This window comes from Pelobates fuscus, chromosome 9 (genome assembly GCF_036172605.1).
Source record: "Pelobates fuscus isolate aPelFus1 chromosome 9, aPelFus1.pri, whole genome shotgun sequence".
Classification (NCBI taxonomy): domain Eukaryota; kingdom Metazoa; phylum Chordata; class Amphibia; order Anura; family Pelobatidae; genus Pelobates; species Pelobates fuscus.
This window is the reverse complement of record NC_086325.1, coordinates 76,240,531-76,359,120: the sequence shown is the minus strand read 5'-3', so window position 1 is coordinate 76,359,120 and position 118,590 is coordinate 76,240,531. Positions and strand designations below refer to the sequence as shown.

General features: G+C 41.8%; 2 protein-coding genes across 2 annotated transcripts; one reads left to right on the top strand and one right to left on the bottom strand.

Annotated features, from left to right (window-relative positions):
• Window positions 1-7,618: 7,618 nt before the first annotated feature.
• Window positions 7,619-16,380, bottom strand: C1GALT1C1 (C1GALT1 specific chaperone 1). The gene is made up of 2 exons (XM_063432091.1): window positions 16,296-16,380; window positions 7,619-10,040 (listed from the first exon to the last, which is right to left on the bottom strand). Exon 2 carries the CDS (start codon window positions 10,033-10,035, stop codon window positions 9,091-9,093), a length of 945 nt encoding a protein of 314 aa, XP_063288161.1. The 5' UTR covers window positions 10,036-10,040; window positions 16,296-16,380; the 3' UTR covers window positions 7,619-9,090.
• Window positions 16,381-47,093: 30,713 nt separating this feature from the next.
• LAS1L (LAS1 like ribosome biogenesis factor) lies at window positions 47,094-118,257 on the top strand. Its single transcript, XM_063432089.1, has 13 exons — window positions 47,094-47,252; window positions 56,190-56,315; window positions 59,513-59,582; window positions 60,410-60,491; window positions 65,371-65,535; window positions 70,069-70,115; window positions 90,715-90,821; window positions 105,175-105,263; window positions 110,158-110,364; window positions 111,226-111,373; window positions 112,835-113,196; window positions 114,443-114,593; window positions 117,935-118,257. The coding sequence occupies exons 1-13, from the start codon at window positions 47,122-47,124 to the stop codon at window positions 118,023-118,025; spliced, it is 1,776 nt and encodes a 591-aa protein (XP_063288159.1). The 5' UTR covers window positions 47,094-47,121; the 3' UTR covers window positions 118,026-118,257.
• Window positions 118,258-118,590: the final 333 nt, after the last annotated feature.

The following is a 118,590-nucleotide window of genomic DNA, read 5'->3' as shown; positions in this document are numbered from 1 at the left end:
TCCTTAAAATTACATTGCAGCACAGAAGATCTATGACAAAGACTGAGCAACAAAGAGTTGTTAGCAGTCCCTCTCCTCGGTGTTTCTCTTTTTTTTTTTTGGTGCTTAGTGCCCCTTTAAAATCATACCTACTGGAAACTGGTGTCCTACTTTCCAGCTGACCAGGTGAGTGGAGGTAACAGTGTAATAAGCCAAGGCATGAAAACCAGAGGAAGTAGCAACATCCATTTGACAAAATGAAAATAATTTGCATAGAGAGGGATTGTGAATCTAATTTTAAGCTACAAAAAGAAAATTTATAACTATAATGGAGATGGGGATTTTATTCTGAATCCGTTATTGTTACCTAGAATTTCAAATTTCACTTTTAGTTCACTCTGTATTTATGTAAACTGTATTTTGTAGGAATATGCCTTCACTGCATGCATTTTTATTTCCTTGTCCATTGCTATAATTGACAAAGAGTGCCAAGTTCCAACATAGACCCTGACACATCACGGACAGCACACAATCCAGCAAGACTCCAAGGACATAGATCCAGACATTCCAAGTTCCTCTTCCTAGCTCTCTTCTCTCTGCTGACTGACGTGATCATGAACGTGTAGATTCCACCTTAAAAACATTGCCGCATCCGACCCTTTCTTACACAAGATGCTGCCAACGAGCTTGTTCATGCTCTGGTAATCTCTTGCATGGATTACTGTAATTCTCTCCTAGTTGGTCTCCCCAAAAGCATAACTGCCCCGCTACAATCGGTAATGAATGCTGCTGCCCATTGCTCCTCTGTCGATCCTTACACTGGCTTCATGTATCCTATAGGTGTCAATTCGAAATACTAAACCTTACCTATAAAGCTCTAACCAACTCTAGCCCGTTACATTTCTTCCCTGATCCATAGATATGCCTCTTCTCTGTTTCTCCGCTCTGCCAGTGACCTTCTCCTGTCTGCTGCTCACACCCTTACTGATAACTTGCGCTTGCAGGACTTCACGTGGGCGGCTCCCTTCCTTTGGAACAGCATGCCTACCCCCATCAGACTCTCCCCTAGTCTTCAATTGTTTAAGATGTCCATCAAAACACATCTGCTTATGGACTCCCAGAGTAACTTATCTATACTTATCCAAATCTGTCTCTTGCTCTCCTAAAGAGCCATACTTCACTCTCACCTCCAACTCTGCTACTTTTCCACCTTGTTTTCACCAGGGTCCTCCTCTACCCATTGTTCCTGTGTCACTGTGTAATTGTCTCATTTATTGTAAATCCCCCCCCCCCCCCCCCCTTTCATAATATTGTAAAGCACTGCAGAATTAGTTGGCGCTATATAAATACCAATAATAATAATGAGGAGGAACCTGGTCTGTGCATGATTAGTAGGAGTTACAACAATTTTAATCCTAATGTCTCCCAAGCCAAATTAATGTCAGCAGCTGAAATAGCTTCCTGCATAAACCAACACAGAAAATAAATACAATTTTAACCGCATAAAAGCAATGTTAATGTTACTAAATCTTTACGGCACAGTTATAAATATATGAAAAGTTAAAGAGTGCTGTAGTGGTTATGGTGGTGGGAGTACCCTGGCACAGCCCTGTTGTAAGGAGTCAAACAATTTCAAAGCAATTTGACATCTTACCTAGAGTTCACAGACACTGCTCCCCATCACCACTGCTTCCTTTGGAAAGCTTGTAAGCTCTATATTTGCGATAAGCTCAGGGGTACAGGGTTTAGCTCATTGATTAAGAGAGATCAGATAGGAGTTAATGAAAGCTTATTTTTAGGAGCTTTCAGCTTTACATATGAAATAGCAGGTATGGAGCTTAGAGTGTTCCTTTAATGTGTCTGTCTAATGCGGATTCATGCTATCGCTAGTGGGTAGATAAAATCCCAAAAGAGGAGGGACGGGGCCTGAACATCATGGCATCCAGACGCACTTTGAGAGTGCTTCCCACCTGATCCTGAAAACAATCTGACTCCCAGCAATCTCCACTGGCTCGATTTGTGGGCTGCATGTCCCCAGAACTAAATGAGGTGTCCACTGACCGATTCTATTGTGACTCCAACAGGGTTCTTACTGAGCGGTTCCAGTAAAGCCTACTGAATCGTTGGACGGGGGAGGCGGCACTGCACTATACTGCAGATCTATATTCTTCCCCCTATGGACCCGGTCACCACTGGCCGACACCACATACCTCAGCTGACACTTTCAGACTATCAGCAGAAACTGGATCTCCAGAGATGGTGGAGGTTTTCTTACCCCTTGATCTAGGGCCAACACAGTCTATAAAAGACCCAGTGCTCAGTGGAGCAAATACTGAGGTGGTTAGACGTAATCTATGACTGCTTTTGGGCGACAATTGAGTCTTGCACCATCGTGGCATACAACAGTGGCCTAGAAGTCCAATGGCCAGGGGTGGGAGTAAGTGGGACACCTCCAGGTAAAGCGTTTGCATATAAACTTGTTGCCTCCCACACTTGTCCGACTGGGATGAGGGCCTACATGGGCGTGACTCTGTTGCATCGCCCACCCAGGTGGAAGATCGATCGCTGGCGACTCACCATCAAGGCCTTCTACTATTTCTCAACAGGGATGGATTTGAACTCGAAGAGCCCCCACGTCTGTGGCTCAGGGATGCTGGCCTTCATTCAACACTGGAGCAGGAGGAATATCCCAACTTTCTCCTGTCTTAACCCCCCCTATCATCGACGGCCTCCCCATAGCACTTACTTGTTTACCAGATTTAGGTCTCGGATGAATGTGTATGTTTCTCTAGACAGTCCTATTGCCTTCATATACAGATTCCACAACTGCTGATGGGCGCCATCCTCCCTCTTTCTGGCATTACAGGCCTTCCAAGCCTCAATGTTGACGCTTGTTGCGGATTTATATAGATTTATTTTCCTTTTTTGATTTCTAATTTAGATTTTTTTTTGGCGTGCAGGGGTTAACAGACAGTCATATAACAACATGTCGGCATAGACATATAAGTCTTGCATAGTTGATGGAACATAAAAACACTAGGTATAGGGGGGTGGGGCCTGACCACCGCGCTGGATGGACGTGGGGCACCTCGGCTCCACAATGAAACACTTATAATCAGCCCAAAACTACCTTTTCTCCCCCCAAAAAAGAACAGGCAGCAGCCCAAGAAGGCAGAGGGGACTCATGTAACCCCTCCAGAAGTCGATATGGGCCCCTGTCTTACCGGTAATGCTGACTCCAGGGCAGCTGGTATTGAGGCCTGTCGTGAGGCTCTGGCGGGAGAAATGGACGATCTCCCGCTCTTAGTCCGGCGGGACCTCCCACGCACCTACTGAGGGCCCGGTTAACCCCCCCTGTGGGCCGGGGGGGTTATCCCGGACCCCACCAGGGAAGCAACGACCACCTACACCATCCGAGCGGCAAAATGTTTAAGATGGGACCGCTTGGCAAAATCCAAGATGGCCGCCGCACCCATTACGAGCCGGAGAACAAGCTCCCACCTGCATTATCAGAGGCAGCGACTCTAACGGCTGCTGGCGGACCTAAGGGACTTTATATGGACTCTCACTCCACTTACTCAAAGTGGAGCAACAGCCACAACACGCAGGCTTCATTCTGCACCTAAAGTAGAAGCATAAGACCAAACACACTCCTGACCAACAAGTTCCTGAGCAGTCCAGTATCCAGCAGGAAACACAAGAGACTTGACCACAACCTGGAAGACAGGCGATCCAGCTCAGCTGCAGGAGTAACCAAGCGGCTGCCAAACGTGAAGAATTAAAGTTTTAGCAGCGCACTGTATATTGTTTAGTTAGCATCTCCCTTTTAATATTATTTTAGATTTAACCACAGTTGTTTTATAACTACAGATCTCCATAGAAACCTTTTAAAAAAGTCTAAGCCAACATATATGCTCTATCCGGCAAGCTCAGTGACTCGCTGCCCCCTGGTGGTAAATCTTAAGCAGTGTAGAGAAATCTATACGACGTTATTCTACATAGCATGTAACTTAATACTCGCATAATAACTACTCAACTAAGCATGCATAACTCAACTATCACTTGTACCAAGCCTGTTATATCTTAAATTTAAATGTGCTGTGTAAAGGACCACTATAGTGCCAGGAAAACATACTCGTTTTCCTGGCACTATAGTGCCCTGAGGGTGCCCCCACCCTCAGGGACCCTCTCCCGCCGGGCTCTGGGGAGAGGAAAGGGGTTAAAACTTACCTTTCTCCAGCGCCGGGCGGGGAGCTCTTCTCCTCCGATCCTCTGCCCTTGGAGAGAGAGAGCACAATGTAATGTGATTAGTTTTTTCGCTCTTTTTTTTTTTTATAAGTCTGTTTCAAGGGATCTTCGGAACTCACATGAGCTTTTACACCGGTGTGGTGGTGGTTGTTAAATTATCGCTTCCAATTTGTTTATCCATGTGTACCAGTCCTCAGAGTGTTTCTATTTCCTATGTTCGTCAATATACCCCTTTCCATTTTTGCCTGCCATATAACTTGAGCTATTAATTATTGAGGCAAATACAAAAGGAGAAGTCCTGCGCTCACTCCCATCACTACTGGGCCGGCAGCAATGACTACAGTACACATCAGCCACTTTTTGTATTTACTTTGTATCACACAGCCTTGTTACAATGCTGCCGCCCATCCCACGTGTTCCCTATTAAGGGGTAATAAGTATACAGGGGTGTATAAAAAAAAAAATCCCTCTCTGTCTCATTAGATATATCTTTGCCAGAAGCTCAAGGAAGCAGGCTGAAGGGTTAGGACCTGCTTAGGGGGGGGTCTGCCTTGATGTTGGCAGGCGGACATTCCCTCCAATGGCCATTGGAGCAACTAAATGACCTCCATTTGTCTAAATATACTTAGGGATTAGGAGAGAGCGCAGGTAACTTTTTCTTTTCTTTGGTTTTTATTAATTATTGAGGGTGTGGGATTGTCACTGTTTTCCAGTTGCGTGCTAAAATAAGTTTAGCTGCCGTAATGATATGTACTGTTACCATTTGTACATTTTTTTTGCATTTTTGGCCAATTTACACTTAATAAGACTACTTCAGGCTTTAATTCTATTTTCATTTCAGTTTTTTAATATATTACTTTCATTTACTTATAGGTGCACATTGCCACCAACTGTAAATCAGATTGCCTTCGTTAACATTGCATTTCCAACACCTATCTGATGCCTCTGGGAAAATTGTATTTTTCAAATACCATCTATTAGCAAGTTTAAATTGTGTTTCTGTGAGGTTTAGGCAATGTACATGTTTGTATACTTTGTTTAGGGAGATTATCCACTTTTCTTCTATGGATACTTGTAGTTCTTTTTCCAATTTATTGATCAAACCTATTGGTTTATCATGTCTCCATCCGTATATAACTTTGGCGCACTTTGCAAATAGGTTTTTATAATTCTTTAGTTCCAGCAGATGTCGGAGTTTTTAGATTTCTATCCTCCCTTTTCTTGGATAGATATTCTGAACTGAAGCCCTTGATTCGAAGATAATCAAAAGTTTCATTCCTGGAAATGTTAAATTCCTTCATAATTTGCCTGAAGGGTTTAATTTTATTCTCCACTACTATATTTTTAAATTCCCTATTCCCCCCGGTTTTCCAGGTGTCTATTTAAAGATTTTCCAGCATGTCTGAAATTGTGGAGAATGAAAACACCTCAATTGTTTTAGTTCTAAGTCCTATATTGAATGTGATTTTATCCCACCAACTCGTTAATTCTTTAAGTATCTGTAATTTGCTCCATGCGTCTTCAATCGCTTTTATTATTTTTTTTTAATTCTTTATTCTTTTTTGTGAGCGATCGCTGAAAAAGAGCATGACACATGAAACACATCAAAACATTTCAAATACAAGCATGGTACCTTCGTGGGTTACTCAGGGTCTTTTTGTGTTATTCCGCTTTTTTTTTTCGTATTAGTGACTAGGATTCCCTAATTTGGACTTGGAGCGATGTGGTAGTCTACTTCTATCGAGGGATCTGGCCTTAGGTCTTGTAGTGCCTCTTTGGTTTTATTGTGTTAACGCTGTTAGTCAGTGGCTTCACTGAGGCATTTTCAATCGCTTTTTTTATTCAAGTCTAAAACCCAAAATAATGAGGATAATTTGTCTACCCGTTTTCGTTTTTTCCATATTGTACCAAGTTTCTGTCAGATTCTACCCCTCTCCTCCATGATTATTTGAAGGTTTTAAAAGCTTCCAAAAAAACAAAACCCCACATCTATAAAAGTAAAGACTCACAAACATGCATAAATGTAAAAGCATATTTCGTACATGAACGGTAACAATCAGATGTCTAACTGCCCTGCTGGGTGTTTAGCAATAATTTAAAATAAATGCAACATGAAAACTTAATTTTAATATAAAATAGGATTTTTATTCATACAGAAGTTTAGTATTTGAAATTCCCCATATATTACAAAGTTACAAATAGTTCAGTTTTACAAGAAATTTTAAGTTTCCACATACCAATCAAAAATATTCCAAAAATATATATACCCCAAAAGAACACCCAAATCTTCAATTGACGGTTAACTCATTGCACAGATTAATTCTTCAAAACCTAGGTTCTCAATTTTAACCCATGTAGGATTTCAGGATTTTCACCACTATCCACCAGTGCCAATTTGACTATATCCTGACGCCCTGCATGGTTAATAATTAAAAACTTACGTCTTACATGAACAGATGTCAGATCTTCCATGCTTCCTTAACACATCTTATTCATGCTGAGTGTCCGTAAATGAAAAGTACTTTCTGTAGCTGCTAAGGACGAGAAATCTTAACAGGATGGTTTTCTTGGGATTGTTATTTGGTTAATGACTTCCTTCTGCAGCAAACACATTCTGCGTACAGCAGGGCAGTACTTTTTAAATGTTACCCATCAACATTTAAAAGATGTGTGTCAATGAAAACATGATGAACCTGACAACCCCTACAGGTAATGCTTCCACCAAAAAGAACTATATTTGGTCAAGATTTAATCCAGTTTTCCCCTAGATTATTATTTTTTAATTTCAATAAATATACCTCCCTTCATTGACACAGATGCAATAATTTATATATTTTAAAATCACAACTCAATTAGAATTTTAGTAATAAAACAATAAAAAAAAAAAAAAAAAAAATAGGCATTGTATCACTATTTCCTGATGTCAAACTGCAAAAATAATAATAATAATAAACTTGTGCAGGTTCAAGGCTAGATTTTGGTCACCATATCAGTAACACAAGTATACGGTTTCTTTATAGCTCATCTAGCTTCAAAAATTATATTTAATGCAATAGACTAGAGTCTCCATTGCTTATGGGGGATTCTCTATACAGTGATAAAACTGTCTGTTTGGAATAACAAGTATTATTTTTGCCAGCCATTTTTAAATTTTGCTTTCCAGTTTTTTGTTTTTTTTTTATCAAGAAATTGTTCTTCTGCTGGTGAAAAAACTGAAGCTATCCCTTGTTCCTGACAGTTACTTGAAGTACTGCACATTTCTTAGAACACACCTGTGCAAGAAGTTTCACCTTTTACTTAAGGGACTGCAATAACCAACTTAAAGATGCACATGCATGAAACATAGAACCTGTTTCACGACAATGCTCTATCAAAAGCATACCATCTAGAAAAACTATCAGAGTTACTCAACTAAGTGAAAACTGTTAGAAATTCAAATTTTACGGTCAAAATGGAAAAGATTTCTACATAAACTATGCTTTCAGTTTGGATACTTTAGTCTTAAATTAGATATTCTCACTTTGGTGAATAGCTCTGTATGAACATGCGCTTGTCTGCAGGATTAAAAGTCCAAAGTAATAATTGCGGAGTTATGTCAGTCATGTTGAACGTGCTTTGCCAACAGCAGAAGAAATTACACGTCAAGATTCTAGGGATAGGTTAGAGAATTGAAAAACTTAACTAGAAATGGTACCAATTTTGTCCTGTACACGATTCAGATCATTTAAAGCCTCCGTAGCTTACTTAATGCCAATTATTTTCAAAGGAATGTTGGACTATGACAGGCCAACATGGCAAACGGCCAGGTTCTCAGGGGTCTCCTGTCAGCACACCTGTAATATCCATTTAGTGTTGTGTTTTTTTTGTTTTTTCCTTCAGATACAATTCCTCCTACAGGAAACTGGCTGCCCTTTATGTGGTACCTTGCTACAGATGGGCAACTACAATAGAATTAAACGCATATTGTAACAGCACAAACATAACCGTGCATGTGACAGTTTGGCAATGGAATCATGTTACCTAATTATTTCACAGGCAATACACACACACCAGAACGTTCCATCTCCCACAGGGAGTATTCAAAAGAAAAAAATAATAATCAAAAATACCTTTAAAAATGCTCACTTTGAAACAGAACTACCCATGTCGTTGAGTTTTATAAAAATAGATTTTGAGTGCAAAAGTTATCCATTTGTAAAATTCGGTGTTATTACAAGCCGGCAAGTACTTTGATAATTTACATATCTTCAAGAAAAACAAAAGAAAAAAAAAATATCTGTTTATCTGTGGCTTTGGAACTCCAGCTGTTTTTTTTTTTTAGAAAGCCATGCCAGCCATTTGGAGGGCATCACAGGAAACAGCTCAAATTCCAAAGCTTTTGCTGCCTATGCTGTACAGTAAACAATGTTCCTTTAAAATAACAAAAAAAAATCTAATAAAAATAAAACTAGGTTAGGAGCTTCATGAATGAAATAACTCTAGTTATGAATAGATTACAGCTGTTGGGAATCCAGTTTCACTGCCAACTTTAGTTGCCAGAGAACCGTAGGTGCACTAGTACAACCAAATGGCTGGAGAAAGTCAGGTTGCCAGCTCCTTGATAAACTATTTAAGGACCAGTGATATTTAATACCATGAACACAACCTAGTTCCTGAAGACCCCATACCATCATGAAATGTCCTGTTTACTTGCTGATGTTACGTGTGGGACATTTCATATTAGATTAGGTGTCTAAGAAGCAGTCTTTTACGATGACAAAGGTCATTATTGGTCCTTAAAAAGTTAAAGTGTGAAGAATTCTATAGTACTTTACATTGCGGAGGATGAGATGAATCCAGTAGCTGGTATTACACTACAAATATTTAATCATTATTAGAGTTCTCTGGTGGCATAAATACCAAAGCATCATTAAAACTATGTCCGTAAGCTCGTAACCTGTATACGCCATACATCATGACCTGCATATTGTTAGGAGATAGTCCACTGAATGTAATGGCCATATCTGAGCAGCATCCCTCCACTACTTTCTGTGGATCATTTTCCATTGCTTCCTTTATAAGGGTGCCGACAGATTTTGTATTGAAGACATTTTTTCCTTCAGAATCTTCTGCATTCTCAGCCAACACATTTTTGTACTTCAAGCACATAGCCAATTGTTTGTCTTCAGAGACTTTCCATATTATACCTCCACTCTCAGGGCACTTATCTGGTTCATTGAAAACAGCGATAAGCCGGTTTAGAGACTCCACACTCAAAACAATGCCTCCTGCAATGTCAACATATTCCAGGTCTCCAGACGTAGACGTATGACCAATGTAGAATGGCTGAGAAGGATCTTTTTTTAGCAAGAAGAACTTCAGGTTTTCAATCACGGCAAAGACAGAAGGCTGGCTTATGAAAAACCAACTGTACTCGCTTTTGTTTTTCTCATAGGCTATCTGGATAGCTTTTCTGATCATTGCCCACATGTCATTGGTGTTAACAGATATTGATTCAAATGCTTTAACTTCTTCCGAGCTGTAAAATTCGGCTTTGTCACAATGCTTGACCCATGTGTCCTTTGCTGCTGCCCACAATGTAAGGTCTTTTGGTTTTACCAGGATTATACAATACACTCGCATATTTTGACTCAACTCATTCTCAGAAAGTTTCAGAACCTCTTCTTTATTTAGAGCTTGTACGTGATGATGTTCATGAGATGTGGTAGATTCATGGGCAACTTTTATATGTCCTATCAAAGTAATGAAAATACAAAATGCTCCTCCTATCAACAATCCACGCATAAATGAACTTCCTTCCGAAATCATTTTTCCTGGAAAAGGAATAAACATTGTTTTAGTAATGTATTGCTGGTACAATCATGGTATTTATTTAGAAACATAAAATGACAAAACATTGAGAAAATCAGGCTATTAAATAGCTACACCAATCAGTTTTTAAACTCCTAGTATTTTGACTTTAAAAGACATAATACATTTCTTTTCATGAACCCTTCCCTATCCATGATACACATAGAATGTGATACACATAGAATGTGACAGCAGATAAGAACCATTCGGACCATCTAGTCTGCCAAATGATACTTGCTCAAGTTGATCTAATCTGTTGCCCCAACTGTAACTTTCATTTATAACAAAATTTGGTATATGGCTTACTATGGACAACATTTCTGCTACTTCCAACAATACTTCTCCAAAAATGCCAGGCCTTGGCTAGATACACAAACAGCCCAGACCCATATTAAATCTATTCTTGTTCTTTGAGGGAGGAGGAGTGTGCAACCACTACCCCCTCATCAGGAATACAAAAACAATTTTACTTGACAGCCTATTTTTATGTCCACATTTTTTGCTTCCGCTCCTCATATTATTTAGAACATACTAGTCATGGTTCATATTGTTATTGTCTTGTACATTATTTGTGAGTGAGTAAATTGAAGTGTATTCCAAGTGTTTCATTTAAATGGACACCATAGGCACCCAGACCACTTTATCTCATTGGAGTGGTATGGGTGCAGTGTCCTGGTTCCCTTAACTCTGTAATGTTAATTATTGCAGTTTCTGATAAACTGCAATAACAACATTGCAGGGTTAAGACTGCCTCTAGTTGCTGTCAGACAGCCACTAGAGGCACTCCCTGCTTGTTAGGCAACCGCTGGACATCCTCATGCTTCTGTAAAATTCCCATAGGAAAGCATTGTGGGTATGGCTTCTATGACTAATAGGTTTAAAAGTGTTCTTAAAAATATTTTCTATTTAAAATCTAGTTCGAAATGGTTAAAAAGAGACATTTGATACAATGCTTTTTTTTTTGCATTTTCCATAGTTTCACGTTTCTAATTCATTCAACTAAATAGGACTAAAGGGATCACATGATAACCCATTTTTATATATCACCAACCCCCCACTCAGAGCACCATAATCACAATAGCCACCTTTAGTGGTTATAGTGCCAGAAGTGCCGACCCCCCCAGGGAAGTAGTCAAACCGTTTGCAAATGATTTCACAATTACCCAGGGTCTGCCAGGCACCAGTCACAGCCTCTTCTAAAACAAGCTTCTATTAGCTCCACTGAGTTCTGCCATGCAGGGCTGGCTTATTAGCTTAGAGTGTCAGATCAACGCATTCAGTGAGTGAGCAACACTCGGCACCACTAGGCTTAACTCTTTGCTGCAAGCTTCTGACTCCAGAAGGGGCTGTGACTGCAGTCAGCGGGCAACAGGTAAGATGCCAGACTGACTACTTACCCCGGGAGGGCGACAGAGTACTTCTGACACCATAACCATAACAGGAGGCTGTAGTGGTTAAGGTGCTTGGAGCGTTCCTTTAAATACATATTAATACTTTCCATATTGATCATTTATATAATACAAAGTAATGTCTCTCCACTCATAGGACCATTTCCTTGAAGCTTTTAGGAAACTATAGGTTTCTCAGGTGTCAGGAAGTAAACAGTAACTCGGGAATACTAACACAACCTATGATCAGTAGCACTTGATCTTGTATACAAAAAATAAATAAAAAAGTGGGTGGCAAAATACATAAAAAATAAAAACACTTACAAACCAATACTTTGTATACAGCAATTAAACTGCTGAAAATAGTCTACAATTGTAACACAAACATAACCCCCACCCCAAAAAACAAACAAACAAAAAAAAAACTGAAATACTGGTTTTTCTTGAATTGCCTCATTATTCATATTTAAAGCCACTTTACGTTTGGGAGTGGCCATCACATTAAGTGTTTCAATATCCCAAATGCCTTTGGGAAAACCCAGCAAGATACTAATATAGTTTTACAATCAAATTATCTCAAAGGCTAAAATATAAAGTTTTCACGAAGATACAATGATATTGGATCTTCTTGCACATAGATTTTTATGGTGCTTGCATTGTTCCTGTAAAAAGATCGCTATAATCACCAAACCTATTTCAACTTCGTCAAGCCTCCCCTTTATTTCATATTTTTATGTAATGATTGGAAGTGCTTTCTAAAGAAGTTTAAGGGATAAGAATAAGACAGGTCAAAATTAAACTCTTAATTGGAGTTTCTTTTTCTGCAGGGCGAATGTCTGCCTCTAAATGGAAGCATTGTCTCTAAACTGTGTAGCTACAGGAAAGCTTAAGCATATGTTTTATTTACCATTAGTTGTAATGCATTATCAATTTATCTTTGTCACTTTGACCATATTGTTTCACTTTAATAATGTGGTCTTCGTGTTACCTTCTTGGTTCTTCTGGGGAATGAAGTGTATGAATATGCAGAAGGATGCCATTCACAGGACCTGCTGTCAAGCCTGGTTATGACATCACTAAGCAGCGTGCGAGAAAGCAGAGCAAGAAGAGCTTGAAGAATACACAAGGCCGACACTGGACCTCAGGAAAGGATCCACTTCAGCTCTCCCATTTGTTAGTTTGAGGAAAAAAGAGGAAAAAAAATGAAAAAAAATGTATGTGTTTGTCAGTGTGTGTCAAATTTTCCTATGGGAAAGCATTGGATTGGCTGAGATTGTTAATTCTTATGATCTCAGCCACGGAGGAGGGTGGAGCCAAACGCCGCTCTAGCCAATCAGTATCTCATCTTAGAGATGCACTGAATCAATGCATCTCTATGGGGAAAGTTCAGCGTCTACATGCAGAGAGTGGAGACACTGAACATCAGTGCTGCACGTTGTGCAGAACTGGACTAGAAAGTAGCTCTAGTGACCATCTGAGTGACTGTCACTGGAGGTGTTCCTATGCAGCAATGTAAACATGCACTTTCTCTAAAAAATATTTTACATTATAAAGCCTGCAGTGACCAACTATACTCACCAGAACAACTAAATTAAATTGTAGTTCTACTTACTATTAGTATTCCTTTAAGCTGTAGCTTTTCTAGTGGCTAGCGTTCCTTTAAGAACTGTATTTTTATTGTTGAAAATAAAGCTTTGTTAGTTTAAGGAAAACCTGGCTCCTAGATTCAAAACAAATATGTCAAGCCATGGACTAATTATAAGCTAGAATGCACGGTTCTCCTATACAAAGGAAGCAGCCCAAGGGATTAGAAGACGCCTTATGGGTGTGCCATATCATGGCTCCTACATGACTATGAAGCTAGTAATACTAGCACCTAAACCAGGTCACCTGTTTTTGCATGGATAGCAGGAATTCTACTGTAACAGTAGAATTTTAAACTGCTGGAAACATGGTTTCTTAAACATTAAATTTTCAAACCTCCCAATATTGGTGTTGTCCAAATCGGTAGGCCCTGCCTAGATAAGGGGAATGTCAGTCTGACATAATTGCACACCAGCCCGCTAGCAGCCCCATTCAGAGATGCTCATGTTCAAGCATTTCTCAAGCAATCTGCCCTTTTAATGAATGCCCTTAGTGCAGACTGCCAAGTGCAAGAGCAATTTTTTCAAGTAGCACATTTGCCTATATAGTGTCAGGGCTGTAACGAATGTTGCGATATTTTATGTAGTTGAGAGTGCCCAGTGCAGAGGAGGATGTAGTAGGACTAGTGCAGGGAGTTGTAAAAGTGTGAAGGAGATGTTGCATAAGTTTGGAGAATTTGAGAGGATGTATAGCGTACTGATTTCTACAGGTATGGGAGTGGGATGGAGGAGAAGCGGGTTTAGTCAATCTATCGAAATTATAAGGAAGGTAGGTGGTGGTCTTAAATGGGAAAAGGGCGACAAGTAAAGTCAGATTTAATGCAGAAGTAGGAAAATACCAGGTCAATAGTGTCCGTCACAGTGAGTAGGGAATAGGATAAATTGAGACAGACCAACTAAGTTTACAGGCAGCATGGTCAGGTTGGTTATCAATGGGGATGTTGAAGTCCCCAAGTATTGGCAACAGCACAACTGGAGTGTAAAAGTAGCCAAGAGGAAAAGTTGTCAAAAAATTTAGAAATTGGTCCAGGAGGGCAATAGATGTTTCCCACTCAAAGAGAGTGAGGAGAACAGGAGAATCTTTTAACTTTAAAAGAGCAGCAGACAGATGGGAGTGGATGCAGAACAAGATAGGTCCAGGAGATGGAGCGCAAGATTCCAGCACTACTATCATGTTTCTTACATGGCATAGTGGTGTGGTTAATTGGGGCCCAACGCGTGTGAGAGAAGCTAATGAAGCAGTGTCAGAAAAAAAAAAAAAAAAGTTTTGGTAATTGCATGGAGGTAGAAAGAGTTGGAAACAACGGCTGTGAGTTTGTTACACACAGAGTAAATGTTCCAGAGATAGAACAAAAGGAGATATGCGCAGTGGGTTAATATAAAAAAGTTTTTTAGGATAGCGTGACAGAGTGTTTACAATGGGAGATTAAACAAGAGTGTCATAGCAAAGGAAGTGTTATGGGACTAAGGATACGAGAAATGTCACCAAGCGGTAGTAAGAGTGTGAGAGAGAGGCAGTGAGCTTGAGATTTGTGGGATTGTTTTCCGAACCAGTCCTCAAGGTACGCCTCTACCAGTCAAGGATCTTGGCATTACCTAGTTGTGTCTAAGGAGTTTTTAGAAAGGAGAAAAATAAAATAATGAAAAAATAAATAAATAAAAAAGCACCTTGACAAAACTGGGTAATCCCTTTATCCTGGACTGGTAGGAGTGTCTTGAGGACTGGTTTGGAAATCAATGGTTTATAGGATTAGCAGTGTTGTACAACGACATACTAGTGAGACAAAGGAAGCAAAATTAAAAAAAAATAAAAGCAGGACTGGTTTTCTAGTGTCTACAGATATACACAAGAGAACTGAAAATCCATGGAGTGTGTATGAAGGACCAGTTTTCATAAACCAAAAGGATATTCTATTGTTAGAAACAAAGAGCACGAGAGAGATTAATAAAAAAGAAGGGGGGAATAGTGTGGGAAAGGGCTGCACTTTCCATTAGGTCAAATATTGATGTGTACATAACATAATGCTGCGGTCACCCAAGATATTGGTTGGTAACCATATACACTAAGAAAGCATCTGCAGCAACCATTCAACATCTATAAAATTTATATTAAAAAAAATATCAAGTAATTAACATGGGAAATATAGAGAGTAACAGCAAAAGAAAAAAAAAAAACTAAACACACAACACATTTTAACAAAACCACAACAGTTATAAATTCACACGCTGATGTCATAGGAGAATTTATGTCAATATGTTAGTTTGACAATAATAGTTAATTAATTCTACCAACTGCCATCAGATGTTTCTGGACTGTAAATGTTTATGACAAATTATTTTTTAGGTACCTCCGTAAAGAAAAAGAAGAAAGAAAAGTTTTGTGAATTACAGAATTTAATCACATTCATTAAATTTAAGAGATCACATTTTACTGACATATTTTAACATATGTCCCTTCTCATAATATTGTAAAGCGCTACGGAATCTGTTGGCGCTATATAAATTGCAATAATAATAATAAATAACATATTCACCATAAAACATAACTAACCTAGATTTTATCAAATAAAACATTCTTTAGAAACTATATATATTTTTTAAATTCATATAAAAGTTTCCCACAGAAACTATACGAGCAAGTCCAGCAACAAATAGTGCACATTATGAGGTTTGAGATTCCATGTGTGGCAGGTGTCACCTTAGAAACAGAATAAAAGTAGCAGAAATGTGCCTTGGAAAACTAGAGGCGGAACCAGGAAGTAAAGGAAAGCTATGCAATAAAAATAAATAAATAAAATACGTTTTTTCTACATGAATTTTTCACAACCCAAAAACGGAGTAGTACAACATTCCAAATATAGAACTAACTAAACATAGAGCAGCTATAAGTAAATAAAAGTTCCATTTAAAATACTTGTATATTAGCCCAACACTTTGCATTGAGAAAACTAAAACAATGTTATCAAAACAAACCACCCGTCCACAGAGTGAATGCGAACCAGCTTGCCTGGTGAGTTACCCGATCAGCCGTAACGTCATCACACGGCTTCTAACAGTGGGTTACGGGTAATTAGTGAGCCCCAGGCGGGTTATATTTGTACATGGGGGTGAATAACTGCATGTACCCGTCGTTAACGGGGTGATATTGTCTGTTTCCTTCGAGGAAGCAGCCATTGCCGGCACTTACCGCTTGTTGAACGGACCTGCCGAACCGTATGTACCACACTCCAACTGCTGCCGGATCTCACACTTCCGGCTTCTGTTCCAGGTGACTCGGGGCACACGTGATCAAACGTGACGTGTCACTGTTGAAACGTACAAAACTCCCTGGCAGCCATCTTTACTAATGGACTGATGGGACTCTGTTACTTTAGCAAGCCCATACTGGAAAAACTGTGAAATATTAGGAACTCAAAATTAATCTTAAAAAGGGATTTAGGCACCATAACAACGTCATCTAAATGAAGTTGTTATGTTGTCAGGACGTCCGCCTGAGGGGCTCTTGTAAATTACATCAAGGTACGTTGCTTTCCAACCTGGTTTTGTGAATGGTGAGTTACTGACGGCCAGGGGTGTACCATCGGGATTGGTAGACCGGCGCCCGCCAGGGGCGCAGAAATTTACTGGTCAGACTGACAAGTGATATTTGCACTCCCGGCGCCCCCCAGGCTGCATGCGTCTATAAGGGAACCGCATGCACTGTACACTGGGAGTGGGGGGCGCCTTCCCATTCTGCTCTGCGTGGGAGCGCCCGGTGTCACGTCACTACCTGGTGCTCAGTGTAACTCAACGCGCCTGCCACTGCCGGAGAATGAGAGGTCCCCTCCCGTGCTATGTAAGGTAAAACGGCAGGGAAGGGGATCAACAGTATGTAGTGGGAGAGCAGGAAAGGGAGGGGGTATTATGAATGGAAGGGGTAGAGGGGGAGGATTATGAATGGAAGGGGTAGTGTAACGAAAATATACCCCAACACGCAGGATTTAGCTAAACAGAAGACAACACAGAGGGGAGATACGTCTACCGGACCTTAGAGTGGCCGGACTCGACGTATATAGGAGAAGTACAGAGTCAGGAGCGATCCGAGGTCAAGGGCACAAAGAGACAGTGTAAACTAGGACTAGCCGGGGTCTGGTACACAGTAAACAGCAAGCCGGCAAACAGAACAGATAAGGATAAAGAGATAACGTAGTCAGAAAACAAAGCCAAGGTCAAGTACGAAGGAACTGAATACAACAAGCGCTAAAGGGAACTGAAACAGAAAACATGATAGGGCAAGGAACCAAGGGAAAAAGGTGAGTATAAATAGCTAAACAACTATTTTGATTGGTCCCTGTCATCTCCACGCCCCCAAAAGGTAAGTGTATGGGGAGTGTGGCATGACAGGGACCAATGGGAGGCCTTTTCCAATTTAGGCTCCCACTGTCCCTTTAAGAGTGCGCCCGAGACCCGCGACGCGCTCTTAGAGTCAGACGGGACACGTGACCGCTTCTCGCGGTCACTGCCCGCCTTCCTGTTCCTGCCTTCGGATGAGCCGCGCGCGGCTCGTGCAGCAGCAGGACCGCGCGCGGCTCGAACAGAGGACCCCGGCCGACCCCTGGAAAGGGTAAGTACCGCTACAGTCCCCCCCCCCCCTGAGGACACGCCCTCCGGGCAGGGAGGGCCAGGCCTGGTAGGAAAACGAGAATGGAAAGAACGCAGAAGGCGAGGAGCGTGAACAGCGTCAGCAGAAATCCAACTGTGTTCCCCAGGCCCATAGCCCTTCCAATGCACCAGGTACTGAAGTTGACCTCTAAGGAAACGAGAGTCAAGAACAGCAGAAACTTCAAACTCCTCATGACCCTCCACAGAGACAGGAGGGGGAGGAGGAGTATGCCGGTATGCCGGAAGTGTTCACTTCCTGTTAGTCCGGCCGGGTACAGGAGACAGATGCTCCCTGTACCCGTGGACCATACAGGGCTCGGCCACGCTACAGTGAAGGAGGGACAGGAGGGAGCGCTGAGCGCTTCCCTCCTGTCAGCCCCTCTCCTCTGGCTGCGCCCGGGCGGTGCGCCCTCATGGACGCACCAGCCCGGGCAAAGCTGCAGCCGCCTGAGGCTCTCTGCAGAGCACTCGGGTGGCTGCAGCATGAGGGGGGCCGGCGCTCCTGGCGGCGCCCCTTCCTAAGGGGCGCCCTAGGCGGCTGCCTAGTCCGCCTAACAGGTAGCGCCGGCCCTGGATGGAACAACATGCGTGAGGTACCCCAACGGATTCCTAGGGTATACAAGAGTACGTGCACTAAATTGTATTTTTTGTTATTCGGTTACGAAGAAGAAGGTAGGCTAAACATGCCCTAAGTAGGTAAACTATTAGCTGAGATTTACTATGCTGCGCTTAATCAGAACACTGTGTAAAGAGCTAGGTAAAACATGCCTGTGTTAGTGCTGCACTGAGTTTCAGGTATGCTGTGGTAAAAGTATGGCAACTCTCTACTGACTTTGCATTGAGCTAGAACAGGCACACGTCAGGATATGGGGCAGCATAAGTGAGTTTACAGTCAACCTCGGCCTTGCATATCTAGCTAGGTATGAAGGTGGTTATAGTGACAAGGCTAGGCTATGCATGTTTATGACAGTATTCCTTATCCTAGAGGCTAAGATAAAGTAGACTCGAGATTGCATGCAGTTATCAAACCAGTTTGTTGCTGCAGTCTGGGATCTGCCCGTGGGTAAGGTAGTCTGTCTGGTTTCACTGTCTCTGTTGCTGGGTAAGTCAAGGCCAATGCGGGGGGTTGTCATTGTGTTGAATCTCGAGATCTCCGGCATGGTCCTCTTAATCCCATGCCTTTTTTCTGGTGGCGGTGGATGCTTGTTCGTGGGTCTCTGTGAACTGTTGCCGTGCAGGTTTGTGTGAGGGTGTCCCTCCAGCCCCAGGCTTGCGTGCTGGCCTGCATTCCTTGGCCCCAAGCTCGGTCACCTCTTGGGCCCGAGCTTTCTCCCTTCACGGGAGTGACGGAGGGTGTCGTGCTCTTCTGTCGCATTTGTCGTTGGTGCCTCCGTGTGTGTGGGCGATGCATCCGGGTTGTCCGCCCGGTGGCCTGCAGCCCGGGTGGGCCTAGTAGGGTGCGGGTATATGTGAGTGGTAGCTGTGCGCCCGAGGGCTTGTCCCCTGCCGACTGTCGCTCCCCTGTCTTCCCAGGTACAGGTGTGTTGGTTCGGGCTGCTGCCTGTCGCAGTGCTTGCTGGTGCTTCGTGCTGTCCGCCGCCATCTTGGAGGCATCTTTTGCCCGGTTGCCCCTTGGTATTACAGGCTTTAGCTTTTGGCGATGTTCCGCCGGATCCCAGGCGTCCAGCGCGGACCGGTATATCCCCCGCCGGTCCATAGGGGGGTAGGATGCAAGCGCGCCGAGGGGACTGCGTGTGGCTTCGCTGCCGGGTAGAGCGGGCGTCTCTCCCCAGCGCGGTCTCGAGTAGGCCCCAGCTGCTGGTGAGGGTTCCCGGGGGGGTGTGTGTCTCGTTTTTAGGGTCGTTGGGTACCCCCGGGTTTCCCCTGCTTGCTGCATGCCTTTTCTGCCAGTATTTGCTTTGTTTTTTGAGGTGTTTGCCCCTAAATTAGTCGCTTTAACTGGGAGCCGTTTCACTGTGCGTCTTACCCGCTCGGCAGTTAGGCCAGGTGGGGGGTTATTGATTTCAAATCAATGTCCTTAGACTTCAAAAGTTTCATACTGTTCAGCAACTTACAATGAGTTGGTTAACCCTTTGGTTGGTTATCCCCCAGACAGCTAAAAAGTTGTGTACAAAAATAATAATAATAGATTAAATATAAATATATAATAAAATAGTTAAAGCATTTTAGATTGTAACGCATATATATGATTTCATTCTAAGTGTACTTTGACATATATACACATATATCTCAATACACTTATAATGTAATCATATAAGTATTATATGTGTAATATATTACAAAAGGCTTTAATTATTTTATGATATATTATTTTATTATATATTTATGATATATTATACATATATAGGAAATAAAAGCGTGTGTGTGTGTGTATATATGTGTGTGTGTATATACATGTGTGTGTATATGTATGTGTGTGTGTGTATGTGTGTGTGTGTATATATGTGTGTATGTGTGTGTGTGTGTATATATGTGTATATGTGTGTGTGTATATATATGTGTATGTGTGTGTATATATAGGTGTGTGTATGTGTGTATAGGTGTGTGTGTGTATATATATGTGTATGTGTGTGTATATATAGGTGTGTGTATAGGTGTGTGTGTGTGTGTGTGTATATATATATAGGTGTGTATGTGTATATATGTGTGTGTGTGTATATATGTGTGTGTGCGTATATATGTGTGTGCGTGTATATATGTGTGTGTGTGTGTGTGTGTATATATATACACGCACTTTCATAATCTCTCAGTACAGGAACAAACAGCTATAAATGACTTGAAAAATAATCACGCTATCACCATCAAACCAGCAGACAAGGGAAGAGCAGTAGTGATAATGAACACCCAGGACTACATAAAAGAGGGAGACAGGCAATTGTCAGATGACAAATACTATAGAAAACTAAATGAAGACCCCACCAAGGAATATGCATTACAACTTAGGGAGCTCATTAAATCCTTCCCTGAGCATTTAGAACTGCAATCACTCATACCAACTAGTTTCTGCATAGGCACTTTTTATATGCTTCTTAAAATCCACAAAGCAGGTAATCCTGGAAGAACCATAATTGCAGGAATGGGAACTCTCACAAAACAGATTTCAGGACTGGTAGAAAATACCCTCTAGTCACCAGCACCAACAGCTTCATAAAAGACACAACAGACTTCCTCAACAAACTCAGCCAAATCACCAAGCTCCCTGCTAACACCATCTTTGTAACCATGGATGTGGAATCTCTGTACAGTAACATTCCACATACAGATGGCATCAACGCTTGCTTTTATTTCCTCTCTTATGCCGACAACCAAAAATACAGCCCCCGAATTATCACAGGACTGGCACTATTCATCCTCACACATAATTATTTCAGTTTTAACAATGTTGTTTACCTACAAACCATGGACACTGCTATGGGCACTAAGATGGTACCCCATTATGCTAATCTGTTTATTGCAGATCTTGAACAGCGATTCCTAGAAATACAGCACACCAAACCATCCAAATATTATTGCTATATCTATGATATCTTCATAATTTGAACTGAAAGCAAATAAAAACTGATACAGTTCCATGACTCTTTTAAGAAATTCTATCCATCAATCAAACTAAAAATGGAATATTCCACTAGATCTATGAATTTTCTGGACACCACTGTGACATGTAACAATGGCACAATCCACATCTCGGTTTACAGAAAACCCACAGGCAGGTGCAGTTATCTTCACAGCTCCAGCTTCCATCCCTCCCATACTAAACAGGGCATCATCTAAAGCCAAGCCACAAGGTATCATCGCATATGCTCTGATCCTAATGACCGTAATTCCTATCTAAATGTACTCTCCCAATCTATGAGGCAGAAAGGCTACAAACCAAAGACTATTACCAAACAAATCAACTCTGCTGTAAAAGCCCCACGCACGCGCCTGCTACAGTACAGAGAGTGGAAAAAAATATCCACACAAGTGCCACTTGTGGTCACCTACAACCCAGCTCTTGAGGAAATACGGAAAATCATCAGACCTACAACCAATGTTAACAAAAGATGAGACTGAAAAACATTTTTCTCTGAAACACCCATTTTGGCCTTCAGACAACCACCAAACCTACAACAAAAATTAATCAACAGGAAGCTGCCCACTGATGGTAAGAATAAAGAAAATGGGACCAGTCGATGCAAAAAAAACCTCGCTGCAAACTGTGTGAGCACATATTCACATACAACACAGCCACACACAACAATAAAACCTACAGCATAAAAGGATCATACTCCTGCACATCCAGCAATGTGGTATACAAGATTCAATGCACCAAATGCCACCTAGGATGCTACATTGGGGAAACTATCCAGCAATTAAATGGCAGAATGAATATGCCATGACACTCCATTAAACACCACAAAGAAAGATCGTACTGCACTCCTGTGGGACACCACTTTACCCAGCCTGGCCACTCAATGAAGGACCTAAAAATCAAAGTACTGAAAGGGGGTTTTAGAACTACCCAAGAAAGAAAAACTTTTGAAACCAGAATGATCAAATTATTAAACAGCACGAATAGACTAAATATTGATTTGGGTTTCCTGTCCCACCACCAACACTTTACATGAACACTTCCCCACATTTTTTTTTTTTACTGTTCTGTAATATTTATCAACACTTTAAAACGCATTCCAATATGTTTATTCTATCAATATATAAGTACTATGTGTAGACCTATGCTTTCCCATACTATTATGCATATATGCTTATATATGTGACTGTGCATTTATATTTGTGTATATGAGTTCGTGTGTGTGTGTGTGTATTTATATATGTGTTCATGTGTTTATGCATTTGCATATACATATTTATGTGTGCGTCTCAATGTATATAGTGTACCATCTTCTGCACTGTCTGCTTGTTTTGAAACATGGCGTACAAATATGCAATAATCTATAGGCACTAAACTTACAAGCACCCGCATTAAAATTATTACAAATTTGGGATTTGCCAAGATACACAATTGGTCTGCCAAGCCTTTCCTTTATGACTTTCTCGGACCTGGCTGGCAAACCGGGGTTTTGTTGGAGCGAAACTGAGGAGTCATTAGGACAGAGATTAGTCGCGTGGGAGTTAGAGGAACACAAAGTACAAGCTGGAGTTCTGAGGCCAGCTAAATGCCTACAGAACAACTCTGTATCCAGTTAATGACAGTATTAAACAGGGCCAGAGTTGCTGCTGCTTTAGCTGAAAATGACCTGTGATAGTCATAGAAGGCATATCCGCCGTACCTGTGCCTAAGGTCCACCAGCTTATGCATATAAGTGTTGAATTCTTCTCTCCTCTGTGGCAAATTGGTACATACAAATTTGGCCAGTACAAATTTGGGGATGGTAAATTTCTTACTGAGTCTGGGATCTCTGGCCTCGAGGACTACCGATAAATCTCCATAAGCATATGTTTTATTCTCCACGATATCCTGGGAAGCAATAAGGAGTGAGACCAAATTCACATTCTTACCTTCCAGGATATCTACGGATCTGAGGAGGCACCATATGGGCGAGTGTAATCATGAGTGTATCAATTTGTGATATAGGGACAGCTACATTACCATGTAAAATAGCTGTAGCAGCCGCTAGGGATGTAGAACTGGATAACGTTGGGTTTGTTGCCAAGTGGCCAGATTCTAGTCTGTCGGTTTTATCTCTAATTTGGCCCATAGAAGATATGAGAGAGTTCATCATGGTCTGTAAGTCGGGCTAGACCCCTCCCCTGCCTCAGAGTTGTCGGTGTGTGTCTGCATTAATCTGAACAACTCTGCTTTCCTGGCAGTAGCCAGGAATGGAATGATTCTCATGAGTTGGCTTGAATGCGTGGTATAGTGCAAGACGTGATAGATGAAGGACTGGCCAATTCATGTCTCCTAGATGGTGAACCCGACCTAGCTGGGGTGCTAGGGAGTGAAAACTCATCTCCCCCTTACAGAACTTGTGACATACTAAAATGAGAATTAAAATAAGGAACTTGTCTCCAGGGTACTGGCTGCTAAAATAGTGCCAAGTGGCGAAGACATTCACTAAGTGGTGACAGGTGAGTCCCTACTAATGCCAAGCGGCTTGAGAGGCTCTACCTATGAGTTGGACCGAGGGCCTATTTACCACGGAACGTAGTGGTGGGATGTTGGCCTCTCTGTGACATTAAGAGAAAATAGAATTTGGTGAGACAAATGAGGCCCGCTCTATGAACATGCGAGGCGGCTAGCTATGCGTTGGACCAAGGGCCGAATACCTCAGAGTATGAGGATGGGTGTTGGCCTCGCAGGATCATAGAAGGCCTTAGAAAGCTAAGCATGGAACCTATTTCCCTGACAGCCAGTAATTTCTTTAGTCTAAGGCAGGCATTGTTGTAGCCCACCAGATGTTGCTGAACTACAACTCCCATGATTCTATGAATGAAATAGGTAGACTGAGACTCATGGGAGTTGTAGTTCAGCAACATCTGCAGGGCCGGAGTTTGGGGAAGCCTGGTCTAAAGGGATTGATATAAACAGGAAAGTTTGAAAATAAGCTAACTGGGGACGTACCTTTTATGAACTGACTTTGAATTCGTATGCTAAAGGTTTGAAGGTACAGTGGTTAGTGGTGCACCTACAGGTATGTGGAAGGGAGAATCATATCTGAGTCAAAATAAACCTTAATACAAAAGTATCTCAAAGGAGTATTGGGCATACCTGGTTATTGGACAGAACCCAATATGGAAGTTCATATTCTCAGGATAAGTCCTATCAAATTGTAGTATCAGATATGTGGGCAATGTCAGTGCGACAACGATAGTCTACAAATATCGTAATGAGACATTCTATGAGACATTGTATGTAAGTCTGAGTAGTGACAACAGATGATATGACTTATGCCTAGACCCTCAAGGTGGTCCAGAGTCCGTTTGTAACCATCAGTATAAGCATATCATCAGTATAACCAAGTCACATCATAAGCCTTCCACTAGGAACTAGTTAGGCTCAAAATAACCCACAACCTAATGTTTAAAGACCGCAATGTTATTTGCGAAGTGTCACAACAATCCCACAGTGAAGCTTAAACTTATACTTTATACAATATAATTTTAACAATATACAAGTAGAGGTAGCCCACCATCAGTGCTAGGGAAACATTGTGTGTATTCAAGTGATATATCAGTGTTTCAAAACAGTAACACATATCACAGCGATGATATTGTCAGTGAAAATGATGTTTTTTTGCATTTTTCACACACAAACGGCACTTTCACTGATGATATCCTTGTGATACATTTTACTGTTTTGAAACACTAATATTTGTGCTCAGCGAAGTCTCCCGAGTATAATAGTACCCCCCTATGTACAGATTTTACAGTGTTTTTAAAAGTTACAGGGTCAAATATAAGGCTTGATTTTCCATGTTTTCCACATTGAAATAGGCCAGATTGGTTAGGTTGCCTTTGAGAGCGTATGGTTGCCCAGGAATCAGAATTACCCCCATGATGGCATACCATTTGCAAAAGAAGACAACTCAATGTATTGAAAATAGGGTATGTTCAGTCTTTTTCAGTAGCCACTTAGTCACAAACACTGGCCAAAGTTAGTGTTCATTATTTTGTTGTGTGCATTTTCAACACACAAACAAATATAAATGCTAACTTTGGCCAGTGTTTGTGACTAAGTGGCTTCTAAAAAAACTGGACATACCCCAAATTGAATAACCTGGGTTGTCTACTTTAAAAAATATGTACATGTGAGGTGTGATTCAGAGATTTCATGACAGATAACAGTGTTACAATGTCACTATTTTCAACATATATTTTGAAACAGCAATGTCCTACTTGTACTTATAACCCTATAACTTGCAAAAAAAAAAGCTAAGCAGGACAAAATTTAGAAACTATTTACACGGGTGTTTTTTGGTGGTTGTCAAGTTAGAAAAAGTGTGTTTGTTTTTAATTTTTTCATCATATTTTATCATTTTTGTTAGAGTAAATGATATGATATGATGAAAATAATGGTATCTTTAGAAAGACCATTTAATGGCGAGAAAAACGGTATATAATATGTGTGGGTACACTAAATGAGTAAGAGGAAAATTACAGCTAAACACAAACACTGCAGAAATGTAAAAACAGCCCTGGTCCTTAACGGTAAGAAAATTGAAAAACGGTCTGCTCACTTAGGGGTTATACAACATGTAACAAAGAAAATTGCTTCAAACATGTCAGGAAGTGTTCACTGAGAGTGCCGAACAGCTTCCTGTCAGACCAATGAAATCTGGATCATGGGCAATTTAGTTACTGGCTCAAGGAATTTATAGCCAACGAATGTCAACATAACATATTACATTAACACTTAATATTCCCCAGGCTTATATGACACGGTATCACATTACAATATCTCCAGCAATATAGCATACACCACATGTATTTCTAGGGTTTTAAAGCAAGAAAATAATCCTCACTTGCTGCTTCTACACTGTATCAATTACGCGTTTAGACAATCTCTAATAATAACTATTTCCATAAATGATTGTAAACCAAATAAGATCTTTGCAATCCACTCAGCAACTAAACAATGTCAGCTTGGAATTGCAAACTGACAATATGCAAATGCTATACAAAAATGGTCATGAAAATACCTATATCTCAAACCTTGTGACCACACTAACACTACCGACAGTAGATAAGCCTCTCTTGGACGGTATTCCTCTTCAGAAGAATGGTACAAAGATTTCACTGTTCAATACATCTGGTACTGTTTTATTTGTTATAGAGCAAGTTGTGACATATCCCCTCCCCCGTAATCGGCAGTTTACACTAGCCAGAAAGGTTTAATAATGGGGCAAACTAGGGATTGAGCGAATGACCCCAGCAATATTGGATAAGTTTTGACGATTGATATTGGGGAGTAGGGCACCAACAGAACACCGTCATACTTTCAATAGCTGGGATAGACTGTTCGCTAGTAATGTACCGTTTGTGATGAATGATCCATAGAGAGCAGCTGAAGAATGCAAATTAAAACAAGTACGCTTAAAACTGCTACGCATTCTCGGTACATGCCCTCATGGTCTTGCTTATTAATTCCTGCTCTCCAATTTTTACTCGCTTATGTGTGCAGAAAGCTTACCATGTATCTATTAAATATTGCACAGCCTATCGTTATTAACGGGGGTTAACTATAGTTATCAGCTTTGTTGATATTATTATACCATTGTGATAGTTCAATTTTAGGGTCATCCTTAAGGTATTATTTACACGATCTTCCCTAAAATTACTGGACATTTTTGACAAGTCTGTTTCGCCAGGTGAGACACATTATGAAGATGCATAGTTCGGACCTGAGAGTTTTTACGAATTGATGCTTTAATAAAAATTCATGATAAATAAAAATAAATAACTATATCTCACTATATTGATATGCAATCATAATATGTAGAACAAACCAGTAAAAATAATTATCTTTCTTTTTTTCTTATCAATCTTTCCTTCGAGGCAAGTGAGTGATACAATATAGAAAAAGGAGTTATGTTGGATGTACACGTGATTATCAAATATGCAGTCGAAAAAACTCCTTGTTAAGACAGCTTTAGTTTTAAAATAATATATTATTATATTATATTATTTCATGCCACCGCAACCATAAGGTGGTACAGGCAGCCGCCTTAGGGTGCACCGGCCCGGGGTCCGAAGATTTGTTTGACCAGAAAGGGGAGAGTGCACAGCACAGTGCTCCCCATTCATCCAGCCAGTCAGTGATTGTAGCGTGGCCAAGTTGTGGACTGCGATAGAAGAGCTTTTTGTATCCTCTAATGGTCTAACAGGAAGTGTTCACTGAGAGTGCCGAACAGCTTCCTGTCAGACCGGGTAGAGAATAAAGATGCTCCTCTACTCCGGTCTGCTCGGCAAAGCTACACAGGAAGGTGTGCAGGCACATGATGTGGAGAAGATACTTCAAAGGGGAGGGGGAAAAAAGAGTCACAGAGGGACTAAATGAGTAAGAGGAAATTACAGCTAAACACAAACACTGCAGAAATGTAAAAACAGCCCTGGTCCTTAACGGTAAGAAAATTGAAAAACGGTCTGGTCACTAAGGGGTTATACAACATGTAACAAAGAAAATTGCTTCAAACATGTCAGGAAGTGTTCACTAGAGTGCCGAACAGCTTCCTGTCAGACCAGGTAGAGAATAAAGATGCTCCTCTTCTCCGGTCTGCTCGGCAAAGCTACACAGGAAGGTGTGCAGGCACATGATGGGGAGAAGATACTTCAAAGGGGAGGGGGGAAAAAGAGTCACAGAGGGACTGGGAAAGGGGCATAAAAGACAGACAGGGGCTAGGGAAGGGTCAAAAGAGACAGACAGGGGTGGGGAAGAGTCATCTAGAGGGGCTGGGGGGACATAAAGAGACACAGATGTGGAGGGGAAAAGAGACATGGTGCTGAAGGGCAGAGACACCCAGAGGGGTTGAAGGATAGAAAGAGACAAGGTGCTGGGGAAGAGACAAACACAGGGGGTGGGGAGAAACAGACACATAGAGTGGCTGGGAGGACAAAGTGACAAGGATAGAAATATTCATACAGGGCGGGGGGGGGGGGGGGGGGGGTGAGGCAGAGGGAGAAACAGAGGAGCTAGGGAAGGGACAAAAGAGACAGGCAGGGCTGTGGGAGAGACACCCAGAAGGAGCTAGGGGACACAAAAAGACACATAGGGGCTGTGGGGAGAAAGAGGCAGGAGTTTCTGGGGAAGAGACACACAGAGGGGCTAGGAATGGAAGAAAAAGACACACAAAAGTGCCTTGGTGGGCAAAAGAAACACAAAGAAGGGGCTGGGGAAGGGGCAAAAGAGACAGCCAGGTGCTGAAGGGGGGAGACACACATAGGAGCTGGGGGGGGACAAAGATACACAGAGGGGCTGAGGAAGGAGAAAAACAGACAGACAGGAGCTGGGGAAGGGGAGAAAGAGACACATAAACAGGGCTGGGGGGACAAAGAGACACAGAGGGGTGGGAAAGAGGCAAATACGACAGACAGGGGCTAGGGAAGGGGCAAAAGAGGCAAACAGGTGCTGTAGAAGACAAGGTGCAGGGGGAAAAGACACAGAGTCAGTGGCGTACATACCAGGGCCAGGCCGCCCCTGCGACCCGGTATGTACGCACTGTGGCCAGCCTCTTCTCCTAGGGGGCCCAGGAGTTGACCACCTCAGGGCCCCCCGAGGCTGGCCCTGCTGTCACCCCACGGCAGGTCCTGCGGGCGCGCGAGGGAGCACTCTCCCCTGAGTGCTTCCTCTTCAGCTCCCTCGCGCACCGCACTGATACCGGAGCCGGAAGATGACGTCATCTTCCGGCGCCGGCATTCCTACGCGGTGCGTGAGGGAGCTGAAGAGGAAGCACTCATGGGAGAGTGCTCCCTCACGCGCCCGCAGGACCGGCCGTGGGGTGACAGTGACCGGCCGCCCAGGAGCCCAGCAGCACCACTGGACCCCAGGGAATCCCCTCAGCACTCCAAAAGGTAAGGAGACTGGGGGGATTAAATAAAAAAAAAAACATGTGTTAGTGTGTGTGTTAGTGTTACTGTGAGTGTTAGTGTGTGTGAGAGTGTGAGTGTTAGTGTGTGTGTCTGCTAGTGAGTGTCAGTGAGTGTGTCTGTTGAGTGTGTCTGCTAGTGAGTGTCAGTGAGTGTCTTACTGTGTGTGTCTGTTACTGAGTGTGTTTGTGTGTGTTAGTGAGTCTGTTTCATGTCTGTTAGTGAGTGTGTGTTTGTCAGTGAGAGTGTATGTTTTGTAAGTGAGTGTGTATGTCTGTCTGTCGCTGAGTGTGTCTCTGTCAGTAAATGTGTGTGTCTGTTAGCTAGTGTGTATGCGTTTGTTCGTGAGAGTGTGTGTGTGTGTGTGTCTTCAGCACTTACCTTTCTCCAGTGCCAGACTCCCTTGGCGCTGGGGATCCCTCCGCTTCTCAGCTCCAAATGCGCATGCACGGCAAGAGCCGTGCGCGCATTCGAACCGCCCATAGGAAAGCATTACTCAATGCTTTCCTATGGACGTTCAGTGTCTTAGAATCACGGAAGCTCCTCTAGCGGCTGTCAGTGAGACAGCCACTAGAGGCTGGATTAACCCTCAGTGAAACATAGCAGTTTCTCTGAAACCGCTATGCTTTCAGCTGCAGGGTTAAAACTAGAGGGACCTGACACCCAGACCACTTCATTGAGCTGATGTGATCTGGGTGTCTGTAGTGGGTCCTTTAAGTGTGTGTGTGGCGTACATAGCGGGGTCGCAGCCCTGCAACCCCTGCGACCAGGTGCCCGCCATCATGTGTTTCTTCATGGGTAAGCGCGGGGGGGGGGCCCACGGATCAATTTTCGCACCGCTGCCCCATGGGTCATGTGTACGCCACTGCACAGAGTGATTGGGAAGGGAAGATAGAGACACAAAAGGGGCTGGGGCGTGACAAAGAGATGCAGAGAGGTTGGGGGGAAACAAAGAGAACAGAGGGTGGGGGGACGATGACAAAGAGACACAGAGTGGCTGGGGAAAGGGCAAAATAGTCAGTCATGTGCTGGGAGGAGACAAAGAGACACAGAGTGGCTGGAGGGAGAAAAAGACAAGGTGCTGGGGGAGAAAGATATATGCAAAGGAGCTGAGTGAAGTAAGAGACACACAAAAGAGCTGGGGGAGAAAGAGACAGAACAATGGGCTGGGGGAGTAAGATAAACACAAAGGGAAAAAATGGGGGTAAAATATACTAAAGACATTGAGAAGAGAGAAAGAAATGCAAGAGGGGGATTAAGGGACACTTTGCATTTTTGGGAAGAATGTGTAGCCAAAACTCCATGCACTGGCCTAGTCCATGTATAATTCACTCAAGGACTGATATTACTTTCAATGATTTCTTTACAGTCCTGCTGTATTTTTGCTGTTCCTGTTTTAGGAAAGAAGGGTTGCAGAATTGAAAGTTCACAAATCTCCAATCTTAATGACCGTGGCTGCCAATACTCTTACATTTCCTTGCCACCCATTAGCCACTAAAGCTGCTTGGAGAGGTAGTCTGCTGGTCTGTTAGTGTCTCCAAAAAACTGAGTGAGTCCCTTGCTTTTCATGCACATACAGTGTAAAGGCTTTCTGTAGGGTAGCTTTCTCTTGAAAGTCTTTCTGGCTTTGCTTTTCCCATTGTATCATTTCAGACTGATCTTGTTTCAGAAATTCATAAAGTATTTTAGTGAGAATGCAATATTCTAGAATCTGGCATTTCTCAGAATAGCTTGCAGTTCTTTCTTTGCCAGCTGAATTTTATATATAGCATCCATCTTTTCTGAAGATAATTTGCGAAGTCCTTGAGATAAAAAAATATTCCCAAAATTCCACTTGCGGCTGGGCAATGCTGGCCCTTTTTCCTTAACAACTTTATATTTACCCTGGCATCAGTGGCGTACACATGACCCATGGGGCCCCGGTGCGAAAATTGATCCGTGGGCCCCCCCCAACCCCCCGCGCTTACTCTGGCGGACCGGGGCCGCAACACATTGCGGCGGGCACCTGGTCGCAGGGGTTGCAGGGCTGCGAACCCTGCGACCGCGGTATGTACGCCAGTGCATACAGATGCACACACTTAAAGGACCACTACAGACACCCAGATCACATCAGCTCAATGAAGTGGTCTGGGTGTCAGGTCCCTCTGGTTTTAACCCTGCAGCTGAAAACATAGCAGTTTCAGAGAAACTGCTATTGATACCGGAGAAACTGACGGAAGCCAAGCACAGAGAGATGGACACAGGTTTCTTCAGGAAGGAAGAGATTCTTTATTGGATCACCGATCGGGACTCAGAGGGACTAGCGTCACCAAAATACAGCAAAGTCTGAGTACTGAATACATAGAGTACATTCCTTATATAGCACTGTAGCTCCTCCCACAATTAACTACACCCACACATACCCTTAACCTATTTAATAAATAGAGTCTAAACTCATCCATCCGGTCTAACCACGTGGCTCATCTGATACAAAGGAGAGGGACGCGTAATTCCAGTTCTTACATTCCTGCACCTGGTCAGTACAGTGATAACAGTATCTTAGCTACGTGTAATTAACTAACTGATACTACAAACACATATACATACATATGCCTTGTGGCAATCTTAGCCTGCTAAACTTGTATTTTACTGGAATTACATCACATTCCCCCCTTTGATGCCTCTGATATTTCACAATTACTTGAGGCATCACTTAACCTTGGTTTGCATATACCTCAGGTTACCATGAACCAGACCAGACTTATCTTATGATGTGAATCTTTTAACACTCATCTTCCTGCATTGGTTCTCCTTGATCTAGAGCCTTATATTTATATATTGCCATTATCTGTGCAGCAGCCTTCCTCTCTGCTATATTTTCTATCAGGCTTTGCACAGACCTAACTACTAAGGGTATAAGACACGGTAGGAGTAGACACAACAGTAAAATCAGTAGGACTCCACCTACCACTGCCTTAAGCCCTCCAAACCACTCATACCAGCTACCAAACCAACTACTTGGATTGTACCCTTTCCATACCTGAGTAGGCACATGCACTAGTTTAACCATATGGCTAGTAAGCTCAGCTATTGCTTGCCCTTCGTCATCTATTTGAAGACAGCAATTGCTCAGGTTAAACTTCCCACATACACCTCCCTCTACTGCCAAAAGGTAATCCAAGGCTAATCTATTTTGGTACACTGCTGTCCTCATCCTGGTATTATGCTTCGCTAGAAGATTGAGTGCTTGTGAGGTCTCATTAGTAATAATCTCAACCACCGCCTGTAATCTTATAATACGGTTGAGCATATAAATTGGGGTTCTATAACCAAAGGTACCATCTTCTGCCCACGTGGCTGGCCCATAATAATCTATGATACGCTGGGGAGGCCATTCATTATCTTCCCAGGTGCCTATCTCTAAGGGTCCCCTTTTCTTCCTATGATTCACATCATACACTTTAACACCTAAAGTCTCACCTGTTTCAATCGGTAACAAGAAGAAGGATGGTTTGAGCATACCCAACACACATGCCCCTTCCCAGTCCTGTGGCAACTCCGAATAGGCTTTCTTACCACAGATCCAGTACAAATTTGCTGGGGCTCTCCAGGTAGATGTGATGGATAAATCAAACCACACATCCTTTAAACTGGCATATCTAGCAAACGGGTTAGATGGTTCTGAGACATTTGAAGCCGACCACCAAGTTGTATTTTTAGTATCATCATCATAAGCTTTTTGCCCTAGACAAGTTAATTCTCCTACAGAAGTATTATACATTATTCCTTTCCTTGCTATGCAAACATAACCTATGATGGAGGTCTTTAATCTCCACTCAGATTTACCTCTAACACTCAAATGATAATCGGCTTGTGTAGATATTAGTTGGTCAACTGCCTCAGAACCGGACATTACCTCCTTTGCTTCCCAAGGCCATTGGTCTCCCATGTTAGTACCTCCACACACATAGCAGTTGGTAACATTAAGACTACCGGCAATACTTTCAGCTAGGTCAATGAACAGGTTTTTAGCGTTATGGGGGATCTTATTATCTATACTCATCTCTTCATAAAAGGAATGGTATACTTGATGAGTCTGGGAGGATACCGTATCAGTCTCTATTCCTATAAACAATAATGTCCCAGGATCTAAACCCGTCCCGTATATCTGAAACCCAAATAAATTTCCATACTTATCTAGGAACTTGTCGGGGTTATTAATAAGTATATGGACTGGGTTGCATTCCATAGACTTACAATAAGGGCTAGTCGGCAACTTAGTCACTATCATGTCTTTATCTACTGTCTGTCCCCAAGTCGCCCACCCCACACAAGACCAATATGGACAAAAGTTATAGTCTTTATTTGGGCATCTAGGACTCACATATTTATTTTTACTACTGGGACAAATATATTTATCATTAGACCCATACGTCCTCTCCCATCTAAGATCCCCACATACATTCCACGGTTTTCTACCACTTGATATCGCCTTACATGCATCAAATAGCAGAACACCCGAAGAATGTACGGATTCTAACACCGTCTTATTAATTAGGGTCCCCTGAGGATCTCCATTCCTGAGAGTCAACCAAATTGTACGAGGTTGATACTCTGGACTGAAGCACTTAGGTTCTCCTACTCCTAAATGGCACACACTATAGTCTATATTTAGGTATCTACATCTTGATACCTCTCCTTTACATTCGTATTGTGAATGCCAAATTAGGGTTTGGGAAATATGGTTACCTGTTCTCGTAGTCTTTTTTTTTTTTTTTTTTTTTTTTAACATTTTTTTTTTTTTTTTATTATAGTTTATAAGGTACAAACACCAAATATACATTGTTGGAGTATACATTGTTCTCGTAGTCTTAATGCATACCTCACAGCTAGGAGTGTCGGTACCTCTACCTTCCTGAATATAAAAACACATATAAATAAACACAATCAAAAGCACATCTTTCGCCGTCATCCTCAGTCTTCGTCCGTGCGATGGAACCTCAGCTTCCAGGATGTGAGGGCTGCAGGGAATGGAGTTCTGCTCGTCTTCACAGGTGTCCCTTCGAGACTTTCCTGGCTTATACACTATGTGTTGGTAAGCGGACAGGCTTTATTATGGCCTTCTCACTCACACCTGTAACAATAAAATTTGTAATCCACAATAATTCCTCGTTACTCCGACTGAGTAGTGCGTTTCAACCGGATCTTGCAGGGATTCTCTGGATCTGCTGTAATTTGCCAAGAATCGACTGCTGCTGGTTTAACCCTGGAGTGATGTATCCACGGAGTTACTTCGGCTACTTTTATCGCTGTAGGGGTAGACAAAAGAACAACATAAGGACCTCTCCACTTGGGCCCTAACGGTACATTATTCCACTCTTTAATCCACACTTGGTCTCCTGGATGATAACTATGAACAGGGGGATAAATATTCACAGGTAATCTATCTTGTACCCATTTCTGTACCTCCTCCATAGTCTTACCCAACTCTACAACCTGCTGCCGGGTAATTCCTTCTCCCAACTGACTCAAGTCCCCCCTTAAGTTACCAAGTACGGGAGGTGGTCGCCCATACATGATTTCAAAAGGAGAGAGGCCCATCCTTCTGGTAGGGGTACTGCGGATTCGCAATAAAGCTATGGGTAAGAGAACGTTCCACTTAAGTTGGGTTTCCTGACACATTTTAGCCAACTGGTTCTTTATAGTTCTATTCATTCTCTCTACCTTACCAGAACTCTGGGGTCTATATGCAGTATGAAGCCTCCACTTTATACCAAGCATATGAGTCAGTTGTTGTAGGCACTGATGAACAAAAGCTGGACCATTGTCCGATCCTATAGAACAGGGTAGTCCATATCGGGGTATTATTTCTCGTAGCAGGAATCTTACAACTTCTCCTGCTTTCTCTGTACGAGTAGGACATGCTTCTACCCAGCCTGAATAGGTGCACACAATTACCAACAGGTAACGATGTCCACCCGATTTAGGCATTACTGTAAAGTCTATTTGTAGATCGGACATGGGGAGTCCCCCCATAAACTGGACTCCTGGTGGCTTTACTGGTCCTTGTCTTGCATTATTCTTAGCACACGTTACACATCTGCGTACAATGGCCTGAGTCAAGTTGGACAATCTTGGTATGTAGAAATGTTTCCTGAGAGATTCTTCAGTACTGTCTCTCCCAGAATGTGTCCCGTTGTGATAATTTTGGACAATTTCTACCGCTAGTGATGCTGGTATGACTATTCTTCCATCTTCTAGCTGATACCACTTGTTCTCCAAATACTTTCCCGGTTCAGTCTTTAACCACTCCTCTTCTTGAGCTGTATAAACTGGAGTCCATTGGGACAGTGGAGTTGGTATAAGAGCAGCTATATGCCCCACATACTCCTGTCTTCCTGATTCAGCAGCACGCTTAGCTGCACTATCTGCCATCCGATTTCCCTTGGTTACATCACCATCTCCTCTCAGATGCGCTCGACAATGTATGATACCGACTTCTTTCGGCTCCCACACTGCTTCCAATAGTTGTAGGATTTCAGCTGCGTACTTGATTTCTTTGCCTTCTGAATTCAGTAGTCCTCTTTCTTTATACAAAGCTCCGTGGGCATGAGTGGTTAAAAACGCATACTTAGAGTCCGTATAGATATTTACTCTTAAACCTTCAGCCAATTGTAACGCTCGTGTTAGTGCTATTAATTCTGCCTTTTGTGCTGATGTTCCTTTCGCCAGTGGCCGAGCTTCTATCACCTTGTCTATTGTTGTCACTGCATATCCTGCATAGCGGATCCCTTCTTTCACATAACTACTGCCGTCGGTGTAATATTGAACATCGGGGTTCTGGATGGGAAAATCACGAAGATCTGGTCTACTTGAAAATACTTCATCCATTACTTCCAAACAATCATGTTGACTTTCAGTAGGTTGCGGCAAAAGGGTAGCTGGATTTAAGGTGTTTACAGTCTCTAAATGCACTCTTGGGTTTTCACACAACATTGCTTGATACTTGGTCATACGGCTGTTACTAAACCAATGATTTCCTTTGTAATCCAACAACGTCTGTACTGCATGTGGGACTCGTACATAAAGTTCTTGACCCAGAGTGAGTTTATCGGCTTCAGCTACTAGCAGGGCGGCTGCAGCTACGGCTCTTAGACAAGGTGGAAGTCCGCTGGCCACTGCATCCAGTTGCTTAGACATGTAGGCAACAGGTCTTTGCCATGATCCCAAGTACTGTGTCAATACTCCCACAGCCATTCTTCTTTGCTCGTGTACATATAAGTAGAATGGTCGTGTGTGATCAGGTAGACCTAATGCTGGGGCACTCATCAAAGCCTTCTTCACATCTTCAAATGCCGTTTGCTGTTCTTGGGTCCATAAGAAGGGGTCGTGCTCTGTACCTTTGATGGCTGCGTACAGAGGTTTTGCCAGTATCGCATAGCTGGGAATCCATATCCTACAGAAGCCTGCTGCCCCCAAGAATTCTCGCACTTGTCTTCTATTCTTGGGTATTGGTATTTGGCAGACAGCTTCTTTTCTCTCTGGCCCCATAATCCTTTGACCTTCAGAGATATGGAATCCCAGATACTTGACAGTTGGCAAACACAACTGAGCCTTCTTCCTGGACACCTTGTATCCTGCCTTCCAGAGAATATGTAGTAGATCGTGCGTTGCTTGCTGACATTTTTCTTTTGTAACTGCTGCTATCAACAAGTCATCTACATATTGTAACAATACACATTCTCCTGGGATAGACTCGAAATCCAGTAGATCTTGACTTAGAGCTGAACCAAATAGGGTAGGTGAATTTTTAAACCCTTGGGGCAGTCTTGTCCAAGTCATTTGGCGTTTTGAGCCCGTTACAGCGTTCTCCCATTGGAAAGCGAAAATACATTGGCTTTCTGCGGCAATTCGGAGGCAAAAGAAGGCATCTTTGAGATCTAAGACTGTGAAGTATGTAGCCCCGCCCGGAATTAAAGCAAGCAGGTTATATGGATTGGGTACAACTGGATGTATGCTAACAACCGCATCATTGACTGCTCTTAAGTCCTGTACAGGTCGATACTCATCTGTACCGGGCTTTTGAACAGGCAGCAATGGGGTGTTCCAGGGGGAAGTACAGAATTTTAGGATACCATACCGTATGAACTTATCCAGATAGGATTGGATGTTCTTCTTAGCCTTCTGCGGAATGTGATATTGTCTTAGGCTCACTGGATAAACCCCATGTTTCAGTTCAATTTTTATTGGTGGAATATTGCGGGCCAGTCCTGGTGGGTTGTTCTCTGCCCAAACTCCTGGTATGTTAAACAATGTCTCATCACTCCTAGGGTTTTGGCTAGTCAACACTGTATAAAGTCGCCACTCTTCTTCCTTTGGTACGGATAAAGTCATAATACCTGAAGGTCCATTAAACTTTAAGGATGTTGTTCCATTTGGTAGGAACGTAATCTGCGCTTGTAATTTTGATAGCATATCACGTCCCAGCAATTGGACTGGACATTCAGGCATATAAAGGAATTGGTGTTTTACTACGTGGCCTCCCAATGTACAGAGTCGACTTTTAAGAACCGGTTTTTCAGCACTTCTTCCAGTTGCTCCTATCACAGTAATAGTCCTTCCAGATGGAGGAGCAACTAGATTAGTCACCACTGAATGTTCAGCACCAGTGTCGATCATGAACGCACTCCTTTTCCCCCCTATTGATACATCGACCATAGGCTCCGCTCGACCAAGGGGGATGGAGCCCGGTCGGTATCAATAGTCCTCCATGACAGTGTCAGCCAATCCTACAAAGTCCCTACCTTCTCTATCGCGGGACCTTTGCGCTGCTGGAATATACCTGTCTTCCCTAACACTTCCTCTGTTCCCATTACTCCCTCTATAACCATTACTCCCTCCGGGGCCTCCTCTACCTCTCGCTCTACCTCTAAAGTTTCCGTAGCCTGCCCTGGGTTGGTCTCTCTCGTACTGCTCTCTTTGCGGACATTCGTTCCTCCAATGCCCTTCTTCCTTGCAATACGCGCATTGATCCCTACTCAAAGGCTCCCTACTCCATCTATTATTGCCTCTATCTGGGCCCCGTTTATCTACGCCTGCGATCGCTACCGCTAGCATATCAGCCTTTTTACGCATCTTGCGCTCTTCCTCTTTCTTACTTTCTGTATCCCTGTTCATATAGACCTTATTTGCTACCTCCATTAGTTGGGTGATGGACATACCTGCAAACCCTTCTAACTTTTGTAGCTTGCGCTTAATATCTCCGTATGCTTGGCTGACAAAGGCGGAGTTAACCATTCGGGAATTGTCTGCGTCTTCCGGATTAAAGGGGGTATACAAGCGGTATGCCTCCAATAATCGGTCATAAAAGACACTGGGCGCTTCATCGCTTTTCTGGATCACCTCAACTGTCTTCGACATGTTAATGGCTTTCTTTCCTCCGGCTTTCATGCCAGCAATTATAGCGTCTCTATAGGCTCTGAGTTGAACCATATCAGCACCATTTACGTTCCAATCGGGATCGGTGTTGGGATAGTGTGTCGCGGCCCATGCTGCTGGATTGGCTTGGTTCAAAGCACGGGCTCTATCCTCTAATGCTTTAATGGCTGCTTGATTTATTCTTGTCCTTTCCTCATTGTTAAATAAAGTCATTAGTAACTGCTGGCAATCAGCCCATGTCGGATTATGCGTCTGTACTATTGAGGTGAACAGATCAGTCATAGCTTGTGGTTTCTCAGTATACGAGGAATTATGGGTCTTCCAGTTTAAAAGATCGGTTGTGGTAAATGGGACATATACGAAGACTGGGTCAGCGTGTGCCATTTGACCTGCGGCATCGATATAAGCTGACCCGGGATTCAGACGAAGAGGCATCTGATAGTGCTTTAATTGTTGGGCACCAGTCAACTGTCGGGTTTGGATGGGGCTACGTAGAGAGGCGTCAGTCATGGGTTCCGGTCGGGGAGAGATAGGGTATGGGGATGTGGGAGGTCGGTTTTGGGAAAAGGTCGTAAATAAAACACTTCGAGCCGAGCTAGATGAAGCTTGACCGGAAGTCTGAAGTGGCGCCAAATCAGGATATTCGTTTCTAATGGGGGTGGATTCTGGTTCCGGAAGGGGAGATTTAGTACGAGGGGGGGTGGATCCTGTACTGGAGGAGGAAGCGGAAGTGGATGAGGGTAATGAGGGGAGGGGTGCAGGACTTCCTGCGTTTGCGTCACTTCTTCTTAACGGAAAGTAAGGGGGCGGCAAAGGGATCTCGGACTCAGGGGGCGTGTCCAAAATGGGCCTAACACCAGTCCTAGTGGACGAGCAAGTCCTAGCTACCATGAGGCGACACTGCTCCTCGTGGCATGTCTGGAGCCATTTTGGCGAGTCATTTACGGCCTGTCTCCAACAGTCAATATAAGGAAACTGGCCGTAAAGTTCAGGCCTACCCGATACAGCCACGTGTAAGCGCTGTACCAGAGTTGGATCCAAACTGCCACGTGGCGGCCATGCCGCAACCAAAGTAGGCCACTCCCTAGTACACAAAGTGACCAAACGTACAGGAGACATCTTTACCCCAAAATCACAAACTTTGAATCCCTTTTTAAAATTCTTAACCATACATCCTAAGGGATCCGGAATCGTTGACTGCGACGCACCCATACTTAACAATGGAACGTCGTCGACAACGAATACTATACACGCGTACTATTCATCAGACACACCCGTTTCCTCTGGCAACAGCACCACGTGGTACGGTTACCAAGTGAAACGTACACAATAACAATAAACACTCAGGGAATTCCCGTACACACACAGCTGTTACACCAGTCACTATATAATCAATATTATGCCCTTTGGCGTAACTATACAGTCACCCACGCTATAATTCTCTATATACGAATTACCCGTCTATAACACACCCCAGTAACATCGTCTTTTACAAATAGCGGTTACAGTACGGTTAGCATAGGTCAAAGCACAAGTTAAGGTCACAATACAATTATTAGTGGTTATGGTGTTAAACATGCAATGGACGACAATGATTAGTACTTATTATATAATGTCAGTAAATATACAGGGTTATGGTACCGTGCACTATAATACAGCAACACACTATTAACACTCTCGCTAGACGGCTGAGCTCGCGCTATCTAACAAGATATACACTTTACTAAAACAATCGTTAACACATTTACAATTCCCAACTAAACTATTGGCCAGTACCTTGAATGGACTACCTAAAACTATATACACCCGTTTTGGTTAGCCACACTGCCCAATCACCACATATATAGCGAGCTAGAGAACCGAATTTACACAGGCGCCTCTTAGTCGCACTATCAAAAGTCTAGTGGGTTCCAAATTTACACGCCTTCCCACTTAGCCCAGATAGGATGAGAACTAGCGAACCGAATTTACACAGGCGCCGCTTAGTCTCCCGGTCCCTCCGACCTAGCGAACGTAATATACACCCTAGAACGCTAGTCTAGACAAGACACCGGTGTCCGGCTAGGGCTATTTACACCAGGACCCCGCCTGACTAACCAAATCAAACGGTCTGACTAAAGAGCGTTCGATCGAGCGGTGCGCCTTCGCTCCTTCCCTCCGACAGAGGGGGCAGATACACAGATTCAAAACCCCTTTGGGCCTACCGCACAATCGGTATACCCCTAGTGGGTCCTGCCGTCTAAAACAGCAGTTGTCTTACCTCCTCGTTCCTGAACCTGAGTTCACACTCATCGACGGGGACACCCCAGCACTTCTCACGTAGAGGCCGATGATCTCCTGGACAACAGACCAGTGGCGCCGAGACGAAGGGAGGTCCACGCAGAAGTTCAGGGGTGCAGCCGTAGAGAACGTGGGCAAAGATAGACCGTCTCACGCCTCTGCCTCTCAGCTACCGTTGAACGATGAGCTTCCCGGCCAATGCACCAAATGATACCGGAGAAACTGACGGAAGCCAAGCACAGAGAGATGGACACAGGTTTCTTCAGGAAGGAAGAGATTCTTTATTGGATCACCGATCGGGACTCAGAGGGACTAGCGTCACCAAAATACAGCAAAGTCTGAGTACTGAATACATAGAGTACATTCCTTATATAGCACTGTAGCTCCTCCCACAATTAACTACACCCACACATACCCTTAACCTATTTAATAAATAGAGTCTAAACTCATCCATCCGGTCTAACCACGTGGCTCATCTGATACAAAGGAGAGGGACGCGTAATTCCAGTTCTTACATTCCTGCACCTGGTCAGTACAGTGATAACAGTATCTTAGCTACGTGTAATTAACTAACTGATACTACAAACACATATACATACATATGCCTTGTGGCAATCTTAGCCTGCTAAACTTGTATTTTACTGGAATTACATCACACTATGTTTCACTGAGGGTTAATCCAGCCTCTAGTGGCTGTCTCACTGACAGCCGCTAGAGGCGCTTCCGCGATTCTAAGACACTGAACGTCCATAGAAAAGCATTGAGTAATGCTTTCCTATGGGCGGTTTGAATGCGTGCGCGGCTCTTGCCGCGCATGCGCATTCGGAGCTGAGAGGCGGAGGGTTCCCCTGCGCCAAGGGAGTCCGGCGCTGGAGAAAGGTAAGTGCTGAAGACACACACACACTCTCACGAACAGACGCATACACACTAGCTAACAGACACACACATTTACTGACAGAGACACACTCAGCGACAGACATACATACACACTCACTTACAAAACATACACTCTCACTGACAAACACACACTCACTAACAGACATCAAACAGACTCACTAACACACACACAAACACACTCAGTAACAGACACACACAGTAACACAATCACTGACACTCACTAGCAGACACACACTCACTCACTGACACTAGCAGACACACACACTCTAACACACACACAAATACACACAGTAACAGACACACACAGTAACACACTCACTGACACTCACTAGCAGACACAAACACTAACACACACACTCACACTAACACACACACACTAACACTAACACTAACACTAACGTTTTTTGTATTTAATCCCCCCAGCCTCCTTACCTTTTGGAGTGCTGAGGGGATTCCCTGGGGTCCAGTGGTGCTGCTGGGCTCCTGGGGGTCCGGTCACCCGGCGGGCAGTCAGGCTGGCGCGCGAGGGAGCACTCTCCCCTGAGTGCTTCCTCTTCAGCTCCCTCGCGCGCCGCGTACTGATACCAGCGCCGGAAGATGACGTCATCTTCTTCCGGCGCCGGCATCCCTACGCGGTGCGCGAGGGAGCTGAAGAGGAAGCACTCAGGGGAGAGTGCTCCCTCGCGCGCCCGCAGGACCGGCCAGCCGGGTGGCAGCAGGGCCAGCCTCGGGGGGCCCGGAGGTGGCCGGCTCTAGGGCCCCCCAGGAGAAGAGGCTGGCCCAGTGGCTACATACCGGGTCGCAGGGGCGGCCGGGCCCCCTGCGACCCTGGTATGTACGCCACTGCCTGGCATAGATGTCACAACAGTGAAACACATCATTCAACATTTTTTTTTTTTTTTTGTAAATATGATTTTTATTTTTCCTTGACATGTATAGAAAGGCATAAATCATTTAGACTCGCAGGTCTATGCGTTGTCTATAAAGCTTGAATAACGTTTATAACGCGGGCGCGCAGGCCCATCAACAAGGTGGACTCGCAGGTCCATTGTAGCTTCAGTTATAGGGACCTAATACATATGGGCCCTTTGTCAACATTTTCTTGTCCAGTATGGCTGTTAAAGGGACTCTCCAGTGCCAGGAAAACATAATAGTTTTCCTGGCACTGCAGGACCCTGCTGCCCCTCTCCCTCCCATCCCCCATCCCAAGTTGCTGGAGGTGATTAAACCCCTTAATTGACTTACCGGAGTCCGGCGCCGATGTCCCTCAGTGCTTGGTCAGGCTCCGCCTACTCTCCTCCCACGATGATTTCAGCCAGCGGGGGAGACCTAATGCGCATGCACGGCAATGGCCGCGCATGTACATTAGGCCTCCCCATAGGAAAGCATTGTTCAATGCTTTCCTATGCGGATTTTGGTGATGCTGGAGGTCCTCAAATAGCGTGAGGACGTCCAGCGTCGCTTAACTCCTTAAGGACACATGACGTGTGTGACATGTCATGATTCCCTTTTATTCCAGAAGTTTGGTCCTTAATGGGTTAAAACACTTTACGTGTTCTACGAACACGGAAGTCCCGCTAGTGGCTGTCTGATGGACAGCCACTAGAGGAGGACTTAACCCTGCAAGGTAATTATTGCAGTTTATAAAAAACTGCAATAATTACACTTGCAGGGTTAAGGGTAGTGGGAGTTGGCACCCAGACCACTCCAATGGGCAGAAGTGGTCTGGGTGCCTGGAGTGTCCCTTTAAGCAATAAATCATCCACATATTGAACCATACTATGACGCAATTATCCCCCCCCAATATAGATAAAGACATTGTGTATCATTAAGGCTGCCTATTCCAGGTAAGCTGAAGCTTCTGTCATGTATTTGAATCTTCTTAATCCAAGGCAAATAACTGTTGACTTTACTTGGCCACCAGAATACAAAAGAAATCGATTTTAAGTCCATGGTAGTAAAATCGCAATATTACTCCCCAACATTGGACATTGCTATATGGAGAATATGAACTATACGATAACTTTATAGCATGGTCTGATTGATAGCACTAAATTCCTGCATCAGCCAATACAATGTCCTTGTAATTATCAAGTTCAGATCTGCTGTTGCTTAAAGGTGTAGTTCTCTGGTATCACATATCATCCTATGGCTGAGCATACAACCATGGAAGTTCTTAATGTTGAACCAGATAAGCCTCTCTGGTTGAGCCCAGAAGTGCTGCTGGCCAAGGATTTTAGAGGATACCTTGTGGTGAAGCAGGACTATATAGCACAGAAAGTACAAATGAGGACAATCAGGAACTTTACCCGCATATTTTCCTTTACAAAATATAGCAGCATTGGTTAATTAGCAGACATCATTTAGTGATAAATTTGTATCACGAGTAGTAACTGTAATCCTTTGTATGCCTCCAGCCTTTGAAAGTATTATCCAAGTCTCACAGGCTGGGCTGATGATTTTAATACAATACTAACAGGTATGACATTTTTTGGCTAATCCATGTTTGTCATTGGCCCAAGTATCAGTAGGAACATTGGAGAGAATATCCTCCGGAGAGGTTTACTCCTTGGGTGTCTGCTGGTCACTCACATGCAGCATCTGATCAGCAGGCAAATTCATTTTGATATCATTACCTGAAAGGGTATCTCAGATACGGTTTTAGATCATATATTTATTATCAGACAATACAAATTCATGTTTGTAACTCTGTCCCTGGATTGTAATATTCAGAGGCTTCGCAAAGGGAGCTTGAGTTGTCTCGCTGGCTCCAGTCATAGCAATATTTAGTTACTATAGCATACTATACAGGGAGTGCAGAATTATTAGGCAAATGAGTATTTTGACCACATCATCCTCTTTATGCATGTTGTCTTACTCCAAGCTGTATAGGCTCGAAAGCCTACTACCAATTAAGCATATTAGGTGATGTGCATCTCTGTAATGAGAAGGGGTGTGGTCTAATGGCATCAACACCCTATATCAGGTGTGCATAATTATTAGGCAACTTCCTTTCCTTTGGCAAAATGGGTCAAAAGAAGGACTTGACAGGCTCAGAAAAGTCAAAAATAGTGAGATATCTTGCAGAGGGATGCAGCACTCTTAAAATTGCAAAGCTTCTGAAGCGTGATCATCGAACAATCAAGCATTTCATTCAAAATAGTCAACAGGGTCGCAAGAAGCGTGTGGAAAAACCAAGGCGCAAAATAACTGCCCATGAACTGAGAAAAGTCAAGCGTGCAGCTGCCAAGATGCCACTTGCCACCAGTTTGGCCATATTTCAGAGCTGCAACATCACTGGAGTGCCCAAAAGCACAAGGTGTGCAATACTCAGAGACATGGCCAAGGTAAGAAAGGCTGAAAGACTACCACCACTGAACAAGACACACAAGCTGAAACATCAAGACTGGGCCAAGAAATGACTCAAGACTGATTTTTCTAAGGTTTTATGGACTGATGAAATGAGAGTGAGTCTTGATGGGCCAGATGGATGGGCCCGTGGCTGGATTGGTAAAGGGCAGAGAGCTCCAGTCCGACTCAGACGCCAGCAAGGTGGAGGTGGAGTACTGGTTTGGGCTGGTATCATCAAAGATGAGCTTGTGGGGCCTTTTCGGGTTGAGGATGGAGTCAAGCTCAACTCCCAGTCCTACTGCCAGTTTCTGGAAGACACCTTCTTCAAGCAGTGGTACAGGAAGAAGTCTGCATCCTTCAAGAAAAACATGATTTTCATGCAGGACAATGCTCCATCACACGCGTCCAAGTACTCCACAGCGTGGCTGGCAAGAAAGGGTATAAAATAAGAAAATCTAATGACATGGCCTCCTTGTTCACCTGATCTGAACCCCATTGAGAACCTGTGGTCCATCATCAAATGTGAGATTTACAAGGAGGGAAAACAGTACACCTCTCTGAACAGTGTCTGGGAGGCTGTGGTTGCTTCTGCACGCAATGTTGATGTTGAACAGATCAAAACACTGACAGAATCCATGGATGGCAGGCTTTTGAGTGTCCTTGCAAAGAAAGGTGGCTATATTGGTCACTGATTTGTTTTTGTTTTGTTTTTGAATGTCAGAAATGTATATTTGTGAATGTTGAGATGTTATATTGGTTTCACTGGTAAAAATAAATAATTGAAATGGTTATATATTTGTTTTTTGTTAAGTTGCCTAATAATTATGCACAGTAATAGTCACCTGCACACACAGATATCCCCCTAAAATAGCTAAAACTAAAAACAAACTAAAAACTACTTCCAAAAATATTCAGCTTTGATATTAATGAGTTTTTTGGGTTCATTGAGAACATGGTTGTTGTTCAATAATAAAATTAATCCTCAAAAATACAACTTGCCTAATAATTCTGCACTCCCTGTATTTCTTTCACATTATTTGGTACTATAGCTGTACTACATTTTTACTTTTTTTGGTACTATAGTTTTATTTTATTCTATACTATAGTTATACTATATTTTTTAATTTATTCAGTACTATAGTTATATTCAATTTTGACTTTTATTTGGTACTATAGCTATACTATATTTTTACTTTATTCGGTACTATAGCATACTATATTTTTTACTCAATTTGGTATTATAGTTTTATTTTATTCTGTGCTATAGTTATACTAGATTTTTTACCTTATTTTGTACTACAGCTATATTATAGTTTTATTTTATTCTGTACTATAGCTATACTACATTTTTACTTTATTCGGTACTATAGCTATACTACTTTCTTACTTTATTTGATACTATAGTTTTATTTTATTCTGTACTTTAGTTATACTATATTTTTACTCTACTCGGTACTATAGCTATGTTATATTTTTACTTTATTAAGTACTTTATCTATACTGTATTTTTACTTTATTCTGTACTATAGCTATGCTATAGCAGAAACCGAAAGTTTGGCATGGACATCCTCACCTTATTTGTATTTCAATGTCCCTAAAAGATGTTCACATAATAAAATAAATTATCTAGGTTGTGCTTGAGTAATTTCCTTGAACTGTAATTTCAGCACTAACTGAGAATTCTACTAGCAAACACGGAACATCCCTTCTAACGCGAACTAGACTGAAGTCTAAGAACGCCTAAACCTAGGAACTACAGTGTTCGATCCAATATTCCCAGTCGGAGTATATTTTCCGTTGCACCGTACGTACGTACGCACGCACGCTGCGCGCTGATTGGTTCTAAAGAGTGTCACACAGTATAGCCGCTCGGTTGCTGGGAGATGGCGGGTCGGCAGCATGTCGTAGCCTGGCTCAGCAAGGCGGAATGGGAGCAGGTCCTGGAATACCTGTACAGCCGGGACTGCAAGCTCCAGCGGGATGCGCTGCACCGGATATCTGCGTGGAAAAGCAGGTGGGGAGAGTAATGTGAGCCCCTCTCAGGGTGCTTTACCTGCTGGGATGGGTTGGCTGAGTAATGGGGGCATACAGCCCCCGTGTTCCTCATAGAGGGAGGGGGTGCGCAGTGTATACATATCGGTTGTCATTTATTTCTGTCATTTTTGGGTTCTTTGGTAATGACTGAAAGTATTTGTGCAAAATAAAATGTCAGTAGTGTAGCTTTTAAAATTAAAATATGGAAAATGGTTGAAGAATTAGATCCTTAATCTCTCTCCCTACTTGCTAGCAACTTTTACAGGAATCAGGAAATGCTGTGATTCTCTCAGAGAAGCAGTGGGAAACATGGCTGTAATAAATATAAGTTAAAGGTATGGGAAAAACAGTACAATTTGGTGCTACTATCACCTAGTGTGAATCACTCAACCACACAAAATAAAGTGCACAAGAAAGTAAAATTGGTGAGAGCACTCAATACATGCAATTTTATCTTTTTACCAATACTGTCCTTGGTATGTATCTAGAACAATAAAACATAAAAGAAGAGAGACATAGGGTAATATTGTCTTGAATAAATAAATAACCTTGGTTAAAAGGTAACACTCACATGGTTCTGAGTCACTTATAAAAGCTGACTCAGACTATGAATTTGTATAGGAGATGAAAAATCTTTAAGCTGGACGTCTTGTATTGCTGTAGATCAGTGGTAGTCAACCTTTTTCTACCTACCGCCCACTAATGCATCTTTTTGGTTGAGAAAATTTCCTTACTGCCCACCAGTTTTCGCGCAAATGCAGAATATTTTTTAGAAAGGAGGGTGTTTTAAAAAAATAAATAAATGTACGTACATTTATCTTTTTATTTCTACTTAATGCAGGTTTATAAGGTTTTTAACTTTATAAAGTTTAATGAGAAAACAATAAAGTAAATTGAAATTACCTTTACTAGTGATTAATGAGATCCTTGAGGTTGATGCTGCGAGACTAAATATTTGATATCTGGTTCGATTTTCGTAAGGAACAAACGAAGGTCTCTTTCAGTGATATTCAGACGACTTCTCTGTTTGCGCATAATATGATTTCTCATTTGTGCGTCAGCTCATCTCCTCTCCCTCCTCAATTCCCCTCCCCACCTTTTTTTCCCGTTTTTAACCTTCCTTGTAGCAATGCCCAGTAGGAAGGCTGAGCTAGGTAGCCCACTTACTATAGTCCACTATAACAGACAGGGGCACAAGACATACATACAAAGACATACATACAAAGACACACACGCACAAGACATACATACAAAGACACACACACATTATATTTAAGTCACCCTCCTGTTTCCTACCTTTTAGATGCAGGAGGGTGACTTTCCCTGGGGTCCAGTGGTGGCTCAGGTGGATGGGAGTCAGAGTTCCCACTCTGACTCCCTGGTCTTCCTCCCGCGCGGCTCTCAGTGTTAGCTGGGAGGAGTGACGTGCAGTCACTTCCTCCCAGCTCTGTGATGTCATCACAGGGGGCCCGGTTGCGCTGTTGAAGCGCACAGCGCTGACCGGGCCCACTCACAATCCACATCCATCGGGTGGCCCTGACAGCATGGGCCACCCGATGGACCCCTCCATATGCAGCTGCGCGGGCCGGAGCCGCAAATGGTCACAGCAGTACCCAGTCGCAGGGGTACCGCCGGCTCGCACCCGCCCGCCCGGTCGTCAAAACCTGGAAATCCCTACCGCCCACCTGGAATCCTAAAACGCCCACTAGTGGGCGGTAGGGACCAGGTTGACGACCCATGCTGTAGATAATATAGATGAGTTGTCCCCGGATGTGTTGTATCAATTATTCCAGGATGCAAAATAAAATTATTTGATATAAACTCAAAAATATAAAATGCAAATACAAGATAAGAAATACCACAACAAACCCTAACATGGCGGCGGATCAAGCACCGCTCCTCCACGACACGCAAAGCGGCACCACGGAAGCCACTTAAAGGGCGCCAAACCCGCTCACAACCGCAGCCCGGGATAAAGAAGGGGACCCCACAAGCGAACACAGAAGCGACCTACCTGCCTGCAATTGCGGGCATTGCCCTGCTGAGTGACTACTCGAAATGGGACTGAATGATACCCCCGGCTTGCATAGCCTAAAAAAGCGAATCCAGGACTGAGCTGTGAGCAAGGCCCTTTGCCGCACGCAGTAACGACCTGCCTACCTGGTGGTGCTGGTGCTTATAAATTTATATACCGGTACATTGCTGTTCATTATGGCAAAAACTGTGCGATCTAATCATATGCCATGCCATGCTATTATATTCTTGGAAATGTATGCTTAAATGTATGCTTATGTCTAAAGCACTATATAAAAGATGCACTGTATCGTCGCTAGGCAGCACTAATCATATGCCGTACTTTGATATCTCTCATGCCTTAGCATGGCTTACCCTCCTTACGTTTACCCCCATGCTAGCAATTTTTAATACTTGCAAAGTGCAGGGCTGTTAGGTTTGACCAATTTAGTGCAGTACAAATTATTATTATTTAGAGAACGCAAAGCCATACAGCTTCCGCCTTAAACATAACCCCAAATGCTATATGCACGTCTAGCCTGATCTTCACTATTACACACTACTAGGGAATCATAGACTGCTGCTTGATATATACTAGCCTCTCTGACCGCTATGCTGCAGCATACTTCTCCTATTACTTAAACATACCAATAGTGCAAATACTTAAAGCATGTATCCAGTAAAAAGCGAACAGACTATAGTACCTGCTGGTAGCCTTCTCTATGTTCCTATATACTCGTCTGCATAACTATGTGTACGTATATTCTGTATGCGATCCTCATATCACTAGCATGTTACCTCTATTATTATAATCAGTGTAAATCTACGTAACCAAGCTTGTCTAAAATATAAAACTGTGCCTGTTACTTCTCTGCCCCGCATGTTAAGCGAGGAATGACCTGAGGAATGCTTTCGGGGCCCCTCAGTATTACATGTACCACTCTTATGCACTGAAAAAATAAAGAATTAAAAAAAAAAAAAAAAAGAAATACCACAACGCGTTTCAGCAGGAAAGCCTTTCTCAAGTGGTGCTGTGTGTTCATCTCCAATGTCTCCTAATATGCTTTGAAAAGATTGGCGACCTTTTTCGCGGTGTTCGTATTCGTTTACTTCCGCTTTCATCATCTAAAAGCGTCCGACATGTCCCGCATGTCATGACGTCATTCCGGCGCTGTATACCGGAAATGTTGTCTGCGCCATTTTTAAAAAGGCTTTACAATGTCTTATTTGCCAGTCCTTAACAGTTACATTTATTTCAACACAAAGGAATAAAAACATTTAGTATAAAACCTTCTAAAAAGTGAAGAGGGGAAAGAAAAAGTATATCATTAGATTAGAGGGAAATAGCTATACAATTTATATAGACATTTCAATTGATATAAATCCTTTTACTATGTTTATAAAATAACTTAAACTATTTCATAAAATAATAATTATATGAATACAAACTCCAACTTTAAAATTGCTCCATTATACAATTAATAAATATTTATATATATATATATATATATATATATATATATATATATATATATATATATATATATGAGTTCACTTCAAAGTCTACATTTAGACCATATGCAGACAAAGTTTCCATGTTAAAAATCCATTTCATTTCAGTTTTGTTAAGGAGGATCTCTATGTCTCTTCCCCTCCAATGTTCTTTAACAGCCTCTATCCCCATAAATTCAATACCATCTGTATTGCCTCCATGAGCTTCTAAAAAATGTTTAGACACACTGTGTAGGGTATATTTTCTATTTATATTATAAATATGTTCCCTAATACTAATCTTAAGTAGTCTGGATGTTCTCCCAATATATTGATACCCACAGGGGCACATGATCATATAGATTACATTTCTAGAATTAAAGGTCAGGAACGATTTTATATTGAATCCTTTTTTGTTATGAAATGAATACAATTTACTAACATTTTTATTTTTATACAGGTCCCACAATAATAAAAGCCATTTTCTCTTTTAAACATAGTTAAAAATTGTGAGTTTTTTTTTTCTTTATCTAAAAAACTGGAAGTTAAAACCTGTTTAAGACTTTTTGCTCCTCTAAAAATAACCTTATGTTTTGCTCCCAAATACTGTTGTATATCCTGATCCTGTTCTAAAATATGCCAATTTCTCTTAATTATTTTTGGTAATTGGTTACTATTTGTACTGTAGTTAAACATAATGGGTTAATGGTGTTGTCGTCTTTTTGTTCTTTTTTTCTTATATTTTAAAATATTCTCCCTTTCTTCTTGTCCAATTTGTTCTTTAATATTATTTAATAAATCATGATTATACCCTTTATCTACTAATTGGTTTATTAAAATTTGTGTCTGTTCTTCATATTGCTGTTTTTCTGTGCAATTCCGTTTTATTCTTAGGAATTGTCCTTTGGGTATGTTCGTCAGCCATGGTCTAAAATGGCAACTTTTTAAATTTATAAAACTATTTACATCTACCAATTTAAAAAATGTGTTACTTTTAATCTGATTGTCCTCTATATAAATACATACATCCAGAAAATGTACTTTTTGGGTACTGATCTTGTGAGTTAAATTAATGTTCCAGCAATTTTTATTAAGATCTGTTAAAAAACTTAAAAGAGACTCTTGAGTTCCTCTCAACACTATAAAAATATCGTTGATGTATCGTTTGTAGAGGACCAGACTTGCCCCCAGTTGTGGCTTGGAGAAAATCTCAAGTTCCTCCCAATATGCCATGAACAGATTAGCATAAATTGGGGCAAGTCTGGTCCCCATAGCTGTTCCCTTGGTCTGTAAATAAAAATTGTTTTCAAACCAAAAAAAATGATTGGAAAGAATTATTTGAATGCCTTCTATAATAAAATTGATTTGTTGGGGATCTAGTTCATTATCTTTAGTGATATGGCAAATAGAAAGATATCTCAATGTAATCTTTGAGCAACTAAAAGATCAGGAAACTTACCTGTTATTACAAAAAAATCCTTTAGATGATATAAAAAAGAAATTAAACAAGAGCAAGGATTAGAATTGGAGATATTAAACAAAAAACAAAAAAGAATATGATTTTCTTAACGTTAAATTCCCAAATGTTTTACCAAAAGTCCATAAACATATTAAAAAAAAACCCAGATAGACCAATAGTTTCAGGAATTGGTTCCCTTTTATCTCCTTTATCTCAATTTTTAGATCAATTTTTACAAGATCCAGGCTGCTAGGCACTTTTTGGATAAAGATACTGAACTCGATCCCCAACAAATCAATTTTATTATAGAAGGCATTCAAATAATTCTTTCCAATCATTTTTTTTTGGATTGAAAACTATTTTTATTTACAGACCAAGGGAACAGCTATGGGGACCAGACTTGCCCCAAGTTATGCTAATCTGTTCATGGCATATTGGGAGGAACTTGAGATTTTCTCCATGCCAGAACTGGGGGCAAGTCTGGTCCTCTACAAACGATACATCGATGATATTTTTATAGTGTGGAGAGGAACTCAAGAGTCTCTTTTAAGTTTTTTAATAGATCTTAATAAAAATAGCTGGAACATTAATTTAACTCACGAGATCAGTACCCAAAAAGTAAATTTTCTGGATTTATGTATTTATATAGAGGACAATCAGATTAAAAGTAACACATTTTTTAAATTGGTAGATGTAAATAGTTTTATAAATTTAAAAAGTTGCCATTTTAGACCATGGCTGACGAACATACCCAAAGGACAATTCCTAAGAATAAAACGGAATTGCACAGAAAAACAGCAATATGAAGAACAGGCCCAAGGTTGTAGTCGCTGCTTGTCTCGGCGGTGGGAGAGCTGCCGCCTCTCCCGCGCCCGCCTCGCTTGTAGGCCGCAGGGACATGTCGGGTGTGCATCACTGGAAACGACTCATTGAAGGTATCGTTTTGTTCCTTTCGATGTTGTCAGATGCTTGGTGGCCTCCTAGCTTCTTTTTATTGCCGTTTTATGGGCAAAATGTCGCTTTATTTCTCTCGTTTGGCAGGAGCTGTGGAGGCTAACGTCCTCTCTGCTCTGCGGCTAGGCCACGCCCCGGCAGAAGTCTTTTTATGTAGAATGTGGTCCTTGGTATTGGTGATCAGGGTGGTGCAGTAGACATTGTTTACCTAGATTTCAGTAAGGCTTTTGACACTGTTGCACATAGAAGGCTTATCAATAAACTGCAATCTTTGAGTTTGGATTCCAATATTGTTGAATGGGTAAGGCAGTGGCTGAGTGACAGGCAACAGAGGGTTGTAGTCAATGGAGTATATTCGAAGCTTGGGCTTGTCACCAGTGGGGTACCTCAGAGATCTGTACTTGGACCCATTCTCTTTATTATTTTTATTAGTGATATTGTAAAAGGTCTTGATGGTAATGTATGTCTTTTTGCTGATGATACTAAGATATGTAACAGGGTTGATGTTCCAGGAGGGATAAGCCAAATGGCAAATTATTTAGATAAACTAGAAAAATGGTCAGAGTTGTGGCAACTGACATTTAATGTGGATAAGTGCAAGATAATACATCTTGGACGTAAAACCCCAAGGGCAGAGTACAGAATATTTGATAGACTCCTCCTAACCTCAACATCTTGGGTGATTATTTCTGATGACTTAAAGGACCACTCTAGGCACCCAGACCACTTCAGCTTAATGAAGTGGTCAGGGTGCCAGGTCCAGCTAGGGTTAACCCATTATTTTATAAACATAGCAGTTTCAGAGAAATTGCTATGTTTATTAATGGGTTAAGCCTTCCCCCTAATCCTCTAGTGGCTGTCTCATTGACAGCCGCTAGAGGCGCTTGCGTGATTCTCACTGTGAAAATCACAGTGAGAGCACGCAAGCGTCCATAGGAAAGCATTGCAAATGCTTTCCTATGCGACCGGCTGAATGCGCGCGCAGCTCTTGCCGCGTGTGCGCATTCAGCCGACGGAGAGGAGGCCCAGCGCTGGAAAAAGGTAAGTTTTACCCCTTTTCCCCTTTCCAGAGCCGGGCGGGAGGGGGACCCTGAGGGTGGGGGCACCCTCAGGGCACTCTAGTACCAGGAAAACGAGTATGTTTTCCTGGCACTAGAGTGGTCCTTTAAAGATAGGCAGACAATGTAATAGAGCAGCAGGAACTGCTAGCAGAATGCTTGGTTGTATAGGGAGAGGTATTAGCAGTGCAAAAGAGGAAAGTGCTCATGCCATTGTACAGAACACTGGTGAGACCTCACTTGGAGTATTGTACGCAGTACTGGAGACCGCATCTTCAGAAGGATATTGATACCTTAGAGAGAGTTCAGAGAGTACTAAACTGGTTCATGGATTGCAGAATAAAACTTACTATGAAAGGTTAAAGGATCTTAACATGTATAGCATGGATGAAAGACGAGACTGGGGGGATATGATAGAAACATTTAAATACATAAAGGGAATCAACACAGTAAAGGAGGAGACTATATTTAAAAGAAGAAAAACTACCACAACAAGAGGACATAGTCTTAAATTAGAGGGACAAAGGTTTAAAAATATCAGGAAGTATTACTTTACTAAGAGGGTAGTGGATGCAAGGAATAGCCTTCCAGCTGAAGTGGTAGAGGTTAACACAGTAAAGCAGTTTAAGCATGCGTGGGATATGCATAAGACTATCCTAACTGTAAGATAATGATAATGAACGTATTAAAAAAAAAAAACCAAATAAATAAAAAAATTGGGCAGATTAGATGGGCCGAATGGTTCTTATCTGCCGTCACATTCTATGTTTCCTGTTCTTTTATAGAAATTACTTCAGAAATTTTAAAATAAATCTCTGGTCGTATGAAGGCCATCGACCTTCACATTATACACAAACTTCCCAGACTTCTCTTTGTACAACATAGCAAATTACCATTTGTCCTTTTTAACCCATTAGACATCCATATGAATATGAGTAGGAACATAGAATATGTGATCTACATCACTGTGCTCGTCCAGTCGAATGCTTCTCATTGAGAAGCCTTAAATCCAGCAGTGTTTGACGTTATTTTGTTGTGCGTGATGACACTGAATGTGAAGGCTTTAGATTTTGGACGACCTTCGTGAGGAGGTGCTGCTACTAGCTGTCAAACTGACGAGGCATGTTCTTTAGCAAATAGAAACATTTGTCTCAGTCAAGGTACAGCGCTTATGTACCAAAATCACTTAATTTAAGATGAAATGCCTTTAAGGTTGTAAATTAAAGGCACATAACCACTACATGGGCTGGTAGCATCAGCTGCGCTCTCTCAGCCACTGAGTGTGATCTTGGATAAAACAGAAGACGAGAGAAATATTCTGTCCAATGGTCTAGTGTTAAAATATATAACATTTAATACATAGGTTAAGAAGCTAGAGAAGAGTCTAGCTCTAATTAAATCACACAGAGTAAAATAAAACCAAAGTGGTGGGTGCATAATTAATTGTTGCCCTATGGAGTATTGTCACTTATTGTAATTTGTGTAGTGCATAGATTAACTAGCTGCTTGGTAGAGGTGGTATTGTCAATTCCAAAAAGGGGTTAATTTGTATGGGAGGACAAAAGGTTTACAGCCTAAATTCCTTTTTGAAGCTGAGACCCAAGGGAGCCTGGCGCTGGGAAAAAAGGTAGGGGATTAAACCCCTTCCTCACCCTAGAGCCTGGTGGGAGAGGGGCCCTGAGGGTGAGGGGGACCCAAGGACCCTATAGAGCTAGGAAAACGAGTGTTTTCCTGGCACTATAGTGGTCCTTTAAATAGGCACACAACCTATTAGTCTGTTGAATGATCTTACTCTGTCAACACAATGCTACCTACCATATGAAATCTTATGAATATGGTATTTATCTTTGTTGTTGCTTTAACTTTTCTTGTTCATGTAGACCTACTGGGTTTTAACTTTTTTTTTTTATTTGTAATTTTTTTTTTTTTTTGTGTGTTGCAGGTATGGGAACAAAATGCCACTTGCTGTGGAATGCACTGCAGATCTTGTGCGCTGCAAGATTTTGGATGTAAGTGGTGGAATAGGGGCAGAGGAGCTTGTGCTACTCTATGGATTGGCTCTTGTCAGGTAAGTGCAAATCTCAACTATTTTTGCATGGATATCTTGATAATACTATCTTTACATCGAAATATGCCTGACCATGCCATCAAACCTGTTACTTGGCAGCAGGGCTGGCTTTAGGCCATTAGGCGCCCTGTGCAACAAGGCTTCACGGCGCCCCTCCTCCCTCCCCACCATGTTGCCTGTATACAGGCACAGGCGGCAGTCACGCAAACAGTTACAAGCAGACAGTCAGACTCGCTTAGTTACAAGCAGACAGTCAGACTCGCTTAGTTACAAGCAGACAGTCAGACTCGCTTAGTTACAAGCAGACAGTCAGACTCGCTTAGTTACAAGCAGACAGTCAGACTCGCTTAGTTACAAGCAGACAGTCAGACTCGCTTGGTTACAAGCAGACAGTCAGACTCGCTTGGTTACAAGCAGACAGTCAGACTCGCTTGGTTACAAGCAGACAGTCAGACTCGCTTGGTTACAAGCAGACAGTCAGACTCGCTTGGTTACAAGCAGACAGTCAGACTCGCTTGGTTACAAGCAGACAGTCAGACTCGCTTGGTTACAAGCAGACAGTCAGACTCGCTTGGTTACAAGCAGACAGTCAGACTCGCTTGGTTACAAGCAGACAGTCAGACTCGCTTGGTTACAAGCAGACAGTCAGACTCGCTTGGTTACAAGCAGACAGTCAGACTCGCTTGGTTACAAGCAGACAGTCAGACTCGCTTGGTTACAAGCAGACAGTCAGACTCGCTTGGTTACAAGCAGACAGTCAGACTCGCTTGGTTACAAGCAGACAGTCAGACTCGCTTGGTTACAAGCAGACAGTCAGACTCGCTTGGCTACAAGCAGACAGTCAGACTCGCTTGGCTACAAGCAGACAGTCAGACTCGCTTGGCTACAAGCAGACAGTCAGACTCGCTTGGCTACAAGCAGACAGTCAGACTCGCTTGGCTACAAGCAGACAGTCAGACTCGCTTGGCTACAAGCAGACAGTCAGACTCGCTTGGCTACAAGCAGACAGTCAGACTCGCTTGGCTACAAGCAGACAGTCAGACTCGCTTGGCTACAAGCAGACAGTCAGACTCGCTTGGCTACAAGCAGACAGTCAGACTCGCTTGGCTACAAGCAGACAGTCAGACTCGCTTGGCTACAAGCAGACAGTCAGACTCGCTTGGCTACGGTGGGGGAGTGGAAGGGGGGGGAGGGGAGTGAAGGGGAGGGGGTCAGGCAGTCGCACGCACAGGCTTACCTCTTTCCATTTTGGCTGGAAGGGGGAGTGGATGCGCTTGGTTGTTGTCCTTCCTTCATCCCTCTTCCTGTGCAGGGGCTTTGGGTATGTATTAGCTCTGCCTCGCGATAAACCCCGCCTCTGCCGTTCGTTAAGCCCCGCCCCTGCTGCCTTTTTTTTTTTTTTTTAATAGATCTGGGTGGAGAATAATTAATCTTCCAGGACTAAATGGGACAGGGACACTGCACCCAAACCACTTCTATGAGACAAAGTGGTCTGGGTTACTATAGTGTCCATTTAAACAGCAGTTTACCTTGCATGGAGCCTCATAAAACTGGTTCCAAGTTAAAATATACCACATTGCCAATTAAGAGTGACCATTATCTTCTTTTTATTTGTTGAATAGCAAAGTAATCAAAAACATTATATACTATTAAAATTATTAGTTTATTTTTTAATCTTGTATAAAGCAAATGGCAATATCAGGCAAACCTATATGTGGAATAACCTAGTCCAATATGCCTTTGGCTGGAATGCAGCATTTCTAATCAGAAGGAAGGATAAACTTGCTGTTCAAATCCATTTTAAATAGCCCTCACCTAGTTCGTACTCAGTGCACTTCCTTTATAATTTTCCAATTCGCAGTCAGTGAGGGTAAAGTAATGGCAAGTGCATCCATGATATAGTTCTGTTCAATCCATGCGGGAATTGCACATTTTGGCATTTGAAGTTCCTAGCATTCAGTCTTGTGGTAGGTATTGTCACGGCAAGGGTGCATAATTTATTATTGCACTATGGAATATTGTCCTTTAGTGTAATTTGTGTAGTGCATTAAGGACCTGCCTGGCAGATATGGTATTGACAATGTCAAAAGGGGTTAATTTGATTGTATGGAGATCAAAAGAGGTTGGATCTTTTGAAGCTGGGACCTCCAAACCGAGGTCAGATGATAGAAGAGGGTAGTTTGCATGACATAGGGAAGTGAAAAGGATTTTACCATACGGATGTGAATTAATCAAGCCTCTGCAAGGTGTGAGGTTCTACACTTGGGGAAAAAAGTCTGAATTCCTCTTCATCCATTTGGCATGTACCTTGTATTTGATAAGGCAATCTCTTTTGATATGTTATTGACCATTAGCCTTGTTGCAGTATCATATCCAAAGGAACGAAAAACATTAATATTTACCCCACAGAAAAATAATTAAGCCCCGTTTTTGTTATATTTGGAATGTGACAAGCGCCATCTTCTAAACAAGCCCAAGCATGAGTGGCATAGCTTGACCATAATGGAGGGAATTGTGATATCCGTCCTATTGGATCGTGGGTGGGGTGTGCGACCTGTCTATAGGATGGGAAAATAAAAACAGATTCATAGATGCAGTTATTATTTCTGTGGCAGGTACATAAGAAAAGATGGAGCCAAATGTTTCCATTTGGATTGAGGTTGGTCTGGAACAAATGAGGTGGTCACTTATTATTTACACTTACACTTCCTGTAGAGTCATCTAATGATTGCACCTTTTATTGTTCGAATAGGAATTTCTTATTTTCTGCTCTGTTAATAGCTTGATAGACCCTGATGAGTTTCCTGTATGAATTTCAAATTGCAGAGCAGGAGATAAAACTTTTAAAGTAAGTTAAATCTTATTAAAATCAAACCATTTTGTTTTCATGCAGGCTGGGTCAGTTACAGCAAGAGTAGGTGTGGCTAGGACTGCATAAACTGAAACAATAGTGACGTAACTTCTAAATGGCAGTGAATTTAGCAGTAAAACTTCAGAGGCATGATATATACACAATACTGCTTATTTAAGCTAAAGTTGCTTTGGTGACTGCAGTCTGCCTTTAATACAGATCTTCGGTTCATGCTGTTGGCAATATCTTTTATTGTTCCCCTCTTTATAAGACAAGACTGTTATGGTTAAATACACATTTTCTTGTTGGCAAAATTACTTTTTTATGCATCTTTCAATTTTTACAGGTTTGTAAATTTATTCACGGAGAAGAAGCAGAAAGCTGTAGCTATTCCTTTGAGACGCTTGGCCAACGAGGTGAGACTTTTTTTAAATTGCACATGTAGTTTTTTGTTTTTGTTTAAAACGTGTAAAAACATAATACAATTTGGCATGTAGTGTAGAAACTATATTTTAAAAGGACCACTAAATTCTCCCATGTAAATCCCTTTTTCCATAACCCATTTCAGCAACTCTTACTTTCCCACTGAGTAGATGTATGTAACAAAAATCTTTACAGCTACACTGTCTTAAATGACTTGTTACTACTTGGAGTGAAGTAGGTTTAGGTGGTCTTTTATACCTCCAGTAGACATGTCTTGCTTCATATGGACTGTGATTTGCCCCATTTGCAGGCTGGGAATTAATTTTACAATAAGTATTTATAATTAAAAAGTAGTGTTGGTAATCTACAAAAACTTACTATTTACTTTCTCACTCCAACTTGAAATAACTAAAATATGATGCATATAACCAAAAAAAAAGCTGAGATTCTACAAAGAGATATAAAAAATCCTGAAAATAACACTAGTGTTTTGCTGTTCTTATGCCACCACATCTACGATGGATTGCTGCTCCTCTGCTGCCCTGAGACAGCATGTTAGGGGGATTTCTCTCCCCGCTTTGTGCAATTCCCCAAGTAAATCTATATATCTATCTTCCTCACAGTCTGTGCCGTCCACTCCTAGCAAACATCTGGTATTCAGGGCTGATGTTTAAAAAACAAAAACAAAAAAAAACTTTAATTCACCAACTACCATTGTTAGAGATGACTGTAACCATGTCCATAGTCTCATTATAGAGCATGCAGAGATTTGTGGGTTTTTAATACATCCGTAACAATGATTTTGTCTTTTTTGCTATAGCTGAATATCCCAGAATGGATAGTGAACCTACGGCACGAGGCCACTCATGGCAAATTGCCCAAACTGAGCATGTGTAGGAAAGGTAAGAATTTGAATGTGTCCTAACACTGTCCAGTAGAGTATTGGAGACCTGTGTATTAAACAGCGCATACTTTTGCAAATAGAAATGTCTTATTGTAGGTTAATGTGGTTTGATTTGAATCCTGCTGAAATAAAAAAAGAAAAGAAATTGTATTCTTGTTGTTTCTGTCAGTTTTGTAGTTCTCTTCTCCAGTTTATCTTACAAAGTTACACAACTGTGTGGAAAAATGTATACCTATAACCCATTATACGAGAATGAAATGACGATATACCTTTTGGTGCTTGATTCTTGACTCCTTTTTTTTTTTTTTTTTTAATTTTTATGAAAGGGTTGCTCCAACCAAAATCCAGTTTATTCATAAAACACTAGTTTTGGTTGTAGTAACACCTTCTGTGGTAGTTCGTCCCTCCCAAATGCCCATTATTATTTATTTATTTTTTTCCCCGAGCCAAGGCCCAGTTGTCCCTCGGGCCCCATCTTTCTTCGCTTACATCATCCTCCGTTGCTGAAGGGTAAGGGTGGTCGGGGAGCATGGCATGAGGGGGGGGGGGGGGGGGCTGCTGCCATTTGTTGTCACTAGCATGCTGTGCGTGTTGGTGTCCGATTTCAATTTTGCACAGAATTTACGTTTGCCAACAAAGAACTTTTTTTGCCTTGCATGGCAGACAGACATGCATAGTGTGGGCTTCTCACATACAGCTTTAAAACCACTAACCTATGGTGGGAATATACACACAGGAGTTCATCAAAGACTACCTATCTGATACTAAATACTGGGGAGCACTTCTGAACAAGATTGAAGCCCCACTCTCAAGCCTGCAGCCTGGATTTGCTTTGCTGCCTACATGCCTGGTGTGATCCATGTAGGGGAGAAACTGCTGTTCTTCTTCTTCTTGGTGACATCTGCATCTGTCTTTTGTTTCCCACCCCCCTCTTTACCCCCTGCCTTTGGACCGGTGGGCGATATCCCAGTCCCCACTGGTGAAATCTTGTTCCCTACTCGGTCTTTGAAACTACCGTATATACTCGAGTATAAGCCGACCCGAATATAAGCCGAGGCCCCTAATTTTACCCCAAAAACTGGGAAAACGTATTGACTCAAGTATAAGACTAGGGTGGGAAATGCAGCAGCTACTGGTAAATTTCTAAATAAAATTAGATCCTAAAAAAATTATATTAATTGAATATTTATTTGCAGTGTGCAGTGTGCGCGCGTATGAGTGCAGTGTGAGCGCGTATGAGTGCAGTGTGAGCGCGTATGAGTGCAGTGTGAGCGCGTATGAGTGCAGTGTGAGCGCGTATGAGTGCAGTGTGAGCGCGTATGAGTGCAGTGTGAGCGCGTATGAGTGCAGTGTGCGCGCGTATGAGTGCAGTGTGCGCGCGCGTATATATTGAATATTTATGTGCAGTGCGTGTGTGTATGAGTGCAGTGTGAGTGTGTGTGATGCAGTGTGTGTTTGTGTATGTGTTGGTGGGGGTGGGCATTTTTGGTTTATTATTATTTTATTTTTAAATATTATTATATTTTTTTATTATTATTATTTATTATTTAACTGAATTATAAATTTTTATTTTTTTTTATTATATATTTTTTTCGTCCCCCCTCCCCGCTTGATACATAGCAGGGAGGGGGGCTCCTTCCCTGGTGGTCCAGTGTCATTGGTAGTTCAGTGGGGGGGAGAGGGGGGCTGGCAGAGCTGTACTTACCTGTCCTGCAGCTCCTGTCAGCTCTCTCCTCCTTCGCGCGGTCTGTGCAGCTCCCTCTGTCAGCTCCCAGTGTAAGTCTCGCGAGAGCCACGGCTCTCGCGAGATTTACACTGGGAGCTGACCGAGGTGCTGAACGGACGGCGCGGAGGAGGAGAGAGCTGACAGGAGCTGCAGGACAGGTAAGTACAGCTCTGCCAGCCCCCCTCTCCCCCGGTCTGTATTATGGCAATGCAAATTGCCATAATACAGACTCTGACTCGAGTATAAGCAGAGTTGGGTTTTTTCAGCACAAAAAATGTGCTGAAAAACTCGGCTTATACTCGAGTATATATGGTACTTATGGATATGGAGAATCTAGGCCTACCTCTTGATGGCCATCCCAGTGCCTACTACAGCCAGTGCCCATCCACAGCCACCTGCGACCCGATTCTGCAGACGTTAGATCCCATCTGTGCACAATTTTGGATGAAACTCAGCAGTCGGATCCTCATCGCTACTCCCCTTAGTCGAGATAAGGCATCTCAGATCCACCCAGCTGACAGACACCGCAAGCATGCCTTTCTTTTGCACATCCCCCACCTGCCAACGCGGAGGTGGAAATACAGGTGGTGGGTGCATTGGCGCCGAAGGTATGGAGTACATGCTCGCTCTTACTCACATTGGTGAAAAATTATATATGCCTAGTTTTGAATAAATTTCTCTCCTATGGCATATATTATAGTGGAGCGCTGAAGTAATAGATATAGCAAATATTTATTCACTTAAATTCAATATTAACGTTGGGTATTATTATTAGGAGAGAAATTTATTCAAACCTAGGCATATATAATTTTTCACTACTGTATTATCACAGGGGGTGAGGGAGACTCCCCCTCGAGTGTGAAGCGGCTATTACATATTGAGACCAAATAATTAAAGCGCACTATCCACGTTTTTTTTTGTTCACACATCTTACTCACATTGGCTGCAAGCCATCAGGAAAGATCCCCCTAAGCACAGTCACTCTGATGGAGAAGTCCTGACTGATCAGCGCTCCCATCCAACATACCTGGACTGCAGTTTCTTTGGGACTCTGTCTCTCCATCTACTTTTTATAAGCCTCCCCCTTATTTAAATCAGTACGATATCAATTTCATGCACTATGACCCAGTGGTATCTAACTTAAGTGACTCTCATGTCTGTGTGTCTCTTGCCACTTATTCTTGTACAAGCGTATTGTTTAGACATGTTAGACCTTTTGTTTACTGTTATATTTACAAAATTGTGCTGAAAATCAAATGCCATGCTTATATTTTCTTTTGTTGATATGTAAAAGCTTGTGTCTGCTGTCATGGCATTGCAGGCATCTTTGTATTACTCTGAATATAAAAAAAAATTACAAAAACCCAAAAAAACTAAGTGGTCATGATGGTTGCTGTAAACCTTTTAGAGGTGTGTGTGTGTTTTATTTTTTTTATTTTTAGATTATTGTAATGTTTAAAAAGACAATATTGACCTGTGAAGCGTCAGAAGTTATTGTTAATAAGGCTTATAGCACATGCATAGATTACAAAATATTGCCATTTAAAAATTTGTATGGTAGTAGTGGTGTGTACCAGCAAGCTACAGTTGGCACATTACGAGAAATTCGCAAAGGTAGGACTAGTCTTAATAAGAAATAAAAGTGGCAGAAACATGCACAGGAGAAGTAGGCAAGGTGAACCAAAAAAAAAAAAAAATTTAAGGGCAGGGAAAGTTGGTAAATCTATTTCCACAATAGCTCTGTTGATGTAGGGGCTCTCCAATAGGGCTAAGGACTATACAGTAACAGTGAACTGTGAAATAAGAGTGCTGTAATATTGTGAGGGTCTTCTCTCCTTTTTTGGTCCCTCCTAATTTCGTTTTCATCCCTTTGCCTCCCTCCAATACATCCTCCTTTAATTCAGATAAGGCTTTTTCTCAAGGCCTTCATTCCTCATGCGCACAGATCCTCATACTGGGATCTACATTCTTTTCTTCTTTGTATTGGATCTAAATATCTGAGCAGCGCCATTTTGTTCTTATCTGTCCATGATGCCCTTCTATGGAATTGGTTGATTCCGGGTAAATTTGTATGGATTCCGGGTAAATGTGATTGACTACCGAAAAAGAAACTTGTTTAAGCTCCTCCTTTTGTCAAGTTTTGTGAGCATGACTGCTATACATCAGAGTATGGTGTAGTAAGACATAGTATCTACTTTTTCTTATGTAGTTTATGAAAAATAGAGCCGTCAGAAAAAAATTAAAGGTTCAGACACAGAATTATATAGAATGTAGAAAATATTCCAGGCACTCCAACAAATTCCAAAAAATAGGCAAATTATTAGAACCAGCAGCTACACAGCAACGTTTCAACCCCTCAGGGTCTTTATCATGCTTGATAAAGACCCTGAAGGGTTGAAACGTTGCTGTGTAGCTGCTGGTTAAAATAAATTGCCTATCTTTTGGAATTCGTTGGAGTGCCTGGAATATTTTCTACATTTTCTACGTTTATATTTGGTCCATTCTGGTACTGGGACTTGTCCAGTGAAAAAAGCACCCTGGATTCCTGGATGAAGGGTTGAGTGCACTTCCACTATTTCTCTATATCTAACAGAATTATATAGAGGCATATTGGATAAAGTTTATTTTTTGTGACAGAGCCGCTTTAACATTCTTCTCATTTAGGAATATAGTATAAATAAGTGACACTTCACATGTTGGCATAGACTCAAAGTTTCATGTTATGACAGTCCTTCTGGATAGAAGAAACTGGATTTCTAGCGCTTGTGCAATGGCTGCTCAGACTTCCCAAACCAGAGTCTCTTCCTTCTGGCTGTAGATAAATGTGAAAAATGTGTTTAAATCCACTTATAGGATGATATGAAATAAGACAATAAAACAAAATTTCGTGCAGTATTTTCAATGCTGGTGATATTAGATGAAAAGAAAGAAATACACTTAGAATTGTTTTGAGCTTAACATCAGCTCCATATGTATTTGCTTGGAATGGTGTGATCCCCGTCTATGGAATGCTGGTATAGGTCCTGGTCCTCTTATGACAGTCATTAGTTCATCATTCTAAACAAATCATCTATATACTTTTTATTTATTTAAAAACATTACTCTTTGTGTCTTTTATTTTTATTTTTTTAATGTGTTTTTTCTTTTCAAGGCTGGGACTGTGTGATGGAGTGGCTGAGACGGGAATACTGGTCCCGCCAACTAGGCAATTCTACAACTTCTTCATGGGTATCTGAGGAAGAAGAATTGTCGGAAGAGGAAGAGGAAGCTGCCCCAGAACTGTCTTATAAAGAACAGAAAAGGAAAAAACTCTCCGGTATGTAAACTAAATGGTTACTGTGGGATCTATGGCTAATCATTGAAGGGTTAAAGGGTTACTCCAACCAAAGAAGCATGTTTTAAGAAGACAAACCTGAACAAAGCACACTAAACTTGGGGATTGGAGTGTCCCCAAATTGTGAAGCCTTTTTTTTTTTTTTTTTAATTCTCATAGTAATTTTAGATTTAACTTTTAATAAACATAACACCTTTGTGGAAATAATACTTTGGTCTAAACTTTGCTCCAGCATTCACTTGACATGAAGAGCTATACGTTTGTCATAATACAAAAGATAGAAGTACTTACTCTCTCGATCGTGCTTTCAACAGCAAGTGTCTCTCTGTGGTCATTTGAAGTACTGGGTGCATCTTTATTCTACTTTTATGTATTGCTAGTTTTATTTATCTTGGTATTCACAAATCCAGTAAAGTATATAGTTACAGTGGTACAAGTAAACAATATCAGTGGGTCTGACTGCAGCGGCAAACTAAAATTAGACTCTCCAATGAGGAACCCTCATTATTGTCTGTGGTGATAAATCTTGTCCTATCTTGCCCAGCATGGGATTATGGGTTTATTGGTTTCCCTCCAAAGATGTGTTCAAATCAACACCTATGATGATTTGAACTGCTTTTTAAACTGAAAATGGCCACAATGTGAATGCTATCAGATATACACAACTTGGCTTAGTGAACCAACCCATGTCCTGGTTGACTTTAGTGAGCCTTTAAATAAAGCATTCAATGGAGGCAGCAAGGTATAATAGCTTTATGTTTTGGCCACTAGGTGTCAGGATTCATCATATTGTTATTTCAGTATCACCAAGAGAAAGTTTCTGAAATATTGTGCTATAATTATCAGATGTGTAGCGCATCCAAATTGGTTTCAGAATTGTAATGAAGAGACAAATGTTTTTATAGCACATTCCCTTATCGAGACATTTAATTCCTGTCAAGTCAAAAATTAAAGGCCATGATATAGTAACTGTGTGCCCATATAACCAAGGCAACTTGTATGTTATAAAAGGAACTCTAGATATGACCAAATTGAAGCAGAAAATATATTGCAACTCACTTTGGAAAATGGTCACTCGGCTATCTGGTTGATTTCAGTTTTGTCCTCCGCCAACCCCCAACATTGTGCACTCTGTATATGATGGAGCCCTTTTCTAACTACACTACAGACAAGGTAGATATAATATGACTGATTAGATTCCACACAAAAAAGAAATGATAGAAATAAGCGTTATTTCTCAAGTACTTATCAAGTCCTCTTTTTTTAATTTAATTTTTATTTTTTTTAATTGCCATTATACCGTTTATTTTTATTTATTTCTTTTTACTCCATGGGGTAATTTTACTGTCCAATGACCTCAAATAAGACCATTGCTGCTCATATCCTGGGTATTATGAGGTTGACAAAATCCTGTTTGGAAACGTTTATTTTAAATCTGAAATTCCTGCAAATGTCAGGTGGTTTTATAATCTGGACTAGAGTAACATTTAATGTGCAGGTTTACTCTGATATTAACTCATACTGTGACTATACTACGATTATTTAAATATCGATACATTCCATGGTTTATGTGACTATTCCACGTGGCCTGCTTACTACTTCCCTGGTAGAGGGAAAAAAAATAGTATATTTTTCATTGTGATCTGATCTATTCATGATGAATCAAAACTTCTTTCTCTGACTGAAATGATAGGGAGTGATGCCTGGCAGACTCCAGGTAAGAAGTCAAACCGTTCTAAAATGGTTTCATGCATTACTGGGGTTATCGGTGGGGGGAGGGGGACGACATTCCTGGCACATAACCACTACTGCGTGCTGTTTTGGTTACGTTACTAAGATTGTAACATGTACCACGCATAATAGGCTATCAAAACAATACAATCATGGTATGTTTTAATGTCAGAGGAAACTTAAACTTTAGAAATGTTATTCTAGTCTAGAGTTTCACCTCTTGACATTTTATACATTTTAAGGGTATTTCCCTTGTCTGTTTTCCACAACACTCAGTATAGTGAATAAAACGTTGTTCCTCATTTGATAACCCGCACCATTTAATGTACAGCAACATCTGTGAAATGCTTACATCTCCTTGACCTAAAACACTCTAGATCTATGTTTATAGTCTATGAAGGTTGTTGGATCTCACACAGATGTTCTCCAAACACTAATCAATACATTCCCCCAAGTTGGCTTAAGCAAAATAGCTTACAACTACTTGCATACTTAATTTAAACAAAAAAAAATATATTTTAGATGTACCGGTATGTTAAAGGACTTGCCTATGCTAGCGATGATTAACTGACTTGTAATGTGTATGATGTATTTTGTCCGGATGCAAGAATTGCACAAACCGTGGATTAAGGGATATCTAAATAAATGTAATATACTCACAGTATGTGTTAAGGTCATAGGAAACTTGCATGTTAGAATCACCACCTGACGTGCAGGATTTTGGGGTAATTACCTTGACCGTTATCCACAAAACCTAGTTTACTGGATAAAATCCTAGTCTGTTGGTCTAGGTAATCTACTGGTCTATAGGCGTATTGGCAACAGTGCTCAATTTGCGGTTCCAAAATGTTCTATTTAAAAGTAAATGTGTATGCCTGCAAGTGCAATGTCTAATTTGCATGGTCTTGTATTTATTGTATACCAAGAGAGCACAGATGACTAAACCACTCTACAACAGGTGGACATATCAGTGCTTCACACATTCAGCATCTCCTGAATAATCTGGGCTAAAGCAGGGATACATGTGCCCTGAATTTCAAATGCCATGCGGTTTGCTTTATAGAATTTGAAGTATATGAATTAGAGGAAATTAGTTGAAATAAGAAACATGGTGGGGTCAAACATACCAAGTGGAATATCACCATGTATATGAGTCTGCTTACTTAATTGTTCACACATATGGTCCCATGCTTTACACAACTATGAAGGGTGTTATTGACCCTTAGCAGTCCACTGGGGTCTAACTCTAACACTGTAGACCTACATTGAAGCAAAAGGAAAAGCTGCACTCCTATGTGGGGGCAAGTAATATTGAAATTTGGCAAGTGCATTAGAACTTTACATTTTGAAATCTATTTACACATTACCTGTATTTATCAACCTAAACTAAATGTCTGCCAGTCATGACCTACAATGATCAGAGGGTAACCTCTCCTGCAGTTTGTTTTGTTATGTATGTATGTATGTATGTATGTATGTATGTCCATAAATTTGTATAAACAAGTTTGTAATGGAAACTAGACATAAACATGGAAAGCTTTAGATAATTGGGAGGCATTCAGATATGACATCTTATGTCATGTGTTGCTAAAAGCTGTTGTATAATTTGAAATATGTAGATTATGGAACTATCCCTATTTCTTTGTAAAGTTAGAGATTACTGTGCTGAGGATCTTTCCTATTGCTGGTTAGAGGTTTTGTACAGCATCTTCCTCATTCTGGTAACTGATTCATTTCTGTCTGTGTGTGCTTCCATATAGCATGTGGTCTTTTGGAATGTACCATGGGAATTGGTCACATTCTAATAAAAGGAACATTTAAGGCACACATGTGTTAAATATATAGGTCACACTCCAAATAGCTACTTATTTGAAAACAATTATCTGTAATATTTATTAAAAAGATTGGGGGGGGGACGGGACACATTCTGCTTCTCTTGCTCTCTCTCACACACACACACACCCACCAGGCAGTTTCCATATTTTAAAACCATGTTGTATGTGATGACTCCATGTATACTTACTGTATTTACATAAGACATATTATTTTACTAGGGGCCTTTTATTGCTGTGACAAATATAATTTTAAAACCTGAAGCACCGCAGCTTCTAATGCTATGCTCCATTTTATGATTAAAGCCAATTGTGGCCAGTGATTTTAACCACATCCTGATTTGGCTGACCACAGAAACTTCACAGTTGAGCATATTTCGATATTTTATTTTAAACCATTTACAAGTCTTTGTCTTTATTTCTGGACCTCTGGTAAGAGAGAGCTGGTCATAAGTGCGAGCTGTTGTAAAACAGGTCGCAAAACGAGTACCACCAGTATTGAAAATGTAGGCATCTCATTGATTCCGAAGAGTTTAAAAACACAGGTTTCTTACAAGGCTGTCAATGCTGTATTGACTAGTACTCAGTCTAGTTATCACAATTAGGAAGGAAAAGTGTTAAAATAAATAAACCTTTTTTTTTAATTTTTTTATTTGCATGTTTAAAGCTCTGTACCTGTTGATAAGCGATGTTTACCCTGTCTCTTATGATCACCATCAAACACCTATCTGTATTGTGTTTTTATACAGGATATTTGTTCTCTTAGGGTATTTCCCTTTTCATGGCATCTGCAGTGAAGGCCAAGTACTATTTGCTTTGAAACTGGTTAGATTGCATTATTGGGAAATTACAGAATATACAGAAACTGTTAATCTGCTTATTTTACTATCCTTTACTTTTTGATTGCACAATGTAGCTTTTATAACTTTTTTTTCTAATTATTTCCTTGCAGTTAAACTGAGGGAGACTCTGCAGTCCTATAAAAAAGAACAGTTCAAGGTACAATTATTTTTGTGAACGCGGTTTCCTTGTTTGTTTGGCTACCTATGGTTGAGTTTAAGTGTAAGTGCCAGCTGTCTAAGAAATGCAAATATGTATGATTTCAAATATAGGTACTCCATTATTTATTTGAGCCCCAAGTGATTTAAGCTGTTTGGGTATCTTGTCAATTCCACTTCCAGACAGGTCTGCATGAGGACAGTTCTCTATTGCCCTACAAGTACCCCTTGTTTTGTACCTGCTCTGGGACCACCCTCATGCTGTGGCATCTGTGCCCTGTAGGTGACTGCAAAAAAATAAAATTGTCTCTCCCCACCTTCCAGACTTAAAGGTTGCTCCAATAAGCATAACCAATTCAGAAACTTGACGTGACTAAGGTGCTTGAAGTCTGTGTGTGTCAGTCTGAAACGCTTCACATACAGAATAAAAGCTCTTTGCTACTGGCAATTTAGCTCCACCTCCTGCAGTGCCAATAGCTAGCCTGAAGTGAGGTTTCTGGGCTGGCTAATGTTAATTTTGTGCATACTAGGCACCTGTCTTTAGCATGCTGGCGACAATAGACAAATACGTGTGTTCAATAGTAAATTAAGGGTTTCTCTTTAAGTGCTCCCATACATATTATATATTGTTTTGTAAAGGACCGAATTGTGTAATATTCTATATGTATACCTAACATTAAGTGTGAAGCAAGTGTGAGCAAAAAGTAAACGTAAAAAAAGGGAAATGTCTGTAATGCAGTTTTCAGTATTGCAATAATTTAAGTGATGGTGAAACTCCAGCATGTCAATAATACTGTGATTGGTGCTGTGCAGCTTGGAAAGCCCAGCATCAATCAAAATTGGCCCCGTCTGTGTCTCTTTTGAGTACCTGCCAGGCCAGAAGCTTTGCGGCAGAGTGCGATCTGTCACAGTGTTCTCAATGGATTTAAAGGGCTGGACACACACACACATACACACACACACATACACACACACACACACACACACACACACACACACACACACACACACACACGGCAAACCCACCATCGCCACCAGTGTTTTATTTAAAACAGGTTGTTTTTGGTTGGAGTAACACTTTGACAGCTGCTCTAAAGTTGTGTTTTGTCTTAGGCATTAAAGGATCACTATAGGGTCAGGAACACAAGCATGTATTCCTGACCCTATAGTGTTCAACCCACCATCTAGCCCCCTGGGCCCCTCATGCCTCCATAAAGATAGCAAAAAATCTTACTGTATTAAAGGACCACTATAGTGCCAGGAAAACACTCGTTTTCCTGGCACTATAGTGCCCTGATGGTGCCCCCACCCTCAGGGTCCCCCTCCCGCCCGGCTCTGGAAAGGGGAAAATGGGTAAAACTTACCTTTTTCCAGCGCTGGGCGGGGAGCTCTCTGCCTCCGATCCTCCTCCGTTCCGCCGCGTCGGCTGAATGCGCGGCAAGAGCTGCGCGCGCATTCATCCGGTCGCATAGGAAAGCATTCTCAATGCTTTCTTATGGACGCTTGCGTGCTCTCACTGTGATTTTCACAGTGAGAATCACACAAGCGCCTCTAGCGGCTGTCAATGAGACAGCCACTAGAGGCTTTGGGGGAAGGCTTAACCCATTTATAAACACTGCTGTTTATTTAAAAAAATGGGTTAACCCTAGCTGGACCAGGCACCCAGACCACTTCATTAAGCTGACGTGGTCTGGGTGCCTAGAGTGGTCCTTTAACCCCTTAAGACCGCAGCCAAATGTACAATTTGTGATCAAAACAAAACGTAAACAAAACCTGGCATTTGCGCTATATGTCTGTCCAACCGTAATTCACCTCTTTCATATTAAATGCACCCACACTATTTATATATCATTTTATTCAGGGGAAACAGGGCTTTCATTTAACATCAAATATTTAGGTATGGAACATAATTTAATATGAGAAAAATGGGAGAAAATAAGATTTGTAAAAAAATTTTTTAGTTCTATGTGACATTTTAACTGTGAATGTCAAAATACGGTTTGCTTTTACTACAATACACATTTGTATTTAGCGATGTCTCACGTGTAAAACAGTACCCCCTATGTAAAGGTTTTATGGGGTTTTGGGAAGTTACAGGCTCAAATATAGCGTGTTAAATATTTCAGTTTTTTCACATTGAAATTCACCAAATTGGTTACGTTGCCTTTGAGACCATATGGTAGCCCAGGAATAAGAATTACCCCCATGATGGCAAACCATTTGCAAAAGTAGACAACCCAAGGTATTGCAAATGGAGTATGTCCAGTCTTTTTTAGTAGCCACTTGGTCACAAACACTGGCCAAAGTTAGTGTTAATATTTGAAAATGCAAAAAACTAATTTGAACGCTAATTTTGGCTAGTATTTGTGACTAAGTGGCTACTAAAAAAACTGAACATACCCTATTTGCAATATCCTGGGTTGTCTACTATTGCAAATGGTATGCCATCATGGGGATAATTTTCATTCCTGGGCTACCATATGGTCTCAAAGGCAACCTGGCAAATTTTAATGTGAAAAAACTGAAACGCAAGCCTTATATTTGACTCTGTAACTTTTGAAAACACCATAAAACCTGTACATGAGGGGTACTGTTATACTCAGGAGACTTCGCTGAACACAAATATTAGTGTTTCAAAACCGTAAAACGTAACTCAACAATTATATCGTCAGTGTAAGTGCTGTTTGTGCGTGAAAAATGCAAAAAATGTCACTGTCACTGACGGTATCGTCGTTGCAATACATTTTACTGTTTTGAAACACTAATATGTGTTCAGCGAAGTCTTCCGAGTAAAACCGTACCCCCCATGTACAGGTTTTATGGTCTCTTGGAAAGTTACAGGGTTGAATATAGTGCTAGAAAATTAAATTTCCTGAACTTTCGCCTAGGTTGTAATTAATAAATTGACCTAATGATGTATAATTACATAAATATATACGTAGAATTATTATATGTATATAATTTTTTATATATATATAGATGTGTGTGTATATAGATATATATTATTTCGTTCTACATGTATTTTGATATCAATATATATTAATTTTAAAATACGTTAGAACGAAATTACGCATGTGTATATATATTTATCTATTTTATTATTTTAATTTTATTTTTTTAAAGTATTTATATATTTTTTTATTATCTATATATATATATATATATATATATATAATCAATCAATCATTGCACGTGTATTTTGATATTAAAATATATATATCTAATATTAAAATACACGTAGACAGTATATATGTGTGTGTGTGTGTGTGTGTGTATGTATATATATATATATATATATATATATATATATATATATATATATATATATAATATATATACACACACACATTCATACAGGCACTCCCCCTGCTGGCATTGACATGGACAGCTATGCCATCCATGTGATCGCGGGGTCCTCGCAAAGACCTCGTGATCACATGGCCCAGGGGGGCCGAAGAGGACAGAGGGGGACTCCCTGGGCTCCCAGGTAAGTCCCCCATACCGCGATCGCCGGCGACCGGGTAAGTACAAAAGATCGGAGGGCGTTCTATGCCGCCCTGCGGCGTTTAGAGCCGCCAAAATAAGGACGGCATCATCAGACGTGGTAGCCTGATCCAATCACAGTGCTTCCCCATAGGATTGGCTGAGACTGACAAGGAGACAGATCAGGGGCAGAGCCAGCATGATTCAAACACAGCCCTGGCCAATCAGCATATCCTCATAGAGATGCATTGAATCAATAAATCTCTGAGGAAAGTTCAGTGTCTGCATGCAGAGGTAGGAGAGACTGAATGTTTGGATGCATTTTAGCCAGCCATGACCCAGGGAGGATCTCCAACAGCCATCTGAGGAGTGGCCAGTGAAGTTATCACTAGGCTGTAATGTAAACACTGCATTTTCACTGAAAAGACAGTGTTTACAGCAGAAAGCCTGACGGTAATGATTCTACTCACCAGAACAAATTCAACTAGAAAAGCTACAATTTCTGTGGAAATTGTGTGAAGTGTTCTTGCCTCCACCAGTAGTCTACAACTGGAGTGGGCGGAGTGGCTGGAGTAACTGTGGAAAGGTTGGACTGGGCAGAGTAACTTTATGAAGTGAATTGTTGACCTCCTGCTGATGAAGATCTGCAGTTTTTTCGGACTCAGACATAAAAAGGAAGAAACGGATAAAGGCGAGAGTGCTTTGAAGGCCTCTGCCGGTGGCCAGGACAACTAAAAAAAAAAAAAAAAAAAAAAAAAGCCTAGAAAAATTATAATGCATTGTTGTAACATTGTATGTTACTGTTTTTCTGTTACAAGCAGGTATAATGAATTGACTAACATGGAAATATATTTAATGTGATAGTGCTCACTTTTTTGTTATCAAAACTGTAGGAATGACAGCAGTTTAGAGAATGTGTTTAGTCTAGCAGCCTCTGTGTTCTGGAACACTCTGCTGGCTGTTCACACACCTGGGTTCCTATGGAAACTTACTCTACATTAAGGGCAGAGAAGAGCTCCAAATTGCTCACTTCGCTGGCGGTTGCCATCTTCAAACAGTCGTAGTTTTAAAAACTATAAATCCTACAGCGAAGAGCTTTATATTGTGAGAATCACAAGACCCAGACCTACATTTTGATGCATAGTATGTCTCTGAAATATTAAAAAGAGGAAGGCACAGTCGAGTTTAGAAATTGCCCTTCAAATTTGAGGTGGCTCGAGTGGAGTTTCAATGAATGTCAATGGACGGCGTGAGTTGCAAACAAATGGTCATATTGTGAAAACTATCAGGACTATGGCTTAGCCGTGGACATGTTTAGTGGCAGCAGGGATAGCTGAATGTGTAGGTGGGCTTGAAAATGAGGGAGTGGTGGCAGTTTAGAAATCATATCCTGATTTTTCAGCTCACACTCTAGCTTTTGTCAGCTCCCACTCTAGTTTTGAACATTCTGCCATTCATTCCTATTGGACCAATTTCGCCACAGAGAAAGACATCCAGTTCAGGTGTCTGGTGTACCCTATAACTTTTCAGATAACCGGAAACATCATTAGTGGTTAAAAGGGACAAACCCCCTCAATTCCTAGGGATCTGGAAAATATTACATTTGTTGGCTTTAGTAGTTTCCTAGAAGGGTGAAATAAACATGCAGTGCTATAAACATAGAATTTATATAATATGACATTCATGCTTTTTTACACTTGCCATTAATTCTGATTTATGGGATGTTGGAATATTTTAAAGATCTCTGTAAGAATGGTATGTGATGTGCAGGAGTTGAACAGTCATGGTGCGTGGTAGCTCGAACGGTCAGTGTTCATGGAGTTCAGTCATCCAGTGTTAATTTTGACTGCAAAGTTTGACTTCGTTTAGTCATAGTCTTTTGACTAAAGCTGTTTTAGTCGTATTTTAGTCATCTGAATTGTTTTAGTCAACTAAATCTCCAGTAGATTTAAGTCGACACAACTAAAATCTAATTGGTTTAGTTAAAGCCTCCATCTGTCACTTATGCCCCTTTAGCCCCTCTGGGTTTCTATTTTTTCTTTTCTTCCCCAGCCCCTCTGTGGTTCTTTGCCTTTTTTAGCTGGCTCCTAGATTCCAAACAAATTTGTCAAGCTCTGCTTTAAACCCATAGTTAAATATTAATCTTAATTGTTGAAAATGGCTAATCGAAATTTATGGTGACTTTGCATGACTTTTTTGTTAACAATTTTTTCAATACACAAAAAAGGAAGAGGGTATTGTTATTAGTCTTACCAAATGACTCACCCTGTAGCCCTTTAAAAAAAATTGGACAAAGAGGGTGTATACCGCGCCTAGAGGTATTGGTATAGAAAATTATACATACATATATTTGATGAATATTTCGACAGTAGATGATAACCTCAAAATAAAAAGTAAAACCTAATAGTGCAATACAGTAAGTTGGTAGAAAGGTATAATAAAACTATGCACGGTCCACTCACATTGGGGTGAGCTATAACAGAGCTCAGCTGTGATGCGCCTGGACGGTACAATCCCCGTCTCGGGATATATGGTGATGTAGCTTCAGGGGTTGTTCAAGGTGCAGTTGTACGTAGATCATGAAATGAAAATATAGCAGCAAATGGTGAAGTAAGTACTGACTGGCAGCTCCTCCCTGTGTTTCCCAGCACTGTATCCACTACCTCTGCACGATCTCACATTAATGGGGCTTCTCAGGATAAACACACAGCAGCTGCTCAAAGTTCTAGGCCCGAGTGCTTCCACTCGGGCCTAGAACTTTGAGCAGCTGCTGTGTGTTTATCCTGAGAAGCCCCATTAATGTGAAATCGTGCAGAGGTAGTGGATACAGTGCTGGGAAACACAGGGAGGAGCTGCCAGTCAGTACTTACTTAACCATTTGCTGCTATATTTTAATTTCATGATCTACGTACAATTGCACCTTGAACAACCCCTGAAGCTACATCACCATATATCCCGAGACGGGGATTGTACCGTCCAGGCGCATCACAGCTGAGCTCTGTTATAGCTCACCCCAATGTGAGTGGACTGTGCATAGTTTTATTATACCTTTCTACCAACTTACTGTATTGCACTATTATGTTTTACTTTTTATTTTGAGGTTATCATCTACTGTCGAAATATTCATCAAATATATGTATGTATAATTTTCTATACCAATACCTCTAGGCGCGGTATACACCCTCTTTGTCCAATTTCTATTCACATACAAGGTTTTGGGAATCCTTGTTTTGTACACTGCTGTCTGCCCATCATTTACTATAGCGAGCGCCTATTACCCCCTTGTTTTGCTTTAAAAAAAATACTAGAAGTGCCAGGAATATAAAACTGTGGTACTTATATACTGCTCAAAAAATTAAAGGGAACACAAAAATAACACATCCTAAATCTGAATGAATTAAATATTCTTCTGAAATACTTTGTTCTTTACATAGTTGAATGTGCTGACAACAAAATCACACAAAAATTAAAAAAATGGAAATCAAATTTTTCAACCCATGGAGGTCTGGATTTGGAGTCACACTCAAAATTAAAGTGGAAAAACACACTACAGGCTGATCCAACCTTGATGTAATGTCCATAAAACAAGTCAAAATGAGGCTCAGTAGTGTGTGTGTGGCCTCCACGTGCCTGTATGACCTCCCTACAACGCCTGTGCATGCTCCTGATTAGAGGTGGCAGATGGTCTCCTGAGGGATCTCCTCCCAGACTTGGACTAAAGCATCTGCCAACTCCTGGACAGTCTGTGGTGCAACGTGATGTTGGTGGATGGAGTGAGACATGTCCCAGATGTGCTCAATTGGATTCAGGTCTGGGGAACGGGCAGGCCAGTCCATAGCATCAATGACTTCGTCTTGCAGGAACTGCTGACACACTCCAGCCACATGAGGTCTAGCATTGTCTTGCATTAGGAGGAACCCAGGGCCAACCGCACCAGCATATGGTCTCACAAGGGGTCTGAGGATCTCATCTCGGTACCTAATGGCAGTCAGGCTACCTCTGGCGAGCACATGGAGGGCTCTGCGGCCCTTTAAAAAAAAAAATGCCACCCCACACCATTACTGACCCACTGCCAAACCGGTCATGCTGGAGGATGTTGCAGGCAGCAGGACGTGCTCCACGGCGTCTCCAGACTCTCACGTCGGTCACATGTGCTCAGTGTGAGCCTGCTTTCATCTGTGAAGAGCACAGGGCGCCAGTGGCGAATTTGACAATCTTGGTGTTCTCTGGCAAATGCCTCATGCGGTTTTGACCTCCCTATAATAAAGCATTGAATCAATGCATTCCTATTTGGAAAAATCTGAAGCTGGATGTCCAAATGCAGAGTGTGAGGACGTCCAGCGTCTCATAAAGTTCCATTTCAATTCAGGAAGCCCTCTAGTGGCTGTCTGGTAGACTGGCACTGTAGGCAGACTGAGAGCTGCAATGTAAACATTGCAGTTTCTTTGGAATAGAGTGCAAAAGGGACACTGCACCCACACCACTTCAATTAGATAAAGTGGTCTGGGTGCCTACAGTGTCTCTTTAATTTTTTTATTTTTTTTTTATAAGTTTCAGTAAATTATTTAGATACATGATCCACTCTTTTATACATGTGAGGTAAATGGAGATATTATTGTAATATCCTATACAATAATACTCTGTTGCTGAATGGGGTGTTAAAGAAAAGGGCTGCACAAATACATGATGTAAATGGCTTTCTGAGAAAATATAATTTTTTTTTAAAAAAAAAATTTCCCCTGATTTATAGGATGTCTATAGAGCGACACAGCTTAACTGACATTCTAAATATTCTTTAGCAAATTGTCGCAAATAACCATTTCGGATTGACAACTTAATCAGTGTTAATCATTTTCATTTTGGACTGGAACTAACTTTTTTTTTTTTTTAATTCCACATATAAAAAAAAAAAAAAAAAAATCAGAGTTCAAATGAAAACCGCATTTTAAAGATTATATTTTGTTTCAGGAAGATGATTTTATTGGGAGCTAGTGTGTTTTTTTTTTTTTTTTTTGTTTCTCTGAAGTCTGAAGAAAAAAACAATGCCTTTTCACATCTGCTTTTCAGGGGACTTTTTCTTTCACAATCATAAAGAATCTGCAGTTAAATCTATTCATATTCAGTTAAAAATGAGTGCACGGGGGGGCGGGGCCGGACCGCCGAGCCGAGCGGTCGCAGGGAAGAGCAGCTCCTGCATAACATGGCCCATCCACGTTATAAACCGTGATTTTCACGGACCCAGACGACCAACAACCGGGACCTGCAACACAGACGGGCTACCGGAGCCGGGGAGAGGCTTGCTCCCGGAGTTCTAGTCCCCCGGAGGAGGTTTCCTGCAGCATCCAGCGGGATCCAGCCTGGCGGTGAGTGGAGTGGACGGCCGCCGCTCCACTATCCTGCCCATCGGAGACTGTCATGCACGCAGCCCAACGGCGGATCCGGCCCTGAACCCCCCCCCCCTCTGGACCGGGGGGGAGATCCCGGTCCATGCCCCAAAACTACGCTCAGAGGCATTGCCGGACCAACATGCAGGCCCAGGACCAAGATGGCGGGGGCCACGTGTGTGGAGACCGACCTGCAGACTCTATGCCAGATAACAGATACGACCTGACATGGCGCACAAGGCTGTAAACAATCGAGGACCCACATCGTAAAGTGGCACCCAAGCCCAGAGACTCACCGGGCGCAAAACTCTGAAGACCCTGCTCGATGCACTGCTCACATGAACGGAGCTGCCCATGGGACTGCTCGCCCTTCTTCTGGGTTGGGCGCTCACCAAGAGGATCCCCTCTGCAGCCTGCCATACACCCTGGGAGAAGAACGGGGTCGGAACCCAGGGCCCACGATCCTGCTGAAGGGATCAATGGCACAAGGGCGCGAGCGCCTACAAAGGCCTCAGGCCGAAGGCTGGCGGCTCCCAGACGCAGTACCACCACAACACCGGGAAACTTGAGGATCCACCGCAAGACGCAACAGTACACCCGGTGGAGTATGACGACGAGCAGGGGGACACCACACAGGCCACTACCACGCGGACTTACAATTGTACAGCATGGACTTGGGTCAAAACATCTGAAACAGCCGGTCGAAACATCTTCGTACGCTGCTTCGATCTGACCGGTCGACTCGCCGCACACATCTCGGGACGCAGCGGACAGGAACTATACTCATCGGGACAAAGCGGGCACGCAACACTGGACAGCAGGCAACACCAAGCGGGACATAATTACTTACCGTGTATACTTTCTGCTTAAACCTCCTGAATGTGATCAGTTATACATGTATATTCTTTAGCCCATACTAAAAGGCGACACCTTAATTTTTTGTGAAATTAGTTGGCCCTTTTCTGGCCTTTGTTGCCAAGCAAGACCCAAAGTTTAGCCTGTACTATTCACAAGGTTCCTGTCCAAATGCCCCAGCCCTACCACTGTCATTGATATGTAGCTATAAAGGCCTAAAAGGGTGATGTTATCTATCTCATATCTAAGCATATACTCAGCAAATCGTAACAGTATATAATGCCTGCATGCTCACCTTGTTTTGCTTTCCCTGCCTCTTAAACTTTAGCCCCCGCATAGCATAAAATGTAATTATATATCTGTCGTGTATTTAACTACGGTCTTGACCATAGCATGATTACATATGTCATACCTAACCACAGTCACTTTGTCACTCCTTTGCATAATCTTTTCTAACGTGACCCTACGTTTTCTCAGCATGCATCAGCAAAACAGCTCAGCATGGTTAAGCGTTACTAAACCATAAAAACGAGGCACAGTTTATTGTGAAATGTGTTTTACAGCTGTGAATTCCCTAACGTGTATCTAAAATTGCGCATTTCCCTCCTCTTTTTCTGTATCCCACCTCAAATGCCTCAATTAAAGAAAGAAAAAAAAAAATGAGTGCACGCTAAAATTTAAAGCGGCAGAGACTTTATTTGCCCTCCCCCCCCCCCCATCTTTGTTTTACTTTTCTAATGCCTCGAAATGACTAAGCTCCCTTCTTTGTCACTTGCCTTTCATTTATATTTATCTTGTCTTGCTTGCACATGATCTTAGTACCTGGTGCCTCCATCTTTTTCTACTCTGTCAGCAGTTGGACCTTCTGTGGGATTCTTTTTTTTTTTTTGCTTTTTCTTGTGTACAACTAAAAATACCACAATGAATACAAATAAATAGAGGGACAAAGGCTTCATTTAAAATCAAAATCTAAAATGTGACAGCGCTGCTTGAGGTTATCCCATGTGTAAAACATATGTTTTGTTCACACACAAACTACCCTTAAAGGACCACTCTAGTGCCAGGAAAACATACTTGTTTTCCTGGCACTAGAGTGCCCTGAGGGTGCCCCCACCCTCAGGGACCCCCTCCCGCCCGGCTCTGGAAAGGGGAAAGGGGTAAAAACTTACCTTTTTCCAGCGGTGGGCGGAGAGCTCTCCTCCTCTGATCCTCCTCTTCTCCTCCCCGTCGGCTGAATGCGCATGCGCGGCAAGAGCTGCGCGCGCATTCAGCCGGTCACATAGGAAAGCATTCATAATGCTTTCCTATGGACGCTTGCGTGCTCTCACTGTGATTTTCACAGTGAGAATCACGCAAGCGCCTCTAGCGGCTGTCAATGAGACAGCCACTAGGGGAAGGCTTAACCCATTCACAAACATAGCAGTTTCTCTGAAACTGCTATGTTTCTGAAAAAATGGGTTAACCCTAGAAGGACCTGGCACCCAGACCACTTCATTAAGCTGAAGTGGTCTGGGTGCCTAGAGTGGTCCTTTAATTTCTGGGGTAGAATTTAGCTGCTGGTTAGTTGGAAACTGTAATACAAGTACTTCTACTAGGAGTAAACACTTAAAGGGACAATATAGTCACCAGAACAACTACAGCTTATTGAATTTGTTCTGGTGAGTAGAATCATTACCTTCAGACTTTTTGCTGTACACACTGTCTTTTCATAGAAAATGCCGTGTTTACATTACAGCCTAGTGATAACTTCACTGGCCACTCCTCAGATTGCTGTTGGAGATCCTTCCTGGGTCACGGCTGCCTAAAATGCATCCAAACATTCAGTATCTCCTCCCTCTGCATGCAGACACTGAACTTTCCTCATAGAGATTTATTAATTCAATTAATCTCTATTAGGAGATGCTTATTGGCCAGGGCTGTGTTTGAATCATGCTGGCTCTGCCCCTGATCTTCCTCTTTGTCAGTCTCAGCCAATTCTATGGGGAAGCACTGTGATTGGATCAGGCCACCACTTCTGATGATGTCAGAGGAAGTTCACAGGCAGAGGCAGCAGCTTCAGACTTGAATACAAGTAAGATTTTACTATTTTTAGGGAGGCAAAGGGGGCCAAATAGTGGTTTTAATACTATAGGGTTAGGAATACATGTTTGTGTTCCTGACCCTGTAGTGCTCCTTTAAGAGAAATTTGCAACTAGGCCCATAGCTAATTTGAAACCTCTGTCTCCGGCATCTGGTGTGAGGTAGCAAGATTTTTATTTATATGACCCCTTTTTCCTCATAGACCTCTCTGTAGGCCTAAATCCAGGTGCTAGATGTGAGGTTCTGCCACAATCCGTTATCCTGAAATGAACGATCCCCAGTTGCCGAAGCTTGATTTGGGTTGCTTCCACTCTGTAACTGGCTGCAGCTTTCTTCTTCAAAACCGGTATCGTGCTCTGGAGGCACTTGTTTTTCTCAGGTCTAGCTCCCTTTTAGACGGGCAAAAGGGACCAAGCAGCTAGCCAACCGGTCCGAAGGCTCTGTTCCTGGGGCCCTGAACAAATCCACACACGGTTCCTTAAGTAACGAACATGCAGGGGGCGGGGCCTGACTGTCATGGAGGAGAGATGTGTATTGCATGAGCTCCTCTCCTAGGCCAGCTTGAATCGAAGTTCTCAACCTCATTCTGCCTCAAAGGGAACAATTTACGCGACTTAAACTACTCCTGACCCTCTTGAGACCTACTGTGGGGTGTGAGAAACTGCGAGGAGCACAACTGCTACATGAATCTAAGCATATGCGGCCTGAGGTGCACCAGACGGGGGAGACGGCCGATCTCTCGGCCCGGAGCTGCTTGAGGGCAAACAACATTGCACGGGAACCCCATTTACTCCCCCCCCCCCCCCCCCCCTCTGGACCGGTGGGGGAGATCCCGGTCCACCCCTGGGAAGCTACGCAGACATAGCGGGATCTGGAGGCAAAGCCATGGCGGCCACTACACTCTGCAGCGACACAACCAAAATGGCGGATGCAGAATGGGCCCCCGACAACACGGCAGACAACTCTGACCTTTCGTCCAAGCTGAACAGGCTACTCAATGATTTCTGGCACAAACTGAAAAGAAGGCAGATCCAACCTGTCCAGAGTCACCCGGGCGACCAATCTCGGCACACATCAACCGCAATCATACAACAGAAGACCACAGCCATGACACCGCATCGAGCCCTAACATGGCGGTGGAGCGGGAAACATGCCTCATTGAGATGCACAACCACCCATCCACAAAAGGGTAAAAGCCTACATCGGAGCCACCCTCTAAAGCCAGCAATGATACCAGAGGTAGAAGCTCTGTCCCGGTGGCGGATCATACACAGTGCCTCCCACAAGCTCAGGAACAAACAGCAGCACAAACCCATGGTGAAAGACCCAGCTTGGAAGGCGCGCAAGCAGCAAAGGCCTTTGAAATTACCAGCAGCACGGAGGTGGGAACCGAAAAGGAGCAAACCGTAGCCCTACATCGAGCCCAACAAGCACTGGAGAGCCTTGATCCGGGACACTGAAACACACTGCCTCTTACTGGGCAATCAAAACCTGGCATACACCAGCATCGACAGGGACTATACTCTGCTGAAGCGAGGCATAGGGTAAATGGGGTCTATGGTGTGGTAGTTGCAGAGGGTCCTCTTGGCCTTACTTAGCTAACTGTAGAAATAAACTCCTGTTTTAGTCTTGACCTGCACCACACTATGCTCCTCAAAAAAAAAAAAAACAGCCCTCAAGTCGGGGAGCCTCTAACTATCTCTGCTCCATTTACTTGCTCTTGCCAACTGTTACACTGTTACACCATATAGTACCCAGGGGTAATTACTACACACAGTATATTTTAAGCCAAACAGATCTTGGGATCCATCGCTTGTATTTTCACTATATACAGCCTGACCTAATATATATTTAGCCAAGCTCATTTGCGTTGAAGCCTCACTGTTAATGTTAACACTATACTGACCACCCAGCTTGCATGTCAACCCTATAATCGACAATGATATCCTGAATGACACAACTGACATGCAAGCACACTTAGATGAGGTTCTAGAGACACACTGTTAAATGCCAGATTCACACTTACGATGAGCCTTAAACTATACCTAACCTGTGATATTGTAGATTAGACCTGTCGATAGTATATACAAGGCAGATTTACCATTTAGGCACAATTAAGACCAACTGTGATACTGCATTTAGCATGGTGTAACATGCTTCAGCTATCTCGCCTTAATGACCCAAAATGACAGAAAAAAATATTGATGTCTCTTGGTATATTAACTCCTTAAAAATGTGCATGTAAGACAGGACAGCTCACATGATAATTACTATGTCTCCCTTAACGTGTTTTAACCTATGTCTAACAACGTATTGACACCAACACATTCCACAAGCATATTGGCTTAGCTGTTAAACTGTTTCTTATAAACGGAGCAGCGGACTAGACCTGTAACGTGGGCCACTAGCTACCACTCCCAGTTGCCAATCGACTAACCATACATATAAGTGTGTCAATAACTATTATGTCTTTTTTTTTCTTCTTTTCTCTATGCTAGTTATTTTAGCTAAATCTCAATCTGTTGGAATAACTGTTTAGTTAAGCATGCAAATTATACAAAAATGTGCGAATTGTCACGCCACTGTTTAATCTATGTGAATCCTGAGATACACCGTTGTGGCGCTTGTTGATATGTCTGTAACCCCCCGCACAACAAAAATAAAGAATGGAAAAAAAAAAAAAAACACGAACATGCAAAGCTTTATTTTTGTATTTTTGACTAACTCATATGCTCATTACATCAAAGTTGCTTTGACAAACTCCATATAATACAATTAACAAAATCCTATCAGAGGAAAAAAATAGCATATTGATAAAGGGGTGGTAAAGACAATTAACACATCTGTCTGCAGAACTCATAGTATGCAAATATTTCTGAATATACAAATTAAAGGGACATTCCACTGCACAAATAAAATGCATGCATTTAAAAAAAAAAAAAAAACCTGGAAAGTGACCGTTCCCCTTAAAGAATAACAAGGTGACATAGCAGCAAACCAACCTTGGTCAAGAGAATTATCTGTAAGTAAAGAGAACATCTACTTGATCTAAATACCGGTATCATGCGGAATGTAGTCCTTGATTTTGGCTTTGCTAATATTAGCATTACTGCCTTAGTGGCAGATTTGGCATCAGGAATGGCAGTAGAGTGCAAATGACCTGCATAGGTGAGCATCATTTTTGCAGAGCCCTAGTTACAAGCTACTAGCTTATTGTTCTTATTGCTATTTTTTTTTTCTTTCATACTTTGGCTCTGGTGTGTATGTTATAATTTCATGACTCAGAGCTGGGGGCGCGTTTATCTCCTGCATTTCGGAGTATTCTACTTTTCCAAAATCTAACAAAAACAACAACACGCTCAACATTAGAGTCATTTTTTGGCTATGGTTACTGAGATTTCTACAGCTTCCAATAAACCTACTTCAAACAATGTCCTAACAATCGTTGGTGAAATACTTTTTTATTTTTATTTTGCAATTTATTATAACAGTGAAAACCTAGTAAGGCGTATGACCGTCCAGGCTCCAAGGGTGCAGCCCTTTTGAGCATACAAAAGTAACACTTAGATATTGTGATCAACAAAGGTTTTGTATTGGTGAAATGCTTTTTGATGCTAATATCCCAAATGGATTAGAAACCATCACTCAATAAACACATCTTGATTAAAACTAAGTTTTGGTTCATATAGAAGGGTGTGGATTTACTATGTCTAACACAATTTATTAAAAAAAGAGTAGAATTTAGTTGGTGTGTGTGTCGTGTGTGTCGTATCAGATTGCCAGACAATGAGAGGGGTTGAAGTGGTCTTTTAGTAGTGGTCTACTTGATGTGCATTTCATATGTTTCCTTGCACCCATAGAGGGGTGCTCTAGGCCCACCGTGGAGATCAGCATTGCAGGTTCCAGTACAATGTGGCATTGTGGTTGCAATTTAATAGGGATCGAACAATTATTGGTCTGGCTGATATTATGAATTTTTAGCAATATCCTTATCTGCCTATAAAGATACTGATTTTGCAGATAATGCAGACAAAGGCAATCATCTGGGCATGACAACCAGCGGTCCTGGGGGCCCCGCAGCACACTCTTGCTTACCTTCCCTTCAGCTCCCATGTCTAAATCTCGCAAGTCTGGCAGCGGTACGCAGGCTGCGAGAGTTAGACAGGGGAGCTGCTGGGAAAGAAAGTAAGTGTGCTGCGGATCCCCTCTGCAGAGTCCGGACCACCAGGTAATGCCATATCCCCCTTCCCTGGCCAGGTAAGAAGCAGGGAGGGGAAACTAAAACAAAATGTTAAAAAATTAAATATTTAAGCCTTTAAGACTGGAGGGCGTACAATTACGCCCTATTTTAAGCGGCTCTAAATGCCGCCGGGCGCAATTGTACGCCCTCTGTTTTTTTTCTTGCTTACCCGGTCGCCGGCGATCGTGGTTGGGGGGGATTCCCAGGGAGCCCCCCGCGGCACATCCGACGTCCTGAAGACCCCCCTCCCCCCCCCCCCCGGCCATGTGAGAGTGAGGTCCTTGCGAGGACCTCACAATCACATGGCCGGGTTAGCTGGCTCAGGCATTGCCAGCAGGGGGACTACCTGTAATGACAGGTAGTCCCCCTGCTGGCTGGAAATCAAATTAAAAAGAATTAAAATAAGTGTAAACATTTCTTTTATTTATATATATATATATATATATATATATAATCAAATTACACGTAGACTGATACTGATTAGATATATATATATAAAATTATACGTAGACTGATACTGATTAGACATATATATATAAAATTATACGTAGACTGATACTGATTAGACATATATTATAAAAATATATAGATGTGTTATTTCGTTCTAACTGTATTGTGATATTAATATATATGTCCAAATACACGTAGAACGAAATAATATATATATCTATATACATAAATATATACGTGTGTGTGTGTATATGTATATATATATATGTATATATATATATATATATATATATATATATATATATATATATATATATATAAAAAATTTTTTTTTTAATTATATATATATATATCTCTCACAACAATTTCTGGCACTCTTCCCAAATCAAACAATAAATAAATCAGCAACTACCAGGTGCCTCTCCGTGCGGTAACATAAACAAGAGAAATTGAGAGCACTCCATGGATTTTGTAAATCAAAAGAAATGTATTCAAATCAAACACATATATAGATCAACGTTTCGACCGTCTAGCGGTCTTTATCAAGATGCTGTATCATGTACAAATGTCAAATACCATAAATGTTAAACTTACCCAATCACCAAGTGCACCCTGTCTATCCAATCTGCTGTGTGAATAAAGCCGCGAACCACGGACTGTTGTGTGAACTGTCGTGAAGTGGTGTAAAGCAAAGACACCCAGTGTTGCCTAGCAACGGCAAAGCTGTTTAGAAAAAAGTTCAGAGCAAATTTTAAAAACAATACGGAGGAACAATAAAGATGATTCAAGTCTAAATAAATAATCCTGAATGTGTATAAAGATGTGAACAGCAGGTTTTGAGAAACAGAATATCCGTCCAATGTATAAAGAGCAGTCTAATATGTATGCATCTACTGGAGATAAAGCCCGATCGACGGACTCAAAATTAAAACTAAATACATGTATGAAAGCTATGTAGGATCCTGTAAATACAAAGAATGAGATATGAATGAATTGAAATGTGTAAACTGGGAACTGAATGACTGCACGTGAACTGAGAGAACCCAGCGTGTAGCTACGAGTGATGTGTGATGCTGGTAGCATAAATAGCGTTAACAACTATGATGTGCACTAAAATAGCCAGCGCAAAATATGGTGAATGAAAGAGTTTAGATAAGCGTACTGGAAATAAGAAAAATATGTGATGAATGCTCGGCGTGCAGAAGTGCCATGTGATATAAGAAGAGTGAAGATCAAATGCTGCAAATGGACTGATGTGTGTATGTGTGTTTGAAAGGTGGAAAGATAACTAATAATAAAAAGAAACCTAAATAGAGTGAAAACAAAAATATGAAAATTTAATGGTCTAAAGTGTATGCTAGGTGTGTGTGAACGCTGTACTATGATAAAGGTGGAAAAATGTGGTCAAGATATGCAATCTGAAAACATCAAGGGTGTGCAAATGAAAAAAGGTGTAGTGTGTTACTAAGAAGCAATGGTGAGTTCAATAGAGTCCTAAAATAACCTGAATGTTCAGAAAATGTTGCATGAACAAGAACTACAAAGTAACAAGAAAAGGGAACTTCTAACTAATGAAATATGCTATTGTATCACAGTAGAACATGCAAAGATAAGACAAAGTCTAGTGCTGCAATCCCCCAAACCACCGTTTAGATATACAAAAAATTAATATCACAATCTATAAACCCCCCAAAAAAGGGGGAGGGGGGAATATTTTCCAAGATTTTTAAAATTATACGACTACTAACGAGGCTGACATCCCATAAGTAAGGGTCTCATACACATAAGAAAAAGTCTGGTGCTGCCATCCCCAAAACCACCGTTTTAGATATACAAAAAAATTTATATCACAATCTATAAGCCCCAAAAAAGGGGGGAATATTTTTAAAGATTTTAAAATTTACTCAACTACTAACAAGGCTAACATCTCATAAGCAAGGGTCTCATGTAATTGGAGACTGTAAGTCCCCCACCAGACATAATCAGCGAATATTCAAAAAACAACCAAAGGAATTATATTCGTTCAGTCCTTTCGGTTGAACTGTGTCCAAATATTTGTTTCTTCGATCTGTCACCCCCTCTGTTCAATGGTGGAATGTGGTCTATCACGATGAATTTCAAGGTGGGTAAGTGGTGTTGATGTTCAAGGAAGTGCTTCGCCACAGGTTTATCGGTCTTTCCATCCAGATATGCTGTCATTATTCCTGATCTGTGGCCTCGGATACGGTCTCTCACTGTAAGGTCCGTCTTTCCTACGTAATATTTGCCGCAAGGGCATGAGATGAGGTACACCACATGATCACTCATACAGGTTAAACGGTGTTTTATTTGAATTCTCTTGCCAGTATGTGGGTGTGCGAAGGAAGATCCTGTCAGCATATGCCCACAAGTTACACAACCTGAGCACTTAAAACAGCCTTTCTTCACATGTTGTGTCTGTAAATTATAACAGCTCTGTGTATCAGTTCTTACCAAGATATCCTTCAGATTTCTGTTGCGTTTTTTGCATTTTTCAAGGACGATATTATTGCTGTGATACTTTTTACTGTTTTGAAACACAAATATTTTTGTTCAGCGAAGTCTCCCGAGTACAACAGTACCCCTCATGTACAGGTTTTATGGTGTTTTCAAAAGTTACAGCGTCAAATATATGGCTTGTGTTTCATTTTTTTTTCACATTAAAATTCGCCAGATTGCTTACGTTGCCTTTGTGACCCTATGGTAGCCCAAGAATGAAAATTACCCCTATGATGGCATACCATTTGCAATAGTAGACAACCCAAGGTATTGCGAATGGGGTATGTCCAGTCCTTTTTAGTAGCCACTTCGTCACAAACACTGGCCAAAATTGGCGTTTTTTGCATTTTTCACACACAAACAAATACTAACGCTAACTTTGGCCAGTGTTTGTGACCAAATGGCTACTAAAAAAGACTGGACATACCCCATTTGCAATACCTTGGGTTGTCTACTATTGCAAATGGTATGCCATTATGGGTGTAAATTTATTTCCTGGGCTACTATACAGTCTCAAAGGCAATGTAACCAATCTGGCGAATTTCAATTTCAAATGTAACACGCTATATTTGACCCCCAAAACACCATAAAACCTGTACATAGGGGGTACTGTTTTACACGTGAGACTTTGCTGAATACAAATATGTGTATTTTATTGCAGTAAATGCAAACAGTATTATGACATTGACAGTTAAAATGTCATGTAGAACTAAAAAAATAAAAATTTCTTATTTTCTCCCATTTTTTTCATATTAAATTATGTTTCATAGCTAAATATTTGATATTAAATGAAAGCCCTGTTTCCCCTGAATAAAATGATATATAATAAGGGGATGGTGCATTTAATATGAAAGAGGTGAATTACGGACATATAGCGCAAATGCCAGGTTTTGTTTACGTTTTCTTCTGTTCACAACGTGTACATTTGGCTCAGTCCTTAAGGGGTTAAAAAAAAAAAGCTTCCCCCCCATTTTACACACATTACATACTCCACACACACACACACACACACTACATTCATTATATATTCACTATACATCCACTACACAAACACACACTGCATTCACTAATCAAGTACTCTCACTGCATCCACTACACACACACATTCTTGAAAACATAAATTCTGACTGGCATGTATATTTTGTGCATTTACCTTAATAAAAAAAATAATAAACATGTTCAGATAACCGTAGATTTGTGTAGAAATGGTTTCTATTTTCAAAACGGTAAATGTACAGAATATCAGTAAGTTATCGGTGTCTGCTCTTAAAAAATCGGTCGATTCCTACAATTTACAGTCATTCTTTGTGTGGTAGATTAACTGACTAGATCTGGATTGAAGAGAAAGGTACTTGGGTAATTTTTAATTGGATTTCATTTTGTATTATTTTGCAATGTAAAACAAAACAAAAAGGCATGATTACCTCAGGGTGGAAGGAAAGGTGTTAAAATAAGTAAAAGGAACCAAAAAGCCTGAACTTGCTGAGAGACAAAGTTGTAGTTTCTGATTAAACTTTAGAAGGTACAACAAGCATTCGTCACAAAGTTCTTGCATATATAATCTTTCTTAAATTCCCTGTTAATCTTTTCAGATTTTTAAAGAAATCCAACAAGATTCAAAAGCTAAGAAGCAATGGTTGGCCACAGCAGAGTTGGAGTGGACAATTGCACAGGCCAAAGAACTGGTCCGACAAAATAGGTACCCTTTTTCACTCTAAAAATGCCAGAACTGAAGAGGTGTTGCTTTATTTTGGCTTAGGCAACATATAGTCTCTGCACTTATAACTAATATGTAAAATAATGGAGCTAATTTTAGCTCAACCATTAGGTTTTTTTTTTTTTTTTTTTCTATTTGACATACTAAGGCAAGACTGAACACATTGTATATGTGTTCAGCTACAGATACTTTTACTGTTGTGTTTTCTTATCTATTCTTAAGTCATACGTTATATAAATATTGAGTTCCCACTCTGAACCATTTAAATGGATACTTGAAGGTGTGTGGCTATGGGAGCAAACCTAAATTAATTTAACTGTTAAATGGCAGATCATTGAGCAGTGGTACTATCGATACATGATCTGTACATCAAAACCACTTCATTAAGCTAAAGTTGTTTTGCTGCTTAGCGTGTCCCCTAATTATTATGGTGCCCTGGTAAACCTGTGTAAAGTGTTTGTGTTTTTTTTTTTTGTGTGTGTGAAAAATTTCTTTGGACCTTTTTGAACATCACTACAAAGACAGGAATACAGGTTTGAACCAATGAAATCACTAACACTATAGTTACCTGTGCCCCCCAGCATGGAAAGGGTTAAACTCCCTCGCTGCTGGGTCAGCCCTTTGCCTCCTCAGTCATCAAAGGGGGTGTGCGAATGCCGCATTAGGCCCTCCCCACAGAAAAACATTGCTTCCTAGTGAGATTTAATGGATTCTGGATGTCCTCACGCAGAGTTTGAGAATGTCCAGCTTCAGGCGACTAAAAGTCCGATAAAATCCCGGAAGCGCCTCTAGTGGCTGTCTGGGTTCTGCAAAATGAACATTGCAGTTTCTCAATGACATAAAATAGTCGGAGTGCCTATAGCAGGCATTGGCAACCTTCGGCACTCCAGATGTTTTTGACTACACCTCCAATGATGCTTTGCTAGCATTATGGGTTTAAGAGCATTAGGGATCGACCGATATTGATTTTTTTAGAGCCGATACCGATATTCTGTGAACTTTCAGGCCGATAGCCGATAACTTACCAATAATCCTTACATTTACCATGGTGTTTTTTTTTGCAAAATATTTTTTTTAATTATTATTATTATTAAGGTAAATGCACAAAATATACATGCCAGTCAGATTTTTTTTTTTTTTTTATGTTTTCAAGATATATGTGTGTGTAGTGGATGCAGTGAGAGTATTTCATTAGTGAATGCAGTGTGTGTGTATATAATTAATGCAGAGTGTGTGTGTGTGTGTAGTGTGTGTAAAATGAGGGGGATTTAAAAATAAAAATAAAATGTAGTTTTATATTTTTTTTCATTTTTTTTTGTCCCCCCCCCCCCTCCTTGCTTCTTACTTGACCAGTAAGGAAGGGATATGGCATTTCCTGGTGGTCTCGTGGCATGAACTGTGCAGAGGGGGCCCAGCCCACTCTTACCTTCCCAGCAGCTCCCAATGTCTAAATTTCGAGGCCAGCGTGCCGTGCGGAGCGTTGCCATGGTAATCCGTGGCAAAGTTCTGACGGCCGCTGGACTCGCGAGATTTAGACAGGGGAGATGAAGGGAGATGCTGAGAAGGTAAGGAAGAGCTTGCTGCGGGCCCTCCAGGACCGCTAGGCTTGTCATGGGCCCGGCCGTCCTGGTCTGCATTATAGGCAATATCGGTATCTCTATAGGGCGATACCGATATTGCCAAAAATACCGAATATCGGCCAACCCGTTGATCGGTCGATCCCTAAAGAGCATTAATGGGGATGTAGTCCACAACATCTGGTGTGCCAAAGGTGGCCTATCCCTGGCCTATAGCATCCTGTTTAAAGGACAACTGTCCCCACTAAACTTGTATATATTCTTTCTTATATCGGACAAAATTACCAAAGATCACTGTAAAAATGCCACCAGACAGTATGCTAGCTGGGGTTAATAATGCACTGTCCACAATCCCAACCAACACCATCACAGAGACCAACAAGCTCATATAGACCACAGCATTGGTGATCCTCCAAATGCTTGACTACAAGATCAGACTGAAGGAGACTACCAGGGAGACCCTGAGGAAGTCCTTCTCGGACGAAACACGAAGGACCTGGTACAGCACCACTTTTTGTCTTTTTATATATATTTTTAAAAGCAGAATTGTTATATCCAACATTCTGGAGTCCAGTCTCCTCATCAAAAGGAAAGAGGAGCTGATTTAGCCCCCCCCCCCCCCCACTTTCATCAGGGGAGGCACCCTTGGGCAAAATATTTTCTTCTATCTTGTGAGTGTTGCCTGTAACAGCGCATTTATATATATATATATATATATTTTTTTTACAGTGTTACACTATTATTTGTTCTCTATGTTGTAGATCTGCAGCTGTATTCTCCATCTTTGTTTGCATCTAAACGGTATTTAAAATGGATACTTGCTGGGATATCCCTGGAGGATATCCCTGTTACCACTATCCATTGAGAAGTGTTTTTTCACTACCCTATTATTTTTAGGTGTGGGTGATTCTATTCTTTTCTGTGTACAAGAGAATACATGCCCTGTTTATCAAAGGACCATCCAAGGTGTATGCACTTCTACAGAGTAACCACAACATAACCACTCAGAGCAGAGACTCAACAGTACTGGTAGAAATAGTCATCACATAACACAAGGGTCCAGTGGCTACTAGACCTGAAAGCAGACCACTGCATGCTCTCAGAACAGGAAACCGTCACAGGCAGAGATGTGCAACAACGACTAGCCCAAATGAAGAATTGGTCAGCCTCAAGTTCTAACATGATCCACACCTACTGGATAAAAAAACTAACAATGTTGCATGAATGCCTGGCAGCACAAGAGAACCGGCTACTAGCAACATAGTCCCCTGATGGTTTAACACAAGGTAGACCAATACTGGTCATAAAAGACCCTCACAAGAGAACAGCAATGTCTAACTACCAACAAATTGCATGCCTCCCCACAACATGGACGGTCCAGTCAGGCATCATGGACATATGAGTGAGTACATGAGCAATACTCAAAAAAAGGATTTGGAAACAACACCAGAGAACACAACACCTCACGATTCTAAGACAAGACAGACCAATCTGTGCACAGCCTGGATTGACTACAAGAGCGCCTATGACACAATACCACACACGGATACTGAAATGCTTGGCTCTATACAAGGTCAGCAAGACGCTAAGAACGTTCAAGAACTCAATGGGAAAACCACTCTAGAAGCCAATTTCAGAGCAATAACACAAGTGAACATCAAATGTGGCCTATACCAAGGTGATACCCTATCCCTGATGCTGTTCTGTAGTCCTCAACCCCCTTATCCAGATTATCATGAAGAGTGGATATGGATAAAGGTTCAAGAGTGGAGCTACCATCAGCCGCCATCTCTACATAGACAACATCAAGCTGTATGCCAAAAGTGAGCAGGATATTGACTCACTGATCCACCTTACTAGGATATACAGCAAAGACATCGGAATGTCAATCAGACTGTAAAGTTGGGTGGATGATGGCAAAAAGCAGGAAGATGATCAGGATGGAAGGCGTTTAAGTACCAGTAGATCAAATATGCGATGAAGAGAAAAGCTACCACAAATGCATGACAACCACGAGGAAGTGGCAAGGAGGATGGCAACATCCAATTACCTCCAAAGAGTCAGACTGGTCCTGAAGCCCCAGCTCAATTGCGAGAAAAATATCAAAGCCATCAACTCCTATGCCCTACCAGTCATCTTTTATTAAGCTGGAATTCTAACCATAACCAGATCAAGAGAAGAGCTGGTCACCATGGATGTCAAGACACAAACTACTCACTATGAATGGAGGATTCAACAAAAAAATCCAGCACCCAGACACTGTACACTAAGATTGGCTTTTGTAACTAGACTCAAAGTTCTATTTATTATTATTATTATTATTATTATTATTTATTATTTATTCAGTTGTTACTGCACGGTCAGACTCCAAATTGACTCCCCAGGAATTTCAGTTGGTTCTTATTAATTGGAAAATACATTCATGTTCATCTTCCAACTGTCCATACATAATTTGACTCCCTTTTTAAACAATGTAAATAACATTGCTGTAGACCTATGACTATAATGGCAGATTGATGTCCACAATAAATCTGGGACTCTGCATTCCTTTTTTCACATAAAGTGTCCAAGTAACTTTCTCTTTTTTTTTTTTTTGGATTCTTTTATTTTTAATATAAATCATTAGTGGAAATGCCAAATAAAAATATCAAGAATAATTTACTTATTTATTGGTAAACTCCAATTGTTAATAATGGACAAAATATGTGGCTAAGCACACAGAGGAACTGTCACCTTTTTGTTGATGACAGTTCCTCATTTACTCGACACAGCAAAACACTAATGACGTGTTTTAATAAAGTAAGGTGTGCATCACAGAGGGAATTCGAAACAAAACTTCCCTCTACTGCTGTTACAGGTGTTTGGGACCACTATCTTCCCAACATGGACACTATCATTTTCCCAATTCACTCTGCACTTTCATGCTGCATAAACACATCTGAAAGTGACGCAGCCAACAAATGCCAGGCACACGCTGTATCTTCTAACACAACTAAACCATTCCAATGCCTACAAGATTACTTGTCAATAGGAATATATGGACTATGAACTGTAAGATGTTTAGGCATCTCCGATGTTACTTACTGTCAGGGTACCTGTAGTCTCTACCTCTGATAAGAGGAGAGACTTAGACGTTTTCCCGTTCAGAAGGGCTGTTTCCTCCGTTCCTCGCGGTCCCTCCGGTCGGTCACACGCCGGCCGCGAGGGATCCACGCCCTTTTATGACGTGACGCTCAGTAGCCGACGTCATGACGCCAAGCCGGCTCGACCTGTCACTCAAACCCTGAACACGAACCAGGACTCGCCGGGGGTGTGATTACCTCCTAGAACCGGGGTATTTAATAGAGCTTGCCGCATTTGCTCATTGCCCTGTCGTGGTTCTAGCCAGTCTAGTCACTCAGTGCTCTTGTATGTCTATTGTCTCTTTGGTTCTGACCCGGCTTGATTGTATCACTCTGCTAATCTCTGTTATCCTTTGACCCGGCTTGTCTCTCGCTTACCTGTCTTCTCGTTCCCTCGACCTCGGCTTGTCTCTGACCATTCTCTACTTACTCCTTACGTTAAGTCCGGCCATTCTAAGGTCCGGTATACGTACCTACTATACTTTGTACTCTGCGTGTTGGATCCCTGTCCCGATCCTGACATTACGACAGGGCCAATGGATCCTGCAGGTACAAGTAGTCAGCTTGGTCCTTCCGATCCTAGGTTTGACGCCATGGAACATAGAATGGATCAGATGGCCTTAGCACTACAGGCGTTATTATCTCGTCCTAATAACCCACCAGAAGAGATGCGTAATAATTCTATCTCCCCTGTAAGTTCAGGTTTAGAGGTAGCCACTGTAGGTGCCTCCTCTCGTATTACCCCACCTGTACGTAATGGTGGTTCTCCTGAGAAGTGTCGAGGTTTTTTAAACCAAATCAGTATCCACTTCGAATTACAACCCCGTTCCTATCCTACAGATAGGGCGAAGGTCGGATTTATTATCACCTTACTCGTTGAGAAAACTCTGAGATGGGCCAATCCGTTGTGGGAAAACGATAATCCGTTAGTATATAATTATAATGCCTTTGTAGCTGCTTTTAGAAGAACTTTTGACCCTCCTGGTAGAAAGGTCAATGCAGCCAGATTACTGTTGCGCCTTAGACAAGATAACCAAACTCTTGTGGAGTATGCACTAGAGTTCAGGTCCTTGGCGGCAGAAGTTAAGTGGAATGAACAGGCTTATATAGACGTATTTTTAAACGGATTATCAGATGTAATACTTGATGAGGTTGCTACTAGAGAGCTTCCTGAGAATTTGGAGGATTTAATTTCTTTTATCTCTCGCATTGATGAACGCTTAAGAACACTCGAGATAGAACCTGTAGACCTTCCTTCAAACTAGCTCCCTCATTTCTAAGTCCTGAGATCAAAACCTTACCTTTTCCAGAACCTATGCAGATAGGCAATACTCATCTCTCAGAAGAGGAGAGACAGTACAGGAGAAGGGAGGGGCTGTGTATGTACTGTGGAGTCAGAGGTCACTTACGCCTAAATTGTCCTAATCTATCGGGAAACGCTCGCACCTAAGTTTCTCTAGAGGACAGGCCTTGGGTGTTTCTATTTTGTCCTCTACTCATAATTATAAAGATCATAGGCTTGTGCTACCCGTTTCCTTAACTTGGGAAAGGGGAGTAGTAGAGACTGTGGCATTGATAGATTCCGGAGCTGCTGAGAGCTTTATCGACCAAGTTTTTGTCACTAAACACACTATTCCATCTCAGTTAAGGGAGACGCCCTTGGCCGTTGAGGCCATAGATGGTAGACCTTTAGTTAAGCCTGTGATTTTTCGTGAAACCATACCCGTTAACTTAACTGTTGGTATTTTACACGAGGAAGACATATCTCTGTTACTCATTTCATCTCCTTCTGTTCCCATAGTCCTGGGGTATTCTTGGTTAAAGAGACATAACCCTATTATTGATTGGGAATTAGGGGAGATAATCTCATGGGGTCAGAATTGTCAGGAGAAGTGTTTACAGAAAGTCTCACCGCTTTGCATAGTTAATGCATCCACTCAGTCTACCGACCCTACAGAAGTACAAATACCTCCACTGTATCTGGACTTAAAGGCGGTATTTGACAAAAAGAAGGCCGATACTTTACCCCCACACAGGTCCTTTGATTGTAAGATTAATCTACTCCCTGGTACCATGCCTCCCAGGGGCAATGTATACCCTTTGTCTACTAAAGAGAACTTAGTCCTAGAGGAGTATATTCGTGAAAATCTAGACAAAGGATTTATTAGGAGATCTTCCTCCCCTGCCGGGGCTGGGGTTTTTTTTGTTAAAAAGAAGGATGGTACACTGAGACCTTGCATTGACTACCGAGGTTTGAACAAAATAACCGTTAGAAATGCCTACCCGATTCCTTTGATTACCGAGCTCTTTGATCGTTTAAAGGGTTCCAAGATTTTCACCAAGTTAGATCTCAGAGGGGCATATAACTTGGTGAGGATTCAGCAGGGTCACGAGTGGATGACGGCGTTCAACACTCGATATGGGCACTACGAGTATACCGTAATGCCTTTTGGTCTCTGCAATGCGCCGGCAGTATTTCAGGACTTGATCAATGAAGTTCTTAGGGAGTTTCAACAGGACTGCGTTATTGTATACCTGGATGATATTCTTATACATTCTAGGGACATTGAGACTCACCACAGACAAGTCAGAAGGGTTTTGCGCAAACTTCTTCAACATGGCTTGTACTGCAAACTGGAGAAATGTAGTTTTGATCAGTCCCAGACAAACTTTCTTGGTTATGTGATTTCTGGGGAAGGCTTTAAGATGGATCCAGATAAACTCCAGTCCATTTTAGACTGGCCCTTACCTAAGGGTCTCAAGGCCATTCAGAGGTTTATTGGATTCTCCAATTATTATAGGCGCTTCATTAAGGGTTACTCGTCAATTATTGCTCCTATCACCAATATGACCAGACAGGGGGCTGACACTAAGAATTGGTCTACTGAAGCACTTCTTGCTTTCAAAACCCTCAAAGAACTTTTTGCTTCCGCACCAATTTTAGTTCACCCTGATACTACTCTGCCTTTCCTACTCGAAGTAGACGCCTCAGAGACAGGTGTAGGCGCTATCCTGTCCCAAAGGTTAGGTGTGGATAAACCATTACATCCATGTGGTTTTTTTTCCAAGAAGCTATCTGGCCCGAAGAGCAGATATGACATTGGCGACAGGGAACTACTAGCAGTTATCATGGCTTTAAAGGAATGGAGACATTTATTGGAAGGGACCTTACATCCTGTTACTATTTTGACGGACCACAAGAACTTGTCCTATATTGGGGAGGCCAAGCGATTGTCCTCCAGGCAAGCTCGTTGGTCTTTATTTCTCACCCATTTCAATTACGTACTCACTTACAGACCTGGTTCTAAGAATTCTAAAGCCGATGCTTTGTCTCGCCAATATGAACCTTCTACTGTGTCTGAGCCAGTGTTGTCCTCTATAGTCCCCAAGTGCAATATTATCGCCAACACAAGTCTTAAAATTCATTCTCCACTGCTTGACCGTATCATGAAGTTGCAACATCTGGCACCTAGGCAGACTCCTGTGGCAAGACACTTCGTTCCCCCTGAACTCCAAAGGGAGCTCTTACAGTGTTTCCACGAGAGTAAGGTGGCGGGGCATCCTGGTATTCGCAAGACATATTCCTTAATCTCTAAAGATTTCTGGTGGCCTTCTTTACGAAAGGATATTAAGGATTTCATTGCAGTGTGTGAGATCTGTACTAAGACTAAGCAACCTCTTCCATGTGGTCTATTACAGCCCTTGGGCATTCCTGAAAGACCATGGTCCTGTTTGGCCATGGACTTTATTGTTGATTTGCCTATCTCTAAAAAACAGACTGTTATTCTCACTGTAGTCGATAGGTTTACTAAGATGGCTCATTTTGTGCCTTTACCTAAACTTACGACTTCTCCTGAATTAGCGGAAATATTCGCTAAAGAGATTTTTCGTTTACATGGGATACCTTCCGAAATTATTTCTGATAGAGGTTCCCAATTTGTTTCACGTTTCTGGAGATCTTTCTGTTCTCAATTGGGCATCAAATTGAATTTTTCTTCTGCTTATCACCCTCAGTCTAACGGAGCTGCTGAACGTACCAATCAAAAGATTGAACAATATTTGCGTTGTTTTGTCTCCGAACATCAGGACGATTGGGTCGGTTTGATTCCTTGGGCAGAGTTCGCACACAATAATCTTGTTTGTGATTCCACTCGTTCTAGCCCCCTTTTCATGAATTATGGCTTTCATCCTTCCATTCTTCCCTCGGTCTCTCCTTCCCAGGGGGTACCGTCGGTTGATGTTCATGTTGCCAATCTGAGGAAGTTGTGGGATCAGACTCGACAAATTCTCCTACATAATTCCATGTTGTTCAAGAAACACGCTGATAAGCGCAGAAGGGCGGCTCCTGTTTTTGTTCCTGGTGATAGGGTATGGTTGAGTACAAAAAACATTCGTTTAAAGGTTCCTTCTTTGAAGTTCGCGCCTCGTTACATTGGCCCTTACAGGGTCCTGGCTCGTATTAACCCGGTTGCGTATCGTCTAGTACTTCCATCTGCCTTACGCATCCCTAACTCTTTTCATGTTTCCTTGCTGAAACCGTTAATTTGCAACAGATTTTCCTCCACTGTTTCCTCTCCCCGCCCTGTTCAGGTTGAGGGCCAGGAGGAGTACGAGATCAACTCCATCATCGATTCTCGAATTTCTCGAGGGAGGTTACAGTATCTTGTCGACTGGAAGGGATATGGTCCTGAGGAGAGGACTTGGGTACCTCAGGAGGATGTTCATGCTCCTCGCCTCCGCAGGGCTTTTCACTCCCGCTTTCCATCTCGTCCCGGATGCTTCCGCCCGGTGGGCGTTTCTGAGGGGGGGGGGGGGGTACTGTCAGGGTACCTGTAGTCTCTACCTCTGATAAGAGGAGAGACTTAGACGTTTTCCCGTTCAGAAGGGCTGTTTCCTCCGTTCCTCGCGGTCCCTCCGGTCGGTTACACGCCGGCCGCGAGGGATCCACGCCCTTTTATGACGTGACGCTCAGTAGCCGACGTCATGACGCCAAGCCGGCTCGACCTGTCACTCAAACCCTGAACACGAACCAGGACTCGTTGGGGGTGTGATTACCTCCTAGAACCGGGGTATTTAATAGAGCTTGCCGCATTTGCTCATTGCCCTGTTGTGGTTCTAGCCAGTCTAGTCACTCAGTGCTCTTGTATGTCTATTGTCTCTTTGGTTCTGACCCGGCTTGTTTGTATCACTCTGCTTATCTCTGTTATCCTTTGACCCGGCTTGTCTCTCGCTTACCTGTCTTCTCGTTCCCTCGACCTCGGCTTGTCTCTGACCATTCTCTACTTACTCCTTACGTTAAGTCCGGCCATTCTAAGGTCCGGTATACGTACCTACTATACTTTGTACTCTGCGTGTTGGATCCCTGTCCCGATCCTGACACTTACTCAGTTTCCCCTGAAAGCAGCTCACTTTGTTATTACCTCAAGAGGGTTTAGGTGATAAGCCTGAATGGCACTTAAAGAATAAGTAAATCACTATGTGCACCAATGGCAATCCCATGCTGGGTCATCGTGACCTTTCAAACATTTACAGGTAGGACCAGCATTATGACAATGATTAAAAGGAACTTGCTTTGTATTGGAGGGCTGCATCGTTATGTTCCTACTGCACCTCTGTTTGCTTTATTATTCACCGATCACACTTACTAGGGCAGGTCACTAAATGTTTACTCTCTTCAGGCATTAAATATCATTGAGGATCTTCCAGTTTTTCTTACCAGTGGAGCGCAGTGGCTTTCACTTCAACGTTATCCGAAATGGCTGGCTTCCTATGGAATCTCACTTCTTCCTACACCCAGTCAATTGGATGTCAATAGCATAACTCCCTGTAATAGGGGTGTGGAGGTTCACTCATTCATGCAGTTTATGGGTATCATGAACTTTATTGGTATCCGTATTTTACGGGTTATGGGTAAAGGAAATTCATTTTAGATTTATGTTTCGATGTATTTGTCTTTAAATGTTGAACACATATCGTGTCCTATGTTGCCCCTGGTGTCTTCTGTATATGCTTTGGTTCCACTATTTTAACATCTCTCAAGTCTGCTATATAATAAACATGAGTGTATATTTAGGTGAGTATGGGTGTGTTTTTACCTTTGAGGTGTGCTGTCACAATTTTGAAGTAAATAAAGTTATTGATAATAAATTAAATCTAATTCTTTATAAAACCATAAAATGCGACTGCAGATGAGAACCATTTGGCCTATCTAGTCTGCCCGATTTTCTAAATACTTTCATTAGTCCCTGGTCTTATGTTATAGTTGGAATAGCCTTATGCCTATCCCATGCATGCTTAAACTCCTCCTTTACGGTGTTAATCTCTACCACTTCAGCTGGAAGGCTATTCCATGCATCCACTACCCTCTCTGTAAAGTAATATTCCTGATATTTTTAAACCTTTGCTCCTCTAATTTAAGACTAGGTCCACTTGTTGTGGTATTTTCTTATTTTAAATATAGTCTCCTCCTTTACTGTGTTGATTCCCTTTATGTATTTAAATGTTTCTATCATATCCCCCAGTCTCGTATTTCCTCCAAGCTATACATGTTAAAGGAGCACTATAGGGTCATGAACACAAACTTGTATTCCTGACCCTATAGGGTTAAAACCACCATCTAGCCACCCTGTCCCCCTCATGCCTCCCTAAAAATAGTAAAAATCTTACTTGTATTCAAGCCTGAAGCTGTAACTCTGCATGCTGTTTGTCTCAGAAAAACAAGCTGTCTGCTGACATCATCAGAAGTGGTGGCCTTATCCAATCACAATGCTTCCCCATAGGATTGGCTGAGACTGACAAGGAGGCAGATCAGGGGCAGAGCCAGCACAATTCAAACCCAGCCCTGTCCAATCAGCATCTCCTCATAGAGATGAATTGAATCAATGAATCTCTATGAGGAAAGTTTAGTGTCTGCATGCAGAGGGAGGAGATACTGAATGTTTGGATGCATTTTAGGCAGCCATATGAGGAGTGGCCAGTGAAATTATCACTAGGCTGTGATTTAAACACTGCTTTTTCTCTGACAAGACAGTGTTTACAGCAAAAATTTGTGAAGGTAATGATTCTACTCACCAGAACAAATTCAATAAGCTGTAGTTGTTCTGGTGACTATAGTGTCCCTTTAAGTACGTTTAACCGTTCCTTGTAAGTTTATTCCTGCAATCCATGAACCAGTTTAGTAGCCCTTCTCTGAAATCTCTCTAAAGTATCAATATCCTTCTGATATACGGTCTCCAGTACTGCGTACAATACTCCAAGCGAAGTCTCAGCAGTGTTCTGTACAATGGCATGAGCACTTCCCTCTTTCTACTGCTAATACAAACAAGCATTCTGGTAGCATTTCCTGCTGCTCTATTACATTGTCTGCCTACCGTTAAGTCATCAGAAATAATCACCCTATAATCCCTTTCCTCAGATGTTGAGGTTAGGACTCTATCAAATATTCTGTACTCTGCCCTTGGGTTTTTACGTCCAAGATGCACGATCTTTTCCACATTAAATGTCAGTTGCCACAACCATTTTTCTAGTTTACCTAAATCATTTGCCATTTGGCTTATCCCTCCTGGAACATCAACCCTGTTACATATCTTAGTATCATCCGCAAAAAGACATACCTTACCATCAAGACCTTCAGCAATATCACTAATAAAAATAGTAAAGTGAATGGGTCCAAGTACAGATCCCCGAAGTACCTCACAAGTGACAAGCCAATGCTTCGAATATACTCCATACTCCATTGACTACAACCCTCTGTTGCCTGTCACTCAACCACTGCCTTACCCATTCAACAATATTGGAACCCAAACTTAAAGGATATGGGAGCTGGAGGGGTCTGTGTGAGCTGTACAGCCGCACAGTGCCCCATGGTAGTTAGGGTGCCGGGCGGCCAGAGCAGCTCACACACGCTAAGAGCAGCTGAACTGGCCGCACGGAAGAGAAGGGTGGAGCCAAACCAGAGGCGGGGCTTAATATGGCCCTTACCCTATGCTGTTACTTCTGCACATGGAGGTGCAGCAAGAAGGAATACCTGCTTCCCCAGCAGGCTAGTGGGAATGACTTCAGGGAATCTAGTCCTCCTCCAGCCCACTGTCTGTAAGTAAGAGTGTGTGTCTGCCTGTGTGCGTGTGTCTGCCTGCCTTTCTGCCTGCCTGTGTGTGTGCGTCTGCCTTTGTGTGTGCATCTACCTGTGTGCCTGCCTGCCTGTGTGTGCGCCTGCCCGTGTGTGTGTGTGCGCGCCTGCCCATGTGTGCGCGCCTGCCCATGTGTACGCGCCTGCCCGTGTGTGTGTGCCTGCCTGTGTGTGTGTCTGCCTGTGTGTGTGTGTGACAGTCACACACACACACGCAGACAGTCTGCTTGTGTGTGTGTGAGATTGTATATGTGACTGTGTGCGTGTCACTGTCTGCCTGTAAATGTGTGTGTGGGGCTACAGGGGTTTTTATAAGGGGGGATAAGCAGGGGATTTGTGGAAGGGGGTTTTGTAGACTGGGGGGCAATACAGGATTTGTAGAAGGGGGCAGGACAGGGGTTTTGTAGGATGGGTCGGGCAGGACAAGGGTTTTGTAGGAGGGGCTTACAGCGGTTTTGCAAAGTTTACAAATTGTAAAAAAGAAAACGTTTACATTTTTTTTTACAGGTTTTTCTTTTTGGGGGGGGGGGGGGCGGAGGGGCGGGGAAGGGGGTGCCGAGCACAGGATCCGCCCCGGGTGCCGAGCACAGGATCCGCCCCGGGTGACAAATGCTCTAGGTACGCCCCTGACTATAGGCACCCAGACCCCTTCAGCTCAATGAAGTGGTCGAGTGCCAGGTCCAATCAATAGAAGTATATAAGATGCGCAAATTAATACAATTTTGTCACATATAGATAATAAACATTTTAAGCATTTTATTTGTCTTATTTAAGTCTAAAAATATTGCTTACTATATTGGATTTTAATTGCATAAAATGGTACTTAGTAATATCTATGCTATACTGCCAGGTCCCTCTAGTGTTAACCCTGCAGCTGAAAACATAGCAGTTTCAGAGCAACTGCTATATTTCACTGAGGGTTAATCCAGCCTCTAGTGACTGTGTCACTGACTGCCGCTAGAGGCGGTTCCGCGCCTCTCACTGTGAAAATCACAATGAGAAGATGCTGGACGTCCATAGGACGATGCTTTCCTTTGGGTGGTTTGAATGAACACGCAGCTCTTGCCGCGCATGCGTATTCGGCGCTGATGTCGGCAGGAGGAGGAGAGTTCCCCAGCGCTGAGGGAGCCTGGCGCTGGAGAAAGGAAAGTGGCTGAAGGGGGTTTTAGCCCCCTCAGCCCTGTGGGTGGGGGGGACCTAAGGACCCTATAGTGCCAAGAAAATGAATTTGTTTTCCTAGCACTATAGTGGTCCTTTAAAGATTGCAGTTTATTGATAAGCCTTCTATGTGCAACAGTGTCCTTTCACCTCACTGGTATTTCATCCTTATTGCAACTTGTTACCATTATTTGAATTTGTCATCTACAAATGCAGAAGACTCATACTTTCTTCTCTCTCTCTCTCTCTCTCTCTCTCTCTCTCTCTCTCTCTCTCTCTCTCTCTCTCTCTCTCTCTCTCTCTCTCTTTCTCTCTTTCTCTCCCCCCCCCCCCCTCCCCCTCTTTTTCAGTGCAGGGAATGCAGCAGATATTCTTCTCGAGGATGGCTTCATAATACCTACTGCAAAACAGCAAGCGACTTTGAACATAGAACCTGAAGGTGGAGTATCCGTTTACACCAATTATTAGAAGTCCAAAGCCAGACTAAGACTCCACATTGATTGGATGATACTTTCTGTTGGTTCTGACTCTTCCTGTGTAGTGTTTAAGATAGCATATGCAGTTGTAATCAAACTTATTCAAAATCTGGTTTATTGTTAAAATGTACAGCTTTCAGGTGTTTGCAATGAACAAATCAACCAAACGCAATTGAAATAGCGCAACACGAATGATTCAAGTGGTTTCCATATTTCAACTAAAAAAAATCTACTTATAATGACTTCTCCAGTCTCAGAATTAATCAAGCCCCCTGAAAAGATACTCTCAAGACAGCACAACAGCTGCTGTCTCAAGCACACCTGATACAACTACCCGAGGACTTCATTAGTTGCATCAGGTGTGCTTGAGCTGGAACACTTGAAATTACTGAACTGGCTAGGCGTTTGTTATAAGTTTTTACAATAAAAATGATTTTCAATGGGAGTTGAATAATTTTTAATGACAACTTTATTTGCTTTACATAACTTATGTTGCCAAGGCATCGTATTTATTTATTTTTTGCCCTTTTTTTCACTGAACTGCAGACACATGAAGCGACAAGCAAGGCCAACTTGTCGTAGTCGGCCCCCTTGTTTGTTTATTTATTTATTTATTTTTCAGGCTACTTCTAGTATAGCTAAATGTATTCGATGCCCTCGACCTTTAAATGTATAGTTTAAACTTATTGTAGGTCTCTGACCATAAATGTATACATATAATATTTATAATATTAATGTTATATTATTATTAATATAATATACACAGACTTTTGTTACCTGTGGTTTTGGCATCTTGTTGTCCTTTAACGCGTGAGTCATGCAAAATTTGTATTCTCTATAACATGCTAACTGTTTATAAAGATATGTGGTTCTAGTTAATACACCCTTATTTTTTATTTTCTTCTCACTAGCGTGGGTGTGGTAGATTCTGATAATATAAATTTAATGTTTAAATATGAAACGTTGATTTTTGCTTCCTCAGCCAGTCAACCTGAAATGTCAGAATTCATATACTGTTTGATACAGAGGTTGTTGTGGTATTTTTTATTTTATTTTATTTTTTTTATTTTTATTTTTAAATTCTTTATTTTTGTTGTGCACAAGAATAACAATAAACTTTGGTGCGCCACAACAGCGACATCAAATTAGAGTAGTAAACATTTCGTACAAGTTGTGGCCTGCGGTAAGCTGGCACAGTTTTTTTTGGGTATAAAGAGTTAAATTGCAACAGTGTTCTTGATTATCTCAAACAGAGGAGTAATAATCACAATTTTATATAAACCATTTGTGTTTAGTGAAGCATTAATTATAGAGGTAAAGCTTACACGTTAGTAGGCCTATCTATGTCTGCTGTTAATCCAATGACAGTGGTAATAAGTCGTGCATATGAGGCAGAAATAAACAGTTTCGAAGCATCTCTTTAGCAGTCGTCAAAGTGAATGTCAGGAGGTCATATGGGACATCGATTTAAGCTTGTAAAATTAGACGGTAATAGGGGTAAGGATAAAAGTAAAGGTGAACAAGAGTGAGGCAGTCTTGGCTCTGTTTTCGATAGTAGTCCGGTCTGAGTTTAGTATGGTATTGTCAAGAGTATGTGGTCGATGCATAGCAGAAGCAATCGTGGCGCCAAGATGTGGTCTATGTGTGGAGGTGTACTGCTTTGCTATGGGTCAGACAAGAGGTCGATACTACTGTTAAGGTAGACATATAGTGTAGGTGCTAAACCCGATATATGTGGGCATCCCTTTCCCTTAAGTGTTTGGCGTGTGTCGAGCTAAGGGCGAAGTCTAGCCATTCGTTCAGTCCGGTGAGTGACTATTGGGTACGTGAGGTTGTGTAAGCTGTATGCATTAACTGGGCGATAAGTATGTCAATGCGCTACCTTGCACCTGCAGTTTGGACAATAAATGGGAGCACATTATATAGGCACATGAGTGAGTAACAGTTTCGCAAACAGTAGGAACTATGTACATCATACAGTGTCCCGGAATTGGGGCCGACATGGGTGTAGTCCGTTGGCTGCAGCATGGGCGGCAAGTTGGGTCGTCACGACCACCCACAGAGATCTATTCCCAGTGAGAGAGTCTGTGGCCGGTTGGCTGGAACGAGTCGTGGTCTCTTGGTGGCCGCGTCGGGACCCAGCAAAGGGTGGGATAACAATCCGGTAGGTGATCAATTAAGTCCCAGAGATTTTAAGTTGCTCGATAGAGGTGGGTGGTGGGGCCCAGTATAGTCAGGTGGGGGCAACGTCGGAGTGAAGGTGAAGGCGCCTCAGTTCGGTTTATGTGGTAACTGCGGCGTATGCAACTGGCGTAAGGTTTCAAGGTACAAATGGGGCACTGCCCGCTGGATTCCAACTGTGAGTCGGTGTGGTGGAGGTTGCGGGGCCTGCCTGGAGGAGTGAGTCCCATGTGAGGCCCAAGGTCTGTAGTAGTTCTGCTGCGTCTTGCGGGTCATGGATCTTGTGGGTTGTCTCCCCGTGCTGCACATGGAGTGAGTTGGGGGTCCGCCAGCGATATGAAATATTGTGTTGCTGAAGCGTGGTGGTGAGGGGTCGGAGTGACCTACGCCACGCCAAGGTGCCCCCTGACAGGTCTCCGTAGAAGGTCAACTTTGTACTCTCAAATTGCAAGGGGGTCTTTCCCCGGAGGGCGGTAAGGACCGACGCTCTGTCCGCTCCGTTACGAAAGGTAAGGATAGTGTCCCTTGTGGCTGAGGTAGGGGCTGTGGCAGATTTTGGGATCCTGAAAATAGTTGCGGGCTCGATAGGTGCAGTAGTACCTGGAGGCAGTATGCTGGTCAGAAGGCGTTTGACCGTGCGCGGAACTTCTGTCTCCGGTAGCTCTTCTGGCAGCCCCCTAACCTTGATATTGAATCGCCTCTTCGCGTCCTCCTGGGCATTCAGGCGCCGTTCCAGCAGCGCATTCTTGCGGTGCAGTTCCCGCAGGTCACTTTGCAGGGTAGCGATGGTGCTCTTGTGTTCCTGAGAGGAGGCCTCTAGCACAGTGATGCGGCCTGTCAGACCTCGCAGTTCACCCCTTAAGGCCGTGACATCCGTGAGGATATTGCTTTGCAGGTCTGCCAGGAGGGCCTTAAGCACCCCCGTGGTCACTAGGTCGGCATCAGGGTCTTTTCTCGTGTTGCTGGAGGTTTTCTTTGGTTTCAGGTCTGGAGGTGGGAGGTATTCCTCCTCTGCTTCCTCTGAATAATCGTCCGAGAAGTCCGTGCAGCCACCGTGGAGCGCCGCCATATTGGCTTCACTCGGGCCACATGCTCTCCTCCACATTTCCCCAATTGTGAGCCCCGGGGTTGTTACATCTGCCGCCTTCTTCTTATGCTTGCGTCCCATTTGGCTTGTGGGGTACTTGCGTGCAAGGAGCGGTGAGCGGTGGTGATTTTGACGATAATTAGGCGAGATTTCTCCGATTTTGTCGCGGAGCTCCAGAGCAGTGCGTCCGATCACCTCGAGTCGCCGACCGGAAGCCCCTTGTTTTATGTTTTATCTAAACTCCTGCAAGAGGTTTTACTTCAGCAAGATCCCTTTCTGTTATTCTCTTTCAGTATTCTCTGACAGGCTGCTGTTCCTTCCCCTCGCTGGCTGTGAAAAGCTTTTATTTTATTTTTAAGGAGAGGTCCATCAGATTAGGCGGTTTCTCTGGAAGCATCTCTACGTATTTACATATTAATGACAAACTTTGTTTCTTTGGTGGATTCCCCCAGTTGAGGGTTGGAAACCTTCTGCACTCCAGATGTGGACTGCATCTTCCCTGATGATTTGCCAGCTTTATGGCTGTAAGAGCATTATGGTAGATTTACTCCACAACATTATTTATGAAGATCATTAAAGAAGCACTATAGGGTCAGGAGCACAAACCTGTATTTCTGACCCTATAGTGTTAAAACCACCATCTGGCCCCCTCTTGCCTCCCTAAATATAGTAAAATTTTACTTGTATTCAAGTGTGCAACTGCTGCCTCAGGCCCTGTCTGCTGACATCAGAAGTGGTGGTCTGAACCAATCACAATGCTCCCCCCTTAGGATTGGGACTGTCAAGGAGGCAGATGAATGTTGCCTACCCCATACCAAGTAATTTATCGTTTTGCAGTGTTTAGCATGCATAGAGACAAGTGGGGCTAGATATCTTTTTAGTTGTTTTTGTTATTGTTTGGGAATACATCCAAAAGTCTCTGGTACTCCTTAAGCCACATTTTTACCATCTACACTTTTAATGGTTATCTTTAACTGGCTGCTTAAAGGTTGCGAGTCTGAATGTTTTTCTAATTCTAGAACGGAATCCCTGTAGTGTTTTTCAATCTCTCCTCCCACTCCTTGGCTACTGGAGTGAAAGCCATGTAGTTTAGCCTATTAAGGCTTCTGTACATGACACAACTGATGTTTACCATTCCTCTTCAGAGATGCAAATGGACCCCCTATCCCTCTGGTTCCCTTGTAGCATCCTTGCTACATGGTAGGGCTAAAGCAGAACTCTGTTGTGAGCCAGCAGGTAGTGCAGGTTAGCAATATAAATTCCACACCTCTGTAAATGTGAGAAATGTTAAATAAAATGAATATGCTTATTGCAGGCCTTACTAAATTTTGGTTTGCTTATTGCTTTTATTGTATTTCTATCTTGTTCTCTAAACCGTTTTATGGGATATGAATACTATATAGCTCTCAAACACCAATTTAGATGTTAACTATCCATTTCTAAGAATCTTCCCATTTTGTGACGGCCTTATACACTAAATGGAAAACTAAATGTCAGTTTGTTTTTCTCAGGCATCATTATATGTATGGTAAAGCGGAAACTTAATTTACCTGTATTTGACTGATTTTCCACTTTTTGTTGTTTTGCAGATAGTGATGAAAACTTGCATCTCCCCCGTGTGCTATTCCGTTTCTGGCAGCCACTGCTCAAGGTCTTGCATGCTCAGGCATTTACGCAGGAATTATTGGAGAAAATGTTCTCTGAATTAGGTCATTGCTCGGAGACTGATAATGACTTTAGAGCCCACTATCTTAGCTGTTGGATATCAGAGATCTTGACAGCCAATCAAAGAGCTGGTAGGTTTTGGGGAATTGGCAACATAGATTCTGAGGAAGATAAGCCTCAAATGTTAATGAAAAGCTCAATTTAATAAATTGCCAGCAACTGTTCATTTTGTTTGGCATGCCTGTTGGATTGGTGCATGAAAGCACCTCATAAAAGAAAAGGTGCGTAAAAGAGTTTTGTAAAATAGACAAACCTAGATGAATTTAAATTCCTAAAAGGAAAACCATAAAAATATATAGTGCAATAATATGTGTACTAAAAAAATAAACCCATCCCATGATGGCAACTTACAAAAGGAGAGTGGATGTGTGCCACTTGGACATTCAGACTCTGGGAGGATCAGCCCCTTGGGAAACCTTAGATCCTGTAACTGGTAGATCCAAAATCAGGACAAGGATGGAGATTACTGTCAGGTATACAGAGATATTGGTGATATTTTTTTTAACCCCCTGGTTTTCGATCTGCCTGTTACATGATCCAATGTTCCCAAGGGACTGAATGTCCCAGCTGCACACAGCCACTCTCCCTTTGTAAAGATGCCATCATTGAATTAGATTTTTAATACATATTTTTTTAAATAACATGCAATAGATCACTGTATTTATGTATTTTTCTTTCAGGAATTTACATCTGTCTGTTTGGCTAGAAGTATTTCACAAAATTCTTCTATGGGCATTTTATTTTGTGCGGTGCCATCATTAAAGGGAATTATGCCATTTATGGGATTTTGTTTCAATTCTATAACTTCATGAAATGCACCTTTTAGAGTACATATTGTCTACATGTATTGCCTCCCTTCTAGTGCTGTGAAAGAAGACTACGTCTATATTAGTTTCAAATTTTTGTTTAAATTATTATTTTTCCTCAAACAGAGAGAAAATGCGTCATTCCCTCTCGCAATCAGGCAGCAGTGAAAAGCAAATGGAAACTGTTTGCTCACCGGGTGGGTTTGCAGTGGAAAAAATTAATGCAGAAATGCCTTGAGTCTCCGTGCCAAGCAACTCCAGACCTCTTAAGACTGTAAGTAAGCCCTGCATATTGCAAAAACTGAGAATCAACGCAATGTAACCAAGTCAACTATACAGAACTGGAAAAGAGTTGGGAATAAAACTGGTCTCCTTAATTGTCAATATTATGGAAACCATGCATCGGCGGGCTGCAAAATGAATTGGGTAAATGGGAGGTGTTAGTTATGGGGAAGGGCTAGAATATTTGAACTTGTTTACTTGAAATAAATAAAACACTTTTCAGGAGGATATGATCTGTTTACACACCAGTAGCCCAAAACCACTCCCTGTTCATTCATAGGACTGTACAACTGCAAGAAATAAAACATCTCCGCTCAAAGAATGGATTTTTTTCATGTGGCAGTAGAATTCTTTTCAGTAAGCACAATAAAGATGTTGATTTCTCTGCCTAAAGTGGTGGTGATATCGACTTTGTGCCGTGTTTATTTATTTTTTGTCTGAATTGCCATTTTGGGGTCAAGAAATAATATTTTCCTGTTTTGTGGCGCCATTGGAAATCACAAATTATTATTTATTTATTATATTTTTTGTCTTATTTTTAGATTGACCGAATAAATTTATTTTTTGCCCTAGCTTATTTTTTACTATGCCTTTAGGTTTATTAAACCTAGTTAAAATAATGCACCTGTGATGTTTGAACAGAGGAAGACTACTTAAAACCATATGCTAACAGGATTATTCACTAAACTAAGAATTGTGGAGCATCAGCAATATAATAGCAAATTTTAGATTAGAGCAGTCAAATTAGAAACACTCTTCAATATGACTGAGCTCCCCTATCTCAACTTTTTCTTGCCAACTATTTAATGTTCCTAGGTTAGTAAATTATTTTACTTGTATTTAGAACAAACAAATTACAGTATGTTGATGGTAGGCACAATACAAAATATGTCCTGTTTTTTATTTATTTTTACCTCATTGCACATTGGGAGTTTCTCTAGACTCTAAATATATATTCCTTTATTAATGCGTTAAAAAATAAAATATATAAAAAAAATTTTTAAGGAAACAAAGATGCTCAGTATTTTCGCTTCTGCAATGCGCTTACAAAATGAGTGAAAACGCTCAAATGTTGTTTATGTTGTGATCTACCCTGAAATTCTTTGTTCTCTTTTTACATGCAGCTCATCTTGTCTAGCTGACATAGTTTATATGCATCATTGAGTGTCACATTCTCTATCCATCCGCGTTGTGGAATGTCTTTGAGAGTGTTGAGCATATATACACCAAGAAGCAGCGATTCGTGTTCTTCTAAAATCTTAGAACAGATTCCATAGACACTGCATTATATAGCTTTACAAAATTATGTTGCAGTCAAGCAACAGTGCACGTTCTACTGCTGATTAATTTTATGATCCTGAAAATAACACCAATGTATACTTTAAAGGAAATAATTGATTAATCTTTTGAAGCAGGCACATATCTTCTTATTTATTTATTTATTTCTCTTTAGGATCTTTGCATATATGAAGCCTAGTCTACCTTCTAACACCCAGGAGAAGCTTCTGTGTCTCTGCTCTATCTATGTTCAGGATGATGACTCTGATGTATCTGTGGACTACAGTGACCAGCCCATTTACACGGTGGAAAGCCTGGAGTGGAAAATAAGGCAGGAATCCAAGACCAGAGCTTTTAATTCATGGGCGAGACCGGCAATGGAAGAAGAGGAAGAACCAGACACTAGTGAGCACACAGAGGATGAAGAAATGATTACTGAAGAGTCCTATGAGGAAGAATACATTCAAATAATAAATGCAAAGATGGCTAAAGAGCAGAAAACTGCATTACAGGGCTCTGCATGGAGTGTTAGTGCAGGTATAAGCAGTTTATGTAGATTTCTATTGTGAGGTTAAATTGCCTTTTAAGAACTATTGTCACTCTTATGAAATGCCTTTGTCATACCTTCTAGGATGCCATTCAGACAGCCGGGAGGATTTCTTACCTAATATTTTTTAAATGATCACTATAGTGTCAGGAAAACAAACAGTTTTCCTGACACTATATAATCTTTAGGGCCCCCCTCCCGCTGGGCAGAAGGCGTTAAAACCCCTTCAGCCACATATCTTTATCCCACTCTGGCTCCCTCGGCGTTAGTGACATCTCCTCCCCCTCCGACGTCAGCTCCTGAGTGGAGCCGAATGCGCATGCGCGGCCAGAGCATTTAAAACGGCCAAAAACGCACGCTTTTTGCATTGAGCATCGCAGAAGTGCCTTTAGCGGCTGTCAAGAAGACAGCCACTAGAGGCTAAATTAACTCTGAAACTGCTATGTTTACAGCTGCAGGGTTAAAACCTGGGGGACCTGGCACCCAGACCACTTCATTGAGCTGAAGTGGTCTGGGTGTCTATAGTGGTCTTTTAAGTATATTTCACAGTGGATGGCAGTGGTTGCACCAATCTCTGTGCCTGCCCTTCATATATTTCTGAGTGAGGTGTACATGTATTATAGCTCAGTGACACGTATGATTGGCCAGTAGCACACATGCAGGATTTGGCTTCTGACTGGACAATGTCCAGCATAGATTCGAAAGGCGCTGCTGGATAAAAGGACAGGGCACACAGTAGCTGCACAAACTAGTTCTGCAGCAAATCTAAGCTAGCTTTCTCATATAAATCAATGCAATGCATTTTGTCAGTACATCTACTGTATGGTTTAAAAAAAAAAAAAAAGGAAATAAATAATAATAATATATATACACACACACACACACACACATGTCTCTTGACATAACGTGTAACATAAAATACAATAACCGTACAGCTCTGCCATTAAGAATTTATAGTCTGGGTCTGGGAGGAGGTTGGGGGGAAATAAATGCTGAAGATCATGATTGGTTAGAGGTGAAATTGTTTAAATCCAATGGAGAGATGAAATGTGTAAGAACTATTGTAATTCTCCATTGACTAATGAATCGTTCGTTTCAGGTGACTGTTCTGTATTATATTATGGGCATACATGTTTTATAACACTTGTTTAATATTTTGCTCACCAGGACAATAATGTAATGTACCCAATGTTATTAAACCTGGGAGATAAAAGGATTCTTTGTTTTGTCTTTCAGATAATGTGAAGTGGGGAGAGTATCCTCTTGGTGTTGTTCCGGGACAGATTGATGATCCAGGCTGCCTTTTGATTGATCGCTACTCTATCATGTCTGTGCTTGAACAGCAGGATGCAGAGGGAAAGCAGAATGGACATGCTGACGCCACAAGGTAAATATTGAATCTCAACCGAAATAGTTTGTGTTGCAAAATTGTGAATTAAATTGTAATACTAGGAAGTAGGAAGTAAGCCAGCAGTTTCCATGTTTAGATGCAGTCTAGGCAAACAACTATTTCAGAGCATGGCAAATAAGGCCTGGCTTGCCAACCAGCAAAGCGGATATTTGTCTACAGATGGCTAATCTGACCACAAAAAGTGCATTTTTCTTTCCTTTTCAAATATGTTTGCATGGTAAATGAGAAATCTACACCCAGAAGATTTTTTTTTTTTTTCTTGTGTACAGGTGGGGGACTAGTTTCACAGTAGAATTCTATGCTTAAAGGCTTTTTAGAAGTAACTCCAGGCCTGTGGCAAATTTATTGTAATTCAGAGTTCTAGTTTAGCAATTTATGTTGAGGGGTTTGTGGTGTTTTTTTTTTTTTTTTCTTACGACTCCAGAGTCAAAATAAGTGAATTCAAGCCACACTGTACCATAGCTAGACAAAGAAAAAATCCTGTAGTATCTGGAATATCGTTGAACCTTAAAAAGCTGTAATAGACTATAAAGGAAAGGGGGAAGATTAGGAAAAGGGGGAGAAAATGGAAGTCTGGGCTCATAAAATTGATTCTAGGTTAACTCATTAAGTAAATTAAGGAGACACTTGTGACAAGGGGATCACGATAGTAGCTCTGCATACACAGAAAAAAAGTACGTAGTAACTAGTTAATAGGAAAGGTGGGGGTACTCATACAGGAGTGGAGAAAATGGAAAAGGTGAGAAAAGAATGGACAAAAAGGCCCTATCTACACCTATAAACCGTTTGAAACGAACTGTCTATGAGAAGAGAGAGTCCTTAAAATAGCAAAATAGTAAGAGATACAGTGTATAGGGAGGAGGAGGAATTTAACACTCCAAAAAGCCTTTCCCAATGCAGATAATAAGGTCCCCTATAACTCAAAGTAACTCAGGTTGAACGGACTAATGGAGGTTACTACCTCACTGAAAGAAAAAAGAGAGAGAGAGTGCCCACACTATGAACAGGAAGGTGGATGAGTCTTCAGGGGTGAGCAAACCCAACCCCTAAGCTGAGAGCAGACCACCCCAACAAAATTGACACTGTCCAAGCACCAAAACCTAAATAAACTAATAAACTAACTTAATTAAACCATACTAACTACCTAAGTGCTATCTAGTGCAGAATAATAAAGTAAAGAAACGCTCGATGTGCGTTTAGGCATAAATGTATGCCGTCGTCAGGAGCTATTAAGTTGCATGTCCCACTATCCGGTTTAAATACCTCCATAATTTGAGAGAAAGCCTTTCAGCTGATCCGACATGCTGGGAGGGGAAAGTGAGTGACGGCGAGTCGCCACGACCCCTGCCCCACGTCACGTCAATTGGCTCAAAACCAGAGCCATGCCTGTCCTGCAAGCTGGGAGTGGGGAGACAAGTGGCGTGGTATCGCCACACCTCCTACCCGACATCAATTAGCCAACGCTAGACCGATCGATGCAGGGGGTGTGGCAGCTAGGCACGCCTCCTTCTGATATCGCGGCTAGCAAAAGAATGATTGACGGGTGACGAAATTTATAGTCACGCCTACTGATCGTGTTCGGGCATAAATCAATGTGTCAGAATATTGACACAAATCCCTTTGGTCTTAATTAGTGTATATCCACTATTGTAATGGTAGGCAAAAAGTCCCAATGGTGCATCTCTTAGAAACCTACTAAAGGTAAATCACCCCTTCTGTACAGCAATTGAAGAAGGACTGTACACAGTGGGAATCTTGGTTCAGGCTGTCAGAAAAGACCTTAGTTTCTTTAGCTATGTATTGACAGGCACTGCAATGACCACATTTATACGTGCCTTTAGGTAGATATACTTTTTGAGAGCTACTGGGAGAACCGAGATGATTGGGTACCAGTAGGTCTCTAAAGTTCTCGCTCACTCATTGTTGTTCCCCATAAGGAGAATGAATATGGACTTGTGGCATCTTCTTACAAACCGATCATTCTTTTTTGTTCTGTACTTCTGCAATTCCTGCTAGATGAGTCCAAATTAGCTTTTCACATGTAAGGTACAGGAGAAGTATAAGTAAATTAACCTTAACTAAGTTGGCATGTCTTATCCTGGAAATGTTAAGAGATGAGTTGTAGAGTAAGGGCCATAGATTTGTCAACATTTATTTTGTATTCAGAAAGACTCAGAGCAATAAAACAGCCAACAATGCGAGGATTGGAAGAGTGCGAGTGCTTCCAACAGACCAAGCAACTGCGCCTGTATCTAGCCTACAGATTGCACCGTGTGTGTACCTGGAGTATCCCTTTAAAGTAGAAATAACCATGGTCTTACCAGAGATGCCATTAACCTGCATTTAGACAGATCATTAAGAAAGTGTGTTTTTCACCAACTCTTGCTGCAGGTGAACTGAAAGAGAATGAAACATTCAGTTAAAGGTTTAAAAAGCAATAATAAATACAATTAATCATAGGACTCAGGTTTCTTTTTAACTAATACAGACATACATTTTCTTTAGAACACAATATATATATATATATCTTATTAGCACACTTGTTATGTTAAAATAACATCTCGTAGGATTTTTACCTTCTTAGTCTAGGTAATAGGTTTGACTCCTATTCGAGCCCTAGTGGGGTAGATCTACAAAGAGGTCGTTTTTTCAAACACAGTTGATGAACATGCTCCTACATGAGTAGGAGTTTGCCTTCATTCTCTACCCTTTCTCCTCACTACATATAAATCATTGTATGATATACCTTGATACCATGCAATGTGGCTGTTTCTCAACTATCCCATAAAGAAGTTGGCCTTACTTTTGGTTACTGATGTGGTGGTAGTCCCAGAGATGAGCTGTGGGCTTACATCCCTAGCTGTGAGTGACTTGGAAACAAAATTATGCACAGCAATGTCCTAACTTGGAAATCTCTGCAAGGAGCAGCAACAGATTATTGGATAATGTTGCTTCTTCCTACTGATGTTCCCATTAATACTGCTCTAGATCTACAGTCTTTGTCAAGTCTTATGTTCCTGGATGAGCCTTCTCCCTGAAAGCAACACCCATTGGATTTCATAATGCATTATGAAACTGACAGCCTCAAAGAATGCACTTTGTGAGACTTGGCTATTACTTTTAGGAAGAAAGTCCTTTATGAGAGTGTTAAGTTCTCACAAGCAGATATAAAATATTGCCTGACCCCTCTAGTTTGTGACATGGCAGTTTACATCATCATGTATGGTATGAGGATTCTTAAAGATCATTGTGAACAGAACTTATTATTTTACTCTCAAAGATTATTTTACTAAATCAATGCATTTTTTTGTTGGCAGCTCTCCTGTTGTCCCCACTTCCTCGCCAGAAACTGTGCTCTGGAGCCAGGCAGAGCTGAATAATATTAAAGCGGGGCTGCGGTTATTCTGAAGGCTTGTGTTCATTTCAGTGTTACCAATGGAAATAATGTGGTTTGGGAGAACATCCAAGGCTACATACACAACTGATCAATCCAAAACCAAGAGAGAAACTGAGCTGTCTCATGGACTTTGACGTAGGTAGAAGTGGATTCAAGTTATTGGACAATCTTGTGGGGAAAAAAATCTGACAAAACGGAGTACCCTAAATTGTAGGGCCTTCCCTTCTCTTTCAATCTAGCGTTTTTTTTTTGTGTTTTTTTTTTTTTGTACATTTAATAAAATATAAAATCTTAATATGGCTGGCTGTAATTATTGAGATATATATATATATATATTTTTTTTTTTTTTCCCAGAAGGGCAACTCCACGCTTCCTTGATTTGAAGTGGTCATGGTGCTTGGAGTATGTATGTTCAGTGCTTCTGTATGAAATGCTGCACATGCAAAGTTGAAGAACTACCTCTGGTAGTGTCATTAGCCAGCCTTGAAAAGTGTTCTGGACTGGCTGTTGTCAATTGTTACAGTGCTTATTGTATTTGTTATCAGCTTGTTGGTGATAAAAGACCAATGGTGTGTC

Excerpts from the sequence above, each read along its gene's own strand:
- LAS1L (XM_063432089.1), top strand. The coding sequence starts at position 47,122 with ATGGCGGGTCGGCAGCATGTCGTAGCCTGGCTCAGCAAGGCGGAATGG. Across the intron at positions 47,253-56,189 it reads ATATCTGCGTGGAAAAGCAG|GTATGGGAACAAAATGCCAC; the intron begins GTGGGGAGAGTA and ends TGTGTGTTGCAG. Across the intron at positions 90,822-105,174 it reads GAACTGGTCCGACAAAATAG|TGCAGGGAATGCAGCAGATA; the intron begins GTACCCTTTTTC and ends CCTCTTTTTCAG.
- C1GALT1C1 (XM_063432091.1), bottom strand. The coding sequence starts at position 10,035 with ATGATTTCGGAAGGAAGTTCATTTATGCGTGGATTGTTGATAGGAGGA.